Genomic DNA, 144,179 nt, shown 5'->3' on the forward strand with positions numbered 1-144,179 from the left:
CTTTGTCGGCCCTGAAAGTCCATTTTGCGTCTCCTCTCCTCCCTGCTCCTCTTCATCATCATCAGCCCTTTCGTCCCGTCTGCTCCGGCGGGTAGCCTCACGTGGACGCTCATCCCCCTCACGTGCGCGCTCACGCCCTCCACCTCTCGGGGCGCTCACGCCCTCCACCTCACGGGGCGCTCACGCCCTCCACCTCACGGGGCGCTCACGCCCTCCACCTCTCGGGGCGCTCACGCCCTCCACCTCACGGGGCGCTCACGCCCTCCACCTCTCGGGGCGCTCACGCCCTCCACCTCACGGGGCGCTCACGCCCCTCCACCTCACGCGGGCGCTCACCCCTCCACCTCGGGCGCTCACGCCCCTCCACCTCACGGGGCGCTCACGCCCCTCCACCTCACGGGGCGCTCACGCCCCTCCACCTCTCGGGGGCGCTCACGCCCTCCACCTCTCGGGGGCGCTCACGCCCCTCCACCTCTCGGGCGCTCACGCCCTCCACCTCAGGCGGGCGCTCACGCCCTCTACCTCTCGTGCGAGGCCTTTCCTGTCCTTCCTCGCCTGCTTCGCGTCATCGCTGTCGTCATCATCATCATCCTCGTCGTCCTTCTTCTTGCGTCCGTCTCGCTTCTTGTCCGACTGTTTGTCCTTCTTCTTTTTCTTGTTCTTGTCCTCCCCTTTCTTCTTCTTCTTCTTTTTCTCCTCACTTTGTTCTTTTCTCTTCTTCTTCTTTCTGTGTTTACTGTCTGAGTCTGGAGGACAAGGAAATAAAATTAAATATATATATTACTCTTTTTTTGGTTTCAAATTTTCAGAAAGAGAACATAGCACATCATTTACAAATAAAGAATATGCAATTAGATTTACTTTTGATAAATAAATATGGATGTACCTGAGCTGCTGCTGCTGGAGGAGTCCGAGGAATCTGATTCGCTGGAGGAGTCTGAGGAGGAGGAGTCAGACGAGGAGGAGGATGAAGAGGACGAGGAGGAGTCCGAGGACTCCACTTCCTGGTTCTGAGTCATGATTATCTTGGGAGCGTTCTTCAAATGTTCCCTCAACTCGTCCCTGAGAGAGAGAATTATGTATGTTAAATGTTTGTTCCAACACAACGCTCATGTAAATTGTGTGAAATTTAGCATGATTTTTGTATTACATTTTTTAAAATGTATATTACAATTTCCACTGTCAAACATTGCAATCAGAAACTATATTTTCTTCTATTTTTCCAACATAACCTTTTTTGTGTTGAACTTCAGACTTTCTATTATTCTGTTTGGTTCTCTAACAGGTTTACTGCAGAGTTCACCGAGTTAAATTTAACATCCTACCATTATTTATAATATATGCCTGGACATGGCTGGATAGGTTTACCCCTTAAAATGATGAGTTCTTTAAATACGAGAACCGCAGATTAATTACACAGTTTAACCGAAACCATCAGTCTGAAATAAAGTTTTACCAACGATCGCTATCAGGACATCGGCATTTATGCTTTTCTAGTCACTGATCTCTGATAATGTTACAGTGTATGCAACTAATCTGTGTTTAAACTGACATGAGGACAACGAAGGTTCCATTCAGTTACATTATGATGTGTTCAGGCCCTGTTTCGTGAAAATGAGTATGGACTAAGATTAATTATACTGTTATGATGTAAATTGTACACTGGCCACAGTATAGTGTGTGCTTGTATGTGTATAGCACGTTTGTTTGTATGTGTGCCTTACGTCAGTCCTCCCAGTCCAATAGAGGTGAAGAAGTTGATGGCGAAGCGAGTATTTCTGGGATTATCACGAGGGAAGAGACCTTCAAAGAACGGCTGCAGAGTCCTGAAACACACACACACACACACACACACACACACACACACACACACACACACACACACACACACACACACACACACACACACACACACACACACACACACACACACACACACACACACACACACACACACACACACACACACACACACACACACAAAACACACACACACACACACACACAAACAGTTTGCAGCTTAATATGATGTTTTTGTGTTAAAGTCTTTAGTTACACACAGTAAACACTCACATCACCAAAGAATCAGTGTGTGGTTTCTATAAAGATGAACTTTGTGTGTTATTTAACACCTCTTTAGAGGACTGATGGCCCATTGCACATTGTCTATGTTAATTATTTTATACTTTATTGTTTCTTTCTCTGATCATGAGTCCTCAGAATAGTTTCACTAAAATACCCTTTCTTAAAACAAAGTGTTCATATCCTACTGTCCATTGAAGCATTAGATACTCATTTATCTTTAAATAGAGACAGAGAGAGAGAGACAGAGAGACAGAGAGTGTGTGTGTGTGTGTGTGTGTGTGTGTGTGTGTGTGTGTGTGTGTGTGTGTGTGTGTGTGTGTTGTTCGTACTGGTCTTTGAGTCTCTGGTTGAGTCTGGGAAGGCCCATGTAGGCACAGAGCTCCTGGAAAAGGATCTTAACAAAGATCCTGCTGGAGGACGTCGTGGTCTCCTCGCTCATCCGGACACACTCCAGCACCTGGTGGTCGCGAGACATTCACAAGACACGGCAAAGAGAGATAGAGAACCATGAGAGAAAATGAATCAGAAAGGTCAACCAGGTTCATGTGGGTTTGTGTGTGTGTGTCCTTACACTCCAGGGCACAGAGTCTGTGTAGAGCAGGTGAGCGAACAGCCGAGCCACGTTCCTCAGTTTGTTGGTCTCCAGCCGGTGAATGGTTTCGTACTGCTCCGCGAAAATCCCCTCAAAACTCTCCATATACTCCTTCTTCAGCAGACAGAACCTCTGAACACAAAATACAGAGTGACATGTAGTTCAGCAGTATTTCAGATGGTTTTATGGACAGGAAAATCAATCTGCACCAGATCAGGTGCCATTGATCACGTTGGATGCTAGCAAGACCAAAACATGATTGAAATGTCACATTTAGGGCTTTATATGCAGGATAGTTAATCAATAATGACAAGAAACATGGACCACCTGCTTTACACATATATAAATAATACAGTTTATGACATACATCAGATGCTTTGACTAAGTAGAACACAGAAATCCAGTTTAATAATCAGTTTCACTGGCAATAGAGCAGAAAAAAGGTCTGCACACCAATTACTTTGCTCCTGCTGTTTTTTTTCTTGTGGAGCAGATTGGACGCATTGGACACTGGTAACTCCACTCCTGTGGTTTCTCCTCTCATAATGAGGAGATAAGATACACAAACCTCCAGCTCAGAACAGTAGGAGTCTTTTTTCAATATGTTCCTCTATGGATGCGAATGGTGAATTCACAACGAGATTCACCAGGAGAACAGAGAATCAAAGTTCAGATTGATAAATATGCATAAATTCTCCTGCAGTCCTGAACCTGAGTGCAGCTGCTTGCTGTGCGACTTCTACCACCAAGTCAAGTCCCCTTGCTACCCTGTTGAATGTGTGCAATTTTAGTTATAATTATATGTGGGTCTAAATCGTATAACTTGTATGGCATGTTTGATGTACTCAAGAACACCACCAAACATTTTGGGGGGAGATTTCTTTTCTATATTTCTGGTCTTATTTATGTTGGTACATTTTGCATTGCATTGCTCCAGACCACTGACTTTATTCAAAATCAATTTTGTGTAGGTGCTCATTTATATTGTAAAAAGGCACAACAAAATTTAAATGGACTGAATATTGTAAAAACAAACTGTGCACAATGTTTTGGATTATCCACAGTAACAAGAAATCTGTACCTGTAAAGAAATGTTACTGCAGATTTTTTTTAATGTTATTTTCTCATACAATGTGCACAACAAACTTAATTTCTATTTCCACCTCCAGTGTGTTGGGGAGGAAGCAAAAATGTTCAAACCTGGGCAAGGACAAGCAAAACTATCTGATTTAAAAGAAACTACAGAGAGGGAATCGAGATGAAAAGCTTTTTGTCTCACCCCGGCCAGCAGACCAAAGAACTTCTCGTAGGTTCTCTGTTGAGCGCAGCAGTCCAGGATCATGTTACAAAGCTCCTTCTGTTAAGATAAACATAACATATCTTAATAATACATAAAGCACACATTAAAGATCACATTATGTTTATCATACTGTTGCTGTAATATCTGAACAGAGTTGTGGGACTAACAGTTATTTTAACAACAATAAGATTGTGTGGATGACTTCTAATTTTGAAAACACATTTGTTCGTTCGAGTCCAGGCTTCTCGACTAGCTGTGATCTTCAAGGACGTTCTCTCAAAGCTCAGTGTTAAATGGGGTTAAAGTTCAACTGATGTGAATGTGAGTAAAGCAGCCAGGTGTGAAATCCCAGAGGGAAAGCCACGACCCGGGACACTTTGTTTTGACCGCGTGTGTGATCTGTAGAGAGCAGCTGTGATTACATGTCATCAGATATCAGTGACATCAATGTTTGTCTCATACCACCCACCCACTCATTTTCATGTTCAACAAAATGCATAAAACAATTATACTGTGCAGATAACAACAACTATACTTGTGAACAGCTATCAAATTTAGTCAAGACAGCTGTGCTCCCTAAAGGATGAATTGTAGTGACTTTGGTCATCCTCTTACATTTTGCACCACCACCATGTTGTCAAAACTTAAATGTATCCAATACTTTGGTTTACACCCAAATACCTGCAAAACTATTGACGTTCCCACTGGCCTCAGCTGTACTTTGTGTTTAGTGCTAATTAGCAAATGTAATTGTGATTATCTAGACTGATACGGTTTGCGATATTAGAGGGATGGTTTGTTTTTACATAATTATTTGCATTTCCATTGAAGACATTAACTGATGGTGTGATTTTTGTACCTAACAAAGATGTTTTCTTACATAGAGGAGAATATGATATGCAGGCCAGAGTATATCTGCAGCACCACAATATTTCATTTAAAAAGGGTATTTTGACACATATTTTACTTTTAACAAATACTGCGTCGAGAGGGCGTCACCTGTCTTTCTGGTTCAACTGATTAACATTCAGACGTCTTGTTTTTCTTTTGATGTGAAAGCTGTGTGATTAAATGGAAATGTGCTTTTTCTTCCATAAACATCTCATCTGTTTCCAGCTGTTGTGTCGGGTGATGCAGTCCTGAAGCTGATGAAACCCTGGCTGACAAGGTCATCAGCTCTGACCTCGCTCACGCACACGCATGTTCCCACTCTTCTTCTTTATCAGTTAGTTATCAAACAGTGAACTAGTTTATCAGCCCCACCTTCTGGTCAGCAGTGCCAGAGAAAAAGGCAATAATTCCTCATATTTCAGAAGTTCAATGTTTTGTTTTATAATTTATTTTTAATGTCTTTAAACTAATAGTCACAAATGTTGCATATTAATTCTCTTGATTGATCGATTATCAATATATATATTGTTTTCTTTCTCTAGTTTTTACATCCAGCTGTTATGCCAACAGTTTCAGTTAACGACTTATTTCTGTGTATCAGCTCGTTTTATTCGTCCACACGATTTTCTGATTTATCCTCAGTGGAGAAACGAAAAGAAAAAGACGACAAGTTTTCAAATTTATCCTCATCTGTGTGCGTTTGCGTCACTGAGGCATTTTATATCTGCCAAGTGTGTGTGTGTGTGTGTGTGTGTGTGTGTGTGTGTGTGTGTGTGTGTGTGTGTGTGTGTGTGTGTGTGTGTGTGTGACTCACCGTCTGGCTGTCAGGGAACTCCATCTTGATCAGCTTATGAGCGCACTCCTCAAAGTCCAAACTACAGAAACAATCAGTTAAGTAAGAGTACATCGGTGAGCTCAGGTGTGTGTGTGTGTGTGTGTGTGTGTGTGTGTGTGTGTGTGTGTGTGTGTTCCTATTTCATTTTCTCAATCTGTTTAGTGTTTCATGCTGTTCTCCAAACCTGTGAGCCGCTCTACAATGAAACCATGGTAACTAGGCTGCATGCACACATGGGCACACACACAAGCTTTAAACATCGCTTTAAATATTAGTCCAAGTCCATCAAATATAGAAGGAGCTGTAAATAACTGCCAACACCCTGAGAGACAACTGAGTCACTGACTGTGTGAGTGTGTATTTGTAAGAGTGTGTGTGTGGGTACCTGGACTGGATAGCGAGGTAGATGGTTCTTCTGAAAGCCACCAGGTTAACTTCTGTCTGATCAAAGATGGTGACCTTCTCATCTGAGGGAAAGAGACAGAGATAATATCATGCTAAAATCAGGTTCATTGCAGAATATTGATTAATATGATATTATATCAGAATTTGGAACAACAAACTTTGTCAGTGAGCTGTCCTTTAACATTGGTCTATACAGGCTTTAAACTGGAATTTCCCTCGTTTTAAACTTCTTAATATTTTTGATTTTCTTTATATATCTATTTGGCATATTCTATTTCCCAGTGCATTAAAGTGGTTTTCATAAAACCATTTCTTAAAAAAACAAAAAACAGCACCTCCGCCTCTTAGTGCCTATAGTACGGGTCCAGCTACAGAGACACTGGATCCTACATTTCCCATAATCCAACTACACAAAATATTTTTCTCAGGAGCTCCAGTTGAGACGACCCTGATGACATTACTATGACATCATCAGGGTAATTTTCCCAGAATTGACAAAATTCCTTCAGAGCCAAAGATCACATGATACAACGGATTTCAAAACTGTCTGTTCGGGCAGGTCTGTCTGTCTGTCTGTCTGTCTGTCTGTCTCACCTCCTTCCTCTGCCGCATTCTCCTCTTCATCGTCCTCCTCTTCGTCGCTGCCGTCACCATCCTCCCCAGAGTCGCTGCTGCCCTCGTCCAGGATATCTGTCGGGATGTGACAGCTGATTGGTTAAACTGAGAGGGAAGTGACAGCTGATTGGATGGTTTGTTGTTTGTACGTATTCTGACCTCTTTTAATGGTTTTGTATTTCTCCTCGTTCTCCAGGAAGTCTGGGTCCATCTTAAACACATCTGAGTGAACATAAACACACACACGTTAGAATTACATATACAGATGTATTTCTGCAGAGAGACCTGTAGAGTCCAGATGAGGTCTTACTGAGGATGTCTTCGGTGTTGTACTCGTCGTCCAGCGGCAGCATGTGGGTGAACTGGTCTTCCTCATCTACCAGGTCCAGGCCCTCCGGGATCACTGGATGATCTTTGAAACCGTCCTTCCTGATAGCAAACATCACCTCTATCATGTACTGGACCCTCTTATCAATGGCCGACTCGTGGAGGACGTTCCTGAGACGTTCAAATATGGCTGAAAAAACAAAAACAAATCCGCTTAATGAATCAGGTTGAGTTAAGATTTTCAGACCAAAAATATTTTGGTGATATTTTTGTTTGCAGTCTGAGGGAAAGCTCTGCCAGAGAGGAAAACAAAGCAGGTTTGTGAAAGACGGCTTCCAACAGTAGCTCTTTTACTTCATTTAGGCAGCTCTTTTAAAGACAGAAAATAATTAATAAATGCTTGTTGTACACTTAATATTGCAATGACTATTTGATATTGTGAGATGGAAATAAAAAGTGAACTTTTCAATCCTGAAACAAAAAATAGAAAATCTTAAATGCAAATGTGTAAACTGAAATGTGTGATCATAATAAAAACATATCCCCCCAAAAATCTGTAAGAGTTAATGAATTAACAAACGTTGCCTGGCCTGAACTAGACCAGGGACGTGGTACGAGTCAACAGTTTTGGTTACCGTTGATTCCTCGCGGGGACACCTCGGTCAGTTTGAGTCCACACTCCTTCAGGAAGGCGATGGAGACCTCCACGCTGTCGTCAGTCGGACGCTCCAGCAGCAGAGTGAGCATCTCCAGACACAGAACCTCATGGGCCTGAGGGCGAGAGACAACGGAGCCAAGCAGAGAGACAGACGTAAAAACACTTCGAGATGACAAATGCTCAAACCTTCCATTAATAAAACCGTCAGACAGTAGGACCTACCACGTTCTGGTTGATGAGATGTGCCACAAACTTGGAGGCTGTCAGGCACTGTTGCTGGAAAACAAAAGACAGACTGGTTTTAATACATTATAATACCACTGCTAATAAAGTGAATAGGGCCAATGTCTATAATTATATGAAACAGAATTCAGACTTAATGTCAAGAAAAAAATAAAATAGGAAAACATAGACCGCAGACTCTTCACAGACAATTTAAATCTAAATGTAGGTTCAGACCAAACACACAGCTGTTTCTATAATTTAGGTGAAGTTTCGTATTTGTCACCCAACATTTGAACCATCCAGCTTCAGCCTGATCAAGGATTTTTGGGAATCTCACCATTAGATTAGAATAGATTCTAAATTCAAAACCCGTATCTCAATTGAATAAACAGAAAGGTTCGATGCACAATGAAACATAACCGGAAGTTGAGCTTAATGCTGTTGATGAAGGTCACTGTCTAAGAAACAGAAAAGTTTGAGAGTACGCAAAATAATAACTGTAATACTTTGTGAGAATAATGAAATCAAAGTTAACTTTACTGACCAATTTAACCACTTCTGTATTGTTACCAACGTTATATCTCCAGTAATGGGGAACAAGTTTGTCTCCGGGTGACGGCATTTAAACTATTAACAAAAAATACCTCAACTTTTTCTTGCAAACAGCGATAGACAGATATACAGTCAGATATACAGTCAGACAGACAGGTACCTTGAGGTTGCGGCGGTAGTTCCTCCTGAAGGCCAAGATGAGGCGTCTGAGGATCAGCTCTCCAATCTGAGGGAACTTGGAGTTGATGATGGCGACGACGGCCGAGTAAACGTGAGTAAAGGTCGGCGACGCCGCCTGAGCCTGCAGCACGGAGCGAGCCAGCAGCCCCCTGAGAGACAGACAGGTAGAAAGACACAATGGGAAGTCAGGGAGACAGGTAGTCAGACACAACCTCCAGTGGAATATAGAGGAAATAAGGTTTCTTTGTTTCACTCTCTTTAATCAATCGCACTAATCAGGAAGCACCATTCTTTAGTAAAGTAGCTGTTGAGTAATAATGTGAAGTTGTATTTTGCAGTGTTCTATTGTTCACCTCCCCCTGACGATGTTCTCCTGCAGCAGCTCCTGGATGATGTGGACGATGTTGGACACGTTGACTTTGTTGATCAGACCGTTGATGGACTTCTTCAGGGCCTCCCAGCTCATCCTCTGATAGGCCAGGCTGCACAGGAGGCGGGGCATCAGTGACAATAAAAATGATATGGAACTTTCAGTAACACATCTTAGGTCTAGAGTCAGAGCTGAGTCGATCCAAGCTAGAAGTTCAATTAAAACTTCTGCTCAGTGTTACGTTATAGTTGGGTTTTATACTGCAGGGCGGTGCGTTCAAGTGTTAGTAAGAATATTCTAGATTCTTTTTTAAAATCAGCCACTGAGCAGTGCAGTAAATAACATGACAGAGAATGTGTTATACATGTCTGTTGATGCACTGAAAAGGCTAAAGTTAACTATATTTAGTATTACATGTTATAATATATGTATATAGGTTTGCTGTGGAAATTCTGGTATGTTCTGGGCCCAAAACTGCTGAAGGAGTTTGGGCTCAGGTCAGGCTTGGACAGAAACTATGCAGGTTCATGTAGGGTCGGGTATTTTTTGGGGGCCCAATCATAGCTCTACATTGAATGCACCATGTCCAAATGTTTACCCAATCAAAGATAACTCAACATCCAGATAAAGGTGTTTAAAATGGTTTATATTGGGCTAATTTAACGTTTGCTATGACGGACTCTTTCTGCAGCAAGTTTCAAGTCTCCACATGGAAATCTTCATAGATAAATAGCTTCCTGGAAGAAAGAAAATAAATCTACAAACTGATGGATGATTGGAAACTGATCATGGGAGTTAAAGGATTAAAACTAAGCGGGTGGTGTCTAATCCTTGTGTCTATAGCATAAATAACAGTCTTACCTGGTCTTGTCAGTGATTTGCTGCTGCATCATGCGCAGCTTGGCGGGGGGGATGTAAGCACCACCCGTCCTGGTCAGGATCGGGTCAATCTCCTCCTTCTTCTTCTTGACCGGCGGCTCCTCTGTCGCCGCTGGCTCCCTGTCTGTTGGAGGGGAGCCGGAGCGTCCCCTCCTCCTGTGATCGGACTCTGCATCCCGGTTGGGCCACCGGTCAAAACGTCCGTCCCTATCGTCACGGCGATCGTCATAGCGATCCCTGGGTGGAGCAGAGAGGAGGATGCAAAACAACTTCAAAAAACTAAGCATGTTTTCCTGAACATCAAAAAACCCCACAAAAAACAAACAGGTGTAAAAATGTTTTATCTATTGACATGTAAAGAGGAGATATGGGTCAATGTATTTAGTATTTTAGTAAAATAAAGTATAATGAACAATATTGTATCAACCCTAGTTAAAGCAGTTTGTCACAGGTCAGGCAGTAACAAATGATCCAGTGTAAAGTTTTTATACAATACATTTTAAACACACTTTGTTTAATATGCTGTTAATATCTTATTTTGTTCTATTTTGTGTTTCTGCATGTCTTTGTTTGATGTTGGGTTCAATCTTTTGCTTGTTGGTTTTCTGGTTAATATTTGGACAAGAGGTTATGATCATAGACTGTATATAAAAAGTGGACGTAGTCACGGTGATGTAACCCATTGGTTTGTGGACTACAGCTAGGAAGCTTCAACTTCGACAATTTGGAAGGCACCATCTTGGTTTTTACCTGTCCCCTTCTTGTTTTTTTGCAACTAAAATTTTACCATTTACTTGAACTGAAAACACTCTGTGAAAGGGTTAAAGCTCTAAGACAAAAACACGGACCACGCTGTGGTAAAGACCTGTCAATCACAAGGTAGCCCCGCCCTGAAGCATACCCTGCTTTATGGTCTATCTGACTCTAAATGGACCATAATTTACTAAATGAACATCATGCTGTATTGAAGACTTGAAACTAGAGATCACCTTACTTTGAACTAATAAAAAAATTCCACAACAAAATTTGACATGCCCATAAAAAGCTGGGTGTCTGTCCGTTACCGTGCATAGCGTCCTCTGTCGTAGCGTCCCCGGTCTCGGTCTCTGGACCTGGATCTGTCTCTTCCTCTTGACCTGGACCGGTCTCGTCCTCTGGATCTTGATCTGTCTCTCTCTCTGGATCTGGATTGTGATCGAGATCTGTCCCGTCCCCAGGATCTGTCTCGCTCTCCGGACCTGGATCTGTCTCGCTCTCTGGAAATGGATCTGTCTCGCTCTCTGGACATGGACTTGGATTTTGATCTCTGAACATTAAATAAGGAAAAAATGTCAGCAGTATTCTTTGTCCCCGAATGATGGACTTTGACGTGAACTACTCAGAGAAAACTAGACCAACAGAACACATGCTGCCATTTTTTAAAACATCTGAGTTTAGCTGAATTAAGATCTTTCAGAACAAAAGCAAATCTTTTTTTGCCAATAAAATAACTTTTGCTCACACAATCAATAGATTTTCTATGGAGTCAATGTCAATCTGTTCATACAGTCACACAAGAATATGGTTATTATCACACAAATGAGTGTCCTCTTTGACAATAATAGTTAAGATTATAAAAGACAATAAACATAAAGACAACAATTTAGGAAGAATAGCAGTTGCACTTTCTTGTGATGGTGAGAAGCCTGCAAAAGCAGATTAATCATACATATAGGTGTGAATCAGCTGACTAGCTAGAGAGCAAACAGTTCTTTGACTAAAAAAACAAAATGTTTTTGAAAGACTGGGTGCTGCATCGCTGTCTGTATGCGTGTGTGAGAGAGAGGGGGGGGGGGACTATTGCAGTTTTTCTGGAGGTTATTAATAATAATAATTGTAATGTCAACGTTATGAATAAAGAATCAAACTGTTCGGTAGCCTACAGCCCTATTTATGTTGCTTCCAGCAATGCAAACACATGAGCTCACTGTGGAAAAATCCACAGAGCCTATTAGCTGACAATCATTACCTCACCACTGGGCCTTGTATAAGCCATGTAAAACACAATATTAATAAACACATAGGCTTCATATGTTTCAGTCAAGTCATTAATGTTGCCAGCGGATATTCCAAATTTTGGTTCGTTTTTTGGTTCCGTCCCCAGTGTGAAAATTGCAAATTTCCCCGCTGCGGGACTAATAAAGGATTATCTTATCTTATCTTATCTAAAAGACCTTGAGAGAGAAAACGCTTCTCCAGTTCAACATGGAGTCAGTGTGTGTCAGTTCGAACATTAAGGCTTGCTAACGTTTTCCCTGGCATCTCAGTTTCACAAAGATGATTTGATGTCTAATAATGCTCTGTTGCCATGGAAACTCAAACTGCAAACCAGCCAAATATGCCAGGCCAGACACAAAATGCTCAGTGAGGCCAGATATCTCCAAGAAGAGCCTAAATAAACTAAATCCTCTCTGTGGGGTGCAAACTCCTGCTCTTCTACCTGCACCACTCCAAACATAAGTGTTGCAGGTCTTTTGTTATGCACTTTACACAAATGTATTTATACATGTATTCATGAAAACAACAGTGTTGCTCATTTGTTGAACGTAGAAGAAATCTAAGTTCGGAGTTGTGTGCTTAACCTGCAGACAGTTTGACCCAGCTCCAAGATAAGTGGCAAAAAATGGATGGATGGATACATGTCGAGAGGCTCTTTAGAATCAATGCCAATATCCAGTCATACACATGACATCTTTTGATATTTCTTGCAGCACTGCTGCCTTTTTTCTTTCTTATGACAAATGTTATTTCTGTACATGCAAGTGTGAAAATCTACATAATCACCCCGCAAAGAAATTGGATTTTTTTTAACCCTGGCCTGGACCTGATTGTGGGCACCGAACTTCTCTAGTTTAACAACAGCAGGAAGTTGACATTCATGTACACAAGAAATGCCAGTATCATCCACATTAATCCTTGCTTACTTTGATCTGAGCCACACTGCTCCTTAACTTCCTCAGTGCACCATGGTGTTCATCCTCATCATCACTGCTAGTGCTGTCGTCCGAGCTGCTGGAGGCAGCACTCCCCGAGGCTGGGCTCCTGGAGGGGGAACGGCCTGCAGGACTGGCTTGAGGGGACGGCTTCTCTTTGGGGCTACTTTCAACCACGTCGGCCTGTTGAGGCTTCTCCGCTGCAGGACTGGACTCGTCCTCTGAAGCTCCTGAAGAGAGCGTTATTAGATGAATATCAAAACAACAGCCACTAGTCCTGACACTGTAACATAAAATAGTTACAGCAGGTTTTACCCACCATTTTGGTCTTTTTGAGCAGTACTGGGACTTTGACTTCTGCCTGGAGAGTCCATACCTGAAAAAACACAGACATACACAATTATGATTCTAATTAATATTGTAACAGCCATCACAGATTAACTCATGCATAAGAGAAAAGCAGGAGGATACTATTGATTAACAAACAGGCCTTTTTATCAGCAATATTACATTTATTCTTATGTTATCTAACCCCACGAAAAAAGACCAAAATCAACATTCACAACGTACTTAAGTCCATCTCTCAATAATTTCTGACTTTTCAACTCTTTGGCTTTCAGCCCCCAACCCACTCGTTTCTTAGTCAACACAAATATATTCTTTCATTTTTTAAATACACTCGGTAACTTCTTGAAGAAAAACAATAGTTGCTGTACTTTTTCATCACACGTTACTCAGGAGATTACTACTCATAGGTGCTCTAATGAATACTTCAGACAGCAGGAAAAATGCTATTGTGAATGTCACTTCTCAAAGGAAATGAATAGTTTATGCAACATTTCCACAACAGCTTCACCTTTGAAGGATTATGTTAACAAATGTGTTGCTATGACAACAATACTGCCCGTGTTGAACTCAAGACATTCACAATCATATTAAGCCAAGTCTCTATTTTCTTGATAAATCACTGAGTCTATGGGACTGCAGGACTGGACTCGTTATTAGATGAATATCAAAACAACAGCCACTAGTCCTGACACTGTAACATTAAACAGTTACAGCAGGTTTTACCCACCATTCTGGTCTTTTTGAGCAGTACTGGGACTTTGACTTCACAATCATATTAAGCCAAGTCTCTAATTTCTTGATAAATCACTGAGTCTATGGGACATTGGAAAGCAGTGAAATGGCCAGAACAGCTCTCTGAAGCCCGATATGAGGTCTTCAAAACAAACCAAATGTTTTTATGTCCAACCAACAAGTCATCTATTTTCATATAACAACAATGAAAGGACAGACTTGTCACATTTAAGAAGCTGTGGTCATAAAAAATATATATTATATATATATATATCTTTAAATTGACAAATGAAATGATTTTCAAATGAGTTGCCAATATATTTTCTTTCCATCACTTTATCAGACGTCACAGTGTCTCTAAAGTGAAGACACTTGTTGAGTCCTCTATGCTGACTCCAGGCCTCAGAGACACTTTCAGTTTCTAAAACACAGCAGGTGAAAACGAAAATGTTTTAGTTTCTGGGTTATTCGACCCTTTACATACATTCTAACGAGTTTCACATAAACTTTTATCTAGTTTTACAGATAACACAATTAACTGCTAATGTCTCCGTTTAACATATGTTAAACAAAGCAGTACGCCTAAATGAGTCATGTGGGCCAGTTACTAATACATCACCTGGTTATACACAATTAAAACTCCAAAGAACATGTCTGTTTTATCGCCATGTGTGTTTGGATGAGCTTCATTTAGCTTTAAGCTAATCCTACCGTAGCTCCAGCTAGTTAGCTTAAATGCTAGTTATTTGTCGCTGAAACCTCCTGACGTTTTACTCTACTTATTTGAAGAGAAGCTTTATCTCTATTTTCGAGGTCTTTTACTATCCTCTTACCGTTCTGCTTTCCGCCTTTTTGTCCGTTAAATCCGTGTCGTTCTTATGGCGGAAAACTTCCTACAATAACTATTACTTCCGGGTAACATATGGCTTCCGGTTTTCACAATAAAAGTCCACACAGGCTTCTTGAATGTATTTTTTTTTGTATCGCCCCCTGGTGGTGGAAAGAATTACCTCCACCAAGAATGTGACGTGTTCAGTCCATTATGATTGTAATTTAGGATAGGAAAACAGTAGAACTGTTATATATCTATATCTTTTGAACTATATCCACATAAAAAACGGCAAACATGTCTAAAGAAAAGGTACTATTGCGGTTTGAACTTTTGAAAAGGTTTCCATTGCAGAGGCAGTCTAAATACAAATGCCAGAAGAAGTTGGAAAAGCAATTAAATGCTATTCTAAATAATGTAAGCACTGCATGAAGTTGAATATTTAGCTGAAGTTCAAGCACTGAAAGGAGTTGCAATGTCAGTCGAAGTGTAATTTACTGTATAACTACTACATTTTTTTCTATGTAAAATCCTATCCTACAAAGTGAATAGAAACTATGTCTGACAGTTAAATTAGTGGAGTAAAAAGTAGAATAATTCCATTTAAAATGTAGAGGAGTGGAACTATAATTAGCAGCAAGTTAAGCAGCACTCATGTGTACTGAAAATAAATACATCTTTATTATTCTCATCTCTACAGAGTGATCCTTCCCCTGCATCCAGCTGAGAAGACATCAATACAAAGTACAAATCATCATTAACAGACATCAATAGAAATTATTAAACACCAATATAGTCAGACAGTGAAATGAAATTAGAAGTGTGTGAAGTACATCTTGATCATTAAAAGAAAATAAAAACACGCTAGAGCTCACAGTGAGTGTTGGTCCAGCAGAGCAAAGTTTGTGATCAGTGAACATAAAAAATAAAAAATGTTAAACAAACACAAAGTCAATAAATGATGATGAAAATAACGGTTCTAAAAGGTCCAGTTAATAATGATTGAGAGCATTGAATAAAGTCTGTGAGATGTGGCTGAAACCTTAGACTCTGAGCTCAGATTCTCTTCACCATATATTGTTCCCAAACATTAAAACCAAACATCGACAAAAAGTCAATCAATAAATTGTTTCCCAAAAGTTCAGCTTTCAGTACGTTATTTAAATTCTCATGCAAGTGCAATGAAGAAGTGGAAAAAAAAAAGCCTGGAGGTATTTAGCAGCGTGTTTGTCTTGATTGACACTTCTCTCAGCCAATCACACTCTTCTATAGTTGGTACAGACTGCTTGTGTCACCTCGTTACTCCCGAGATTTTCAGTTTTCAGTCACTGATGGTTTATCTGAAAACCTGCGAGGCAATACACAGGCTTTAATGCTAAAGAAAACAGATGTTGAGTAAATGGTCATTAGTAATTAACTGATCAGTGATCCATCACTTCTGAGGATTCTGTGCAAAGAGGAGGAACATAAGATTTTCTCTCAACAAAACCAGCAAGCTGAAGATTAGTTTGTATCAGTTGCGGTGCAGTTGAGCAGGATGACCTGCGATGTTAGCAGTGATTTACTGGTACCATAGTCTCAGTAATCAATATACATATATTCATATTATTGCACAGATTTGTCATCGGACAGTCAGAAGCTAATAATACAGACGCAGCCAACATGCTAATGCAGCTAAGGTTGGGAATACTCTGCCTGCTCCCCCATAAATGGTCCGCTGAGCAGACATTGCATCATCATCATCGTCCCCATGTCAACTTACTGAAACCTGCTGCTGCCGAGTGACCTTTGACCTCTGCAGAACCTAATGACATCACACACTAACCTCATCACCTGCTCTGAATCAACCAACACATGCGCACACACAAAGCAAAGATTTTGAGTGTTTAAGGGATACCAACATTTTTAAAAATCTTTTTAGTTCAGAATATGTTTTGCCAAGCTAAACAAATCAGAAAAAAAATGGAAACCGACAGATTCAACTGTGAATGAGGCTACAGGACCAGAAGCACAATGACAATGATGCTGATGCTGATGATGATGATGATGAGGAGGAGGAGGGGTGTGGACGGTTGTAAGAGCATAATCCCTAAAGTGTATATCCTTAAAACCTCTTTGAACCGTTTACATGAAGGTGAAATGTGCATGGAATGAATAACTTTAAAGAGTAAAAGCTCAGTTTGATGAACTTTACTCTTATTGAAGTTTAAGGAATGTAAACCCAAACTAAAAGACACAAGTGTTTGGATTAAAAGTTCACTAATAAGGCACTTAGAGCATTTCTAAGGAAAGTTTTTCCTCTGTATGTTGCTCTGAAAGGTTCAACTCAGCCAAATTACTAAATTAAGTAATATGTTTTAATAAGTAACAAACTGATTTCTCATTATTATTATTATTATTATTAGTAGTAGTAGTAGTATCATCAAGATGTACTGATCTGATCTCAGACTGGGATTGTGGGCAAAAGAAATTCACAGGACAGGGACTAGTAGTGGTACTGGAAAAGTACTATTAGCAGTACTACTTGTAGTATTACTGGAAGTGGTAGTAGTTTGAGGCCTGGCTTTGATCAAAACAGCTTTGAAAAAGAAACTGGATGTGACCACGACACATCACTACTGATGGTCCACAGGGGCTGCTGGTGTTCCCAGCATGCATCAGACAAGCACACTAGAAACAAACAGACAGGAAGAAGTGAACGCGTCCTGTCTGAGGCCCCGCCCTCCACAGGTGTGGGGGGTTTATCACATGTTGGCGATGTGCTCATTTGGTCACCAGTGTTACAGACATACAGTGTTACAGACACATAGTGTTCACACAGACAGTGTTACTCAGCTATACAGTGTTACAGACAGACAGTGTTGCTGCTCAGGCTGTGGTTACTAAGGCTGAAGGCGAAAGGGGTGGTGCTCTGCTGTTTCCGTGACTACAGGGTGTGTTGCCTGCCCGGGCAAGGGCGATCGCCGCGGCGACACGGCAGCCAGCAGCTCGCTGTAGATCTCCTGCCGGACCTCCTGCGCCACGCTCTCTCGAATCTGGAAAAGAGCCGAGACAGATTTGGTAAACATTTGAACTCTTTACTCAGGTTTTTATGAAAACATTTATTTGAAGTACAAACTTCAAACTGCTCATTGGTATTAATCTTCTTATCTAACTCCCAGCAAAGGGCCATATCATCTTTTTTCCAAAAATCTAAATATTCCTTAAAAGAAGCTTCATTGCCCCTGCCTTCGCCCATTGACAGCTGAGATCGGCTCCAGCATCCCTGCGACCCTTAACTGGATAAGCAGGTTACGGAAAATGAATGAATGAATGAGAAGCTTCATTGTGAAAAATGCTGTTGCAGTTTGTCTTTAAGATTAAATGACAACTTTATTCTGTCCTGCAGTCATGTGACGGTAGAAAGAAGTTCCAATTTAAACACTTCAACCAAAACCAAAACAACCACAACCAATAACCAACAGTAATAAGAAAGCATTCTGCAGCTTTCAAACTTTTAATTCATCCTAACAATGTAAAATGCAGTTTTCATTTTCTCAACAAATATGTTTTTAAAAAATAAACCTTCAAAACAAACAATGACAATACGTTATACAATTTTCATCTACGAATAAATCATGATAATGTTAAAGATGGACATATTTTGTCATTAGCTGCCAGTGAAGTACCAGTAAAATAAAAAATGCTGACATAATGGTACCTCTCTGATGAGCTGCTGCAGGTTCCCCACTCTGATTCCTCCTGCTGCTCCTTCCTCATCTAGTACTCCCCCGTCACTCTCTCCCTCTTCCCTCTCCTCTTCCTCAGAGCGTGTGTTGGGTCGAGGGGGGGGGCAGGGTTTATGTTAATTGATGCCCGGTACACGCCTCCTTTCTGCTCGCCACCTGGGACTGGACTGGAGGATCGGGAGGAAGGTTCGGTGGAGGGGGTGTGACCGCCGTAGCTGAGCTCTGATTGAAGGTGGAGCTGCTCTCTGAGGAGGTCTGACACCTGGAGACAGGAAAAGGTTGAACATTAAGACAAACTTAAGCATTATTAGGTTCATCTAACAAGTGTATGTGTGTGTGTGTTTGTGCTGACCGGCTCCATGGCTCTCAGTGCAGAGGTGGTGGACAGACTGTCGAAACTCCTGTCCCTATGGAAACCCTGAAGAATACAGCATCGATTAACATGTCATATTTATCGGTTTGGTGCAAAATCCCATAAATTGTCTCGAAGGGGTTTTAAAAACTGCAGAAACGGTATTACATGTGTATACCATGTGTTGTGTGTTTTTGTGTGTATATACCCTGTGTTGTTTGTGTATTGTGTAAACCCCATGTTGTGGGATTTGTGTGTATATTGTTTGTATACTCCGTGTTGTGTGTATATTGTGTGTGTACCCAGTGTTGTATGAGTTGTGTATATACCCTGTGTTGTGCGTGCGTCTATTTAACCTGTGTTGGTGGTTGTGTCCGATATACCGTGTGTTGTGTGTGCGCGCGTAAATACCGTGTTTTGTGTTTGCGTGTATATACCCTGTATTGTGTGTCTGTTTGCGTGTATATACCCTGTGTTGTGTGTGTTTGCGTGTATATACCCTGTGTTGTGTGTGTGTTTGCGTGTATATACCCTGTGTTGTGTGTGTTTGCGCGTATATACCCTGTGTTGTGTGTGATGTGTAAGTTCCATCAGTCTGTCTTCCAGCTGTTGTTCCAGCTCCAGCAGTTCCTCTCTGACCGCTGACCTCAGAGACTGAAGCTGCTCCACCTCCATCCTGCACACCCACACACACACACACACACAAACGCACGCACGCACACACACACACACACACAAGGTTTGTTTTGTATCTCATATTATCACAGTCCAGATTACTGTAAAACATGTGTCTGTTTGCTTTAATGAGTCACCTGTCAGCAGGGCTCAGGTGTTTGTAGACCATGGCCTGCTGTCGGATGATTGACTGCTCCAGATCCATCATCTGACTGCGGAACAAGTTCAGACTCTGTCTCTTCTGCTGAAACTCTGCCAAAGACTGAGATATATATATATATATATATTATATATATATATATATATATATATAGAGAGAGAGAGAGAGAGAGAGAGAGAGAGAGAGAGAGAGAGAAACACACTTTAATGACGCCAACAACAGTCAACTATGCCGTCCTAGATGGAAACGGTTTAAATACATCATACTGCAAACAAACAGTATGTATATTTTAGAGTAGAGCTGGAATGAACACACAAACTAATCCACAAAAATGAATAGAGTGATAAGTGATGACCGTACCTGGTGGTTGGGCAGAGCTGACCTGTGCTCACTGAACGCATCATAAGTGTCGGCTCGTTTCTAGATAAAGAGAGGACAGTGACGTCAGGACAGGAAGCTAAATGCGAAAAACTGAAAAAAGGATAAGCGCTAACCTAGTTAAAGCTAAACTATAGGAAGTTATGTCATTTCCGCTATGAAAATAAAACCAGATTTAAAGATAGTGGGACTACAACCACCACGACTACAGCTAAAGTGACACAAGCTTAAGGGACTGGGACTGAAGAGGACTAACCTGGTTCAGACTCTGAACTGTTCCTCTGATGTCATGCAGAACTCTCCTCAGCTGCATCTCAGTGCTGGATGGGCCCTTGCTGGGTCCAGGACCTGTAGCAGCATAAGGAGCAAGACCTGGGTGTAGGCTGTGACCCGGGCCAAGGCTTGAGGCCATGCCTTGGAAGAGGCCTGGAGCAGGAGGAGTGAACCCTGGATGGAGGCTGTGACCCGGGCCGAGGTGTGAGGCCAGGCCTGGGAAGAAGCCTGGAGCAGAGGGCGCGAACCCCGGGTGGAGGCTGTGTTCTGTGCCCAACGGCGGACACTGGGTGACAGGGTGGGGAAACGGCAGGTGTGGGCTCATGTTGTACATATGGTTACCAAGGTAGGGTGAGGCAAACTGTGAGCCCTGAGGAGTGGCATGGTAAGGTGACTGATGACCGTATAGTTGACTGTACGCCTGGTGGTGCATTGCTGGACTTCCTGGATGCAAGTTGCCCAGATTGAAGTGGTCAGGAGCCGTGGAGGTTGAGGGCTGATGCAAATTGGAGAGGCTGCCATGCTGAGGGACTGTGGGAGTTATAGGTTGGTAGAGACTGGTTAGACTAGAATGGTGGGTCAAGTTGTGGTGGTGATGGAGGTTAGGAAGACTTGCGTATGGATGGAGAGGGGATGGGTACTGGGGAGGAGGGTTCAGAGTGAAGGGGTATGGGCTGGGGTTAAGGCTGGGGCTAGGATTTGGGCTTGGGTTAATGTACTGAGCTGTGGGATTAGCATTAGGATAACGAAACACTGTCTGCCCTGAATTCCAATTTTGCTGGTTTTGGATGCCGTTCATGTTCTGTTTGAAGTTGCCCGGCTGCTGCTGATTGGAAGAGAGATCAGGAACGCTCTGGGTGCTCCAGGAGTGGGCGCGGCCTCCCGGTGACGACTCGGGAGAAGAGCTGCAGCTACGCAGGGAACAGGTTGATCGCAGCAGGTAGCGTGGGATGGGTTTGGGTGGGATGGGAGCTTCTGTGGGGAGCCTTGGTGGTTGGTTGTTAGAGTCAGACGAGGGGGCAGGGTTTATGATTAGAGTTGACAGACAATTGGTTTGTCCTTCCTCCTCTTCTTCTTCTTCATCTTCCCCTTCGCCATCATGGCTGTATTTGAAGGAGTACCTGGGCTGCGTGCAGGACGCCTGGCCTCGACCAAACTGGATCCTGACAGAGGACACGATCCTGGAGGGGGAGAGGAGCGAAGAGGGCAGGGAGGAGGACCTCTGTAGAGGCACACCACGTCTTCCTCGTCCAACCCCTGGGATTTTGGGCTGTGGGTTGACCTGCTCACCCCGGGTCAACTGTTTCTGTTTGGCCCGGATCAGAGCACAGAGAACCGGAGATGAAGGAGCAGGAGGAGGACAAAGTGAACCAGAATCAGCCAAGAAAGCATGCTCTTCTTGGGCTTCGTCCTCAGCAGCCGCTTCCTCTGTGGGGGGTTGTGTGTCTGTGGCGGTCTCGGTATGGTTCGGAGTGTGTTGTGGTTCTTTTTCTGAAGCAGTCTGATTCTGAGTGTGTTCTAAATCTGGTTGTGGTTCTTGTTCTGCAGCAGACATACTCTGGGAAGTCTCTTGTTCTGGTTCTGGTTCGGGATCAGTCTGGTCCCCACTCTCATCTTGCTCCTCCTCCCCGGTCTCATCCTGCTGCGATCCCATTGGTCTGATCCTGGGCAGGTGGTGGGCGGTGTACTGCGGTACCTGTTCTGAACTCCCATCACGCTTGATCTCTACCCTGGGACTACTTCTCCCATCGGCCTCAGCAGCAACAGCAGGCTCTACCTCTTCCTCCTGGCTGTCTGGCAGCTCAAACGCTGGTTGATCCATTGCGAGGGGTGTGGCCACATCCAGTGAAGGGTGTGATGTCACAGTGGTCTCGCTGTCACAGCTGTCAGTGCTCTCCTGCACCTATTCACAATGAATCGACAATTAATAACCCGTGGTGGATGAGGTACTCAGATCCATATATTAAGTAAGAGTACCAACACAACAATGTAAAAATACTTAACTACAAGTGACAGTCCTGCATTCAAACTATTATACCTCTGATGCATCAATGTGTTAGTAGCATTCCACTGTTGTAGCTCGTCAAGGTGGAGCTACGTTTAAGAACTTAACATACAGTAAGGTCATCCGGTCACAAGCTAAATCTGAGGAGTCATGAGATGATTAATAAGATAGAAATTAAAAAGTTCTGCTACAAAAATACATCTTTTTTTTGGTGGGGGGGGATAATTTCAAGCAGTTATCGCAGCAAAAACATGTGAAAGGTTTAGTGGAAAAAACACTGACTTAACTGCTCACAAATGACAGATATCTGGCATCTTGCGTTTTTAACAATGCATGGATTTGATAAGCTTATCACATGTTTTATTATTTAAATGTCCCTGTGAAAAGGAGCAAGTAACTATATCTATCAAATAAATGTGGTGGAGTAAAAGTACATGCCTTACAAGGTTTCATTACACATCTGACATAATTTTATTCCACATGTGATTGATTTGCAGGGATGTTTCTCCTCCTTGTGAGATAAGGCCCAGAGTGTCAGTTTAAATAACTTAAAGATCCATGTTGGTGATCTAAACTGAGATACAGGCAGGAAAGACATACAAACAGACCTTCAGGTAGCTGTTGGAATCAGCGGAGGGCTCCTCAGCAAAACCACTGCTGTCTGACTGCTGACTGACTGTCCTCAACAGGTCTGAGGGAGAGACACAGACAATGACGCTCTATTATTATTTGGGCAGTACCCTGTCTGTCCAGATGGTGGCAGAATATAATCATTTATGCTGAGCATTAAGCATAATGAGACAGGACAGCGTGTCCTCAGTGAACTGAGGAACAGGAAACATGTTTATTGCATACAGAACAGGCTGCACATATAAACTCTCATAGATACACTGGAAACAAACAAAGCAATGGGCCAACAAAGGAAAGTGAGGACAACTAGCAAGTTAACATAGATGTAGGTTTCAAAATGTTCCCCAAAAAATCTACTTTGCAAATGTTTTATGAGGAACACATTTTTTAAATCTCAAAAGATACACACAATGCATTTTGATGACACTGAAGAGCAAAACTTGAACAATCAGATGAAAGTTGAAAACAGAAGTTGCCAGTTACTCACCGTTGCCTCTGGAAGTTCTGGGTGGCACAGCCTCATCTTCGTTAGTCTGAATCTGAAATACAAACAACACAATGACTTTTATGAGACAGAAACACTGGGTCCCATTGTTCACCCACGGCAGCAGACCTTTTATCAGGCTCCACACAAGGTAGGAAACGCTGAAAAAGGTTAATCCACACCGTTTTTTTGGTGTGATATTTGACTTACAAGACTAGTCCTTTCCTTTTTTCTCTGGCATCTTAAGTGAAGCTTAAGCTCCACAGGAAGCAGACACATATCTCCTGCTGTCTATGTATTGCAAACTAATTGACTATACCCATAATGATCACCCAAAGTCATCATTTCCACTGTGAGCTTTCTTGTTTCTAAATAGGCACATGGGGAACAAACTCAATGAATCAACAGATAACAATGAAGGTTTCCCTTTTGTGTATATTCCACATGGAATCTACTGTAAAACTATTGTGTAAAATTTGCTTTAGTAGATCTCAAATGACTCTGTTGTTTCACTTCTGGTGTGAACTCTGAGTCAAAGTATGTTCGGATACATAGAGAGGAGGATTTCTGTCTTTATTTGCATGAATTTGAATGCTAGAGTTAGTGTTAGGATAACTAGTGTTTACTGGCTACAGTGGGCGCAGATGTACAACTCACACCAGGATAATGTTGTTAATGCGGTGTGGTAGGATGGTGTTGTCAACCCAGGAGACCACCACAAAGTCCTCAGCATGTAGGATAGGGCTGCCCCCATTTCGGTCTTTGTCGACAAAGATTTCTTAAGTACACTAGTCGTTTTTCTGCTTTTTTTTGCAGAGAGACTAATTTCCAAGAAATGTATGAGTGGTGTCTTTGTTTGATTCTTTGTGGAGAAACAAAGTTTAACAGACCTGTCGGTTAAATAAACTAATTGATTAGTCTACCAAATCGTATTGCATGTTAGTCCACTAAGAATTTCTTTGGTCGAGGACGAGCCTAGTGTAGTGTGATTTGGTTGATTATCAATGACTAAAAAGCCATCAGTGATAATGTTGTGACCGAGGACAACATTACAACTCCTCTGTGACGTCCTAACTTTTTCCGATTGGAAGTACAAAGAACCCAAGAGAACCCAGGAGAACAACGTACCTCCTCCATGTCGAAAGAGTCTGTCTTTTCTGTGCGAAGCTGTGCCAGCTGGAGTGGCAACAGGGTGGGAGGAGTTTTCTCTGGGGTAGAGGTCAGGTTTTTCTCCTCCACCTGCTCCTCTTTGACAATCTGGGTTCCTTCCTCTGTTCTCTCATTGGGTGACTGAGAGTCCACTGACTCTGGTTGATGCTCTCCATTGGATGCTGGTCCGATTCTGCTCTGTTCAGGACTGATGGGCAAGATGTTATTGTGCAGTCAGATCAAATTTGCTATCCCATTAAGATTCTGTTCATAATTGAATCTGTACTTTAACTTAAGTAGGATTTTAAAGGAAAGACTTTTAATGTAATGGAGCTTTATTACACTGCTGTACTATGAGGAACTTTATTTTTTTTGTGAGGGTTTTACTGAATAGTCACCTAGTCTACTATCAAAACCACAAATCGATACTGTGCAAAGTTGAAGATTAATCATTCATATGTGTTCCGGTGCTTGCGGCTTAGCAATGCCTGTTCAAATCATAGACTGTATATAAGCAGTGGACGTAGTCATCGTGATGTCAACTGTTGGTTTGTGGACTGATGTTTTGAAGCCTTGGGTTCTGAGATTTTGCCGTCGCTTTCTTGGATTACGGCCATTGCCATGTTGTTTTTTTGCCAAACAATAAACGGAAGGTACCATATTTGGAGTGACGTAGAGACGCCGTAGATGGCTCTGGTAGCAGCAGCGACCTGTCAATCACAGTAAGCCCGCCCTAAAGCATAATCCACTTTATGGTCTATTTGACTCTAACTGGACCATAATTTACTAAATTAGTAATTGAAGAAGACTTGAAACTAGTGATTGAGTCCATAAACTCATGTTTGCAATGTTTGCTGAGGAAATAAAGAAACGAAGAAATAGGGTCATGTTCTCATAGACTTCTATACAATCTGACATATTTTTGCAACTGGAGGAGTCGCCCCCGCTGGTCAGTAGAGAGAATGCAAGTTTAAGATACATTGGCTTCACTCGGCAGAACCGTGCCTGGTTCAAATGAGCTTTTGAGTAAAACACATGATATCTCCCGCGATTAATTGAGTAGTCGACTACTTTTAGGGGGTAGTCAATGAGTACTAAAATGTAGCGGCCCCAACTGCCCTAGCCACCGGTGTGTCCAGTAGTACCTGTCGTCTCCATCCCCGTTGGTTTCCTCGGCGACTGTCGCCAAGGAACAGCTGTCTTTCTTGCGCATGTGATTCTGGTTGACTGTCTCCGCCTGGTGGTTGGGGTCAGTACTGCAGCTGTCCTGTTCTGGACCAGCATGTGCCTGACCGTTGGTGTGTGTTTGATCAGAGGTGGCGTGTCCGTTCAACTGTGTTTGTTGTTTAGGTGAGTGTGCTTCAAGGGAGTCGGTGGAGGCTGCGAGCAGGTTGTGTTTGCTGATGGTTTTCTTGAGGAGTTTGGCGACATTCCTTGCCGAGCCAGATCTCCTTAGAGGAGGTGTCGACTCATCTCCCCCTCCTTCTCCCCCTGAGAGAGATACAGGACCAACAGATCAGAATAAAAACAATAGAGTTTAAATGTAATTTTTCTTTTGTTAAAAATCTCTGACAAAATATATATATGACAAGTAACTTCTGGTCAATGTTGAACACAACACGTTATTGAGACGAAATAGACTTTATGGAACAAAAACTAAATTTCTACAGAATATAGTCGTCAAAAAAAGAATTTGGCAACACCAATTTCTGCGAAGAGACAACACTTTTTTTTTGTTTTTTTAAATCAATCAAATAAAAATCAATTTGGAAACTATAATGCTCAAACTTGGTCTTGACAAAAGTTGATTTTTATCAACTAAATAATTTATTCCTCATCTAATAAGGTTGCAGCGTTGCAGTTCAATTCAACTTAAAGTGAGTAAAATTCAAATGGAACTTCCGAAGTTATGGGCTATGCCCCTGCTGACTCTTATTTCAATTCAAGCCATGCCTATTTGATAGCGTGGTCCAAGTTTGGGGAGCCAGGCGCATCCCACTGGGCGGGCGGTTGAGATTTTTCCAACTTCATGAAAATACAGACCGGTGAACGCAGCTCAACCCCCCTCCGAACCCGCTGCAACAAAACTCCCACCATCTCAAACTCTCCGTGAGAAATGAAAAGAGAGCGTTGAGACGCCCTCCTACACCGGATCTGTTGGAAATGCGCCTTAATACTTTGCCCATGGCTCTCTATCCCAAGTCTAGACTACTAAAAGAAACTCTACGGTGGACTGGGTGTGGTTGCCACGGTTACCTTGGTCCTTGGAGCTGATGCATTGGACAGGCTGACCAGAAACTTGACTGTAGAGCTGAAAGAACTCGTTCGCTACTGTGGTCAAGACTTCGATCTGACGGAAACGACCTGAAAGAGACAGAAACAAAACAACAGTTACAAAATTCTTCACAGTTGTCAAAAGAGAGGAAAATATTATGACAAAAGAGGCTTTCTTAAAAAAAAAATTGGATTCTTGAAAATCTTTGAAGAAATTATTTTTAACCTGCTCCTTTAAGTGTAATAATTGGCAGTGAGGCATAAGTTAAAAGTCTGAACATGTCAACATCCAGCAGCGCTCTTACTCCTCTCAAACCAGAATTAACTGCACCAGTGAGGTTCCAGTGCAGTTTGTCTTCTTCCAGGAAGCTTCTTGAGCTGGTGGCAGCGACTTCAAACAAGACCGAAATGTCTGAAAACATTCCCTACTAGCTTTACAGAGGTCTATTATTAATGTCTGCCATATTATTGGTAAAAGTATGGTAAAGCACCGTACTAGAATGCAGAAAAACGTCACACTATCCTTAAAAATAACTAAGACAAATTAAATCTGATTGGCTAATTTTTTACACTTGTTTTACAAAAATAAGAGTCTGGGATTCAACAACTATCTCCAGTAAAAGACTGATTAGCAAAAAGCTTCATGTTTGGACTGGATACAGACGTCATAGTCGCTCTTCCCTCCCTCCCTCCCTCCCTCCCTCCTTCTTCTTCTGTGGTTGTGTAAGTCGAGCTGTCAGTCTTGTCTCTAACAGGATGATGACTTGCATACTTTTCTTCCTTCCGTGCTCATCTCTCCTCGCCATTCCTCCATCCCTCGCTGTCTAAATACTTGTCAGTCTGTTATGAAACGCAGACTTCTGTCTTTTGTCTGCCACTCTGTTGACACCATATAACTCACTCCGATGTCATCACCTGAAGTACATAGCACGGACCTGCTCGCTCTTTCACCTCTGATCCCATTTTGACTTCTAACTCCTTAAAAAGACAGACTTGTTTAAGCAGGGGCGTTCACTTCTTCTCTGTATGAAAGAAAACTTCTTAAATGACTGTTAATGTGAGGTTATACTTGCAGTAATGCTTAGGTAAACTTTTGTAAACACTGATGGATGCCATCAAGACTGAAAAGTCCAATACATTAATTAAAATCCCTACTCTTTATAGGCAATGCCTTTGGTATTTTAGACAGACGAACGGGAAACATTGGGAGAGAGGGGAATAAGACGCAAGAAGATCTTCGGCTGGAATGGACAGGATTAAATACTGTGCATCTTAACCACTAGGCCATCAGGATGGTTAAAATCAGCCCATCTTCACAGGAAATTACAGCAGTATTAAAAATGATCTGAGTTATCAAACAGATGATTTAAAAAGGTATTTTGCCCAAAACAGTGCAGAGACACAAAACAAAGCTGAAACCATCTTTAAAGCAAGCTCAATAACAACAAACTAGCTAATAAGCAAACCAGAATTACCTCGAAATTGTTTGCTTCCGCCAACAAGACACGTTGCAGTTCACATCCATGTCTGTCCAAATATCATCATTTCATAATTTTATCCTAAGACACTGTCTTATTATTAATTGTAATAATTGAGATTATAATTCTTGAGTTATGGCCAAAAACATGTTTGTGAGGTCACAGTGACCTTTGGCCACCAAATTCTAATCAGTTCGACCTTCAGCGCACAAGTGGACGTTTGTGAAGAAATTGTGTAAGAAATTCACTCAAGGCGTTCTTGAGATACCACGTTCACGAGAATAGGACAGACGTCAGGTCACAGTGATCTTGACTTTTGACCTTTGACCACCAAAATGTAAGAGTTCATCCTTGAGTGGCTAGAAAAAACACTCAACACTACATTTCCAGCACCAAACAGCAGGTGGACAAAGTTAACAACTAGCTGATGAAGAAAGTGGATCATTTAGCAGCTAAAGAGCCAGATGTTTTTCTCAGGAGTGAGTGGAGACCAAACTGGTAACTGAAATGATTGGCTTGTTCTGCTGCCACAAAGTGACCAACACAAATCTGTTAATTCATCTTTTAACAAGCTACAAATATTCTAAAAGCTATAAAAAAACCTTCTAGTTAAAACACTTATTAAAGAAACGATGAGGTTCAAGCTACAAACCAGTCAGTCAAACAGTTCAGTACTTTTCAGTCCCATCAGGACATGACTAGAGAACATGAACCCCTTATTACAGCAGCCATGTGTGATGATAGTAATGCTGTGTGAGTCTGTTTCCTGCTGACTGCTGACTCCGCACTAACGCTCACTCTAAGGATCCTGAAACAGGAAGTGAGGAATAAGAGAAAACGACACGTACTCCCTCGTTTTTTCTGTCTTCATCCCAAGAGATTCTTTCTGATGGTGAGAACAGAGCTTACATAACAAACAAAAATGACACACACACACACACACACACACACACACACACACACACACACACACACACACACACACACACACACACACACACACACACACACACACACACACACACACACACACACACACACACACACACACACACACACACACACACACACTCTCTCTCTCTCTCTGGGATCCGGGGGACCGATGGAACAGTATGAGAACGTTCTGGAAGAAATAAAAAAATCTTCCAGGAACCACAGACAGACTGTTAAAGGAGCAGCTCACTTAAAAACAACAACAAAAAAACAGATTCAGTTCTGATCTGAGTCACTGCAGCTTTTCATAAAGTTAGTTTGCAGTTTAAAGCCAAACATGTACTACACCAGGCTCAATCAGGAAGCAATGGGCCATATCTTATCTTAACCTGGCAATCCACAGTTCAAGATCTTTCCAGTTATTCTTTTTGTAGACGTTTTAACTGGAAGCTAATTCTGGTAACTGACAGACAGTCATGCAGAATTTCAATGCTTCTGTATGTGAGCGAAAATGCTCTCTGGATTCACAAATAGCAGGTAAATTATGAGCAATATCAGTCAAGAGTGTAACTCAACCGTTTTCCCACAAGAATATGAATACGCTATAAAATGCCCCTGTGATTGGTATTCATTCACACCACCAACAAACCACACCAAAGTTCCCTCCTGTTTAGGTGGTCTCGACCCGCTTATTTAAATCGCAACAGAGTTCAACTGACTCCTTTCACACCTGTCCAAAGGAACTGAACAGAACGGGCAAACACATGCAAGTTTGTTGTAACCGAACCAAACAGGTTATGTATGAACTCCATTCATCAGTGTCCCTAAGAAGGATCATGCACTTGTGTCTTATTTTAAATTGTTAGCCCTAAGAGATGCCAAAACTGAAAAAAAAAAATCACATAGTGTGTTAAAGTGATGGACGTTAGTCAGTGGTACAGTGAAGAGCACTCTTTTGAAGCTTCTCTCAGCTGGCCTGTTAATGTGTTCTCGTTCACAAGTTTATTGTAACACCATGAGTTGTTTTCCTGCCCGACAGACTAAAAGGTTGCCCCATTATGCCTCTTGACTCAGCACACTGAGCTTCAGTGTGCGTGCGACCAAACCGCGCGTGACTCATTTAGTTGTTATCTGCAGATAACAAGAAAATTAGGCCGTGATCCTGAGATAAGGAAACACTATAATGTGCTGTGACGGTTTGTTTGTTTTGGACTTTTCATGTGGATGTGTTTCTGCACAAGAAAATTGCTTGCACTAATTGATTTATCTTCAACTTCTTGTTACTGCCAGAAGTGGGAATGTGTTGCATTGTGTAGATGGACATTTGCTGCTAGTGATCACCTTGGACCTGAATTATGGCAAAAATCTGATCAGTTTCACAATATAACGAACAGCGTGAAGGACGTTCATTCGCGACAAACATCGATCGATGTTACATCTGTTTCCCACACAGCTCTGGGATCATCTGGTCACATTACGGTTATAATATTCATGGTTCAAAATGTGTGCTAATACAATATTTCTTCATCCAAAATGCAAAGTCACAGTGGAGACTCAGTTACATTACTGCATAAAGTCCTGCTTACAATGACATGGGCTTTTTATTATTGTATATCAAGCTGAGTAATTCAAATTATACCATTGATCAAATATATATATATATTTAGTAGTTTATTTTTAAATCAGTTAAATCAGATTTCAGACCATTCGTGTCAAAATCATCTGGTTTGTGAGTTCCTGCTGCAACACAAAGTGAGCTAGTTGTAAGCTAGTTAACGGGGAACAAAAATAAATAAAGAAGTTTATTTTAATCTGATATCTGTTGTGGACATGGTGCTGTCGGGTCACATGACCTCATCCAAAAGGTGGACGCGTGTTCCCACTTTGATGGCAATCAATGTTCAGCAAGCTGTGTCAACCAATCAGGACCTTTTACTTGTATTTACTAAAGCAAGCAATAGCAGGGTAGTTGAGAGACAAGACCAGAGATGGGCCAAATAAATAATTGGGCGAGCAACATAAGGTCAGTAAGACTCGAGAAAATGGTGCATAGTGGCAAATGTACAAAACTCCTGCACTGAACAACATAAAAAATACATCGTCCAAAAGATCAGAGAGAGGAACTCTAGTCGAAAACCTATTTATTCGTTGTTGAAGTGCAAATATTTCCTCAGCTAAACGACACTTATAAACTGTCTTGTCCAACAAACTTTGAGCAGTGAAGACTTTTCAAACTGCCCAGAACAGCCATCAAATTGTAAAACAAAACTTTTGCGAACCTGAAGAACTTTCAACTATGGACATCTTCTTAAACACAGGATCTTTGGTTAATCCTTTTTTTAAAGCACCAAGACAGTTAAACTGTCACAAAGAAGAGAATCAGCTGTGTGGTGTGTGTGTGTGTGTGTGTGTGTGTGTGTGTGTGTGTGTGTGTGTGTGTGTGTGTGTGTGTGTGTGTGTGTGTGTGTGTGTGTGTGTGTGTGTGTGTGTGTGTGTGTGTGTGTGTGTGTGTGTGTGTGTGTGTGTGTGTGTGTGTGTGTGTGTGTGTGTGTGTGTTCAATTAGGGAGCCAGTACCTCCATGCAAACACGAGTTTGAAAACAAAAAGAGGCCAGGATGCTAGCAGTGGAGGTTTTGTGTGTGTGTGTGTGTGTGTGTGTGTGTGTGTGTGTGTGTGTGTGTGTGTGTGTGTGTGTGTGTGTGTGTATGTGTTTGTCTGCATGTGCATGTGCATGTACAAGTGCACGTGCATTTGTGTGTGTGTGTGTGTGTGTGTCTGTCTGGGACAAAAGGATCTTTGTCCCTGCTGTCAGTGTTGCCCAAGCAGTTGGCATAACAGCTAAAAGAGCTAAAGGACCCCACAAAACACCCTAATAATACTGGGAACAGGACACACACACACACACACACACACACACACACACACACAGTATTTGAGTACTTCCTCTGTCTACAGTTTCAGGACATGAACCTATTCATTACTAACATGGTTAACACTAGATCAGCAGAACTGAGGTGTTCGGGTGTTGTTGCCCTTCTGAAACTGACCACTGTACAACACACCGTTGAGATAGAGAGTAGAGTTCAGCCATAAACACTAGAACAGATTCAAGAGTACAGGGGAGAGTATGGAGTATGGCACATACTAGTCAGAGCGTAGTTGGGGTTCTCCACTTCCATGCGCTGCAGCTGAGCTCCCAGGTAGACCTGCAGGTGGAACCACAGGAAGTGATGTCATTAACAGTATCAGTGATCAATGTTGCAAGGCAGGCAGCAGACTCTTAAAAAAAAAAAGTTAATCTGGTTTGTTCTCACAGGTAAAATGATGTTGAAGAACAAATACGCAGAGCTTTTCCCATAGTTTGGCAAAACTAAACGGACAGATTTTTTAAGTGAGTTTGGGGATTTTTAGTGATTTAGTGATTTTTAGTGATATTTCAGTCTAGACCATTTTGGTCTAGACTGAAATATCTAAACAACTATTGAATAGATTGCCATGAAATGTTGTACAGACATTCATGTCCCCAGGATGATGGATCCTACTGACTTTCATGATCCCATGAACTGTCCTCTATTGTCAACATGGGGTCTTCCTAGATTCATTTAGTTGAGATTGGTTTACATTGGGCAGGACTGCGCGTAGTGTAGAAGTTTGTTTGTGGGTGATAAGGGTCGTCTGTCCGCTCACTCTGCTTGTGTATAATGTTATTATACTTGAGCTGTGGTCACCAGCAGTTAAGTGGGCTTTGAAAACACGCCACATTTGTCGTCATTTAGAGTTTGTTTCCAGTGTTAACACACTGCTGTCGTCTGTACCTTGATGTCGATGCCTCGCGCTGTGGAAGTGTTGCTGAAGAACCTGGAGGGAACCTTGGCGGAAAGGTCAGGTTCTTCTCGACCAAAACCAAGATTTAGGAGGATTTCCTCAGGGTCCTCCTCGTACAGGTCCAGCAGTTCTGACACACTGTGGACATGCACACAAACACAGGTCTTCAGTCACTCAGTCAGTACATTAGTGGGTCTGTCAGTGGGTCAGTTAGCTAGTTAGTCTGCTGGTTAGTTTAGTCAGTCTAACCGCAGGGTAAGGAGGGTCTCCTGTGGGTGCTCCTCTGACTGCTCCAACACCTCTGAAACACTACGAAAACACAGACAGCCGGTGAGTATTTCGCACACACAACTTTTTGCTAGTCGGTTAGTCTGTTAGTGAGATAGTAAGTGAGGTAGTTTGGAAAGTGTGACGGATTGTGTAAACTGTCTTAATATTCTCCAAATTTTAAGTGCAATTGTTACAACTGTTTCATGGGAAATCACAACTCTATTGCATGTCTGCAATAGGTAGTAATTCACCCAGGACATTTAATTCATGCTCACCAAAATGAAAAGTTGTTTTGTCAGCATGTGAACCGTACTGATTAAAATGTTTTGATGTTTTTCACCATGGCAGTCGACCTTGGAAGTGTTTTTCATACACATATATATATATATATGATATAGTGTCTGAACATGAAGAAAATCTGATCCAATTTTGGTCCTCTTGCACCAACAGTGAAGGTTTAAATATATGTTTGCCATGAAGCTCTTTGGTGTTTCAATACATCATTGCTCTATATTAATTGATTGGTTTTCTTCTTGGCACACTCCTGAAACTTCTCTTTGAAACTCTTTCAAACTTCTGCAGAACTTTTGTCACACTGAACACAGCCCAGGTGTCTCTCAAACCCTGTATCAACAACATAAAACTGAGGATGAATTACCCATGATGCTCCACCCATAGCCCACTATGAACCATTACACACACAAACAATACACCATACACCTCCAACGGCTGGAGCACTGCGCAAACCCTGGCACCGTCAGCCCCCTCTCTGACCTCATACCACCACCAACAATGAATCAGCCTTCCATGAGAACTCCCAGCACAGACATCCAGTTCAATAGTAAATCCTTCAAACACAAAGCTGCAGATGGTGCAACTCAGACATGAACATACCTATTTAATTAGTTAACTGACCACACCTGCATCAATGATGGAGATCTTGAAAAGTTTAACCTGCAAATTTCTGATAGAGCAGTGACACTTTGGGCTGTTATTATTCAAACCATCAAATTTCCGTTCTGAGAGGTGTTTGGATTCATCTTGTAAGTAACATAAGCTAGAATCTTCAGTTTATTAGCGATAGAAAACAAAACCATTTGGTCAGAAACAAAGCAATGTCATTCAAATCATCAGTAATTGTCTTTGTATATTACATCTTTATAAACAGCTAACACAGTCTTATATGACTGATTCATAATCATTTTTGCTTTTGACCTCTTAAAATTGAGCAATGTCTACCCTTGACCATAGCCTGAACAATACTGCCTTTGGATCCCTTTTACAAGGGGGTCCTGGGCTAGACAGATAGTGCTAGTGCAGCACAGGAGACGGCGAGAGGCTTTCGAAATAAAGAACCCACAAAATGATAACAAATTCAGCTGAAGTTCTGTGAGAAGTTGATAAGGGAAACGCTGCTTTTATTGTTAGCGGCTCCACCACTAACAATAAAACTACTGCATAGAGAGGTAGTTACTGAATGTAAATACAATGTGTGGATATTGCTGAAAAAAAGCTTTTTACTATCTTCAATCATGTTGTTTCCAATTAGGTTTCATCTTTGAACCTCTTACTTAGGAACCACTTCTCCACATGCCTATGCATCTTTTGGTTGAGTTCTCTGTAGTGTAATTTGATTGGTTTGAAGTTTAACAACAACCCTCTGTGTCTCCGCCCCTCTCTACCTGCATTACTTCCCCGTAGAACCTCAATGAGTCGGACTGAGGAGGTGAACTGACCTGGACACAGTGCTGCTCTTCCCTGATCCTGTGGAGTTCATACTTCTTGCTCTCTCTTTATACTGACTCCTCTTCTGATCCGCCGCAAGACCAAAGCTACACATATTAACATACACACAGAAGCATTAACACAAATACACAGAGTGACCAACTTTATTTACTGAATGTTGAGAATGAAATTAAAGTGAACTCACCAGGATTCGGATTTACTGTTACTGGACTGAAGATGGTTTGCTGCAGAGAAAAAACAAGGAAATTAAGATCACTCATATATCATCAAATACAACATACCATATATCAGCCAACTTTTTTGGCAATGAGCAATTCTCATTGGACTGAATAGGCGCCATCTTTGGGTCCAGTATCGGTTTCTATAATACATCCATAAATTACGCAAACAAAAGCATCTCTGTAGCACAGGTTTTTCAAGATTTACACTCCAACTAGCTAAGCAAACGTTATCCAGAAATAGCGTTACATTGGTTAGAGCTCATCCCCAAAGTCTTTTCTCTTGTTACAATAAAAGTGAAATATACTGTTAAAAGAAAAAAGACTCAGTATGTGAGCTAAGCAGCCAAAAAGGGTTACGCTTGGACACAATAATAATGTGATCCTACATTTTTCCTCATTATACTTATAATGCTAGGACTAGCTAGCTGTGCTCTGCAATACAAAAACAATGCTGTTTCTTTATTTACATGTCTTCTACATATACAGTATATCATCATCTGAGGATGCTGACTTTTTGCCTGGGACATGCCACTTTAACTTCAGTCCACTTTAGCTCTCAGTATATCATGTATTTAAGTGCACATTTAAGACTCATTTACAGGATTCTTGTCTTAAAAGGAGTCAGCTAAAATCATTATAAAAGCTGTGTTTGTCCACCTCGGTCTGAAATCAAGGACCCACTGTTTCAATTTTTTTTAAATCTGCTTCAGTTCTGACTTAATAAATACCACGGAAGCAGATCATCTTTCATACCGTCAGTGAAAGTCATCACCAACTGCAGGTGTGACTGTTTTCTTTTTCATTTCAAAAGAACCTGTTGGGACTTGTTTCCCTGTCAATGTCTTTCTCTGAATGTCTCACTCTCTTTCTTTCAACTTAGTTTCAGCTGAATTCTTCCTTTGAATCCATAGTATTTTCCTCTGGTTTAAAAGGAGCCTTACGCGACAAAAACTTGTCTTCCTAGTCTAATTCACAGGCTCACTTCCATCCTATTCACCAGGAATCCTTTAATTAACTAATTCACTTCCATACTATTCATAGAGTGACACTTTAATTCCCTCCCATCCTGTCCTGATAATGTTTGACAACATTACAGCCCATTAGGATGTGTTCATACATGACAATCAAAAGTCCTCTGCACCACTAAAGTCTTTTCTGATGTATGCCATTCTCAACACGATTATGGTACTTACTGTCAGGACATGACAACATGACCTGAGATTTAGGCTGATGACAAGAAGAAGCCAGAGCCACTCAACTAAATTGGTTTTCTACAAATACTTAACCCAAATGTAAAAATGGCACCATTATATTTTCATCCTAATGAAACGTCCACATAAACAAAAAGCCAGTTGGCTCAAATGGAAAAAGGTTGCTGTGTGAGAAGACAAACATGAAGGAAACATTTAGAGGCTGCAGGAATGTATAGAAACTCAAAATCGGTGCTGGTGCTATTAACTGAGGAGACATTTTAGAGTAAAATAAACCAAAAAGCGGAGTATGCTTTGGAGCATGGCCAGAACCGTATATGGCGTCTCTACGGCATCACTCCTCCGCAGTCCAAATTTGGACACTTTGGTTCACTGGTTGCAAAAAACCATGATGGCGACGGTCAAAATGCCGAACTTGAGGCTTCAAAGCTGCAGCCCTAAAACCAATGGGTGAAGTCAGGACGACTACGTCCACTTCTTAAAGACAGTCTATGGGTATAACCCTCAAAACATTTACACCGACTCTGCACCTCCCAACAGCTCAACCACGCTTTATGGCATGTCAGCTCATTTCTTTGATTTCATGGCCCGTAACGTAACCATTTTTGGTCACTCTCACCTCTCTCGTGAAACTCTAGAAACCAACTGTACACTACTACATTGTACAAACTGCAGACAAATAAAGTTAGCAACAAGCTGTTGAACACACTGGAGCATTTAGCAGCTTAAGGGACAGATATTTTCTGCAGGAGTTTGTAGAAACCATAGAAGTGAATGAAAATGAAAAGTTTGTCAGTTCTCTGGTTAATGAGCTCTCATTACTGAGTAAAAAGACACTCTGTAACACCACTGTATCCAATAGACTGGTGACTGATGACTGTCCACTGATCACCTAACGTCAATTCAAGAATCACCCAAATGTTTTTTGATTCACATCATAACAAATTATCTGATCAACTTCGTAGTTAAAAATCTGGATCTTCAGTACATGTAAGTAGAGTATAGAGTGGATACAGTAGGCCGCTGTTAATTATATGTGTCTGTAGTGTTTCTACCTTGAAACAACCTAAACAATGGGTGATTAAACATTTGTAGTGTAGTTATTTTAGCCTCTAGTTAAACCTTAAGTGTTAAAGAGTAAACTAATTAAATAAACATGACAAAAGGCAGCCAAATGACTGGTGGCTTTTATTCTGAAGGCGGCAAGCCCTGCAGAAGACAGAGCTGTCTAACAGTGATTGCACTTTGCCAGCACGATAGAAAAATGTTGTGCAGTACTAAACAAACTTTTATGGGATGTATTTGGGAGGAGTGTTCTAATGTTAGCAAAAAATAAACCCACAAAAAATGTAACCAGGTTTGGGAAATCCAGTCTAAACTGTGTCAGAGGCTGAACAAGGTGTCTCCGATCTAATCTATACAAACTGTGGCCTCTCAGCATCAACTCATTAGCATCTATTCAGCCTCAGACTCCACCAGCTGCCCCTTCGCACACACACGCACACGCGCACACACACACTAACAGCATTCCCACATGTCAGTGTTGGGTAGTTCAACATAAAGTCATTAAAGTCTATTGTTAACTCAATAACACATACACCGTCTCGCTGTCAGAGCCAATAATGATGTATTTGCAGCAGTTCAGAGGAATGATACACACACACACACACACACACACACACACACACACACACACACACACACACACACACACACACACACACACACACACACACACACACATTCAGTGTGTTTCCACACCTCTGTGATTGTTGACTTTTCCTTCATAAAGAAACAGGACTGAGGAATGAAGATGGAGCGGTGTATGGTTTTGTATCACACTGTGTTCTGTAGAAACTGTTGTTTTTGTCAGACATCTTCATTTATACACATGTGATTAAGCTGCATTATTAATGCATCAAAGGCTTTTTTGCACAACACACAAAGGGGCAAATATTACTCATAAAGCTTATAATTAGTTATTTGTTATCTCAGACAGCTCATTATTCGAATGCTTATTTTACGCCTAACGAGACTAAATGGTCAGGAAGCACAGGGAGGACTTTGCATTGCCTCCAGGGTCGAAGTTGATGCTCACTTTGGTGAGCTACAGCATTTATTCAACACATATTGAAGCCTACACAGTACACTTACTAAAACAAATCAAATTTCAACAGCCGTTTGCTCTGAGCGCATTTCTCACTCTCTCGACCGACCACACAATTGATCAACCCACACCACTCTACTCCGATTACATATGCAAATACAGTTGTAACATCTTCAATGTTGTTACTTCATCACTCACTCCGACCAATGGTGAAACTTCATCACTGAGGAAACTATCCTGAGCCTGACTGACGAATTAGCAGAAGTACTGAGCTACATTGAGAAGCCATACCAGCTCTGCTACAGCTCTGCACTGCGCGACAGAATTTTTATGCTATTGCAATTTTTGACTCACCTTCCTGTCAGATAAAATCCACCGTCAATGTAACCTAACACCATGTAGTAATGTATTAATGGAAATGAAGGGGTTGTTGGGTTAGTAATCACATCTGTTGCCCTCTGTTTCAGTCACACTTTTCTATTTTCATTATAGTTAGGTTTGCAGTTTATGAGCGAATCAGGGCTTTTTCGACCAATGATTCAAATCATCAAGGTTTGGGGGAAAGTCCTACCAATATCCAGTTGTCATCTGACTTTAAGTAAGATGGAGAACAAGATAATTTACTAAAATGTCAAAACTGTTGTTAAGTTGGCAGTGTTAGTTAAAATACAGAATTAGAACATGGGGGGGAAACTATTAACAATGAGCACAAATCTGTAATCTTATTTGTATTGTGAGTTTTTCTCTGTACTGACCTTCAGCTCCCAGTGAAAGGTCATCTTCAAAGCTGCAGCCGTTCTTCGGCGCTCCTGTTCTCACACACACACACACACACACACACAAAGTACACACACAAAGCCGTAAAGTTGTGAAATACCTTAAGTAACATATCCATAGTAACAAGGGCGGAGAGAAATTGAACTGCCAATTCTGAGACGTAACCACTAACGGTAACAAAACCAAAATTCAAGTATTTAGTCATAAACCAGAGTCCCCCAAAGTGTCTTAACAAGTTTGTGGCCTCGCAATGTAATAAATAAACAACACACACAGAAAATGTGGATTACCTCTGCTGGGAGAAGCACTCTGATCATCTAGAGAGGCTCCAAGGGGAGTCCTGGTCAAGAGACAAAGAGACAGAGTTACGAATCAACCCAAAACATAAATTGACCATGAAAAGCATAAATATGCAACAGACTGTCAGTGTGTATGCTTATATAGGAAATATTTGATGCCAGTGTGTTTCAATGCTCATTATTTTATGCATACATTGGGCTAGTTTAAAATAACTGTAGAAACAGTCCAAACCAGGCTAGACTTGCAAACAACAAATTAGGCTACAACATCTATCCCAGGCTAACTCCTGATCAAACAACAATCCCATGCCAACCCCTGGTCATTACAAAGCAAATTTAATTCACACTATTTCCTGGTTGATAAAATGCTAAACATTCCAGCAAACTAGCCCATCGTATCAAACTAACTATCCAAATCCTACACCAGGTCAGTCTAATTCCATGTTGTTCAATGCCCATTAGCCCACGTGGAGTACTGAACTACGTTTACTATTAAACGTTAAGTGCGTGTCGGTTGAGGTATAGCTTTCCCACACTACTAGTCAGACTAAGAATAACTATCCCAATAGTAAAAGTATCTCCCAATCAGGTGAAGGCCAAGTATCCCAGCCCTAACTGCAGATAAGGCAAAGGAAAAGTGACCCCTAAGCTGACCACCTGTCTGGCAAAGGTTAACCATCCCAATATTTGCTGCCGGTCAGGTGAAGGCTTAGTAACTAAGGCTAGCTGCCTTTCCGGCTAAGGCTAAGTAACGCAGGGTAACTGCCTGCTGGGTTAAGAATAAGTAATACAGGGAAACTGCCTGCCTTGATAAGGCTGTCAAAACTATCCCAGTGCTAACTGCCTGCGGGCTAAGGCTTAGTAACCCAGGCTAACTGCCTGTCAAGTGAAGGATAACTATTACAAAGTAAGCCGTCTGTCAGGCAACTGCTAACTATTCCAGGCTAAAATCTGGTCAGACAAGGCTACCTATTGTAGTCCACTATTGACCAGGCAAGACTAAGTATCCAAGGCAGTTTTTGGTACCCATTCCAGGTGTCCTACTGACCAGACTAGTCGTCCCAGGTTAACTAGCTGACAGCTCAGGCAGGTTGACAGTGGCAGAAAGCTATCGGGTCTGAGCTGCTGTCTGCAGCCGAACGCTGGGAACACTGAGCAGTTACACAACCTGACACTCTTATCAATGGGACAAACTTCCTGCCACCATTTAACACACAGAAACACACACACGCACAAATTGTTGTGCAACAGTGCGCAGCCGCAGTGTTTCCTACTTCTCCTAATTTCCTTCGGCAGCCATGTTGGCCTGAAGCCCCTGCCCTGTGTCTGTTGCTATAGTAACCTGTGATTCTGCTTCTGCTGGTCATGTTTCCACGGTGACGTTACAGAAGACACGTCAGAGTGCTGTAGAGCCACAGGGTTGTGAGTGACAGCAGAGAACACTCTGTGTGTGTGTGTGTGTGTGTGTGTGTGTGTGTGTGTGTGTGTCTGTGATAACAGTATTGACACAGCAAGAGAAACCCCTCCTCTGTTTACTCTCCATTCTTTTTTCTGCCTTTCTTTCCGTCCTCTGTCAGCTTCTTCCTGCTTCTTTCCCTCTTTCTTCGCCTGAACAACTCTGTGCCCTATCTCTGGGCGTTGGTCTGCTCCCTTTGTGTGTGTGTGTGTGTGTGTGTGTGTGTGTGTGTGTGTGTGTGTGTGTGTGTGTGTGTGTGTGTGTGTGTGTGTGTGTGTGTGTGTGTTGTATGCCTAGGTGTTGGCAGTGTGGTTCAACGTCAGCAGATGATAACACTGCTACTAAACACACACACACACACACAACACACACACACACACACACACACACACACACACACACACACACACACACACACACACACACACACACACACACACACACACACACTCCAGACACAAGGACAACGTCAGTCAGGATCTTAAGGACCATATCCCATATGTTTCATATTTTGGTCCATGAAAAACTAAGTCTGTTTACTGTACATTCTTGCTGATCATTTTCAAATAATTCATCAGTTTTGTGATTGATTTTCTTCCTTCTAAGCAGTCACTGGTTTCAATTTCTAAGGAAATCAACCGTCAGTAACTGGCGGCATTCAACATTTCTTATCATCAAGTGCAGATTGTTCTGACAAGTCACATATGAGATGCGGCAAACAGGCTAAAACAAGTCATAAAAACTTTGGTATGGTCCTTTAATCAGGTGGTGAATGGATACTTTACCTGCATTCAATCAGCCAGCTGGTGATGTTGTTAGGAACTCGCCCTGACATAGAGAGACAGACGAGCATGTCAAAGCCAGCAGATGCTGTGTGCAACCGTAATTACAACATGCTGTAAAAGCAAATAAAGCTGTGCTAGTCTTGGGGATGTAACTCAACATGTCAGCTGATTATGGTCTTTGTGGCTGCAGCTATTCATTTTTCTCATTATCATTCAATCTATTACCAATCAATCAATATTTTTGTATGTTAACATCATAATAAATGTATAGCTGTTTGGTTGAGGGCCCCAGACCCAGGATACCTACCTTGCCTAACGATTAAGTCTAGCCCTGGTGTCTTTGCAGAATCAGAGTGCATTTCACTGGTGTTACTGACCATAAGTAGCTGCGTCCTTGGTGTGTGATGCAACAACTCTATGTCATGGCAGGTGTATTGCTGAGGACCCAAGAAAGTGCAGTGTCGAGTGTAAAGGAGTTTTTATGAGTGGCTTATGAGAAAGCTGCAAGCAGCAACACCAAAGGTCAAGAATTCAGCCCGTTCTGAACAGGCCCATTTGCACTAGTTTTGTAAAGCTGGAACGAGTGAATGTTTAGCATTTTTTTCCCGGTAACTGAAAAACAATTGATTATTAAAGTCCAAGTATCCAAAAGTTGTTTATAATTAAAGTGAGAAATCCACTTAGTGACTTGAGAGGATTGTGCATGTTTAAACAAGAGTAAGAGTCTGCAGCCATGCCAGTAGCTCTGTGATGATGTCTTTAGACACAGCTGTACTTTAGTTAAATGCTAATGCAAACATGCTCACAATGACAATGCAAACATGCTGATGTTCAGCAGGTTTACTGTTTACTGTGTTCGCCATGTTAGTTTAGCGTGTCACTATGATAACATTTGCTCACTAGCACAAGACACAGAGTACAGCTGAGGCTGTTGAAAAAGTTAATTAGGTTTACAGGTATTGGGTCATAAATCAAAGTACTGGAAAAATTCTAATTTTGACCTGATGATAGCGTTTAATGTAAAGTTGTGGAAACACCAAAGTCATTTTACAATTTATCCTGAGGGGGACAAAAAGTTCTTCCAAATTTCTTGGCAGTCCATCAAATAGTTGTGGTGACACGAATTGTCAAATGTAAACCTCATGGTGGCTCTAGAGGAAAAGTCAGGGGGTCACTGAGATTCAAACTCTGGGCATCATGGACACCTGTACAGCATTTCATGACACTCCATCAAATAGTTTTTGAGATAGCTTAGCCCGGACCACCCAACGGGCTAAAAGCAAAGGGTGAGAATTCATGTATTTCAGTTAAAGGGATGAATTGATGGAAAAGTTGTAATGAAGAACTGAAGTGAGCATGATTTAAGTTGGTTGTTTACTGCAAAAAGGGTAGGCGTGATAAACTGCAGCTTCAGCCTAAATCTTCAGTCTGCAAAAAATCTTGTTTTGTTGGATTGTACTGTTTTCTACTGTATTCAAATTGTTGTAAAGAGTAGTACCAATATTAAGTTATGCACATTTACAGGGTAATAGGAATGCATCAATATCTCCCAGTTTTCTTAAAGCAGCATGTAGGCTTGCTTGGCTGTTATCCGCCAGTAAACCGAGTAGAAGAAGTAGAGGTTGCAAACGGGGGAAAAAAAAAAGTCGCCTTGGCCATCTAACCCATGTACGACAGAAAATGGAGAGAGGTCTTCAGGAATTAGTTTCAATAGGGTTAATTCTAATTGTTATATCATGTGAGCTAGTAATGGCCACATTTTATGTTGTCCCGAGACGAAGACTAGCATTCACACGTTATGGTGGTTGCAGAAAATGTAATTTTCTCACCAAAAATATAGGTTTTGCTTTTTAAGAATACAGTTAACATTTAAGATTAAAATACACAGTAACAACAGTCTAAGCTCAGTCTAACCTGGTTCTTCTGAGGGTCTTTGTTCTTGGCCTTCCGTCTGGTTCTGTTCGGGCCCCTGGGGGCCACAGCTCTCTGCTTCTGATTCTTGCCACGTGGAGTCTTTGCTCTGGGCCCAGGCCCGACGCCGCAGAAAGGCTAAGCTGCAGTTTGACTGCACTCTGGGATCTGAGGATCAATCAAGCACACAATCTGTCAAACAGCATGACCACTATTAAGTCATCAATCAGGTTTGGCAGGTACTCAACCTGACAAACAGAAACCACAACTGATTCAATACAAACACACACAGCAGGTGAGTCGGGCGGAGCGATCACATGCAACCATGTCCTGCATTTCTAGGTAACCGAGATAGCTAATTATTCCAACTGTTTATCCCTTACTTATAGCTAACCATTCTAACTGTTTATCCTTACTTATAGCTAACCATTCCAACAGTATCCTTTCTTTTTAGCCAATAATAACAACTGTTTATCCTTACTTATAGCTAACCATTCTAACTGTTTATCCGTTTCTTTTTAGCTAATAATAACAACTGTTTAATAACAATGTAATATTAGATTGAATCTAATATATTCAAAGACTTACTGTGGCAATGTAAATCTGTCATCTGAGGTTACATTTTTATGAACTTTGACACACAAGTTGCACCGTCAAGTGATAGCCGTCCATCAAAACCAGGGATAAACAGCCTCATCTGTCTGTTGACTAAATGTTTATCCGTAACTATTAACTAATTATTCCAACTGTTCATATATTACTATTAGCTAATTATTCCATCTGTTCATCCGTTACTTTACTTTATTATTCCCACTGTTTATCTGTTACTTTACTTTATTATTCCCACTGTTTATACGTTACTTTTAGCTTATTATTCCCACTGTTTATACGTTACTTTTAGCTTATTATTCCCACTGTTTATACGTTACTTTTAGCTTATTATTCCCACTGTTTATCTGTTACTTGTACCTAACCATTCCAGCTGTTTAAATCTGTTCCTTTTAGCTTACCATTCCAACTGGTTACCCGTTAGTTTTTACCTTATTATTTCAACTGTTTATCAGTTAATGCTACTTTTAGCTAACTATTACAACTGTTTATAGTCACTTGCTTTGACTGTTTATCCATTTTTTTATTTCCCTAAACAACTAGTTGTTACTTTAGTTTATTACTTTTAGCAAACTATTGCAACTGTTTAAAAGGAAAATCTTAAGGTTTTCAACCGCCTTTGTATCATAGCAATATGAGTGGTATGTGCAAATGAACAATATTTTGCTTCCGGGATACCAGCATGCAGAGCTTCCCACACCACCCACACTGCAATGATACAAAGCCAAAGTTTCCCTTGATGTAAGATGACCCACCTGGAGCAATGTTGGTGTCCATTCCCAGAGGTCCACTCTCCATATCTACCTGTGTCTGGTTGAAGCCAGTCAGTGAGAGGACTCTACAGCAACATTAGCAACAGGTAAAACCCCTGGAGAGACAGAGAAAGACAGATCCTATTTATTAATGTATTGGTTCATCTTACAGGAACAGTAGACGATAATATAATTGTGTAAATGTGGCAGATGAAGTCAAAAGGCTTTTTTTTTAATCTGTAGAACCTGGACAGATGTTACAAAGTCACAAAATAATAAAACAACATCAAATTTAAGATACTGAAAGAGTTTATAAGAATGCAGAACAACAACAACAACAACATGAGAAGAGAAAATTGATTAAAAGGTAATATATATGTATATATAGCTGACACTGATTAATGAATTTCTTAAAATGAGGGATGAAACAGAGTGAAGATGTTTTATGGTGAGGTGAGAAGCTGAGAGGTGGACACACACACACACACACACACACACACACACACACACACACACACACACACACACACACACACACACACACACACACACACACACACACACACACACACACACACACACACACACACACACACACACACACACACAGCATTTAAAAAAAAATCCAGTTCTGAGCTTTAATCCAGTTCATTGTACTTAAGTTGAGAGCTACTTGCCAAATTGCAGGTGATATGTTCACGTTTTCATGAAAGCGCATTAAAACTTGTATTGAGAATGGGTTAAACACAAGGCTTTACTTCAAACAGGAAACGAGTTTGATGAAAGAACATTGTGGAAACAACTTGTTTGGTAGTTGACATCAACATGAGGTTCTGGGCCAGAAAGTGAAAGAGCTCTGTTTTGTTTTCATCCACTCTCAGTAAACTTTTAACATAACATAACTTTTATTGGATAGAGGCAGAGATGCAGGGATTCTAGTTTCTGGGGAATCTACATGATTTAATCTGATTTCTTGCGAAATCTGAGCCGGTGGCCCAAATGACAAGCATCAAGAATAACTACATAAACATAGGCAATCTTGGTCTTGTTTACTTATGTAGGTCATATAGAGTGTATGAATTTGAGACTGTTTCATAACAAGTTAAAAGTACCTCACGTTTAAGTAACATTTAGAGAACTTGTTCATTGTGGCGTTGCAACTTTTACTTCAGTAAAGAGTCTGAATACCTTTCCCAGCTACTGGTTTTTTCCAGTAGCTCATCTGTCAAATTTTCGGTGTCTAATTGTCCATCAACACACCAACAGGGAGTTTTCCTAACAGGTACCACACAATGATAACAATAATTTGACAAAAAAAATAAAGGGGAGTGTATGTTGACTTTGATGTATCGTCCGTCTGAAACAAGCTTCAAGTCTCTGCCAGTTGATTTAGCATAGAAATTAAGTGAAACGAGGGGAAGTCAATGTGAACACTGATGACTCATTTGGAAAATAATCAGCAGTAACAGATGGTGCCTGACCAAAAACACTGGTTCAATTAATGCAACAGGATTTATCACTAAGAACTGTCACTGTTGAATAAAATCATTCATTGTTTCAATTTTGAATGAGTCAGGAAGGCAATTTCTTCACATATGATTTAATTAAAAATATAAATAAATATAAATATACAAACATAATTAATATTTTCATTATATACAGTGTGGATTAATTTCAAGATTAATATATTAACTTTTAGGTCTATAAAATAGCAGAGAATGCTAAACAGAAGCTCTGCGCGTTCAAGGTGAAGTTTGAAATGTAATTTAATTCCTAAACCTTTCAGCACAAGCTATTTTAGTAGAGGTATATGTGAAGATTTGCTGCTTAACGGCAAACATAATCAAATCAATAAAAAGACAATTTGTTGGTAGCAACTGTATCGAATCTTTTGGCCGAAACTCCTTCAGCTTAGTCTCACAGGCGAAAGGCTGGCTGAGGCCCAGCAGCCGGCCTTCAGCCGACGGTTGATACAAATGGGAACAAGATCACAGTTTACTACTGAGGAAGACCAAATGCTGTTGTAAACAGAAGTGTAATAATAGGGAATTTGGCTGTATGGTTGCTAATAATAGCTAGCATGGAAATACAGACACAAAGTCAATTTTATAAATAAAATTTAAAAAAAATCGAGATTACATAATGAGGGGAGAAAGCTAGAACACAGAGTATCCATACAGAGTCACAGACTGGAGTAGAAGGATGCCGGAGAAAAAAAGAGGAGCATGAAGCCAAATTTGACGTGTGAAGCAGGAAATGGGTGTTTAGGCTGAATAACAGAACAACTTCCTGTCCGAGATACAGAGAGAGAGATACAGAGAGAGAGAGAGAGATAGAGAGAGAGAGCGATATGGGAAGGATTGATCTATTTTTAGATTTCTCTCAGATATGCAAAACAAACTGGAATGTCAGAAAACAAACAAAAACAAACACAAGGACAGTGTGCAGAGAGCGAGTCCTCTGCAGCCATCACTACTCTCTGTAGGCATCCTTCACCCCTTACATCTGTCTTTTTAGTATCAAACACTCCTGTAATCTTAAAGAGGGCTATACAGGGTTCATCGTGTCGTTCTTTACAGAGAGGAGTATCTGCGTTTGGATTGGATTCTGGGGGTTAATAAAAAATTAAATTGAGGTAAAAGTTTTCGTAGTGGAGAAAAGGGTTGGTTGGCTTGTTTGGTATATTAAGATATTTAATTGACTCTCACTAGGGAAGTTAACCATTAACCAACAATAAGAATTTTGACTAATGAACGCTATCAGTTAAAAAGTTAGAAGAAATTAAAAAAAAAAAGCTTGTTTGGCTTGTCACTTAAGGGAGAATTGTTGAGCCTGCCCTGGGCTCGTTGCTGTTGCTAGCTTTGGGGTTAATTCGTCATAAAAATCAACTATCACATAAGAGAAGAGAGGAGAAGCAGGAATGATGTAATTTTTTCTTCAAAACCTATTAATGACTATTATTCTAATCTATCATTTATCGAAATAGTTGCAGATGTATTTTTTGAGTCGTAGCCCAGTTGCTTGAAAAGATTTTTGGCATTTATGGACTTTATGGTTGTTGTTATGTTACATCCTTAAGTTATGCTGTTTCAGTGTTATGTCAACACAAACAGTGATATTTGTTCTAACCTAAAACAAGTGCACGACTTATTAGTGTCATTCATCAAGCAAAAACACCAAACATTTCATGGTTCAAGCCTCTCAAATGAGAAAATGTTCTTTCTTTTTTTTTTTTATTAATTTAAATTAGTTTAAAAGTGTATATTAATAGTATCGAGGTTTGTATTGGTTGGACTAAACAAACATGGTGAATGTGTGACTTTATGCTCCTGGTTTTTAAAGACATTCATCACTGTTTTAAATGCATCAATTAACCAAGGAAATAATCAGCAGACGAATCCGTTATGATAATAATCAATAGTACCAGTTCTATGCAAAAAAATGTACCCCGCCTCAACCAACAACACTTTAAAATCACGCTTTGATAATAATGCATTAGCAATAATGCATTAACGCCATTTCTTTTCATTTTTTAATACCTAAGTAATTAAAAGATGTACTTGAGTACATTTTCCTAATCACGTACTTTTACTTAAGTAACATTTTCAATGCAGGCCCTTTTACAACAAAGTATTTTCACGTTGTGGTATTAGTACATTTACTTAGGTTCTGGATTACTTCCTCCACCAATGGCACCACAGCAAAAAAGATATAAAACAGTGAGGATTTCTGCTTCTCTCTGTTTTACATAATCGTAAATCAAATGTCTGAGAGCAGATGACCCACTGACTGCCGACTGTGACACAAACCAGACTCAAGAGGTCACGACTTACAGTCTGTTTCCTGCAACCTGAACACAGCAGACCCTCTTAAAACTTCATCTCACTGACGGTGATCAAACGGACTAAAAGAGCGTGGAAGTGAGGACCAAAGCATGTTTACATCTGTGCTACAGTAAACTGCAGGATGTCACCCTGGAAGTTCAAAGAGAAGCTGAACAAAGGCTCTACTTATATCCTTATGTGCACCGTGCAGTCATGACACATAAAGCAGTAGTAGAAAACCATTACAGTTACTCCATTGCTGTAATTGTTCTTAAGTATTTTTGTTGTATGCTTCTTTACTCCTCTACTCCACTACATTCCAGAGGGAAACATTGCAGCAACATTTTTGTATCCTTGATATTGTTTTTGTGAGGTTTTCTAGTACGAATGCTCCAACTAAGGGGATTTAACTTGTGGTTAAGGGCTTGTTTCATCCTGATTATTGCCATCTGTTCACAAAGAGGACATCAAATGTGATTTTAATTCATTAATTGTTTGAATCACTTCCAAGCAAAAAAACAAAACAGTTTTGATTTGGTTCCAGCTTCCTCAAATGTGACGATCTGAAGCGTTTCTTTGTCGTTTGTTGGGGCTTATAATTGGCATTTCTGACATATGACAATTACAGACATGTTTTAAGACTAAATAATTGATTAACTAATCAAGAAAATAATCAACAGATCACTGTACTGTTTACTACAATACATCAATTTGACTTTTATAGTTACTAGTTATTCTTGACATAAAGAAACATGTTAAAATAGCACTACACTACTGATATAGCACTATACTACTGATATACCCAATTGTATACAAAATATATAAAATTTCTCATTGACAAACTACAACATTAAAATGCTCTTTTATTCCCTAGTGATAAAAACAGAACAATATTAGATTAACATAACTGAAAGAAGCCATTCTGCATACTGATACTGAGATACGTTAAGTTCATTTTCTGATCATACTTTGGTACTTTTACTTAGATAACATTTGTATTCATGACGTTTACTTGTAATGGCGTCTTTTTAGTCTGTGGTATTTCTACTTTTACTTAAGTAAAGGATCTCTGTGACATAACTGTACAATCGCGAGTGAACTGTGTTGCTTTTTTTGTTCCAACATCAACCATCAGAGGGATACGTCTTCTCTCTTCAAACAATCAGCTGATCAGAACATGTAGACTTTGGGAGTGGCAGCATTCTACCGGTTAAACTTAAAATTATCGTTTTGATAGTTTTGATTCAGAGTCTTTGGATTGAGTAATTCATAAAAAATAAGGTGTGCCTTATTGTGTCAGAATATATAACACTGATAGGAGTCATTCTGCAGCATAGCAAGTAGTTTCGATGCTTTAAGTACATTTTGCTGATAATATTCCTGTATTTTTATTTTAGTAAAAATTGTAATTTGTTCAGTTATATTACAATATTTTTACAGTGTGGTTCATTTATTTTTTCTTCAGTTAAGGATCCTAGGACTTTGTCCACTGCTGTTAATTAATTGACACAATACTCTGTAGATTAAATAATGAAAATAAAGCTGTCATTGTGTGAACTACACAGATAATCTAGAAAACAAACTTTGTGGTGGAGGAAGTATTCAAATAATTTACTGTAAAAGTAAAAGTAGTAATACCACAACATAAAAACATTATATTGGAAGTAAAAGTCCTGCTTTTGATAAGTTATAAAATAAAGAAATATTAGGAACAAAATGTACTTAAAATACCAAAAGGGCTCATTATGCAAAATCCACTTTCATTGTTTTATAACTATATTTTTGGGATAATTATTGCAAATGTATAACCATGTCAGCCGTGCATTAATGTTGTAGTTGGTCGAGGTATTTAATTCATTAATATACTGTTGGGCAGCTTATTCTAATAATGCATCATCTTCCACAAGATGGACACATGTTTGGTGTGTAAAGTCTTCAAAAGTAACTATAGAGCAATATTTCTCTCTGAAATGCAGGTTGAGAACGTATTCAGGTCATTTACTGAAGTTAAACACTGTAAACATATTCCTTCATTGAACATTGTTGATCATTGATGGTTTGAAAATAGTAAAAAATGTCGTCACAATTCTCCAAAGTGACATCTTCACAGACTGATACCAGAAGCACAAAATAAATAAAAATTAGTGATTGAAATAATTGAAATGAAAATCAACAATTTCTAACATTCGGGAGGCCTGAACCGTGAAATGTTTCTTAATGAATTCTTTATTAAGGATTTCCAAAATAACTTCCAAAATATTTTATGGTCAATGACTAATTGATTACTCATTTGAGCTTCACTATACAGTTGTTTAGCAAAAATATACTTTTTCATAGATTCACCGTCTGTTTTGTGTCTTAAACTCTTAATTTGTTGGGTAACTTAAGGTGTAGTGAAGATAAAGTACAACACTGCCCTCGGAAATAGTAAAGTATAAAGACTCAAGTAGCCTGAAGGACAAGTCCCAGTGCTCCAGTACCGCTGGTAGACTGGATGTACTTCCATCACTGCCAAGCTACAAGACACATGATGAATTGTATCACTTTAACTTTAAATATCTGCCTACTCTTAAATTGAAAAGTAAGCAACATTATTATTTGATCCCAGCCTTAACTTGCTCGTCCTGTTTCGTCCCTGTTGTACTGACAGCAGTAAACTCTCCTCAGAACCCGAAACACCGGCAGTGCTTCTCACTGAGCCTCCAACAGGCCGTGTTGTGGTTCTACTATGATCAGATAATATAGCTTCTCACCGTCATGCTCCTCCGCTGCTTATGTCTCCGTTCCCAAACTGTCAAACTTGTCCAAACTTTGTCTGAAAACACACCAACATTCCTGCTTCCGCTTCCTGAAACCTGCGGGAGGAGAAGGGGGCGTGTCCTCAAGGAGGGGCTGCCGGCGAGAAACAGCGACACCTAGCGGCCGCCGGACGCAGTACACGCAGGACGGTCATAGTACTCACACATGTTTTACTTACAGTTAAAGTTAAAGACAATTCAAATTTTTGAAGAAATAAATACTGCTGTTATTGCTGTAAACTGCTGCTGTTGTTGTTAGAAAAACAAGCTGTTGTATAATGTGTGCGGAAAGATAAGATAAGATAAGATAAGATAAGATAAGATAAGATAAGATAAGATAAGATAAGATAAGATAATCCTTTATTAGTCCTGCAGTGGGGACATTTGCAGGCTTACAGCAGCATAGAGTTAAAGTGCACACAAGAGACATAGTAGAAGAAGACAAGATAAAAGATGAAAAATAAAAATAAAATAAAACAAGTATTATAAATAAGCAATAAAAAAAAAACAGTAGAAAAAACAACAATAACTGAAATATTGTATTTACAGACAGAGAAAAAAACAACAACTATTTTAACTATTTTTAACTTTTTTAACTATTATTGCACAGTGTAATGTGTAATGTATTGCACAGGTTTTTGTAGAAATGATGGGAAATAGTAATATCATTAAGTAATACTTAAATCAACTAAATTAATGTTATATTTTGAGGGAGACGGATGGATAAATGGATCAATGTATCATCCAAATGAAAGAAAGAAAGAAACAGTGTGTGGTGACTTGATATTTTAGTACTTTTCTTTAACCACCAGATGGAACCAAACACCTTTAAAACTATTTTAATGAGCCACTGCTTCTAATGCATCCGTTATGATCCAACAGCTGCCAAACACATTGATAAAAAACGTGGGTTTTTTCGACGTTATTAAAATAATTTCTCAGATTAGTCATTTCGTAAACAGGAAAACAGAATCACCAGGATAGAAAAAATAATTTCACTATTTCTGATAATTCCAGAAAGTAAAATAAAATATTTTGGATTGATACTGAACTTACTTTTAAACCACACACAAATCACATCAGAAAAAGTGAATTCATGTATTAATCGTTTCACACAATTTATTGTGTGGATACTGGACTCCACTGACATTGTTTATTAAAATACCAATGGTCTTCTTCCCAGTGTCATACACAACGTTCTCTGCAGATTCCTTTGTTAACTTGATCTTTTCCTCATTGGTATATTATTTAACTGTCATTATAGCTTAAAACAATATTTGTACCTTTTTTGTTATTAGCTCTGTCAAAAGCCTGCACATAATTGTTATCTTCATATATATTTTATTCTCTTACCCTAAAACAAATAACTTGTGTTTTCAGTAATTCTATCACTGCTTGCTTATAAGTAGTTTGATTGTGTTTCTTGTGAGAGTATCTATCCTACGGTCTCGTTCGTTTGGTTATAAGTTCATTGTTTTATTTGTTCTGATGCAGCATTATTGTTTAATATTTTGTCTTGTTTTCAGCTTGTTCATGTGATTTAAACCTTAGTACATAAACATTGAATTAATGGTTTATAACACACTATAATGTTATTGGAAGCACCAATATGTGTTTATTAAAGTTTTACCAAGCAATAAAACTCCTCCTCTGGGCACCCAGGCCGCTGTTTAAACACATGATGAATAACAATATAGTAAAATATAGTTGTATTAATATAAAACATGTCTTCATTGGAGAATTTACTGAACATTAAAAAACTCTTCATGTATATCTGCTTATAACTACATTATTTTGTATTATAAACCATTTATTGAATGTACATATACTGCTAATAGAAGCTAGATATAAGGTTCAATTAAAGTGTTATTTAAATAATGACTAATTAAATGAGTTAAAGTTTAAAAGTTAATCATAATATAAGACACTGTTTGCTCTCCAAGAGGTACTACCGTGTAAGTGTGTGTGTGAGGTGTGTGTTGAATTTCCATTGGCTGCTTTTTTGTATTTATGAATAGGTTAATCTGACCTTCTCCACACACACACCACCTGCAGTATGGAATGATACTTCTTATTCAACAGCGAGTTGCTCTGTTCGTTCACTTTGTTTTGAATAAGAAATTATTTCTCTCCCTTGAATTATTTCCACCTCACTACTGTTTAATCAAAAGTTCAAACCCTTCTTCATTCTTGTTTCTTTCTCTTGATAAACGTCTGTAAAATAATTGAATCCCTAGATGTCTTAATCCATTGAAACTGTAGATGTAAATATATTCAAAGCCTGTTACAGCTTTGGTTGCACTGAAAACCGTCAAATCAAACTGTGACATCTGTGTCTCTTGTTTTGGATATCTATAAGTTAATTCTTGACAAATTCTGCCAACTTCAAGTGTTATAGAATAAACTTACATCATTCAATGTTATACTCAGAATTCATGAGCAGCACAGAGTTATATATTCATGAATCCTAAACAGAACAGCAGAGAGACCGATGGATTGATTTTGTGTTAACCATTAGCTGCCAGAGGATCCACGCTGGTGGGACAGACACACCGGTCCTCTAAAGTTGCCTGGTAACTTCCTAGCAACCGGTATAGCGTCACCATAGCAACCTCTTCGCTGGAGAACAGCCTGGTCCAAAGTCTGCTCCTTCTGCTCGATTGGTCAGAGCGACTAAACTCAACCAGACTGACTCAGTATATGTTGACCATGATGTGAACTGATGGGACAAGCCCCTCCTTCTGCCGGGATAAGCCACGCCTACTGGTTTCCTTCATTGTCTGCCGCCTTTTCTTTTAGCATGCAGTCGATGTAGCTAGCGTTAACAGGCTACAAGCTAACGTTTAAACGGATCAAAAGTTATGATAGAAAAGAGCTAGCTGTCATTTCATAAGGAAAAGTGCTCTGACGTCGTTGGTGTGTCGGAGGAGGGGCTTCTGAAGCTGTTCAACCCCCAAACTAGCACTTCTACTAGCGCCTTATCTAGCAGCGCTGCAAGGCTGTACACAGTGCTTCTTTCAGCTAAATGCTAATATTAGCATGCTAACATTCTCAAAATGACTATGCTAACATTCTAATGTTCAGCCGGTATTAAGTTTACCCTATTCGTCTAGTTTGTTTGTATGCTAACATTTGCTAATAAGCACTTATCAAATTAGGCCTACGGATGAGGCTGATAGGAATGTCAACATGTTCCAGGTATTTCGTCATACACCAAATTATGTGAGAAGTTGCAGGAACACCAATGTTTTTAGAATTCATCATGCACATAAATGTGTGTACCAAATTCTGCGTCAATCCGTTCATTAATTGCGGAGACATTTCACACAAAACCTCACGGTCGCACTTCAATGGATTCAAAGTTTGACCTTAGGGTTGCACAACACAAAAATTGATTGAAGATTGAAAGATCATCAAAATATTGCTATTCATCCTGAGGGGAACACAAATATCTGAAACAAATTAGCAGTCAATATAGTTCACTAAAAAACTAAATTACCAACCTGTTGGGGGTGCAAAGGAAATGTCAGGGGATCAGCATTATCATAAGGAGTCATCCTCTGGTGAACATGAATAATCTGTACTACATCTCATGAATATCCATCCAATAGCTGTTGAGATATTTCAGTCTGGACCAAATTGGTGATGGACCAACATCAATCTTTGAAACCTCTCCACTGACATGACTAAAACCTTGTATCAAACCAACAATCTTCACAGGTGTGGCTCAGCATCAGACAGTGGAAAAACTGGTTGGGGTTAGAGGTAAGGTCGAGTGCAGGTAAAGGTGAGAGGAAACATAGATCGACAGGGAGACTGACTTTGACACAACACCTGAACCTGCACCAGACAGATAGTACAGACGGTCATTTCAACCCCATCTCCACCTGGTTATCTGTAATCTGGATATTTAATCCGGATCACGAAGAACTCACATTAATGCAGGTGTAAATGCACCCAGAATGCATTGTAATCAGAATGCTACTGGATTGGCCACATATGAGGTGGTCCATGGTGATATTCTGTTTTTTCACATTTGTCTTCTTCTTCTACAACAATAATGATAGACCTTTACAATCTATCATATTATAATCATCACACACCTTCAATGATGTGCATTGTGTTCGTGTGTGCGCATGCGTGGCTGTATGTGGCGACAGATGGTCAACTTTACCTCACAAAGAGAGAGAGAGGGAGAGAGAGAGAGAGAGAGAGAGAGAGAGAGAGAGAGAGAGAGAGGAGAGAGAGAGAGAGAGAGAGAGAGAGAGAGAGAGAGAGAGAGAGAGAGAGAGAGAGAGAGATAGAGAGAGAGAGAGAGAGAGAGAGAGAGAGAGAGAGAGAGAGAGAGAGAGAGAGAGAGAGAGAGAGAGAGGAGAGAGAGAGAGAGAGAGAGAGAGAGAGAGAGAGAGAGAGAGAGAGAGAGGGAGAGAGAGAGAGAGAGAGAGAGAGAGAGAGAGAGAGAGGGAGAGAGAGAGAGAGAGGAGAGAGAGAGAGAGAGAGAGAGAGAGAGAGAGAGAGAGAGAGAGAGAGAGAGAGAGAGAGAGAGAGAGAGAGAGAGAGAGAGAGAGAGAGAGAGAGAGAGAGAGAGAGAGAGAGAGAGAGAGAGAGAGAGAGAGAGAGAGAGAGAGAGAGAGAGAGAGAGAGAGAGAGAGAGAGAGAGAGAGAGAGAGAGAGAGAGAGAGAGAGAGAGAGAGAGAGAGAGAGAGAGAGAGAGAGAGAGAGAGAGAGAGAGAGAGGGAGAGAGAGAGAGAGAGAGAGAGAGAGAGAGAGAGAGAGAGAGAGAGAGAGAGAGAGAGAGAGAGAGAGAGAGAGAGAGAGAGAGAGAGAGAGAGAGAGAGAGAGAGAGGAGAGAGAGAGAGAGAGAGAGAGGAGAGAGAGAGAGAGAGAGAGAGAGAGAGAGAGAGAGAGAGAGAGAGAGAGAGAGAGAGAGAGAGAGAGAGAGAGAGAGAGAGAGAGAGAGAGAGAGAGAGAGAGAGAGAGAGAGAGAGAGAGAGAGAGAGAGAGAGAGAGAGAGAGAGAGAGAGAGAGAGAGAGAGAGAGAGAGAGAGAGAGAGAGAGAGAGAGAGAGAGAGAGAGAGAGAGAGAGAGAGAGAGAGAGAGAGAGAGAGAGAGAGAGAGAGAGAGAGAGAGAGAGAGAGAGAGAGAGAGAGAGACAGAGAGAGAGAGAGAGAGAGAGAGAGAGAGAGAGAGAGAGAGAGAGAGAGAGAGAGAGAGAGAGAGAGAGAGAGAGAGAGAGAGAGAGAGAGAGAGAGAGAGAGAGAGAGAGAGAGAGAGAGAGAGAGAGAGAGAGAGAGAGAGAGAGAGAGAGAGAGAGAGAGAGAGAGAGAGAGAGAGAGAGAGAGACTCTTGGCCCCTGGGGCCGTTTTAATGACGTTCTCTCCATATGTCCCGTGCCGGGAGGGTGTGGCCTCGATATGCTAATTACCCCCCAGTGTGTGTGTGTGTGTGTGTGTGTGTGTGTGTGTGTGTGTGTGTGTGTGTGTGTGTGTGTGTGTGTGTGTGTGTGTGTGTGTGTGTGTGTGTGTGTGTGTGTGTGTGTGTGTGTGTATAAATGCAGCATCTCTCTCTCTCTCTCTCAGAGATCATCATCACACAGACGCGCGGGATGCGTGCAGTCTGACAGCAGAGACACGTTCATTACTCTATTATTAACAGGTACGTTCATTACTCTATTATTAACAGGTACGTTCATTACTATTATTAACAGGTACGTTCATTACTCTATTATTAACAGGTACGTTCATTACTCTATTATTAACAGGTACGTTCATTACTCTATTATTAACAGGTACGTTCATTACTCTATTATTAACAGGTACGTTCATTACTCTATTATTTACGTTCATTATTATTAACAGGTACGTTCATTACTCTATTATTAACAGGTACGTTCATTACTCTATTATTAACAGGTATATCTGATTGATAAATGATGTGTTCTGTGTAATCTCACCTTCAGGATGATAATTATGATTCATTATTTATACCAATATAATAATCCCTCAATGCTAATTTAAACCAGAGAATCTTTAACTCTGATTCAATCATTCCTGTCTTCTGTAATAATAATAATGAAGCTTATTTATCAAATAAACGAAGATTCCTTCATTTTTAAAGTCTAAATTCTTTTGAATTTTTTTAATTACATTTTTAATTTATTTCAATCTTATAACCCTTTTTTAAACTATTAATTTATTTTCGAAAAAAAGGAACCCGCTTTGTTTGGTCTTTTATTCAGTTACTTGTTGTTATTTGTGTTCGTCCCTCATGTCTGTTAATAACAGGGACCAGTCAGCAGAAACAACCCTTATCATGATAATAATAATAATAATTATTATTATTATTATTCAAAAGTTTCTACTTCCAGCCAACCTGTGTTTTAGTCCGCTCCTACATTAAAAACACAAGATGTTTTTAACGAACCTAAGTTTGTCTGTTAAACAGATCAAATCTATTAATTTCAGATTTGAGCATTTACCAAAAACTAAACTTAAGACTTTTCTACTTTATATTTAATTAGGCCAAATCTAAAACTAAAATCTAAAACTAAAGATCTAAAACTAAAGATCTTATGTTGTGGGCTAAATATTGTTAAACGCGGCAAATGAGTGATTGTGTTCTGAATTAAATAACATTTATATATATATATATATTAGCAACTTCACGTTGACAGATTTTCACCTTATTATTTATTTAGCCTAAAGGTTTATTTCTCCGTCACCGTTGTTTTACGAATAATTCTTTTTCCCTTACAGACAACCACACGTAGAATCTTAAATTCACTTAAATTGGTTTATTACATTTTCTTAATCAGGAAGACGCACACATTGAGATTTAAACTATTCTACATTTCTTTCTTTTTTTTAGATTCCGTTTTGAATCATTGAGAATTTGCGCATTTAAAAGTAAAAATCAGTTCAAGTAATGAATCATAGCATATAGATTATTAATTTATTTAATAGTGTCTCTGTCCATGTTATTCCCAAGCAAATAAAAGAACATTATTCCTCGTATACCTGCGGATTCTGTCCAGTGCATTGAAATAAAACAAACAGTCTGACCCCATGGGAATAAATCCTTTCATCAATATATAAACACAAACCTGTGTGGTTTATCTGATAAATCATGATGTTGTAAATATGAAGTCCAACAAAACCTTAATCCAAAGTAGCAAAAATGAATGTATTACAAAAATTATCATATGAAAATAAATGCCACCTGTTCCTCAAAATATGGAAACCTAGCAAATGAGGATGTCATTTATTATTTTATTACATTTATCAAAACCTTAATAACAGTGTGAATATGCTGTCTACTATAACTATGCCTCCAATTTGCAGTTTTATTAATTCATTTTAATAAGCTCTCTTCTACAGAGAATAAGTGTGATAATGAGTTTTTAATGTTTTTGAATAAACATCTCTATTCTGTTTTATTTATTCTCAAACAGAGAATCAGCATCATGACCAGGTCTGTGCAGGAGGAGCAGGAGTCAGTAGAGTCCGAGCAGCAGGAGGAGCTTCACAGCCCCATGGAAGGAGAAGGAGAAGGAGAAGGAGAAGGAGAAGGAGGGGGCGAAGAAGAGGAGGACAGCCTCCACCGTCTTGATGAGGAAGAGGACGATGATGATGAGGAGGAGGAGGACGACGAGGATGGGGAGAACAAACCCAAGAGGCGAGGGCCGAAGAAGAAGAAGATGACCAAGGCTCGTATTCAGAGGTGAAGGAGATTGATGGCTTTTATAAACTAGTATTTTAAAAGCTAAAACGTTTGTCTTGAGGGTGGTGCTAGAGGAAACATCACGCACTCATTAAAATGTGCAGGGATCATCCTCTGAGGAGCAGGACTGTAACCAGTAGATCTGATGGAAATCTGACCCGTAAACTTGTTGAGACACTCTTGGAAGGACGACTATAATCATCCCTCTGAAGGAGCAGGAGGCAAAATCAATCGTTTTTTGACGATAATACAAAAAAACCCATTAAATTTTAGTAGGAAATGATCAAAAAAACATTGGACCTGAGAATATGTTAAAGTAGGACTATCAGACTATTGTTTCATTACCCAGAAGCCTTAGCAGTCGTCCTGCTCCCAGTCTCAGTATGGGGCTTGTTTTCCAAAAGCATCCTGAGGCTAAGATTATCCTAGAATATTGAAAGTCTTGTGTTACAGGTAATGCTTTGAAATTAAACGCAGATGAACAAATTCCTCCTCCCCACCAAAAACTACAAATTGTTCCAAAGTTTTTGTTATTTATGAAATCTATCCTTTTATTTGAACACTGATTGTCTGTGTTTAATCATGTAAAATTAGTTACAATGTTTAAATTATAAAATGAGAAAATAAAATTAAACAAAAATACCCAAATAATTCACAGTTGATTTAAAAAGTGTTCAGATTTGTTGTCGTCCTCCTCTCTAATATATTGGTGGAGTTCAGTCTGAGAGGACAGGGTCTGAATCATAGAATTAAACATCAATCAAATTTTAGTTAGTAAACAGAAGTTAAAAATTAAAAGTCCATTACCCCTGTGGTGTAAATCCTTGGATTGAGTTTCCAGTGTTTTCACTGCAAGTCACAGGAAAGCCTTTTTTTTGTTTTGCTGCAGATTTGTTACTACAAAATTGCTCTCCTGTTTCTTTCAAGTTTGTTTGGTTTTAGCCCCATTCGTGTTTGACAGAATTGCAGCTTTTCATCCTTTTCATGATTTTTTTCTTCTGTTTTATTTGAGTGACTATAAACCATATTGTACATTGAGCTGTGATTGCTTCTAAAATGCCTGGAAGCTAACATGCTAATGGATTAGGGTTAAATTACAGATATGACAATTGATACGAAGGCTAACGTTGAATTTGCTTGGGGTTTCTGCAGGTTTAAGGTCCGTCGGATGAAAGCTAACGCCCGCGAGAGGAACCGTATGCACGGGCTAAACGACGCTCTGGAGAGTCTGAGGAAAATCGTCCCTTGCTACTCCAAAACCCAGAAACTGTCCAAGATCGAGACGCTCCGCCTCGCCAAGAACTACATCTGGGCCCTGAGTGAGGTCCTGCGCTCCGGCAAGGCACCCGACCTCATGAGCTTCGTCCAGGCGCTCTGCAAAGGTCAGTGTCACCTCCTAGCAACAGATCCAACCGCGTACACCAAAACCCAGAGTCAGTCTGGGGACTGATCCTCTGGTTATATGAAATTAGATTAAGGGTAACACATATGACCAGGTGGCCTAAACCGGGGGGAGTTTTTATATTTGAAATCTCAGTAAAACCAACCAAAATGGAAGCTAGGAACAATTTTCTTATAGCCCCTAGTGCCAAAGTTGGTAGTACCATTGGCGTTTTAACAAATAGGGTATATTTTTACATATTGTATATTTTGAACCTAAATACGAACACTTTCTTTTAATTCCAAGATAATTCCCATAACAGATGTGGAGTGAAAACAACACAACTTGTCCACAGCTTTGCTAGTAGATCTGTGAGGCTTCCATGCTTGTTTGTATTGATCAGTATTGACTGTTCATTGTCCCTCTGCCCTCAGGTCTGTCTCAGCCGACAACTAACTTGGTGGCGGGCTGCCTGCAGCTGAATCCTCGAACTTTCCTGCCGGAGTCGACTCCCGACCTGCCGGTCCACCTCCCCCCGCCGGCACTGCCACTTATCCGGGACACTACTCCTACCAGAGCCCCGGGCTGACGGCCGGCCTTCCCAGCCCGCCCTACGGCACCATGGAGCCTTCCCACATCTTCCACCAGGTCAAAGGTCAGCCCTACGGCCCGCTGGAGCCCTTCTTTGATGGCGTCCTGGTGTCGGATGGCCCGGCGTTTGACCCGCCCCTCAGCCCCCCGCTGAGCATCAACGGGAACTTCTCGTCCTTCAAGCACGAGACAGTCGCGGCTACCGACTACGACAAGAGCTTCTCCTACAGCGTGCACTACGGAGGAGCAGGAGGACCCGGGGGACACCCTGCCATCTACGGTGGCGCGGGGTCCAACCCGCGGTGCGGTGAGCTGCAGGTGGACGGGATGATGGGCTTTGACGGACACACGCACCACGAGCGGATGATGAACGCCCAGCTGAACGCCATCTTCCACGACTCCTGAGGAGAAGGACGACGAAGGACCGAGAGATGGATAAAGACAGACGAACAGAGACAGTCAGATGGAGAGACAGACAGTTCTGTGTATGTCGATCATTTCATAGCTGTCTTTCTTTCTGTCTATCCTTTTCTTTCTGTCTTTCTGCTCTACCACTCCTCCTTTCTCCTCATGAGGGCGGCGATGTCGATGGCGATGACAAAGTCACGCTGATGATGTAACCTTCTTTGTAGCGCTTCATCCTGCAGGAGACGCTCTCTGAATGTCTCGTTATTATCCATATTATCACTTAAAAATAATTAATAATCAATGAGCAATAATCTGGAGGAAACTATGCAATTTTGTTCCAACCTGAGCGACGCTCAGCTGATGATTCCAAATGTTGAAAGAATAAAGATTTCTCTATTTTTGGGTGTGTGAGGCGGCTTTGAGCCGGGGTCTGGGCCGGTGTCGGGCCGAAATGTTCATGTTGTTCATGTGGTTTTTACTTTTTGCTTTTTATAACGTTCCTGTAGCGTTCTGTTAACTTTTCATGTGACTCTTGTTCATATTTTATAAGATAGATGTTTATAAAGGCCTTTCATTAAAAGGAATTCCATCTGGTTCATCTGAGAGACTCTGTTCATCAGCAACAACACAACAAGTCACCTTCGTTCAGTCCAGTTTACTGTGGTTGTAAACAGTTCAGTCTCCTTTAGACCAGTTTGGTCGAGTTCACTTCAATCGAATTCAACTTGTTTCAAAATGAAACATTTATAGACAAGAAACTCAGGTACAGTCAGGTGATTTACATAAAACCTTAATTCTGCTGCAGTCACAGTATGGATTAAGCATTTGAGCTGCCCAAACAATCAGAAGGATTTCTGATATATAGATGAAGGATCAATCAATTGCTTCATTGCCAATGAATGACATAATACAAACAGTATTAATAATACTTGGAGAGGCTATAACCGATGATAAATGTAAATTAATAAACACTTAAAGTTCCCTCATGCTGACAACTACATGTTGTAAACCATGTATCACATGCTTGTATAATGCTTATAAATGTTAACCGAGGGGGTTCAAATAAGGATTTTCTTAATTAATTAAATAAGGATTTTCATATTTAAGGATTTTTTTTAACCAACAATTCCCACATTTCACTTGTTCAAATATGAATATTTGCTTTTTCCTTTGTGTTCTATGATAGTAAACTGAACATGTTTGGGTTTTAGACTGTTAAAGCAAGGAATTTGAAGACATTTCATTTGGTTTGGGAAATTGCGGGGGGCATTTTATTTTTCTTAGAACAATTAATCGGTAAAAGCAGTTAAAATAATTATAATAATAATAAATAATTAAAATTAATAATCATTACAACATCCAACTTCCCACCCAACTGCTGTCCGAAGATCCACTATAAACTGTAGTGAGCTTATTTTAATATTTTTGGAATACCAGCTCAAAAACTTGCAGATGTCCGTCATCATGAAGATTAAAGGTCCATGACATGGAGATACAAATTTTCCAGTTAAAGTGGATTTTAGATTCCGAGTATTGATAAACACATGAGGAGAAAACACATATCTCCTTACAGAGAAAACCCTGTTAACACGTTAACAACATTACCTCACAGACTGAAGGACAAAACCAGGATCGCTGTGAGTGTGTGCATGTGTGCGTGTGAGTGTGTGCATGTGTGCGTGTTTGTGTGTCTGTGTGTATGAAGGGCACAGATGTTCGTTCTGCAGGCAAGATTTTAATTTATGAAAATGATCTTGTTTATGCATGAGAGCCCCCCTCCATACACACCATGTCCTGCTGTGTGTGCGTGTGTGTGTGTGTGTGTGTGTGTGTGTGTGTGTGTGTGTGTGTGTGTGTGTGTGTGTGTGTGTGTGTGTGTGTGTGTGTGTATGTGTGTGTGGATGTATGTGTGTTAGTGTGTAAGTCAACAGGGACAATATGGTGGCCATATCCCACCATTTAGCCTCCCTGTTAAAGTGGAATAATGATGAGAGAAAGTCAGACTGCAGCATAAAGATTAATTCAGTTCCAGAAGAACAGAAACTATTCTATCAAATCCTATGGGATATCTGGAACAAAACTACCAAGTTGTTTTGTAACAATGCAGAGAAAAGCTGCTCTAAATTGAATGACACCATTGTACAGATAGATATATAGTGATCTGGAGAAAATACAAGGGTAAATTGTTTGAAAAAGCTTAGCTGTGTCTAATCATATTTGTAGACAGATATTAGTAAAGACATCATGTGGACATTCTAATTACACTCAATAAAGCCACTGTACTAGCATCCGCTGTATTAGCAGTATCAATAGTAGTATTAGCAGTAGTCTTTGTGATAGAGGTTTTGTGTTTCAGTCTGTTGGCTGATCATAACACTGATTAATGCAGCTTAAATTCAGCCATCTGCCATCAACACACACACACACGCACACGCACATGCACACACACACACACACACACACACACACACACACACACACACACACACGATGGTGTTTATACCCAAGCCAGGGAACATCCTGCGTTCTGATTGGTTGGCATGTGAATTTAAAAATCATATAAAGTGGGAGGATTGTATGCAGTGTAGTAGACTGTATAGTAGGGGTGTTGGCATGTGTATTTTTTTTATTTTTTTTTGACAGAGGCTAGCTATTCCCCTTTGCCCCGATGAAGAGCTCCGAGCTTTGAAGCCAATCTTTGTAGTGGCCAAAGCGTGGAATTACAACTTCTGGGTCCATGATGCATTTGGGACCAAAAATGTTTTTCCCTATAGACTGACATTAGGAAAGAGATGTATTTAAGTCAACCTCCCAGTACAAATACCTGAATAAAACTTATTTAAATCATTAGGTAGCTACTACAATCCAGTTCTTTTTTTAGCTGTTGTTGATTTGAATGAGCCCGAAACCGGTTTGCTAGTTAAAGGAAACATTACATTACATTACATTACAGTCACTGAGCAGACGCTTTTATCCAAAGCGACTTACAATAAGTGTATTCAACATAGGTATTCAACGCTAGTGTGTTTGCTCAATGGGCCCAAGGATGTGGAGGAAGTGCAGATGATCTGTGTGATTTCATACTCAGCAGTCGAGTCATTTTGGCTTCAAGATGCACTGAGCAACTTTCATAAGAATGAACAGGGCCCCGCCTCCAACGCTGTATCCTGTTCTCTCTAGACATATATGTATTTCACTCTTCTGCCAGTAATTGTGCTAAGCTGAGCTAATCACCTCCAAGCTCTAGCTCCATATTTAGCCCCATTTGAGAAGCTGCTATGCGCTGCTCTTTATTGGAGTTGGGGAGGTTAACCAGACATGCATGGTGGTCCATTCATTCAAAGTTGAACGGACCACCATCACTCCTAACATACGCCGAAAAAAGCTCTGCGGCCTCCTCACGCTTCTACATTTTTGGCGCCGTATGATGGATGTATTATAGGAGCTCAAAACTGGACTCAAAGATGGCGCCTAATCACTGGAATGCAAGTTGCTTGTTGAGCATGAGTCAAAAACAGTTTTTATTTGAGACTTGCTTTTGTAAAGCTGCCTGACTTCTTGATGGCTCCCATTGCTCTTCTAGAAATCCTAAATATTACTGGACTAAATGGATCAAATTGTTGATAATATAAAGAGTAATTTCAAGAGGTCTGTGACTAAATTATTCACCAATTTACAGCCGCCCCTTTTCCAATCTCTTCAAAGCCTATGGGGTAAAAATGCTTGTAGGGGCAGTTTGCATCATGTGATTATAGCTTGAATAAGCCCCCCAATGGTGCTCTGATTTTTATTCAGTTTTTTATGCGCGCAGAGAAAAACAGTAATACAGAAATCTGTCAGTCTCCCAAAGTTTACAGAGCCGATTGAGAAAATAAGGTTTTCAAAACCTATAAAAACTTATAAGTTGATTAAAAAGTTTTTGTTCTTTAGTGAAATAAAACTGAATGAACATGACCTTAGACAGAAATCAGCCACGATCACACTAAGGCCTGATGATCAAACCGGCAACCCTCAATCCAACCTGGCAACTTGCTGATTCAACGAACAGAAGCTGTCAAACTACCAGTAGCCCAACTTTTACCAGCTGCACCGTTAATCTGTAGCCTACAATCATCAATAATATGTGTATAATCAATAATTATACTTTAAATATATTTGTTATTCCAAAATGGGTCAACCGTATATCCAAAAGGCTACTTTGACTTTTGTAGCATAATAAAAACATATTTTGATGATAATACTGTTGTTCTTACATTTTGAATGTAGGAGTGTACTTTTACTACCATGTGGCATTGGTACTTTTACTAAGTAAAAAAAAAAAGATCATAAACCCCTTCCAGTAATAATACTGCCATAACATAATCAATGAGAGCTCCATCAATCATGAAGGGATTCAGTGTTTACTCACTGTGCGCGCTCCCGCTTGGATGAACGCAGGAGCGCGCCTGAGATAGTCCGCTAAAGCTGCTCCCGTCTCCATAGCGACGACACCCCGGAAATACAACATCACCTCCGCGGCGACAAGATTCATGAATGTTTATCTGCCGCTTTGCTTGTCAAAGAGGAACACGATAATACGATAATACGATAGTTAGTTTGTTTGTTTGTCGGTGAACATGTCGGAGCCCGAGGAGGAGCTCCAGGGAGAGCAGAGAGAGAGCACGAAGAAGAAGAAGAAGAAGAAGAAGAAAGAAAAACGAAGCGCGAAGAAGAAGACGGAGAAGAAGAAGGAGGAGGAGGAGGAGGAGGAGGAGGAGGAGGAGGAGGAAGAGGAGCACAGGTGAGTGTTTGTTCTGAGGGTTCCTTCAGTGATTGGTTCATAACAAACTGATGAGTCAGACCAAAGAAATCCTTCATTTCAGTTGAAGTATGACAGTCACTAAACTTTATCAAAGTAAATCTAAAACAATGGATCCTTTTTTGGGTTTTTACATTTTCTAACGATAAAATGATTGTTTGAAATAAACACATGTTGTGTGTGTGTGTCAGTGAGTGCGTGGTGTTGCGTGGGATCTTCAAACTGGGGAAGAAGAGTCACGACGTCCTGCTCACCAAAACCAGGCTGACGTGGATCCCCATCACCCCGGAGACCCCCACAGGTCAGTTACCATGGGGACAGAGCTGTCACGGTGATGATGACAGACAGACTGTGTGTGTGTGTGTGTGTGTGTGTGTGTGTGTGTGTGTGTGTGTGTGTGTGTGTGTGTGTGTGTGTGTGTGTGTGTCTCAGGCAGCTGGTGCTGTAATGGAGAAGTTCTGTCATATTGAGACCACCTGTAACATGACATCTGACACACACACACACACACACACACACACACACACACACACACACACACACACACACACACACACACACAGAGTATCACTTGTTGTTATGAGGTTGTTGGTCGTTTGATGGTCATTTTCTGGCTGTATAACAATCACCTGGATGATGTCAAATCATTCAAAAAGCTGCGTCTGAACATTTCAACTCTGAACTCTCAATTGTTTGCGCGTTATAGAGTAAACTACTGTTCAGTAAAGTTGCAGTCCTTATTGGTTCACACAGCCTAGCATACACCACAGAATTCAGATTTAAAATATAATTTTTGACATTAGGTTACCTACAGCGCTAACTAGCTTACAAGTAGCTTGTGCTTTGTTTCAATTAAGAGCAACACAAAACAAAGCACAACATTTTCAAGAGCTCTGATGCTAATTGACTATATGGTGACTTTGTAACAACTGTCCTGGGACTACGGATGAAGAGAAATGACAGTTTAAGTCGTATTATTGTGCACTGCCCCCTTTAGATCAACCGATAGATAATAAATAAAAAGTTAAAGAAATTTAAGTAATTTAGTTACTGTTTTGAAGGACACAATAGAACTGGCTATTTTAGGGCCCAGCCACTAGGGGCGCTGTCGCAGACTCGGCCGCTAGGGCGGCTGTGGCGTAGTGGAGAGCAAGGTAGTTCTCCAATCAGAGGGTCGGTGGTTCGATACCCGGCTTCGGCAGTCGATGTGTCCTTGGGCAAGACACTTAACCCCAAGTTGCTCCTGAAGGCCATCGGTGTGGACTGGATGATGAATGTTAGTTAGAGTCTGATGGTGGCACCTTGATGGTAGCCTGTCATCAGTGTGTGAATGGGTGAATGATATGTAACATACTACTGACTGTAAGTCGCTTTGGAGAAAAGCGTCTGCTAAATGACTGTAATGTAATGTAATGTAATGTCTACTGTTCTCTATGGTAGTGAGTGAGAGCAGCATGAGTCAGACATATTTTCATCTGTTCAGGTTAGATGTTCCACACAGAGAGACAGTTTGTCCAAAGTTTACATTCCCGTGTGTGCGTCCAGAGAAATAACCACACACACCCCAAACATACTAACACACATACACACAGGCAAGTGTGTCTTGGATTAAAGAGCAGCAAACTGATCTTCTGTCTCCAGCATCGTCATTCAGACCAAGAGTTGGGGAAAATAGGGAGAGCATTCTAACAGATGCACACTCCGCGATTGCAACCAGCCTGTTATCATCGAGCCTCTGCAACAGTTACAAACATGATTTTCTTCACAAATGATCAGATCGCTCCACCAGCTGATTGGAGTTTTGTTGATCTAGAAGCTCAACATGAATTACAAATTTCCTCTATTTAATGAATAATTTATTTTATTAATAATGTAGTTTAGAAAAATCAGTTACACATTAATGAGCCCATGTCATGGAAAACTGGGCTGTGAGTAATGGTGGAACTAACCAAATTAGACTCCCCTGTTTTGGAACAAGGTATATTGTGTCAGGACATGTTTTGAATGGACAGAAGTGATGATAACGTAATTAAACACATTCTGATCATGATTATTATAACAGTAACATGACCAGCCAATCCCAGAGCTGTGTGGTAGAGCTTATGTACCACTTTGTAAATATTACATTAGCTAAATAACAGGGGCGAGGTGATCAGAAGGAGCAGATGTCAACCCGACCCAGGCAACGCATGACAACCTCCCGTGTAGAGAGAAAGTTAAAAGACAAAGGCCAGCACGTTTTTGTTACTGAAACACAAAAAGTCAATATAGGGATTAGTGAATGAGTTCTGTCCTGCTAACATAATGTCGTTAACAACCTACAAAAAAAGGATTTTTAGGAAACTGTGACTCAATTCAGAATCAGCTGAGAGAAGATTTCATTTTTACACAAGTCTTTTCTTTATTTATTCCATCTCAACCCATCTACCTGGACTGACTGCAGTTACAGGCCTCTCTGCAGGTCCGACACAATCCCTCATACTCTCCCCTCAGCCATGGTGTTCTTCTACGGCTCTGATCGCAGCAGAAGCTGGCAGAAAGAGATCCCTTCTCCTGTGATTACATGTGGCAGTAGCATTAATATCAAGCTAGCTACATCTCCAGCTCGCTAAAACTAAACTCAACTTAAAGGCACTCTTTTAAAAGAAACAGTTTTAGAGTATGAAACTTAAGGAACTAAAAAGGACACACACTGATCCTTTAAGGATGACACTGTCCAGGGCTGGGCGATATGAAGAAAATGTCATCACTTTACTGTAATGCAGCCTTTAAACCCAGGGAAAGACAACATTTATGCGATATTACAATATCCAAAATGTAAGATGATATCTAGTCTCACTCCAGGATATCAATATAATATTGATAAATTGATCAGCCCTAACACAGTCTCTGGTGTAGTCACATTCTGGTGATAGTTGGGTAATATTTTGGCAATATTTTGTGTGATTGTTTTTAGTTGAAATCCATTCAGACAGAACTCGTTAGTGGAGAAGGATGAAGGTGTAAATACAGTGTGTGTGTGTGTGTGTGTGTGTGTGTGTGTGTGTGTGTGTGTGTGTGGCCAATCTGTTTTGCTGTATTTCATCCAAACTAATGTCATTAAGCCAACACTGTGTGTGTGTGTGTGTGTGTGTGTGTGTGTGTGTGTGTGTGTGTGTGTGTGTGTGTGTGTGTGTGTGTGTGTGTGTGTGTGTGTGTGTGTGTGTGTGTGTGTGTGTGTGTGTGTTGGCAGTAGTATAGAGCAGTTGGTTCGGCCTGTGGGGGGTTATTAGAGTCTCTCAGTGTGAGGAGATTAACACACACACTCACACACGCACACACACAGTCAGCCTGTCAGCATGCTGTGTGTGTGTTGATTAGATATTTCTATATAAATGGATCAGCTGTTTTTGTTTATTTGTACACATGAATTCATCCCGTTTCACCAAGCTGTCTGTCTGTCTGTCTGTCTGTCTGTCTGTCTGTCTGTCTGTCCGTCTGTCTGTCCTGTCCTGTCTGTCTGTCCGTCCGTCCGTCAGGGAGACAGACAGACTCAGGTATCGTACCCGTAGTATGAAAGCATTTCCGACATCCAGCCCAATTTGCAATTAGTGTACAAGAAATCAAGGTACGTTACTGTTTTGCAACATTTATTCAGGGAACATACATGCAGATGGATTTAAACAGGTAGGAGAAATGTGTGCGTGTTGGAGCGCTTCAAGACTTGGATTGGTGTGTTACTGTCATGGTTGAAACATCAGCGCAAAAGAGGAACAACTGTGTAAGAAAATATATCCTTCTTTGACGAAAAAAAGTTCAGGGGAGATGTTCCCTACGACTCCCAAGAAGCATCTCAGGCTAAAGATTACAGTGTTGAGAAAACTAATAATACAAAATGCTGTGTAAGTTAATTCACTCTTGCATTCTGGGCACCAACGACAAAACATTAGGAATTTGGTACCGCACTGATTTACACCCAAGGCTGTCACCTTCTCCATGGCAACGGCGGCCGAGGCCGCAGGGTAGTATTTAGAGTCTGACTGGCTAAATGACAAAAACTAAATTGAAATCATTTAAACTGTTGGTCAAAACATAAACCTGATCTTCACATTATCCAGGAAAGTCATTTATTTCTGGAGTGTTACTAAGAAGTGTGAAGAAACTGATCACTTTACAATCAATTTACAATATCAGAGCGGTAGAGCAGTTTACATGATCAATGTCATCAGCAATGCTGGAGGAGTGATGCAGCGCTGCAGCCTCAGTGTGCGTGTGTGTGTGTGCGCATGTGTGTGTGTGTGTGTAAACTATGTATGATCCATAACTCCCTACAGTGAGCCACATGGCCTGGTTACCATGAGCCTGGACTGCCACTGTGTGTGTGTGTGTGTGTGTGTGTGTGTGTGTGTGTGTGTGTGTGTGTGTGTGTGTGTGTGTGTGTGTGTGTGTGTGTGTGTGTGTGTGTGTGTGTGTGTGTGTGTGTGTGTGTGTGTGTGTTGTGGGGACATCCCTATTGTACATGTTTATCCAAATATTATTAGGATTTAAGTGATTTCAGTGTTAAGTTTAGAAGATAGGAGAAGGTGAAGCTCTAGAGAGTGAATGCAAGCCGGTACAAGCTCCTCACAATTATAATAACCAACATAACATATATCTGTATATATTCATATATATGAGTGTGTGTGTGTGTGTGTGTGTTTGTATGTCGATGTGTTGGCACAGTGGGTCGGTGAGGGCATGATGAGAAACTCATCTCCATCTGGAACGAACCAACACACTACCTGTGAGGGGCAATAGACAGTGTGTGCGTGTGTGTGTGTGTGTGAGAGCAGAAACTCTGTGGGTTCTTTCAACTCAGATCAGTGTCATCTCTATTGAGGTGGATGGAAAATCTGTCTCTCTTTCAATTTCTTTTCTTTCATTTCCATTTTCTTTATTGAGATGAGCTGAGACGAACATTTAAGAAAACAATGGATCAAAATTAGAGACAGGGGGAGATGTGGGCTTATTTTAATGGATGGATATCAGCTCAAATAAATCTGGGATCCCATTCTTCAACCACGACCTTCAGTATTTGGATCAAGTAGCTCTTGAAAAGTAAGCTGTGTTAGTTTTAAGTAGCTGTTATTTAAATGTGTCAGATACATATTCAATAATTGAGGTAGAGGTAGTATCAGAAAGGACTCAGAGTTGGCAGATACACAATATAAAGGAACTTGGATCGGGATCTTGGACAAAAAAAGACTTGATCCCTGGTAAAAATGACCGTTCTCTGTGACAATTCAAGCTTTTTTTTAGCCTCCTTTTAGGTTATGGTTTTGGTTTAAAGGCACATTTATTGTTTTGGATCTTATTCACCAGCTTTCATCAACCTCGTCTCCAGCTGCTGGCATCTGTATGAATGAAACAAGCCCTCATAAACCCACTTTGCACTACCTGCGCAGCACCAAACCAGAAGTAAAAGAGAGTGAATGTTGGACTAACATTTGTCCGTTGGATATAAATGCAATAGCAAAGAAACGATCATTTTGCTCTTTGTCTGCTGGATGCTGCTTGCTAACAAGTTTGCTACATTGACTTTTTTAAATGATGAAAGACTGTGTTTTTATGAAATCACTTGTATTATTTACAAAATTAAAGGAATACAATGAGCAGAGAGTGAAGCAACAACACCCGGCAGACCACCACCACACACACTGTGACCCCGACATATGGACGCTGGCCTCTGCCGGTGGAGGGGCGGGTGGTTTGGGGTTTTTGGTATTTGATAACAGCAGGAGCGTATTTCACTGAGAGGGGGAGATAATCAGCTATCATCATATATATAACTCCTGATGGATCTGACCTTCTGAGTGCATATAAGCTGTTTGAGTGTATTTCATACTGTTGAAGGTGACGGATTGTTAGTTGGGTTTTATTATTATTGTCTCAGCTCATCATATGTTATCATTGAAGCTGCTTGGCATCTCGTTTTGACATTTAATTTCTGCTGAACAGAGGAACTGAAAGATTTTTCACCGTCTTAAGAGCAATTTTTTTATACTGAACATTGTTGCATATTTGAGGGTGATATGTTTTTTGACAATATGTTTGTTTTAGGGATGCGTTCATTATTGTACGTGTGAACAATCAATTGTTAATCGTTGACACAAAGGAGTGCTTAATGACTTAATTTTTAAACTATACTGCCGTGGCCCATCATTTTAGCAAAATGAAAATAAAAAAAGATGGTGTTTGAACAATGGATTAAATGGATTTATACACTATAAACTATAATTTATAAAAAACTACCTAAAATTACCTTAATTAATGCAGGATGTGACATAAATGGGATTAAGCACAGATTGGTACTTAAAGTAGCCACAAAAAGGTGTGTATCTATAAATATAAATATCTGAATAGCTAAACAACACACAATTCCTTTTTAATTTATTTTAACTAGAGCTGTAATTCCAAATAAAAAATGACAGCTCTATTTCAGTCACCTTCTATAGCAGGGCCATAAAAATAAGAGGTTTAAATCAGGACAGATAATAAATAATAAAAAAACAATCTGGATGGATTTTAATATATCTGATGATTAACGTGGATTAATATCTCATTAAGGAGTTTGTTTTTTCATGTACAGATGTTTGTCCACCTGCTGTGAGCAGGTTTTTCATGTCAAGCATATTAATAAATAGGGTTGCAACTTATTTATGATTATTTTCATCATCATGTAATCTGGCGCCTAATTTCATCATTGATTCATCGTTTTATTGAGAAAATATCACAAAATAGTTAAAAGTGTCCACCGTAATTTCCTAGAGTCCCAGCTTACGTCTTTATGTGTCTTTTTGACCGGTCAACAATCAAAACTCAAATGTATTCAGTTTACACTGTTAGAAAAGAGAAGAACAGAAAAGAAAACGAAACAAGATTACATTCTCGTACCAGAGCCTCAGCAGTATGTCGTATGGCTCGCTTCAGATGTTTAAACATCAAGGACAGTAACTTTTGAAAAAACAATCTAATACTGTTGTTTACTTAATATTTATATTCGTACAATACAATTTCAGGAGGACAGAGAGAATCCAACAGTGTAGACGTTTTTAGACAGCAGATATTACAACAACAAATGTTGTAAAGTTACAAAAAGCTAGTGGAACAGAAGCTATTCCAGATATGGCTTAAAATAGGTCACAATTATTTTTACGATCAACTAATCGATTAGTCTCTTCAGACATACACACTATTAAAGGTTTAACACATACTGAATAGTCAGGGTTTAGTCAGGGTTCAAGTGTCATAATGAGGTCATAAAAAAAAGAGTAATATTTGAATCTTTTGCATTTGGAAGTGTCCTATCAACAACTTTACAGATGTTTCTTTTACAAGGGTGTTTGCCTGTTGGGCTTCGGCGGTTTCTTTTAGTTGCAGTACCGCCGCCGACCACTAGGAAAAACGGGCAACAGGCTGACTGCGCTACACTGTATCATGGATAAGATATTTTTGTGTGTGTGTTATGTAACTCTGAGTCTACTGTCTGAGCTCCTTTGACATTATCCTCTCAGGATTGGATGATTAATCGGACACGGACCAATCAGATTGCAGTATTTCTCCCTCATTACGCTGATTGATTAACAGGTGCTGCTGTACTGTACGTTCTGCTGAACAATGGATTAGTGATGAATACAGTTTATGACATTATGTAATGGGAACACAGAGGAACCAGTAGCAGTATGCGTTCATAGTTTACTGACTGACAAGAGGGGTGGACAAAATAATGTGAACACCTCCTTTTGCATCATGAGTAAACAGATAATGTTTTTCAAACAATTCTAAACTAATGGTGGAGTTTATTTAGTATTATAACTTTTAATATGCTTGTTCACAGACATCACATCAAGTCGGCACTTTTTAAAATTATTGGTATTATTAATAAACTTGTGTGCGTGTTGTGTTCAGGTGCTGCGTTTTAACCCCACCTTTCTCCCTGCAGCTGAGGCGAGCATGCTGCAGCCAAGCGTGCTGCTGCTGCGCGACGTGTTTGCGGTGAAGGTGAAGCGCCGGCGAGCTGTGGGGCAGCAGTCGGGGGGACCCGTGCTCGGTGTGGCACTGTTCTGCTGCCGGAGGAGGGGGAGGAGGCTGGAGGAGGAGACGCTCCACCTCCACAACGCCTCCGCAGAACACACACAAACCTGGTACAACACCCTGAAGGAGCTGCTCACAGGTAACACACACAGACACGTTCAGATGGTCATGCAGAATGAAGAGCAAGTATAATCAAACAAAATAGCAAGTTTTAAATATTTTGGGGCTCATCCATTTTCAACGGATGAGAGCAGTGAACACTTTTTCAGCCCAGGATGTGGTCTACATCCGTTTTACAGAGCAGTTTGGAGCCTCCTTGGCCCCACACCGAGTCTCCAGGCCGATAGTGAGATTGTCAGCTTTTCTCTGTTACATAAGAGCGAAGGTACACTGGAAACATTGACTCAGTACTCAGTACTATGAGTGTCATACTGTAAGATGATTACACACACTGCTGAGTCATAATAATTGGCACTATTCACTACTAATTTGTCATTGTAGACAACAATACATATATATATATATATATATATATATATATATATATATATATATATGTTATTAAACGTATTTCTGCAGGGATTTAATTTTGAATCGCTGCTCGATGGACGGATTGCAATCAAACTTTGTGCAGTCGTCGATTCCCAGATGATGAATTCTAACTTTTCAGCGAGCGCTGCTATGATGTTGACATTTTTATTTTTTAGTCAAATATCTTGACAGCTATTGGATGGAGTGCCATGAAATAGGTCATTCATGTCCCCCTCAGAGGACTGTAGACTGTTAGTCGTGTTCAAATAAAACGGAGCTGACATTGTATTGGGCAGCTTAGCTTGGATTTAAGTCAGTTAAGTGCGTGTGATTAACATCCAACAGCTTTGGTTAGAATCCGGCTAGCTAGTCAATCTGGACCTGTTGTTGAATTTCTTTTCCCATGGAGAGTAGTGGAAAAGAGGCAACAGTGATGGCTGCGCCTTCAATACAAATCATAATCACGTTATCTTTACAGGTGGCCTCCAACGGCATGATAGGAAAGACAAACTTTCTAACTGTGGAGGTGCTAGCTGCTCGGATTATGATTTCACTGTTTTCTATCAGTCTGTTCGTCACTCAGTTTGATGAGGCGGGTCACAGTTACATCAGACAGTAGAGCCAATCTGCTAATCCACCAATCCACCGGAACAAAGAGACTCAGATTACACACACACACACACACACACACACACACACACACACACACACACACACACACACACACACACACACACACACACACACACACACACACACACACACACACACACACACACACACACACACACACACACACACACACACAGCAGTAATCAGTAACTTGCTGTCAGCAATTGAATCATGTTGTCTGCAGGAGGGATTAGCTAAACTACTGTCTACACAAACACGCATGTGTGTCCAATTCACTTTAGCGCACGATGAAAACCTATAATGTAGCTTTGCTATAATGTACACTACCAGACTGAAATGTATGTGGACATTCAGACATTACATCTGTGTGTGATGAGCTGAACGTGGCATTCCAAAACCGTGGGCATTAATCTGCTTTTATGTCAGCCTTCACGCTACTGGTTTCAGACTTAACACCAGCATGGATTTGCTCCCAATCAGCCACAAGAGCGTTAATGAGGTCCTACGCTGACAAGGTCTGGCTCACCGTTCGTGTTCTAGTTCATCCCAAAGGTGTTGGATAGTTTTATGTTCAGAACCTTAATTCCCGGTTTTACTACAACAAACTGTGAAAACATGAGATTTATTGCACAAAATGTTATTTGAGGTCATAATAAAGCTGCACTAGTCAATATATTTAGCCATTGATTAAATGCCTTTGTGTAATGTGAAAGGGGTCTTTCCGCTCGTAGGAACAAACCCAGAAGAGAATTATCACCCAGCTCCGTAGCTCCTCTATTTTTATTTTACAGCCTAAATCTTTACTGTTTTGTTTCACTCTCAACGCACTCATCGATTGTCTCTACAGCAGGCAGCTGCAACAAATCTTTTTTTTTATAAACCCACTACCTGACAGGCAAAGGGAAGATAGTGAAGTTCACAAGCTATTTGCTTTATTTTTTTAAATAAAGCTAATATTTGATTTTAATTCATCATGTGAAAAGAACATAACCTCCATTGAATGCTAATGTTGCTCTGTGTCTGCTGGATAAAAAACAGTTATAGAAATAGATGTAAAAAGGCCGCTTCTTGCTAAAAAATTCCCCAACAGCATCTTTAAAAGATGATAGTATGTCGATGTTGTGTTACCGGTTTGTGCCTTTTAAAACGTTATTTCTCTCTGCTGAAAGTAAGCTAACCTAAGCTTTAAAAAAAAAGTTCCCTCTGTTTTTTTCTGCCATCAAATCTTTGTGTGGATTGCATGAATTCAGGCAACTTGTGCATCAACCACCTCCTGACAGGAATAATTGATAAAGTCTGGATGCTGTCGCTAGTGAAGTTCCCAGACGCCGGTTTCCCAGGTGCACCGTAGTGGGCGTTGCCTGGCTGACACTTAACACACAATAGAAATGTAAGAGTGCTGTGGGTATGGATTTAACTCACACAAAACACGCTTTACATTTTAGGTTTTTTTTCTACGTCCACTGCAACAGAGACGTTACAAGCTATCCATAAATGGCGGGGTCAAAAGGTCATACACACGCGCAACCTTCGGCTCATCACCATGGAATCGGTGTGACACGTTATCGCTGGTCACCTGTCTGTCTGTCCCGTCTGCCTGTCCGTCAAACCAGATTACCCATGAGGCCCCTGCAGGGAAGTCACAAATTCTTTTAAGTGTGTTGTCTCTGGCCTCACACTCGCACGCTCACTCACACTCACTCACTCACACACATATATAAATGGCTCCGAGGTCGCGTGTCAGCTCGCGTGGTCACACCACACATCAAACTGTGACGGCTTTTGTGACTTTAAACACCGCGGCGGAGGAGCCTGTGTGTGTGTGTGTGTGTGTGTGCATGTGCGTGTATGTGTGTGTGTGAGAGGAAGGTAAACAGTCAGCTGCTCTGCTTCAGTGCGGACATTAAGCCTATTTTCCAGCCAGGGGTCAGTGTGAAAAGCGCATTGTTGTGCGAATCGTGGCCTCGCGGAGCAGGCAGTCCCGCCACTGCCGACACCTCCGCCACTTCTTAACCCTCAGGTCCAAAAACATTCAGCAGCACAATGGTGAGCGGAGAACGGACACTTTTCTGTTTTCCAGAGCGTCATTTGCTGTGTGAAGCAGCTGCAGGACGCCGTGCGAAGATTGAATGGCAGTCAGAGTGACAAAAGGCGGGCAGAGATGCTGTATAGAGTCTGCCTCCATACATGCAGTCTGGCGGCGAGATGGATTGACTGCAGTTGTTTAACAGCACAACAGACTGACAGGCCGGTGGCGGCGGCGGAGCTGATGGGAAGGCCAGACGGAGCTCGCCACGGCCACCATCGGCCGCCGCGACTCCTCCCAGATCAATTGTCTTGTCAATCCAATGTCAGTTTTCCGCTCGCTTACAGAGCTGTTAGTTTGGGTTCAGGGGGGCAAAGTGAAATCTATGGGAGGTGGCGGTGGTCAATCTGGTGGTACTGTCAGGTGTCTTAAGGTCAAAGTGACAACATCAACACACTGTGTGGCCAGTAGGGATGTGGGTCAGTAGCATTTCATCAAATCCTTTTAATATTCCTCCATAGGATATGATTAGCTTTTTCTTTCAATGTTTTTAACTAACGGCTAAAATAACTGACTCAAAGACGTCTTATCACTTTTTTCTTGGGCTGAGAAGGCAAAAACACAGTTTTTAGTGTAATTAAAGTTGAGAATGAGATGAGCAGCATAATATATGAAATGATCATTAAATGAATCTCAGACATTCAGTAACGAGCCAGCTTTTCAGCCTGCTGTACACGATCTAGTAAACAGTACGCATCAACACCCAACAGACAAAAAGAATACATTTTACTTTGTAAGCATAGGAGATTTCATTTTAATATCATATTACCATCATGTTTTTTTTCTTGATTAATCGATTGGTCTATAAAATGCAAGAAAATAGAAAATGAATGCCCATCACATTTTCCCTAAAGCCCGAGGTGACGTCTTCAGATGTCTTGTCTAGTCTGACCAATAGTCCGAAATCCAAAGTTACTCAGTTTACAATGATTTAAAACTTTCATTATCCTTAACAATTGAGAAGCTAGAAGATAATTATTTTTCTTGAACAATGTCAAACAACTGTTTGATTATTAAGGCAGCTGCTGATCGACTTATCGTTTCAGTTCTGGTTTAGACTTTTCCCTTTTTCAAATTACTTTCTTTTATTTTTTTGTAATTGGATTTACTGTGGGTTTTTACTACCGAAGACGCAGCAAGCACAGAACGGTGTGTTATTATTGCTCTCATCTTCTTGTTTGTCTTTTTTAACATGAAGAGATGGTTGGGTCTGAGGAGGACTCTATAAACTGCTTTATGGCCTTGTGTGTCTCTGTGTTACATATTAACTGGAGCATCCGTGAAGTCAGCGAGTGTCTCCATAGTGACACGAGGAGAGAAACCTGCCTCTCTCTTTTTCTCTCTTTCATATTCAGGTGGAAGGCTTTATTAGTTTGCCAGGACACAAACTTTATTGCACAGCAGCACACACTCACCCCCTCCCCCACCAACCCAATCAATATACAGTGGCTATCAGATGTCAAACCTTTGATACCCTCTTTATTTTCCACACTGTTGTTGATGCAACCTGGAAACTCAAAGGTTTCTACGGACTTGTCACCTGTCCATTTGACAACGAGAGGTTTAAAGTTAGAGCTGTAAATAAACTTTCCCTTTTAAAGTTTTGTAGCTGTGTAGCTCTCTGGATGGCAATGATGGTAGCACGGTCAGTCGGTCTACTGCTTTGGTCGAGACAGAAATATCTTAACAACTGTTTCGACATCTGGTCCAAACCTTCAAGGCCCCTACAGGATGAATCCTACCAACTTTGGTGATCCCGTCTTTTCCTTTAGAGCCAGTAGCAGGTTAATGTCTATAGTTTGCGGTGAAATGTCTTGGATCTCTGAACGTCTCAGCTAGCACCTTCAGGTCAAAATGTGTCTAATACTTTGGATTACAACCAAATACCTGCAAAAACTACTGACATAAGCCTAAATGTATGTTCCATCTCAGTTTTATGTGCCTTTTTCAATTTGCACGTAAAACTATTTTTTACCCACTATTTGTGGCTTGACTGGAGTTCTGTTAATTAAGTCATCTTGAAGGGCCATTTTCCCCTGCAATGGTATTATGTCACCTGACTGGAGGCCACCTACCGCTTAACTTGATGAACTAACTCCAAATATTTGCATAACAGTATCGAAACATGCATACATTTGCATTTTCTTTTGCAGATTTTCTGAATATTGAGTTATTATTTGCATAACATTTGGATGGAAACCTGGCCATGGCTGTAATTTGTGTTTAGTGCTAATTGCCAAATGCTAGAAAGCCAACATGCTGAAATAAAATGGTGAACATTATACCTGCAAAACACCAGCATGTTAGCATCCTGACTTTAGCCTTTAGCTCAAAGTACCACTGTATCCAACTACAGCCTCACGGTGCCACTAGCATGGCTGTACACTCTTAAGTTTTTAGAAGCAGCCAAAGTCCGTACTCTTCCCAAATCTGTTCTGCGGAGATGAGGAATATAATGTCCACATAACTGAGAATCAGACGGCAGGTCACAAAACCTTAGAGCTGTAACTAATGATTATTTTTATCAATCCTTTGTTGTTTTGTCTAACAAATGTCAGATATTAATGGAAAATGTCAGTTTCCCAGAGAAAAATGGCTTCTTTTGTTGAACAAGCAGTCCCAAACCTGAATATATTCAATTTAACAGTGATGTAAAACAGAGAATCAGTGATTTTAACATTGGAAAAGCAGGAACCAGAGAATGTTTTTAAAGATTTGAAAATGTAAAAAAAAGGACTTTAATGAATTGATAAGCAGAATTTTTGAGGATTCATTTTCTGCTGTTGGACTTATAGATTAATTGAAGAATCTTTTCTTTCTTTTACTCATTAGGCCAGAAATGTTTGGACCGGTTTGTTACAGTCCTATGACAGCCACAGAAACCTGATTTTTGTCCTTTTTTTTGTCAGAGTATTTGATTTTTTGATTGCTTTCGGGATATAATGAGAATCTTTTGACTGTATCCTTCAGAGTAAACAGTGTTTACATTTAATTGATTACTTGTTTCCGCTGACCTTCGGTGTAGTCTTTACCACGATAAAATCTGTTTTTGTCAACAACATCCAGGAGCCTCAGTCTTCAGTCCTCTGTCAGAAACTCAACACTTCTCCTTGACAACACTGGGATTGTTTACCATGGTAACGTTTTAGCAGCGCCATAGCAACCTGCCGCTGGCCGAGGCTGGGAGATGATCTGATGGATACTTGATCTCTCCACATGTACCTGTCTGTCTGCCTTTGTTCTTAGAAACATATCAACAAATTGAATGACCTCATCTCCTATGAGACTATGTGTGTGTATGAGTGTGTGTTTGTGTGTGTGTGTGTGTGTGTGTCTGGCTGAGAGAGTGATTGAGAGAGATGGGGCATCAATCATGCAACAATCACTTAGAGAAAGAGCGACACAGAGAGGCTCAGTTTAGGCGTCAGGTTCCTTATTTTCTTAAGTGACATAACAGTGATTCTGACATATTAATCTGCTTATGTAAACAGGTAAACAGCATACTTCCTGTAAAAAGGAAGTATCATGTTGCCATGGTGTCGTTTAGTTATCTCTGGCCTACGACTTGAAGCCTGTTTTTTTTTTTTTTTTTTTTTTTTTTAAATCTATATGTTTACATTTTGTCAAATTGGCACCATTAAAAGTATGCCGAATTAGCTATAAGCTGTTCCTGTTTGCATATTAACAACATTAATGATGTTCAGACACGTATCACTAGATAACTTTGATATTGAAGAAACGTTAAAACCTGATGATTCTGAGGCAACTTCTGGAAATAAAAGAAGCATCTTTTTTTCCATGATATTCTAAGGGGATTTATGGATGAGTATTTGTGTTGGACATCAAAGATAATGATACACTCAGGAAGTGTAAGTAACACAAAGTCCCAAAAAATGTGTCTCTCAGGCTGCATGTTTACATTTGACTGAGTTATGACGGAGAGGACTACGAAATTTGACGCTAATTGCGACAAGTGGGCGTTAAGTGTTTTAAAGTACCTTAATAGCCTCCATGAGCTGTGTGTCACAGTCGCTGCGGCTGCTCCAGTGACACTAATGTCAATATTTGTATGAGGAGAGGACATGTTACACAATTTTTATTATTTTTAGAAACAAAGTTATGATGTGTAGTTATGTTGAGGGAGAAAGAGGGAGTGTGGTGGTCGATAGAGCTTTACCAGATCGCCCACTATGGAGAATGCTGCTCTCAGTCTTCTTTCCATCTCTGCTACTCTGGTTTACATTCATTCATCACATCCAGTCAAACAACAGGGTCACAGTAACCAGTAAACACAAACACAACACATGACTCAGACATCTGCCCTAATTGCCTAATCTTCATGGTTCTACAGATGTGGAGGAAATGCAAACAGTAATGTACAAAAGGGACTTTTAGTTCAGGAGTTAAGGGACTCTGGATCCATAGCGCATGGAACTGTTTGATCGTGAAGGGCTAAATGGGTCCCAGTGCGACCCTGGCTCCTAGTGCTGCTCCTAGACAGAGTCCCCAGAGGCTCCAAGTATCATCCTGGTGTCCTTGAGCACAAGCTTCAAGTGTCTTTCACCATTCAACGATGTGACAAACCAGGGTAGAAAAGAAAGTTCTATAAATGCTAGTAGTGGAATAATGGTTAATGTTGGGGTTGGGTCTAGATTTTTTGGCTGGGTACCAAAGGGGTGGAACTTCTGGTAAAGGTGGGGTTCCAGTAGAGAGAAGAGAGAGAGAGAGAGAGAGAGAGGGGTGGGGGTGTTGGGTAACTCCTCACAGGAGCTCCTGAGAAACCTGGACAGAGCCGTGGGGTACGAGAGATGGCAGGAGGTGTGCACTGTGTGCATGTGTGTGGGGTCATTAACAGGGCGAGGTCACAGCCTTCTGGGAACAGATTATAGTAATGATCTGGATAATGGAGTCGGTGTGTGTGTGTGTGTATTGATCTGTGCTGGTCTATGGGGGTTTATAATGCAGCCTCTAAATCTGCCTAATGATGAGCTGTACGGGGGTCAGGGGTGTGTGTTTGTGACTGTAGTTTGGAGACGATACCATATAACCACACACACACGCTCACACCGTCTACCAGTGTTGCTTGATGGAAACATTATGCTGAATATTTCTCATCAAACAGGCCTTTGCAAAGTTAGAACGGTATACAGGTGTCTACTCTTCTTAATCAAAATCTACAATTCATCATCCAGACTTTTGCTAGTTTGGATTTTGGATTTACATGACAAAAGGGACAAAGCAACAGTCCTATTAATATTGCAATTAACTGATGTCGGGATTAACCGATTTGGCCATAACTGTGGTTATTTATATAAGTCACTGTTTCATAACCATAAGAATTGAAGAAGCTACGATATCTGTGGTGTCCTGTTTCCTGCATTGACACGTTTGTGTGTCCCTTGAAATCTCCTCTTGCCCGAGTCATGTAACAACTGTGCGTACGCGCCGGCTTGTTCTGTGTGTTTTAGAAAGTATTGACACTCACTTGAAGCGTTGCTATGAGCATTCCATAGAGAACCAACACTCCAGCCTTATATCTTCCAAAAAGTGCAATAAATCGGCCGTTTGGGATTATTTTGGTGAGAAAATTAGTAATGAGTAATGAGAACCGCAGATTAATTACAAAGTTCAACCATTTTAGAGTGAAAAAGTTTTACTGCTGATGTTCTTTGGTCTAGATTGAGTAAAAATATGCAATCTGAAAATTGGTATTGATGCTTTCTTGTCGCTGATCTGATAATGATACATTGTGAACAACATATCCGTGTTGAAATCCGCAGAAGGAAAGCTTGTAATGTTTGTAACAACAGCTGTTGTTATTAATTACGGAGCTAGGGGTCGTACTATATGGAGGTTCCATTACGTTACATTGTACAGACATACGTATATTGAATGGCGCTTGAACGCGCTATTCACTCAAAATTAGTATTGGACAAGAATAAATTATAACGTAATTATGATGTGTTTAAATGTAATCCTTTAAAATGTAATTATAATGAAGCATGAAAAAATCCAGTTGTCTAAAGGAGATATTTGCAAAGCAACATAAATATATATTGGAGAGTATAATGACCTTTTTAACTTTCTAATACTAGCTCCAAACAGCTTTTAATACATTATTAAAACCAATAATGCCAAGATTTTTTTAATTAATAAAAGTCTAATATTTTATTTCCTCATAATTTGAATTATTAGATAAAACTGACGTTAACAAAATGCATAATTTGCAAAAAAGTAATAAATCGCAATATATTGCAATATTTTATACGCCAAAACCAAGCAGATTGCAAATGTTAAAAATTGCAATTATATTGTATCGTTACTTACGTATCGTGATAATATCTTATTGTGGGGCCTCTGGTGACTCCCAACGCTGTTGTTGAGATATTTTATTCTGGACTTTAGTGATGGACGGACTACTGGCAGGACTAAAAGCAGACCAATTTCACTGTAGAACCTAACCTTCTGTGTGTGTGTGTGTGTGTGTGTGTGTGTGTGTGTGTGTGTGTGTGTGTGTGTGTGTGTGTGTGTGTGTGTGTGTGTGTGTGTGTGTGTGTGTGTGTGTGTGTGTGTGTGTGTGTGTGTGTGTGTGTGTGTGTGTGTGTGTGTGTGCAGAGTCCAGCAGTCGTCCCAGGTATCTAAAGGTGTTCATCAACCCCAGCAGCCACAAAAAGGAGGCCGTTCACATCTACAGAGAACATGTGGCTCCGCTCTTCAAGATGGCTGACGTCCGCACTGACATCACTGGTCAGTCCACCCACTTCTTTATTTATCTGCTGATCATCTTTATGAAGCATAATAGTGTCATTATTATTATTATACCATGTCAGTGATTTTTGTCATTGTCATGAAATAATGTGTATGTGCAACAGAGCTGTTGCAGGGGTTTCATACTTTTTAACAGTCCCTCATCTTATGTGATTTTAGAGAAGACAATGTGAAATCTGTGTGTGTGTGTGTGTGTGTGTGTGTTGTGTGTGTGTGTGTGTGTGTGTGTGTGTGTGTGTGTGTGTGTGTGTGTGTGTGTGTGTGTGTGTGTGTGTGTGTGGAGGAGGTCCAAAGGTCAGAGTTAATGGCAGTCCCTGGTCGCTAGGTAACCTGATACAGGGGGTGGAGCAAGCCCATCTGTTGTGACAGGGGGACAACCTGCTCCTCTCCTCTCCTCTCCTCTCCTCTCTTCTCCTCTCTCATGGTCTCCTTTTCTCTTTTTTCCCTCCTTGTCTCCTCTTTTCTCCTTGTTTTCTCTTATCTCCTCATTGTCCCCTTTCCTTATCCACTTCTTTTCTTGTTTCATCCCTGCTTTTTTCTCATGTCCTTTCCTCTTCTCTTCTCCTCTTTGTTTCCGTTCTTTAGCTCCTCTCCTCCTCTCCTTATGTCCTTTTTTCTCCTCGTTTTCTCTCATATCATCCTCTCTTGTATTCTCTTTTCTCTTCTCTTTGTTCCCTCTCCTTTCCTTTCCTCTCCTCATCTTTTCTCATTTTTTCCCCCTTTTCTCCTTTCCTCTTCCCCCCTTGTTTCTGCTCATCTCTTGTTTCCCTCACTCTCTTCTCCTTGTTTCCTCTCTTCTCCTCTCTTCTTTCCTTTCCTTTTCTCATCTTGTTTCCTCTTCTTTCCGTTGTTTCCTCTCCACCCATTCTCTCCTCTCCGTTCCCTTCCTCTTCACTTCTCCTCCTGGTGTTTCCTTTCTTTATCTCCTCTTTTCTCCTTATTCCCTCCTCCTCATATCTTCTCTTCTCCTCTTTTTATCCTGGTTTCATCTCTGCCACTCTCCTCTCCTCCTCCTCATATCATCTTTTCTCCAATTTTCTCCTTGTTTTCTCCCCTCTCCTCCTCCTCATATCTTCTCCACTCCTCTAAGCAGATGGTGTGATATCCGTTGTCCCATTTCTTTTTGGGCAGCTATCGAACACATGCGTGTGTACATGTGACCACACACATATATGAACACTTTATCTCTGTCCATCTCAATGTCTCTCCATCTGTTTCCCCCTCTCTCCTCCTGTCTCTCCCTATCTGTCTGTCTCTCTCTCTATATCTATCTGTCTCTCTTTCTCTGTCTGTCTGTCTGTCTGTCTGTCTGTCTCTCTATCTATCTATCTGTCTATCTATCTATCTGTCTCTCTCTCCCTGTCTCTCTCTCCAGTGACAGAGAGGAAGGGTCATGCTCTCTCAGTGATGAAGGAATGCAAGCTGGATGAATATGATGGGTTAGTTGTCCCTTGCCTGTCTCTCTCCTGTGATTTTAAATTGAATAATTGGCTGTGAATATGTTATAGATTTTTTTTTTTATAAAACTGTTGGGGTAAAGTATGCATAGAAGGGTATCTATTCTGATATTCCGATGTTATTCTTCCATGCAAGTTAGATAGTGATGTTAAGTATACTTTAGTGGTAGACTCCATCTTCTTCACTCAATACACCTGATATTTGGTGTATCTTTTTATTGGAAAAAAGTTATTGTCGTATTATGTTTAAATTAGCATAATAACGGCATTTATAGTTCCTAGTTTACTTCTTGCAGGTGCATAGTGTAGGTTAAGAGAAGGTATTTTCCCCGGCAAGGGGAGGCATACATAGTCGCATTGACTGTTCTCTTTTCCTGAAGTGATCTGTCAGTGGCAGATTTTATCTGATGTAGCTAGCCAGCTAATTAAGCTAACGTCAGCTTCACAAATTTATTTTAAAACCATTTTTTTACATTTTCATCTGCCTCGTTTTAAAGCAAACAATTCTTAAATATGCACCTGATGGCCACATACATGTTGTTGTGCTAAAAGGCTAAAGCTGTTACTGTTACTTTTATCCTGTTAGCTAAAGCTAGCAGGCTAAAAGTCAGGATCCACATCTGCTGAATATCTGTGTAGAAGACGTAAAAACTAAATATTGTTCTTGTATTTCATTGTAGAGCGAGTTAGTCATAGTATATCTCATTCTTACATAACCATGTTTGGTTTATGTGAACAAGCAAGACAGAGATTTATGCGTTATTGTTTGTAATGTCAAAGAATATATTACACTTCAATAATGCAAGTGAAAATACTTTTAGGAGGACTAACCTGTGTTTAGTAAATGTAACACTATGTCAGATAATACATTTGTCTGGGGTTGCTGTATTTATTATTTAAATTAAGTTGAGGTTGTAAAATTAAAAGCCCAGTGTTTACATAAGTGCAAGGTGACACATTACGCTCAAACTGTGACATCGTCCTTCCATAACAGTCTGAACTGAACCAGATAATTAAACAGCAGTTTACAATCAGAGGCTGTCCAAAACACACTGACCCAGACTGATTAGGCACACAAACACACACTGACACACACAGACAGGTGAGGTCAAACGGCAATCACTAACTGAGCTAAGGTCACTAATGAAATAAAAGTGAAAATAATATTTCATGTTGCAAATAATACAAGACAAAAGCTACAAGTACAAAAACCCTGATCAATCTCTCATCATCACTATCTACCTCAATGTGTATGTGTTCGTGTGTGTATGTGTGTGTGTGTGTGTGTAAGCAGCTTTTGTGCTCAGCCCTCATAAAGCTTAATGTGCTTAGAGCAGATTAGCTCAGCGTTGCTAAGCTAGCTGCTGTGTGTGTGTGTGTGTGTGTGTGTGTGTGTGTGTGTGTGTGTGTGTGTGTGTGTGTGTGTGTGTGTGTGTGTGTGTGTGTGTGTGTGTGTGTGTGTGTGTGTGTGTGTGTGGCTGCTCTGGTGAGGATTTGGTTGAAACCTACATTTGCCAATTAGGCTGTCTGTCACCGTGGCGACCGGAGCATCAGGTAATCCCATACACAGGAGGAAGGGGCGGGGCGAAGTCTGTTTACTTCACATTTACTGGAAACACGAACTCTGAAGATGAGCCTTCTCGCTTTTTAATGAGCTCCTGAAAACATGGACGAATCTGTCAAACAATGAAGTAATGATTAATATAATATTATGTCTCCTCTACCACTACTGCTACTTATGCTAATAATAATAATAATAATAATAAAAATAACAATAACACAAAAACTGTACAAATCCGAGTCCATAATACCTTAGCAGCAACAATATTCTCACTAAGAAACCCTTCTAATAAAACTTTTTACTATAGCCACATACCAAACTCTGGTAATTTTTGTGAGTATTTAAAGAAAAAAATACATATTTTATTTATATATATATATTGACATCAAGGATAGCTACAGCCCCAGCAGTTATTGATGCCTTTCAAATTGAAACTCATCGTGTTTACTTCGACCAGAACTGTTAACATTTCAGTTTTATTGATATATTTCAATCTGGTTTTCTTTCACTTCTGGTGCAACTTTTTGTTTACTTCTTGTTGAAACTTGAAATTAAAACATTTAGCCTTTTATGATTATTTAATTGAATGAGTTGTCGACTTTCTGTCTGTGTTTTGTCTGTCTCAAAGTAAAACAATCCACTAGACTTTAATTGTGAGTTGTTACGCCTGGGTATCAATTATACAGTATTATTCCATACATAAGTTTTAGCACTGATGCCAAAACAAAAAAGTTTTATTTTGACCTAACAGATGAGTGAGAAAGCTCTACAAAGACACAAATAAAAAGTTTGACTCTACCTGGCTGTCCTCCTGTCCTTCAGGGTGGTGTGTGTTGGTGGGGACGGGTCGGTGGCGGAGCTGTGTCATGCTCTGGTCCTCAGAGCTCAGCTGGATGCTGATTCTCCAGAGAAACCAGTGAAAGCAGTGCTGCCACTAGGAATCATTCCTGCTGGTGAGAGAGAGGACACATCTTCATAAAGATCCAAACACTGTGGACCAACGCAGAGACACATATATATCCATATTAGAAACTGTCAGATGGGGTGTTTTATCAACTGTCTGTCTGACCATCTTTACAGGTTCTACAGACGTGGTTTCCTGTTCTGTTCATGGAGTCAGAGACCCGGTCACTGCAGCCCTGCACATCGTCCTGGGTAGGTTCTACCTGTTCTACACCTGTAGGTACAACATTCTAGGTCTATGGTCACATTTGCTACAGTAGGTGGTACTTGTTCTAGATCTATAGTCACATTGTCTTAAGTAAGTTCTTCCTGTTGTGTGTCTATTGTTATTTCAACCTGTTGGGTATAGTTGTGTTTACCTGCTCTACATATATAGCCAAGAGACCCAGGGCAGGTTCTACCTGTTATATGTTTAGATTTGTCTTGGGCAGACTCTGCCTGCTGGCTCTATTTGTTCTTCCTAGATAAAGATATTTGTTCTTCCTAGGTGGAAGAACAAATATCTTTTCTAGATCAATACTTGTGTTCTACTGGGTGGCATCTACCTGTTCTACCTTTATAGTCAGGTTGAGCTGGGTGGGTTCTAAGTGATGTAAATCTACAGTCACTATGTCCATGGTGGCCTCTACATTTTCTAAATCTATCGTCATATTGTCCTTTGTGGGTTCTACCTGTTCTAGAGCTGTAGTCACATCGTATTGACTGGGTCCCACCTGATCTATTTCTAATGTCACCCCATTCCAAGTCAGTTCCACCTTTTTTAGTTCTATAGTCACTGTTACTCAGCAGGGTCGACCTGTTCTAGATCCAACTTCTAATAATTCCTGATTGGTTTTGCGTTCTCTGGTTCGTGATAATGTTCCACCTGTTCCAGATCTATCGTCCTTTGTAGTTTCTACATGTTATAGATCTTTACCTTTCAAGGTCTAAAGTCACCTCATCATTTTCATTTGATTTACTTCACGCAACTGACAGGAAGCCAATCAGGGGCTTCTGTTTTTGTTTAGCTTTGCCGTGATTGGCTGATGCTCACTCAGATTGTTTGAGAACAAACAAGCGCACAGACTGTGTCACTGGACTCTGGAGGCGGCACTCAGACAGATGTCTAACAGCAGGATCAGTTTAACTCTAAATCACAGGTTTACTCTGCTCACTGTAGCCCCGCCCCCTCCACCTCTTAGGTAAACCTACCGATTAATCAGCTGGCAGCAGGACAGGCTGCTGTGTTTGAATGAATGATAGGTTGTGGTGAAATGGGGGCTCGTTAAGTTTTGTGTATGTGTGTGTGACAGATGGGGTTTTTCAATGGCACAAATGAGACTAATTCCTGAACAAAAGAAAACTGTTAAAGTTCCCAGGCAGGAAGCTTTTCCCACAGACACCAGGTGAGTGCAGGTGAGTTCACGACACAACCAAGGGTAACATACCTGAACTGTAACTGACAGCACATCATAGTATGTCTCTGCTGTCTGTACGGTGCAGATGAAGCTAAAGCCAGCAGCCAGTTAGCGTAGATTAGCATAGATACTGGAAACAGGGGGAAACAGCGAGCTCAGCTCTGTCCAAATGTAACGAAATCCACCTACCAGCAACTCTAAAGCTCAGTAATTAACATGTTATAAAATGTCACATTTCTAATTGACAATACACCATTTCACAGTTGGTTATGCGCCAGATTATTTCTTGGTTGTAAGCAACTGCCAGGCCACCAGTGGAGACTCCGTGAAGTCAATTCATAGGGTAAACTAAACGCAAAGCCCGTACAAAACAGAACAGGCCAATGTATTCAATTAAGATCAGTCAACAAACAGAAAAGTATGATTTATTTACTTTTTTTGTAAAATAAACCCTCCAGTATATTTTTTTACTTGCTGGTCAAAATGAACATTGGTTACAGCGCTGCAGGTTTGATCTCACTGACCCACTGGCTGTGAGACTGACCCTCTTACACACACCCACCCCCACACAGACACACACACAGACAACATGCCATATGGAGAGGAAATCAAACTCTATCCAGAGAGACAGACAGGCAGTCAGTCAGACAGACAGGTGGGCAGAGAGCAGTTCAGTAGGTTACAGCAGGTATGCGGCCAGATGGCATGGTGTGTGTTTGAGTGTGTGTATGTGTGTGAGAGTGTCAGAGTGTACACAGTGTGTATAGCATCTTACTGAATGGTCATTATGGTAAAAGCAGGGCAATGAAGTAATATATAATAAATAAACACATCCACATATCCACACTAACCTGTGGGAAGGTTCCACATTAAAACACACAGCGATGTTACAACCCGTTCACCGCCGCTTTGTATCAGACGCTAAAGAATGCTATATACTGTTATTTAGGACAATGTTGCATATTATACCTTTTAAAAGAGAATTTCAAGATTTGGAAAACATTAAAAGGGACACATTTTTGGCGTTATATTCTAATGAGCCTGCATGAAGGGGAGCCAAATCTGAATGGCTCTTTGAATCACATGTTTACTGATCAACAGCCCAAAGAAAAACTGACGGGTAGTATTATTTCACAGTTTGAGGGTTGGTAAGCATTCCAGACACCCAGATGTATGTAAACAAGAACTGAAAAGTGAGTTTTTCATGATATGTCCCCTTTGAATGGAAGTGATTTTCTTTAAATCTTCTCTTTCACTATGTACGAAACATTTGTCCTAAATCTTCTGTAAATGTCCTTTTAACCGTGTTGCCTCAGAGACTGAACAAATGGACTAATATACAGATTATACAGCCAGACTGGTCAAACTGGAGCAATAACAACCAGAGACTGGTCACTCTACTGCAATGTGATTCCACTGGGATTTATAGATATTACACACACACACACACACACACACACACACACACACACACACACACACACACACACACACACACTCCTGACCTCTTTCTGTCGCCCATACTTCTGCTTCTTCTCATGAATATTAATGAGCCTCTTACCATACGACCACTTGGCCTTCTTAATAGTGTGTGTGTGTGTGTGTGTGCGTGTGCGTGTGTGTGTGTGTGTGTGTGTGTGTGTGTGTGTGTGTGTGTGTGTGTGTGTGTGTGTGTGTTTGGAGGGGGTCCTACATTTTCCTAATAAGTAATTAAAAATAATCTTTCATCAGTATCCCCCCCTCCCCCTCTGTGTGTCTGCAGGTCACCTGCAGCAGGTGGACATGTGCAGCTTCTCGTCTCTCGGTCAGTTGGTGTGTTTCGGGTTCTCCGCCATGTTCGGCTTCGGTGGGCGGAGCTTAGCGCGGGCGGAGAAGAAGAGGTGGATGCAGACGTCGCGTCGGCGAGAGTACGCGCTCGTGAAGACTCTGGCGAGGATGAGGTCACTTACACACATGAACATAAATGAACACACACACAACTATATCAAACATTTTCAAGGATTTTAAGTATTGGAGGTTCAGCTATTATAATTGTTCATTGACAGATTTGAATTCATATGTCACAATTTAAATAATTCAAAAGTACATTTCGGCCATGCTAGCAGCGTATTGTATGGGTTGCCATGATATTTTGGTATTTGATACAGATGTTGAACATGGTGAACATTTTGGCATTGCTTTTAGCACCACTGTGTCTAAGTACAGCCTCAGAAATCTCATTCTTTGTTCTCCTTTCTTTTTTTCTCTTGTGTCTCCCTTCAGACCAGAAGACTGTCAGCTGTCTTTTCTACCAGCAAAGCAGTCAAACAAGTGAGAAACACACACACATGACATTAGCGATGTGTACAACAACTCAGTTTGGGCTGTTTCAAGACTTTGTAACTGTGGGCTCTGGTGATTATTTACCTAAGTGGAGCTACAGACACTGAGGGCTTCTTCAGCTACACTAACAATGTTTTTGTCCATACTTGAATACAGGAGATAAATATTGTGTATATGTTTATTCATGTCATATTTATTCTCTTTAGAATAAACACAGCTTTCTGTCATGTTGCAAACTAAATGCGATCTCTTTTCTCAGAGACCAGGACCAGGACCCAGAGTCAGGTGAGACCAATCAGGACAGGAGATAAAAACTGGTTCATATTTCCGTCTCTGTCCATCCAGTTTGATTTACAGTTTTTTCTTTTTTTTGCAATTGGTCGGTACAGAAGGGGAGGATTCTTGGACAACTAATCAGGGCCTGTATCTGAGCATCAGCATCATGTCCATCCCCTGTCTGAGTCCACACGCACCTCGAGGACTAGCTCCCAACACCAGGTACATGACGAGCAGTCAATCCTTCCGGGAATTTTTAAATTAGCTGAGTTGTGACTTTGAACGCACCATGTGCATTGCAGGTTTATGTCATTGTGTTTCTGCTACTGAAAGTACTCTTCAACTCCCTGTTTGTGACAGTTTGGCAAATGGCAGCGCGTCATTGATTGCAGTAGGAAACACTTCCAGGTCAGAGTTCATCAAACATCTGAAGAGATACAGCAGCTCTAGTGGACAGGTGAGAGCAGCTGTCAATCAACATCCTCTGAGTCTGTGCTTTCAAAACAAAATGGACACGACTGCTTATAATACAATATTGTTCAGGATTAGGATACGTGAGTCATGGATGGGGTTCGGAATCAAGTATCAAATCTGCTAATGGAATCCAAATCCTTCCGAATCTCTTATCAGATCTTAGTAGATTTACCTTTCAACATTTGAAAGAGTCTAAAGGCTTAAACGGAAATGTCCCTAATCACTTTTTCTTGACAGAGAAGGCAAAAACACAAGCATGAAATGTTGGTTAAATGCACCGATGTAACCAATGATATGATTAGAAGTTAAACTGGGTGATTATTGAAGTAGCTATAATCTTTATTTCTTTACAAAAGCATTATGTATCAAATGACAATGTGAAAGAGGTCGCTGGTAGTGATGAACTCACAGAGAATTATCACAGGAATCTGCTGTCCCCATCGACTACACGGAGCTTCATAGAGCTTCAGCTCATTGTTTTACTGTTTTGATTCAGTCTCACCACTTTATTTTCAGGAAAGATACTCACAGCAGACAGACACATTTAGCGACTATCTGGTCCAACATAAAGGAGCATTAAGCAGCTTAGGAGACCTCTGGAGACATTTTTGACTAATATTCGTCTAATTAAAATTAGAAATTACTCAAGTTACTAGTGGCATTTAAGGCAGGAAGCTTTACATCCTAACACAGTACTGATGTTAACAAATAAATAAGACAATGCACAGTCAGTTCATTGATATGCCCTCAGTCGTTGTCTTGACCGGTCTGAGACTGAGGCAGAGTAAAAATGGGTTTGATTCAGAGACCAGACTGTGACCTTTTAAAATGTTACCTTGAGACCGGTCAAGAGACCAAAGCCGATCTAGTGATCTTTCACTGTAACCAGCCACAGTCGGCTAAAAGTGAGATGCCGCTACCTGGTTTGACCATTCCAGGTATTTTGCCGCCCGAGAACCGGATCCAAAATGGAGCCAGCTGTCTGAACTAATCCCTAATATGGGTCGTGTTGTCTAACTCCTGACCTCACCATCCTTAAGCCTCGACCTCTCAAAGAGGTAAAAATAAGCAAACTACTTTTTGGTGAGCAGATTAGCCTGGTTCGGCCTGGCCTGGCCTGTGAGATCACACACTAACCCACTTACTAAATATACTGACAGCGTGGCGTTCACTGTCCTCTGGAGTAAACAGGCTGTTTACTTTCTGACCTACATCCATGTGAAGGGATGGACTGCTCACAGTCAAACACGACAAGACGAGGCATTACGCAGCATTTTACTGTTGTAGTCGGTTGAGGTGGAGCTAATTTTAAACCATTTTGTATCAGAATGCAACAGATTATTATTTTAGTACAGTTTAAAACTGTGACAATGTCCATCGTTATTACTAAGTGCTGATAAATGAGACCTATACATGCATTGATAAGTCTGACCAACAGTCCAAACATAAAATGATTAAATACAAACTACATATACCTCAAATTAGTATTTAAGTAGTGTAGTAAATGTACTTGTTGACATTCCACTACTGGTCTATCATATTAAAACAGACTAGAAAAGCTTTATTCTAATAAAAAAGAGCAAACCCGAGTAGGAAAGACAGCAGACAGGACAGAGAGAGACAGTCTGTCTTTCTGTCTGTTGGTCTTTGCTGCCCCCTGTTGGAGCCTCATGGCGCTACAGTAGAGACGTAAAGGACAGTGGACAGGAAAAACCCAGTCACTCCAGATAATCAATCATCATCATAACAAGCTTTTCTGTCCTCCTCAGCTGACCTTTGACCTGCGGAGACATACACACACACACACACACTCCTCACTGTCTGTCTGTGTCTGATTGTCTATCTGCAGTTCAGCTTCTCATTCGTGGAGACGCAGGCCGTGTCAGCGGTGAGGATTTGCCCCCGCTCTATAATTGGCTGCTCAGAGGAGGAGAGTGAGGAAGAAGGCGAGTCCAAGACCTCGCCTATCATCCAATCAGAGGGAGCCGCCTTCCCCTGGAACATCGACGGAGAGCTGGTGGAGATTGCTAACGAAGTGCTCGTCAGGTATGAATTATAAATATAATTAACTATGATATCATTATTACTTATTAAGCCGTGTGAAACCGGGCGCAGCTATGGATTCATTTAATTACTAATTAACCTGCCAACAATCATATTAATTAACTGATTATTTGTTTGGTCTTTAAACTGAATGAAAATAGTGAAATATTGATTTTTTTTCCAAAATGTCCATGTTAACGTCTTCAAATTTCTATCTGTTGATTGAAGCGAAAGTTACGAGAGACATCTACCATCTTGCGATGGGGCCCAGGGCGTACAGTGGGGGGGTCCCTTCCCCATTGCGTAACCCCTTATTCTGACGCCCTTGCTCGGACCACAGCGATCTTGAATTCAACGTTCATTTAGATCTCAACTACAGACATTTACAATTTCTAGACTGCATCTTGCTCCATTGTGAGTGAAGACAGACAGACAGACAGACCGACACATAAACACCTGGTGACTCAGACACAGACTCAAAACGATGCAATACCAGCCTCAATGCAGAGGCTGGTATTCAATTACGTGTAATAATTCAACCTACAGTTATACATACATTTAATAATCACTGAATAACATATTAAAGGGCATTCAATTGTAATTGTGTTTACGTGGTGCGTTCAGGGTCCACCCGCAGCTCATCACTCTGTATGGGGAGGAGGTGGACGAGGCGGAGTCGACGGTCTCCTGCAGCTGCATCTGAGTCCAACAGAGGGCGCTGTGGCTGTGTTTGTGTGTTGGGCCCAAGACACATCGCCATGGTAACCACGTTGACTTAAAGTGCCCTTTCTAGGCTTGTACTGTTTCCATGGGAATGTGAACTTTCGTAGACGTTTGATTCTAAGTAACCAAAACACAAAAGTAGCGACAGAGCTTTGCAGCTTTCTGTTAACATCATGTATTTTGAAGCTACATTTTTTTATTATTATTGATTATTGCAGCTTAAATAACCAATGAGGTAACTTATAGGATACCTTTAACTCCGAACGACCTTTGCTTTAAAAGGGTAAATACTTCTAGACATGACTAATGAGAATGAAGATAAATGTTTTTGTATTCAAGTTCATGTTTACATTTTTCTATATTTTAATCACCAGCTCTTCTCTGAATATAATTTGTATATTTTTTTTTACATTTTGTTTTTTCATGACCAATTTCTGATTCTGCTGCAGAGAGCAACGATTCATCTGTAATTTAAACTATAAACATGTGAGCTAAAAATAGTTTATGAATCCTAAATTGTGAGGAAAAGTTTAAGTGTATCCAATTTTGTTTAAATATTGTTTGTTTGTTGGTAAAGCTCTCTGTACAGATGAGCAGAACCAGACTGGATGAACCAAAAGTCTAAACGTTTTATATTGGAATATAACAGAGCTGTTTTTTTAATTTGAAACTCTTTTAAGTTTTTTTTAAGTGCGATAATGCATTTTTTTTTTTAAGTGCAACGGCTGTAATCATGATGATAAAAAAACAAGAACAAGTTGTTTAAATAGAAAACCCTTCATTTTAATAGAAAAGTGTTGATAAAGCAGTGAGACTCTCCAGTGCAGAACTTCACAAACATAAAACAAACTAATTTATTAAAATATTGAAAACATCTCTGTGTGATGTGCATTTGTACTAAATAGAAAAACAGAATGGAGGGTGGCAGCTGTTTTAAATGTCTGCATTCAAAAATACAGACAGTTAAAACTGCTTTTCAACGTTTCTTCAAGTAGTCTTCCCTCATTCAGCCCTGTGGCTCAGCTGGCTCCGCTTCCCAACAAGCTGCTCCTTTAACTCTGTCTCACACTGATGGTTTAGTCAGAATACAGAAGCGGTTCATCAATCAATTTGGTGACATTGAAGCTTTATACAAAACTACGGTCTTGACCTAGAAAGTATATCTAGATCAGCGGTCCCCAAACTTTTTTGCGCCACGGACCGGTTTCATGTAAGACAATATTTTCACGGACCGCCTTCAAGGTGTGGCGGATAAACACAACGAAAGTAAATTATACGACCGGCATGAAAACAAATATAAAATGCATAAAAAATACAAATCACCATAATGCTGAATCAGTGGGAGCCCTGAGCTTGTTTCTCTGCAACGAGACGGTCCCATCTGGGGGTAATGGGAGACGATGACACCCGAACTTTGTTCCTTATGTCCAGTCTACCCCGTCATTTTGTTTTGATTGCTGTCACTGCAGGAATTCCCTCATTTTCACTAGCTTCTGGGCTTAATTTTTGAAGTAACGTATCATTTCACCGAGACAAGCGTCTTGACATGTGTGAAGAATCATAGGCGTATATAACGGGGAGAGAATCCGTTCATTTTTCAAAACAAAACATCTTTCAGACTCTGATAATAAATAAAATGGAAATAATATAAATTATTTATTCTTTCTGTGCGGGGACTGGGGACTGGGGACCGCTGATTTAGATCAGACTGCATATAAGAAGTGGCCGTAGTCATTGTGACGTCACCCATTGGTTTGTGGACTGCTGTTTTGAGTTCAGGAAATATCGCCGTCGCCATCTTGGAATGCGGCTTTTGCGATCTTAGCTTTTTTGCAACCTATGAACGGAAGTTACCATATTCGGAATGCGGAGGAGTGACGTCGTCTGGTAGCGGCAGCGACCTGTCAATCACAGTAAGTCCGCCCTAAAGCATACTCTGCTTTAAGGTCTGTTTGACTCTAAATGGAGCATTATTTACTAAATGAACATCATGCTGTATTGAAGAAGACTTGAAACTAGAGATTGAGACCATAAACTCATGTTTACAATGTTTACTGAGGGAATAAATCAAGTGAGAAGTAGAGTCATTTTCTAATAGACTTCCATTCAACCAGACTTATTTTTGCAACAAGAGGAGTCGCCCCCTGCTGGTCAGTAGAGAGAATGCAAGCTTAAAGACACTTCCGTATTGGATTTACTCTGCATAACCGGAGGATGCCTCTTGATCTGGATTAACCTCCTCAACCAAGTGGTCCTAGATCAGTTCCAGGGAAACATATGCGTTCTTTCAGGATTTCATTTCTCACGTAAAGCATCTTTAAGTATCTCAAAAAGCTCTCTATAAATGACATGTATCTCCAAACAGCAGAAACTGCTCAAGCTTAAATTGATGTCACATGATATTTGACAGCTACAAGCATTTCACCATAGTTGAGTTCCATGCAAAAATAAGTAATGATGTTCGGGTCCATTTAAACACACGTAAATGCCCTGTACCAGCACATCTCAGTGGCCATCACTTGACTTCTACTTCTCCCGGACAGCGTGCAGTGTGTCTGCTCTGTGTGTGTGTGTGTGTGTGTGTGTGTGTGTGTGTGTGTGTGTGTGTGTGTGTCACCAGTGCAAGAAGTGTTGGTTCACAGGTAAACAAAAATGTACACAGACCAAAGGGAGGGTTTTCCAGAGAGCTATGAGCCAGTCAGAGTCTAGGTTTCCATCCCCTGATATCGAAGGTCATCAGAAAGTCACCTCCTTTTGATTTGTTTCCTCATAAGAGTCAAAAACGGCAGCATCGATAACTGTCACAGGTGACGCCACGTTCCAGGAAGCTTCAAGGCTAATAGGTTGTTTCAGGTTCACTTCCCTTTTTTTTAAATTAATCCTCCATCCATCGCTGCAGTCTTTTTCAAGTCTTTGACAAGTCTGTATTTGTGAAGGCACGGATCCAGCAAAATAGTTTTAAAAGGTCGCGGTCAGGTTCAGGAAGAGTTCACTTGAGACATTTTGTCACCCATCACATTCATTGTCAGGTCTGGGATGAAACCAACTGACTTTTTATGAGGCAGATCAGCTGGCTCCATCTGGACGGATTTCATTGGACGATGACGCTCATCAGCAGTATTGTTCTACTGTTTTGGACAAATTATGTTGCCATATTTTCATACGCAGCACTCCATCCATCCGTCAGCACACATGTCTCATTGAACCTGTTGCACAGTCACAATGTGAACTCCTTTATCCTATGGTTAGAGGTCAGAGGTCGTGGCCAGAGGCGACAGTCGGCGTTATGAGGTGCTCTCTCTTTTGTTGTTTTTAGGGACGTAGTCCCAGCTGTCTCTCTTGAACTCCTCCTCTTCTTCTTTCTTCTGGAACTCTCTCTTAAAGAAACCAGCCTGAGAGACACACAGGTGGTCAGACAGACGGACGGACAGGTAAAAACTGATGCTGGTGTTCCTACTGCAACCATTATACCACTTAATTATGATGCACTTAACAATATTTTGCAATATATTTATCTTAACATTATATTGCAATATTATGTAGTTTATCAGGATAAAATATTGCTATATACTGCAATTTATCTGTACCATTATGTTGTGATATACTGCAGTTTATCAGTTTATCATATTGCAATATTTAGCAGTTTTAATACCATCATATTGTTGTATACTGGAGTTCATCAGTACTATTTTATTACAATATACTGCAGTTTATCAGGACATTATGTTGCAATATGCTGCAATTTCTGGACAAATGTATTGCCATATACTGCAATCTATGTTTATGTTGTGATACACTGCAGTTTATCTATACATTATATTGCCCTGTACTACGGTTTTTAGTATCCTTATAGTTGGTATACTAGAATTTAGCAGCACGTTATATTACAATATACTTCATTGTAAAAGAGATATAGTATTTATAATTTACCTTCCACAGACACCAGATGAGAGCAGCCAGGATCATCAGACCCAAAACTAAACTGACGACGATGATGAAGACTTTCACTGTTGTTGAGGGTTTCTGGGTAAAAAGAGCTTCTACCACCACCTGTAAATGTACCACATACAGTATATGATTAATGGTGACATCTAGAAGTAGATGGACGTAAAGAAATGGAAACAGATTTCCAGGTTTGAATACATAGACAAGTTCATTCCAGATGTGGTCTTGTCTGACTCTACATTGTGTTTGAGTCTTGGTTGACACTGGTGTCGAGGTGTTTTACCTGTGCTGAAGGTTGTGCGGGGATGAGGATGGTGTGAGGACCTTCTCTGGGATTTGACAGCGTTGCTGTGCTCTCCAGCCTCATAACACCGTGACGACCCTGAGACAGAGACAGACATCAGGAGTTTTTATCTGTTTCCTCGAAATGTATTTTTCGATTATTGGACTCAACTGGAGAGGATTGAACTCAACATTTCTTACAACATAACTTCCCTAAATAAAAGCCTTCTCAATAAAGGAACTAGCTACTGCAAGAAATGTTGAGTCACTGAGCATAGGTCAGATTAGGTTAGTTTTAACTCAAGCTTTTCTTCTGGGGATCAGTTTTACTTTGTTTCCACACACACACACACACACACACACACACACACACACACACACACACACACACACACACACACACACACACACACACACACACACTAGTTACACATGATCTGATAAAGTCTGAGTGAAAGCAGTTATCTGTTATCTGTGTGTGTGTGTGTGTGTGTGTGTGTGTGTGTGTGTGTGTGTGTGTGTGTGTGTGTGTGTGTGTGTGTGTGTGTGTGTGTGTGTGTGTGTGTGTGTGTTACCGGAGCTTGGAGTAGTACAGCAGGGTTCAGTCTGATCTCCAGTTGGATGACGGCCTCTCTCCCCGCCTCCAGGTTACCGAGACGACACACCAACCGCTCACACAGCTCATCACCACGGCCACAAAACTGCACATACACATATGGAAAATGATTGAAGTTCAAACACTATAGACCAGTGGGGTGGGTGGTGATTGTTGACTCTAACTCAAGCATCTCAATATCTCTGTCACAAATGATCAGCCATGCTAGCGGTGTGCGTACCATTCTGCGGGTGGAGGTGGAGGAGAAGAAGAAGACGAGCTGTTTGATGAAGGAAGCCTGAGGCACATCACAGTCCTCGAGGACTGAAACAGTCGTGTCACTGATCGAACACACACCGTGAGACGACTGCAGGGAGAGAACATTAATATATTATATATACACATATATACACACTTAAATGACCCTGACCATGACGGGACAACTACTACTGTACTTTTACTGCTAATTCTAATACTACTTCAACCAACATTTCTACCCAATAAGCAACCAACATGGCGTGTTCTGAAAGTTGTAGACAGATTCTTGTCGATTTACTCTTTGATAAGATGTTTCCTGATTTAAATGTTTATTTTCCAGTTTTAAACTATTTTTTATGACAAAGTTCCTATACAGCTGCTTGCTTTTTTAGTTGAAGGCTCGATGAGTAGGATTTTTCTTAAAAAGCTTCATTCCTCATTCAAAAATAAACTCTCTAAATCATCTATCTGCAGATGCCCTGCCCTCTGGCTGATCCAGCTCTACCTCAGCTCCAGCCAAAGTTAAGTTTCTCTGGATCCAGTAAACGAAAAAGATGGCAGCAAATTGTAAACTCAAACATAGGCATTTGAAATGTATCTTCAAAAAATCTGTGAGGAGCACAAATATAATACAAATATTCTTTTATAAATACTTTGCTACTTCTATTTCTGTCACAACTGCTTGTGTTGCTGCTGTTGCTAGCACTAAATGTACCTGCCAGTCCACCACCTGCAGCAGTCGGTGTCGGTTAGGTGTGAGGATCTTCGGTAGCGCGACGTCAACCACAGTATCTACAGACCTGCTGGAACCAGAGTTTAACACCTGCAGACAGACAAAACAACAGATATACCAGAAGACATCAACAGAATGCAAAAATGACTGTTAAATGAATGTAGTGGAGTAAAAACTATGATGTTTCCCTCTTTGTAGTAGAGTAGAACTATAAAGTAGTATTAAATGGTTGCTAGTTAGCAAGCAAGCTCATTAGCCTGGTTTCGGGGCAACAGTTTCATATGTTTCAAAGTATGTGTTGAACCATTGACTTTGGTTTTATATCCAATTTTCTTTAGTGGAGCAGTTTATACTCAGAAGAGGGTTAAGAAATACCTTGTATGTGTAGTTGAATTTTTCAGAGTAGCAGTCAACTGGAGTCGTGTCTTCATCTCCAAACACAAATGAGTTGGGAGACACAAAACTGCAAGACAGACAAACAGTGTCAGTGTCGGCTGGTGAGGCACTGAGGGTTACTGCTGTCGGTTGGGACAGCGCCCATTGGGAAAGACAAAACAATATAGATCATTTTTTATGGTTGATTTCATATTGCATATTTTAAGTCATATTAAAATGCTTAATTGCTCTGTTTTCATTTGCCTTTTTCAAATAAGTTTCATCTGCAGCGTCTCCATCCTCCACTTTCTTAATAAAACATGCTGTTATTAGAGAGCATATTCCGAATTTATTTGAGTTTTTCATTTTAGTGGAATTGCATTTTGTTATAAAATAAAATTGAATTTGTTTTTATCACCAGTTTTCACCTTGTGAGTCTTTGTGTGAGTGTTAACATTTCTGTCTGTAGATTGATTTCGTCACAGTGATAGCATCACAAGTTTGCATGACGCAGTCAGGAAACATTACAGGTGTGTAGTTGAGATCAAAATGAAGGCATAGTTTGAATATAGTTGTGATCCAAGTAAGGGATGTAGATAACTTAAGCCCCTGGCCGTATTTGGCTTTGCGGTTGCTGTGATCCCATTCGCAAGACGGTCTCTACTTTCTTTTTTATCTTCTTTTATTCACTTACATCACTGGAGTTGTTGTGATTTGTTTCATCATAAAATCAAATGAATCCACACTTTGCTGCCTTGTGCGAAACACTTTGTTACTTTGGTTTTGAAAGGTGAACTATGCTATATATTGTTACTGAAATGAATAAGGGAATAAAAGCAATTTATGCTGACTCACCCGTGGATGTTAACATTAACTTCATATTTGAGAGGAAGGAGCAGGCTGACAGAGTTGTCATGGAGATACTCTTCCCTCTCATAGTTATCGCTGTAGAGAAAACAGATGTAATACATTTAATACATTTTAATAACTTTATTTTACAGTGGATGCTTCTATACTTTTACTCCTGTTGCGACTTATGTAAAGGTTTTGAGGACTTTCTGCACGTCTTGAGACGAGAGAAGGGGAAGTGTCCTTACCTGCTAATGTTGACATGAATGGTGGTGTCACCAGGTGTGCTGTTCTGGTTGACGTCCAATAGGAAGTTGATATTCAACTGCAAGAAAGAGGAAATCACTCAGTGATTTCAAGTGTACAACTGCAGGATGATCAATACATTTTTTCCTTCATGTAATGTGGACTATTATCTGGTGTATTTGTTTCTTTTTAACTGTCCTAAACTAAAACCTTTTACATGCTGAAAGAATTTCCACCTTAAAACTGCTGCTCTGTCAACTCAGAAATTTCAACAGTGTCTTTCACAACATTTCCTGTGAAAAGCGACTGAGACAAAGAAAATATAGCTGCTGACAGACAAAAGCTGAAGAACAGAAAGTACAGACACGCTGGATCTGACCTTTCACCTACAGGCAGTTTTGAGTAAGAAAGGGCTGAGGAGTGATATTTGGAAACTGTCTTTTCTGGAAATTCAAGGCTCTACAGATGGCATTATCTGTGTGTCTCAGTCCACCACATGTCTCAACAGCTATTTAGGAGACTCTCATAAATTAATTATAGACGTTCATGGTTCCCAGTGAATGCTAATGATTTAGGTGAACCCCCGACTTACTCTAGCGCCAGCATGATGTTCACATTTGTGCTTTGGAGTGAAATGTCTCAACAACTATTGAATGGATTGCCTGAAATTTGGTTCAGAAACTAAACAAATTCCAAACCGGTGTGTGATTGGCTGAGGTTTACCTGGCTGTTGGCTGAGAGGAGGAGGCTGGTGACGCTGCAGTCAACAACTGCTGTTGTACTGTTGACTTCCTGTGTGACATCACAACTGACCACATTGTCCTCCTGCACACACACAGACACACACAGAGAGTTGTGTACTTTGTTTACTGAAATATTTGTGCAAGTTATAACTCTTTAGATTTCATGTTTTTGATACTATTTATTTAGGATTTTTTTCAGCAATAGCCATTAATTGTGTTAACATTCTGGAGTTACCTTTCTAAATAGTAGGTTCTATTTTTACTGGAAACAGTAGAAATAAAAACCATTGTGTCAAAACTTAAATAAATCAAATCAAATCAATGTGTCTTTTTGCATGACGGGAAAAAAGGCAAATTATCGGCTGACTTCTTTATTAAAACAATGTGAGTTTGTTTGGCTGCATTGTAAACAGATATATCAGCTGCTCTTCTGTTTAGTGTTTGGGTATCAAACTGCACCTGCTGTTACCAGCGGTAACCACGTGTGTTGCCAAATCAACCAGGATTTGAATTCTATGGATTTTTTACTTTAAAATCACCAACCAATCATTACCATAAGCTGTCCAAATAGCATGCCGTAAACTCACGTTCTGCAGTACTTTAATGTAGTGGATGTTGTCAGGGAAACGCAGAGTCAGTCGTGGCAGGAAAGCGTCGTCTCCGGAGTTCAGAAGCGAGGTTTTCAACATGATCGTCTGTCCAGAGCCGAGAGCAAAGTACTGCTGCTGACTGATGACAAACAGGAAGAAGATCAATAACCACATTGATGTTCCAGTCAGACCGACGTCCAATTTAAGGTGCTGATTTATGACAACAACAAACACTAGGATTAGGCAATAGAATTTATTGTTGCCCCTACAGAATAATTTCCCGATAAATATATAAACTCCGATATACTGTTAAATTACATTTCTCTACAATGTAACAACCAATCACAACACAGAGACAAAGGCTAAAATTGCTAACAGTAATGTGAAATGTATTTTCAACAAAAATATTGACTTCAAGGAATAGATTAACATTTTGAAATAGGCTTATTTGCAGAGTTCGATGAGAAGATTGGTAACCACTCTCATATCTGAACACGTTAAATACTGCAGTCAGGAGCCGGTTAGCTTAGCTTAGCATGAACACTAAAAAGAGGGGAGAAACAGCTCACTAATAAACATGTTACATCACACACTGACAAAAATGACAATTTGCTGTTTTGGTAGGTTTATTTTTTTTTATCTTAAAACAGAGCCAGGTCAGTGTTTATGCTAAGCTAGGCTAGCCATGTCAAGACACCCAGAAGAAAAGCCAACAGGCATATTTCACACAAACATGGTACAGTAACCTGACAAACGCATAGAAAACACCAGCATGGCGCCGCAAAAACCAAAATCAAATCATCTGCTAAATGAATCCTCCTGAATTAGCCAGCAGCTAATTAGCATCATGTGAGCCTCTGTGAGGGAAAGAACCTGCTGACTGGTTTTATGTGTTCTAACTGAGATACTGCTGCTGTTTTAATCTGGTCATCTTTCTGTCTCTTTCTTAATGATTCACCATTAATGTTTGTGTGTGTGTGACTCTGTGTTCTTACTGTGGCAGCACTAGTTGAGCAGACAACTGCATGTTGGTCGAACAGTTCACCAGAGAACAGGAACGAGCAAACCAAGTCTGGCAGAGAAAAAGAAGCCATGAGTTTATTGATGACGTCAATGATAATAACAATGTTTGTCATCATTTTCCTCATTGATTACATAACAACCCTTGAGCACAGCCATACACATGATGAATAATGTGCTTATGAATAACTCCAGCTGCAAATTCCTACATGTTAACCCGTCGTGCTCTGTTTCTATGAGTCAGTGGGACATGGTGCGGACTCAGGATGAGCTGACTGATGTCGGTTAATGAGCTGCAGCTGTAAACACATCTGGATAAGCAGGAAGTCATTTTCAAAATTTCCGTGAGTGTGTGTGTGTGAGAGAGTGTGAGTGTGTGTGTGTGTGTGTGTGTGTGTGTGTGTGTGTGTGTGTGTGTGTGTGTGTGTGTGTGTGGTGGAACCAAAATCAGATTAGCTCTTTCCTGCCCTTTCACACAGATCAGTTCGTGATGGACAACCTAATAACAACGTAAACATAAACTGGGGGCTAGTATTCATTTCTAGTTAATACTTGGTTAACAAATGAGTTAGGTTTATAGAAATGGTTAATACTCTGGGAAACTTTTACAAAGAGTTAGGAGTTAAAAAATGCTATTATGTCTAACTTTGACCTGTGTTGTGCTGATCTACGATTAAAAATGAAGGACAAATTAATTTGGGATTGTTTCCTGAATGTATCTACAATAACAAATCATGATCACATTGAGACCAAACTAAGAGGCACTCACTAGATTAGTATTAGTACTAATATTTAACTTCCAGAAAAAAAAACTGTCTTTAACCGGATGGTCTTTGAAAAAGGAATTTTGTCTTAGCTGGTAAACAGAATGAATCATAATCAGTCATTAAACTATTATTATTAGTATTTGCATATTGCTCTTTGCCGATAATGAGTTACACCCAGACACCGCCACTTGCCACTCCTTTTGATAACCATTTGTGGCTAACTAGCTGGTGATGGGATTAGTCGGCACCTGGTTGGGGTTACCACTATCTGTAACTAGCTGGTGTTAGCACTGGTCGGTACCTGGTTGGTGATAGTGTTCTGGTGTCCTGTGCTCTGCTGGAGAATGGGTTTTAATGGAGGGAAGGTTTTAGAAGAGTGTCTGTGGGCGTTTGTTTCTCCTCTGTGACTGTAGGAAACCTCAAACTTGACCGGAGTAAAAATGTCCCTCACATCTTTCTGTAGGAGGAACAAACAGGAACAGAGGAGGAATAAACAAAATTAGCATCGCCACAGCTCCAATCAGTTATTAACAGTTATTACGCCCAAATTAAACATTTTCACCGTACGTTTTTTGCCCGTGTGAATGTGTGTGTTTTTTACCCTTTGATAAGCCACATGTGTAATACAAGTGGGCTGGCCTTGTTGGGCTTTCACATGCCCCGTTGTGCTATTTGATGACCCGTTGCCAGGGAAATAGAAACGATGAGGGAAGGACGGTTTGTGGAGGAGGTCAGAGGTCAAATTATATTGAAGATCTGAAGACAGAGGGAAAATCTTAAATATCAGTAGGTAAGTCATACACACTTATGTACAATCTAATTGACCATTTTGAACGTCCCCGCCAAACTACAACTGGCAAATCATAGCTTAGCCACCGTAACTAGGAACAGCAGGCATTCTCGACATGATATGGCTGTAATAAGAGATATGCTCTGCATTTAAATATTTTGGAGGGTTGAGTGTTTACAGTACCTATAGCTCCTCTGAACTGTCTGGACTTGGCACTGAAGCAGATGGTAACATTGAAGCAGACAGTTGGAGTCTTGTGTTCTTGGCACAGCGCCAGCCGCTGGTCAATCTGCTCGGGCAGAATCAGAGAAGCCTTCACCTGAATCACCGGACGGGTCCTACAGGACACATTCAGAGAGATTATTACAGCATTGTGATTGAAATGCAGTCATATGATTCCCTGCTGGCAATTTCACATGTGGATTGAAAACAGTAGGGATTTTATTATTTACAATCAGGAAACTGCCTCTACAAAATCCTATTATTCATAGCAAAGATGTCTTTCCACATTATGTTTTGAAGCTTCTGGTTAAACAGGATGTCCTGCGGTATCATTTCCTTCCAAATTAGCGATAATAAGGAAGCTTCCTTCCTGTACACCTGTATGAAATGAGACAGAACTTAAACTGGATCATTTCTAGGTCCTGTTTGAACAGAAACTTTCTGTCTAGATTTACCTGAGAACCACAGCAGAGTCCGAGAGGAAAGCACCAACCGCCACATCTGCAGAGACAGAGAGTTTAACCCAGTTTAAATGTACAAAATGACAGATGTTGTGACATAGGAAATGGTTGTTTAGGTTACCTTGGTAGCCGTTATCATCAATGTCAATGCCAGAGTTGAGCGACTGGCCGAACATCCTGAGGTTACGACCCAGAGTGGATCCAGTAATCCTCTGAAAACACACACACACACACACACACACACACACACACACACACACACACACACACACACACACACACACACACACACACACACACACACACACACACACACACACACACACACACACACACACCACGTTGGTTATCACAGAACAGAACAAGTTCATTAAAATTAAATTTTTGGACTCAATCCTGGTTAAATTTAATATTCCTCATAATGAGAAACAAGTGATAGGATGGTCTTTGTGCCTGCTCTGCATTATCTTCAATGACATCAAACTTGGTAATCAGTTTGGTAGAAACGGAATGTGAATGTGTTCCGAATTAGCAACAATTGTTTAGGATTGATCTTTTTGCGCTGTGTTTGCTTGACTATATTCGGTCCCTAAATTTCTAGATCTATACTTCGTCGCTCTGAGAGTAATACTAATATCTATTTATTTAATCAAATGATTCTATGTATTCACTTTCTCCTTTCTTTTGACTACACAGTTGTACACAGAGTTATCTAATCATTTTCTAATTCACGCAAAATACCCCCCAATTTCCCCCCATACAACTGATAGGAATTAAAATATTAGCCCAGTAGTAATACACTGCAATTGTCTATTAAGTATATTAGGGTATCTTGAAAGGTGGTCAAATCATATCATGAAATACACTAGAATTTGATTTATTTATGTATTTTTTATTATTATTATTTGTACCTGAGATGGAGTTGGTGAGATGCCCTCCTCCCTTCCATTGTAAATGTAGACGGCTCCTTTTAGGTCGTCTTCCTGTGGGGCACCAACCGCCACATCTACACACACAGGGAAGTTTATATTACTGCATCTGTGAGGACTTGCTGTCTCCATTTGCTAAATCATCAGCCTAACCTCCATCTGGGGCTGGGCAACACATTGTTATTATATCAATATGGTGATATTAGACTAGGTATTATCTTATGTCTTGTGTTTTTCTGGTTTTAAAGGCTGCATTGCAGTAAACTGATGTCATTTTCTGAAGATACCAGACTGCTCAATATGTTTTCATTTTAATTCTTTACCCACTTAGTCCATGTAACCAGATTACTGATGATTATTTGTTAAAATCTCGTAAATTCTTTGTGAAAGCACCAATAGTCTTCCATATCCAACCCAATGTCCCTACCTACAATATCAAGCAACATCCATATCAAGGCATTTGGTCAAAAATATCATGATATTTGATTTTCTCCAAAGCGCCCAGCCCTACCTTTACCTTAAACCTACAAATAGATTTATTTCCTTCCAGGAAGCAATTTTTTATTTTGCTTTATGCTGCTACATATTTGCAATCAATAAGTGGCTAATTGATCCTCTGGGAGGTCAAGTCCAAATTTTCTGAGGGGGGTTAAGGGTGTGTGTTGGGAAGGCCCTGTTGTAAACTGTTCAGCAGGATGAAAGGATCAAGGATTAGTACATAAACGTGAGAAAACACCAGCATGGTCCTTTAATATTTAACCTGAGTCCTTTGAAGATGTGAGGATCTGAAAGTCAAACAGTTTCTGTGTTTTTTTTGTACAAAGATAGATCTACTGGATCACACACACACACACACACACACACTTATCTCGCTTTGGCAGATTGGAAGGCAAGTTCAGTTACAGAGCAGCAACAGTTTGTCATTACAGTTTTAATGAACGTAATAACACACTCCGTCCTTCACACTCACTCTCACACTTACTCCCACTATCACACACAGACACAGATGGTGGGGGGTCTATGTGTGTGTGTGATAGGGTGTTGTGTTAAAGTCAGTGATGTTACATATAAGTGGCAGTTACTGTTGTGGGTGGGTGGATGTAAGTATGTAAGAATCGTAAAATATCCAACAGTTTGTGCTTTTTGTTGTTCAGTGCAGTAGCAGTTTTCAAAGTATTGTTGTAGTATTAGTAGTATTTTAGGATAATTTGTCAGGCAGCAGATCTCGGCAGGAAACCAAAGAGCAGATCAAAGAGCAGCTCCCTAATCACCATTGTTTAGGTGCCCTTGAGCAATGAAGTGCACTCCCACCTGCTCCAGTGGAAATGCTTAGAGGACAACTGAACAAGGTACTACTGCTACTACTGAAGCATCAGAAGTGATATTAGCAGGAGTAGCCTAGTATTAATAGTAACAGAAGTATTTTGTAGTAGTACCAACAGAAAGAGTAATATTTCAATAGAAGCTTACAGTGATATTTAGCAGGTCAAAAGAAGTAAAGTATTTGCAGTACTAGTAGTTATTAGCCATATCGGAAAGATTAGTGGTTTTATAGTAGTACTTATCAGTAGAATAGTAGTATTGCAGTGGCATAACCAGCAGCAACAGCGGTAGTATAAGAAGCAGCAGTATAATTTGAAGTAGCAGCAGTAGTTATTGGTAGTATTTGCAGTAGAATAAATATATTCAATATAAAAAAGTTATTGAAGTAGATGGCAATAGTAGAAGCAGTATTTGTTAGTAGTGTCAGTGGTAGAAGCAGTGTTGCAGTACTATTATCAATACTACTTGTCATGGTGTTTGCTGTGGTATTTGCAGCAGTAATAGTAGTAATAGCAGTAGTATTAGTATCAAAGAAAATATGTTGTATTTGTGGTAGTACAGTAGTTGTAAGTAGTATCTGCAGTGGCAGAAGTAGTTGCTGTGGTAGTAGAAGCAGTATTGCTAGTATCAGACATAGTAGAAGATGTACTAAGTACATTACATTACTATTAACAGTGGCAATAGTTTTAGTATTTGCAATAGTATAAGCACCAGTACTATTAGTAGTGTGGTGTATACTTGAAATGGTTCCACCAAAATAAAAGCAAATAGGTCAGGTTATGCCGGTGTGCTCATTACCAGGATAACCGTCGTCGTCTAGGTCTCCCAGGTCGGCGATAGTCTCTCCAAACCGGGCAGCGTAGGCATCGCTGCCACTCAGCTGAAACTCCGCCTCCAACAGCTTCGCCTGAGAAAGAGTCAGTTTGTGAGGAAACAGAAGACACAAACCGTGTATGAGAGTATGAGATTAATATGTAGTTTGGAACACAAGAACCTGAGCTCAATGTCATCCATGTTGGCTCCAAAGTGTGGTCCCAGATAAAGTCTCTGTTTTGTGCTAAAATAGGATTTGTGTTCAAGTGTGTTTGTGCTCACCTTCCCCTGGTTGATGTACACATGGACTCTTCCCTCCTCCCTAGTGACCCCTGTTGTCATGGGAGCGCCGACCAACAGATCCGACAAACCATCAGCATTCAGATCCACGGCACACACACTGGAGCCGAAGTAAGATCCCAGCTACACAACAAACGCACATAAGCTAAGTGCTAAGTATACCACTGTTTCGAATGTAGGATGCTAACGCTAAGTGGCTTCTTACCTCTTTTCCGGACACCTCAGAGACGACTCGCAGCATGTTGCGGTCAACAGTGAAGATGAAGACCTGCACAGCAAAAAGACACACGCTAACTTCAACCATCACAAGCACATAACACTACATAACATCTACAAAAACTCAATAACAACTTAACCTCACAACACCATCAAGAGGAAGTGAGAACAAGACCATCTGTCTTTAAGTTGCACACACGACCAACATTCAGACTTTCAGTGTCGTTAGTAAACAGAGAGGAAGATGGCTACACAGGTTAAGTAGGCCTCACCTTGCCCTTCTGGTTGTACTGTGGAGCTCCACCCACCACCTCCACAGAACCAGGACTCAAAAAGGAACCGGCTCCAACAGCGTAACCTGAATAACAGCAGGACACAGTTCCACATGTTCAGACATTTGCAGTAGTCGAAAGTAACCAAGTACATTTAAAGAGTATACCACTGTTGACCAAACTTTTTGGATGGAGGCCCTTTTCATATGTGAGCACACGATAATAACTAAAGGAGATCCAAACGAATAAATCAATCATCTGCACTTAGTTATTATTATAAGTATATCAGACTGAAAACATCAAACTAAGATTGGAAAGGTAGATATCAAAACACTTGGTTGGTTGATGGTTTTTGGTTAAGGTTAGGGTTTGACATCTAGCGGTAAAGGTTGGGGAAATGTTTTAGTCCACGAGTAACGCAAAAAGAAAGTTGAATAACCACAGAAACTGAGCTTCCATCTTCAATGTAAACCGCTACTTCCTGTTTATTTGTGCTGAACAGTAAATTAAGCTGCTGTGAAAAAATGCACACAAACGCTCACTCTTAACTGAAGACAACACACACTCATCTGTCTTGTTTTTAACATCGGCCTTTGTTTAACATGGCGAGTAGAGTGAAAATGTTTTCAGAGAGAAGAAACACCTTCATCTGAAGAACATCACACTTTTCTGTTCATCTTCCTGTTAAGTAAACATCACACAATGTGGTTTTTCGGTTTTGTCTTGCTGCAGTTAACCTATTTTTAATTTATCATGTATTTCGGATTTCTTGTATTAGGATTAGAAGAAACTTGGCTTTTGGTCATGTGTATCCATGTGTATTCTTACATGCAGGGTTTTCCAGGGTTCACCAAGTTTGATTTAAGATTTTTCAAGACATTTTTACTATCACATAGAATGCAATTTAATACTAGTTTTACCTGGAAATATGGAACCAAATACCACATTTCACATGTTTTGATATAATGAATAAAATTAAAATGCTCTGGACCCGGATTAGCAGCAGAAAAAGGATGAATGGATTAACCAATTAAAGATGATGAATTCATTCAAGTTTTGACTAAAATGTACACTTGACACTTGTGCTCCCTAGCTACTGTATCATTTAGGCAGCTCACTGCAGCTGCTTCTTCTTGCATTATTCCTTCATGCATTATTTAAAGCTAGTCTGCCGACAAAATGGTGCAGAACACATGCATACCACTTTACCAAACAACAGCACCACTTACAAAGACCCACTTAATCCTGATGACAAATACTTGCTTCATATAGAGATTCACACTAAAAGCCTCTCAGTGGTTCGCCGGCGAACTCTTTTACTTTGAAGCAGAATTAAATAATTGGTTTGTATTAGCAGTAACTTAAGGTTATTTTCAGACCGACGTCATTACTGCATGATAAATGTCTCTGCATCCCATTATACTATTAAAGGATTTAGCAGCTAAATGTATCAGTGATGCAGCATGTGGGAGGTCAGAAAACGCTATTACTTTTGTGATATCATTAAAACCTTTCCAGCAGTAACGTTGCACGTGGTGCACCTCATGCACCAGGTGCCATATATCGAGCAAGTGAAGGGGAGAAATCTGAATACTGGCTTAAAAACAACTTTCATATGCAACTAGGTTTAATGCAGCTGAATGCTACCACAAACAATCCACACAGGCTGCACAGTGAAGGCAGCACATTATCAGAGTCCTCTGTCAGTAGTGTTGTTAGCACACAGGAAGCATTCAGCTACAGCACGGCTGTGGGGTTAACGGCTTTCTTGCAACACACAGAGCTAGCTGATCCTGTGTAGACTGGGAGTCAGAGTTGATCTGTGTATCAGTAGCTGCAAGGGACTAAAAGGTTCTACCTTTTTGGGGGATTTTCTTAGGAAGAAGGTAGTAGGCGTTTACTGCCTGGGCTGCAAGTTCTGTGGCTATGGTACTGTAGTAGTGACTTTAGTATAGGTACAGAGGTGTACAGTAGCAGGTGTAACTGTTACCTAGGTAGCTTCCAAAGCTGACGGCTCCGGTGTCGTCGTCCAGGTACACCGACATCCCTCCGCTGGACGTGTTAAAGACCAGAACTGAACCCGTCCAATAAGACGTCCCCGGGGCCCCCATGATGATCAGATCCTGAGAAAGACACAGGTATGATACAATGTGACATACATCTCTAATAAAGCTCTAACGTATCTCTATAACATCAACAACATTGTATTTCTGTAACATCTGTTTCTTGAAAATGGGAGTTGTAAGTTTTGATATTTGGCACAGGAAGCTGACAGCCTTTGTAAATTTATAAGAAAATGAGGAAGAACAAAAAGGGCACAGATAGCTTACAGGCAAAAAGAAAAAAAACATCATGTACATCTAAAGTTTTACATAAGACAGCAGGGATGCATTGCAGTCTGGGGGTGTAAACTGTGAAAACAAACAGGATTTTAAAGGAGCTTACTGACCTCTGTCAGGAAGTTGGAAATGCCGGCCTGACACGACCCATAATCCTCACCAAACTTCCTCTGGTGGTCTGTGAGAGACAAACAGGCATGTCGAGGGGTGAAGGTGAACAAATAAATAAGGAGATAAAAACCAAGACGTTTTCTATCTGCAGCTGAACAACTGCTGCGTTCACACACACACACGTACAAACGAAATAAGTGAGGTCCAGACATAATATCATAATCCACAACCAATAATACCGATGTACTGTTGAGTGCTTGTGTACCTCTGTAGCAGGGAATGATGGGCTGGGCGTGTCTCAGGTCGTTGCCGTAGCGATAACAGACTCCGTTAGGCAGTTTGTGGTTCTGGCTGTCTTTCTTTGAGTAGAAGACGTTCTTCCAGCGGTGAGCACATGCCTGCACGCACACACATACAAACACACACACAGAGCATGCATATACCATGTGACATGAGCTCATTACTGACAATCACACAATCACAAGTTAGCAGTAGAGTGTCGTTCTCATGACCCGTGTCATTGTGACAGAGGCTATGTTTGTGTCGAACATTATCAGCCTGTTGTGTATTTATTTTAAACGGGAAGTGATGTTGTTAATCTTTCACTCAATCTTTAAATTTTAAGCCTCTTTCAGAAATGGCTTTTGGGGTTTTCAAACGTAGCTTTGTGTTAATGTTCCATGATAGCTTTATTTACACATGACAGGATGGGTATAGAGCTACAGGTTTGCTGTGTCACTACTGGAGAACAGCAGTTAGTTGTGATGTATAAATATAAAGGAGGAAGTGTTCTCAGTTCTCTCACAGGCTTACTCAATGATGGATTTGCAAACCTACTTTGCTGTTGAATGTTTTCTGATATTTAAAATTAAATTTTCTCAGAATTTTCCTATCTTTTTTGTGCAAGGCAATATAAACTCAACTGATTTCTTCCATTTTTCATAAGAGAATAAAATCATTTTTAGACATGTTTTTGGAAATAGCGTCCAACCTTCGACCATCCAAGTGTTTCACTTATATTTTAAATGCGGTGTTTCAAGGAGATGCATTATTGACTTTCTTGTTTTTTAATGACTTTATCACCAATGAATGTTGAGCCCACATTGTGTTGTTTATGTACTGTTTTAATGTTTGTCCTTTTATAAAATTCCACAATTGAGAGGACCCATCGTGCTGTGTTTGTACTCCACTTGCAAAGTGGAATCTAGCAAGCTAGGCTAACTAGTGTTAACCTCTGATTCAAATCAAGACATGGCATAATACTGTATAATAATGGGTGCGACAACATCTAGCACTCAAAATGTCAAGGCAGACTGCTTTATCAAGCGACAAAAGTTAAAAAGCTTTTATGTCAATTTAATTTAATGCATACAGATGTACAAAATACAAATGTGAAAATAAAAAAACATATATTACAGCTTTTAAACTGTGAAGCCTGTGTGTGCGTTATATTTGTGTTTTTTTTTATTTTTTATCTTGAAGCCACTCTAAAAAAATGCTTTTTACCTTTTTTACCAAGAACAAGTGTGTGCTTTGATGTTTTGGGGAGTTTATTCCCCTTTATTGTGGACACAAAATAAATGACGGTACTAATATAGTCAGCCGGAGCCAAATATTCAGGGACCCTGAAGAACACTAAGGTATTGGGTGCCAGCACTTCAGATAAATAACTAAAATATAAATTTCCCTTTTTTGTGTTCACAATTTGGATCAAATCAAAAAGTCAAAATAAACACCAATGATAAACTGATTTCTTTCCTTTCACCCTGATATGCTTATGCATTTCCATGGAAGTGAATGTGTGTGTGTGTGTGTGTGTGTGTGTGTGTGTGTGTGTGTGTGTGTGTGTGTGTGTGTGTGTGTGTGTGTGTGTGTGTGTGTGTGTGTGTGTGTGTGTGTGTGTGTGTGTGAATGTGACTGATAGAAAGAAAGTGTTACCAGGATGTGTCCTCCGTTGACTCCAGGTTGTCTGGACAGACTGACTCCCAGCCATTGGTGATCACTCTCTGCATCACACGTCTTCCCACATCTCAGCACGTCTGCACACACACACACACACACAAATTAATTCAACAGTTTCACACATGTAGCCTTCACCGGTGATTCACTGGTGTTTCATTGTTAAAGGCCAGAACTGACCAGTTGATAGTGTTAACATGGTAGACATCTGAGTACAACACTGTGTTTAGTCATGTTCAGACCGGATCTCAGTGTGTCTGTGTGTTTTGATTCCTACTACTGTATGATCTGGGAATTATTATACCTTCTTTTGCTTCTCAGGAAAGGAACAACTTTAGATAATGCTCCTACTCTTTTGCTCTATTGTGCGGGGAACAAACTAGGGTTTCAAATGCAGCAGAAAAGACTTAACAAAGACAGAAACACACCAGCGTGCATGGGATGGCAGCTGCGGGAATGAGCAGTGATGTTGCAGCGGTAAACAGCTCCTGGAGATCGAACAGACGGGCTGGAGGATGAGTTTGCCTCCGGGGCTCCGACCACCAACCTGAGAGAGAAAGACAGACAGGCAGTTAGACAGGATCTGTCTTTGTGTCTGCTCAGTGTCTGAATGGCATCTGTGTGTGAAGCATCAAAGAGCATCTCTCATCGACAAGGACAAGCTAATTAGCATGCACACACCAACACACGCAGACACAGCCCTTCTCTGAGGACGACAGCTAATAGAGCATCATTACCATAATCAAATGGGTCTAAATGTACTGTTCTCTAGCAGATCAACAAAGGGTCAACAGTAGATCAATGGCAGGCCAAAAGAGGATCAATAGAAGACCAATAGAGGATTAACAAAATATTAATAGACGATGTACAAAGGATCAATAGTAGCTCAAAATAAGTTTGAGGGTAGATCAATACCAGCTATGGGATCCATGGCGATGCAGCAGGATTGAGTATCCAAACATAGATGAGGAGGGGCCGCTGAAATCCAGACTGTGGTCCTGATCCAGATTGTATCCTGCTGCAGGATGAACCAGGACAAGGACCAGGACCTGAACCAAGACCAGGCTGCAGCGCGCACACATGCTGCCCACTGAGGGACGCATGATGGAGGACAGACTGCAGGAACACCAGACAGACACAAATCAGTAACCAATATGCATGAGATCAGATACAACTTTGGATCTCTCCGTTTCCTTCTTTACAACCTCATGTCATCTGTCTAAAAGCTGTTCTCGCATAACTTTATTTAAAATTTTAGTGGTGATCTTAAAGTTCCCAAATATGTAAGACTGAATAAACTTGAAAATATTAATTTGATGAGACGTTGCAAAGTCTCGTGTTTTAATATTCCCCTCAGTGTGCACATCATATAGCTTTAGCAAGTAAATGGTGGGGGGGGGCTAGCTGGGCTCTCTCCCAAATTAACAAAATCTACCTATTTGCACCTTTAAAGCTCACTTATTAAATGGCAACTTCAGTATTTTTTTTAAGATGGACCCTATTTTCCCATGTTTTGTGTCAGTTTTTGTAATTGGACCAATAGTGAGGCGGATCACACACCCACTTAGCTGCAATGACTTCTAGCTTAGTGTGTCTAAAATGTCTGAATCTTTAGTTGATTTGGAAGTTCCCCTTTAACAGGTTGTACTACAGCCAGAGTAAGAAACACCCAAATCACACAGGATCGGTTTGAGGAACAGTCTTTGTCAGAGGTCCCCCAAACTTCTTGGTCCGGCCCTGTCAACTGAAATCTTCTTAACTATATTTGTAATTAATAAAAGTTTGGTATCGGGACTTGAAATTGTACATTGTGGTTTTCTTACTGAACTACAATGTCCTTCCTTACTCTTATTAAAAGGCTATATTTACAGATTATTGATCAATCAATGACGGTCCTTTTTTTTTTTTTTTTTACAAAATGTCTATTAAAAAAAAAAACACTAAATGTATAAACTCCTTTTTTTAATCTGATTTACAGTCCGTTCATAAAAACATTTAGACCAAATAGTTTTAAAAGGAGAGAATGTTTTTATGACTGAAAACTTTTCTCCATCAACTCTGTCAGTCACTCGTTTATTCACCGACTAACGGAGAGTTTACTGTACCGTATCCCGGGTCAGACAGCAGGTATCCCGGGTCAGACTGTGGTCCAGAGGTCTACCGGCCAGATGTTGAATCGGTATCCAACACGGCTCCGTTAAATCCTCCTCGTCGGGTTGTGTGACACAAACAAGTGAAGAGAAAAGTCCCAAAAAGTTCATTTGAGTTTCAGATGAAGTCAATGAAACTGAGAACCGACCGCAGAGACCCTCCCTCCTGTGTGTGTGTGTGTGTGTGTGTGTGTGTGTGTGTGTGTGTGTGTAACAGTGTTTCCTCTCCACCCCCGCAATGTCCGTTAAAGCAAGGGTGTGTGTGTGTGTGTGTGTGTGTGTGTGTGTGTGTGTGTGTGTGTGTGTGTGTGTGTGTGTGTGTGTGTGTGTGTGTGGGTGTTTCCTCTCCAGTTATCACTGCAGTGTGAATGGAGTCAGTCACTCTAATCTGATTTCTACTGTCTGTCTGAACCATGAAACACATGATACAACTTTAGAATCAACAAATAAACAAAGTCATAACTATCAGTCTATGTTGGTCAGAGCTGGTACAGATGTTACAGATATGGAAATGTAACACAGTGGTGGAATGACTTTTGGAGGATATTTATACTTACCTCTACTATATAAATAGTTTAGCCTACTGTTTACTGCACCACAGACATACTGTATGAGAACTTAAGTCACTTTGCAATCTCAGATAAATAAAACAAAGTATAATCAACCAATAAATGATTATAGGTTAAGCTACCCAGTATATTGAGTCATTTAAATCAGCCCCACCTTCACCAGGTGCATTATAAAAAGTAATGTATATTTGTTTTTTTTATTCTGTTTTTTTATTTCTATTGTACCCTATTGTTTATTCTTTTATATCTTATACAATATATGATTATGAAATGGGCCATTCTGCATAATGAGTATCCTTCATTTACTTTTAGAACTTTTTGAAGCTAACAATTTTACTTTGTATTCAGGACTTTAACTTCTAACACAGTATGTCTACACTGTGGTATTGCTACTTTTACCGAAAATATTCTAGTAAAAGATCTGAGCAGGAGGACACTAAACAGTTTAAAGTGCACTTAAAGTTGATTTACATTCAGTGTGACGTCACAGCTGTCATGTGGTCTGTAATCCTGCTCAGCTAAAGTGACACTCCTTGTAGTACAACATATAATTATCACAGTGTTCAGTGTAACATTAGCATTGCCTGAAACAGTGGGGTGAAGACTGTGGTTAATTATATCAATCATTCACTGTTTAACTAGGTATATAAGCTTATACATCCTCACCATCTAACTCTTTTTATTCCACACAAAATTCTGACACTCAAATGAAATAAATATATATATAGTAAGTAAGGAGTGATTATAACTACTCTAGCAGCCCTGTAAGGCTCTAGGGCCGACTTAGACACAGCGATGCTTTAGCTAAATGCTAAATTACCATATTTACCAATTTAGTTTTACCATTTGCTAATGAGCATATAAACACAAAGTAGTCTACAGCTGAGGATGATGGGAATGTCATTCATTTTGCAGTATTTAGTGATAAACCAAAATCGGACAAAGCACTAGATCATCAGAGTCATTAGGATTCATCCTCTGGGGAACATGAATGTCTGTAAGTCAACTTCATGGCATCTAATAGTTGTTGAGACATGTCACTCTGAACCACAGATATCAAGCTCAAAAGTCAGGATCAATTAAGTCATTAGGATACATCATCTGTGAAAAATAAGTATATGTCGAAAATATTATGTCAAACCATCAATTGGATATCATGATATTTCATAGAATAAATATATATTTCAACCTGAGTGAAGTTGAAAAGACAGGGGGTCATAAGGCTTCCTCCTCTGGGGATCACGAACCTGTGTACAGAGCTCCACAGTTATTCATTAGTTGTGTCCTAACAAAGAGGGTGAATGTGTTAAACATTATTTGTTTTTTAAACATCCATATAATAGCTTTGTCAATGCGTTATTATGCTAGCGTTAGCATTTAGCTCAAAGCACCAAGATTGCACAATAACGCCTCATAGACTTTATATGGTACAGCCTCATAGCATGACTGTAGACTGTCTTCTTATTTTGTCTGTCAGTTACAAAGACAACAAAACACTCCCCAAAAGCTCAGCAGTAAAAGTGTGACATTATAATAGAATATAAGTGAGAAAAGTGTTGTGTGTTCTGTGTTGGCTGTTAGTCAGGTTGTGAACTGACCCAGCCGTTCTTCTGTAGAATATATTTTTGTGAATATTTACACAGAACTACTTTGTGTGATCTAAACTGTTATAAGCCAGTGTTACTGGACTCAGTAAACAATGACTTTATAAGTAGTTTGAAGCAGTGAACATCTGGGGTTAACTGTGTTCAGATGAAATTCAGGGGACGAATATTTGTCCTGAACCGTCACTGATGAACTCAAACAGCTCTGTGATTCATTCCAGGCCTCCAACCACAACCGGCCATCAATAAATAAACCAGATTGAGGGACACAAAGAAATAAAAGAAGAAAAGCGTTTAAAAACGTTCAAACTTTATTTAGAGTATCTGTAGACTTTTCACAGAAAGTCATTCGTGCAAAAAATGTCTATAAATAGCCCTAGACAGAAAGACAGTTGTGGAGCAGACTGTTTGCATGAATGGCGGACATGCTACACACACACACACACACACACACACACACACACACACACACACACACACACACACACACACACACACGTCCACTTAGTGTGTTTGTTGGTATTTCCTGTTAATGACCCTGCAGTTATTATGCTGGAATCTGACCAGCTACTGTTCCCACCCTCCCACACACTCTGAGGCCCCTTATGTTTAAAAAAGTGTTTGTTGTCACTATGCAGTGTCTGTTCTGCCGATTGCTCGGTGTTGCTGCTTGCAGCTTTCTCGAGAACAGCTCATCAAGGCAACTTCACGCTCAATACTGTACTTCCTTGGGTCCTCAGCAATACACCCGCCATGTGTGAAGTCGATCAGATGAACGGTTGTCATGAAAAGTACATACATACAGACTGACACAGTCTGAAGCATTGCTAATTTTGCTAACTTGAACTAACAACAATGATTTTAACAGACCCCTGCAAGCCAATCAAAGAGCAGGGTCTTCCTTGGTTGTTATATTAAGAATAAAAATAGCTAATGAGATCAGTATAAAGTTCTCAAGTATTAAGATGATATATTATCTAAAACAGGACAATTTGGTGAAAGGGGTCATTTAATTTCCATGGTGATGGTGTATTTAAAGACCAATCAAACATGTCAGCTCAGGCGTTATAAAATGTGGCTGTTTTCTTTGATTCTTATATTGATTTGGTATATATATATATATATATATATATATATATATATATAAAGTGTTCCTTAGACACCAACTCTTTAAACTTTAAATAAGATCCAAGATCAGTTGTTAGCAGGCTTTATCAGCTGTAGCTGTGGTGTACGAACATGCTGACTGTCTTTAGTGTTCCTGCCAACACTGATAGCATCCCTTTAGCCGTGTGCAGGTTCCTACTGAGGTCACTGTGAACCTCCGCTCAGCCAGCAATCAGGAGGTCAGAGGTCATGGCAGACAGTCACTGAACGGGAGGACAGAAGATGTGAAGCAAATAAAAACATGTGAACTTCCACAAATTATTCTGGTCATTTTCTCACTAAAATAATTGAAAGCGCACTGTCAGTGCATAGAAAGCAGTTGTAAATCATGCAGTCATCATGTGCTATATATGTGTCTGTTTGTTTCAGATTCAGAGAACAGCTTGGAGACTTCTTCCGTTCTCAGTCATTTCCTTCTCTTTTCTTCTCTCACAGTTCCAGTTGAAATTTGATATCAGTTTCAGCCCTAAGTCCAGACTCAAACATTATTTTCTCCCACCAACACAGAATTTTTTGAATAATTTCAAGAGTGTATAGATCTAGTATTTCATTGTGTTCAGGGTTAAAACTGGGCTCTTCCAAAATAAAGATTGAAGTTATCCAATAAGGGTTAAGAGTTATGGATTTTCTGTTTCTGTTTCTGTGTCTCTTTAATCAAGGATTTTAAATGTCATTACAGCCAAATACACACCACAGTTGCTGTCATTAACCTGAATTTATATGATTTTGTCACCACAGTGCATCAGCCCGCATTGACTGCTGGTTATGAGCAATAATTACTATTCAGTAAAATACTTTACTAAATTCTATTTCATACTCGTTCTTTTGTAAAAAATATGTAAACTACAAAAAACGGCGATGCTTTCGATTAGTCAGTCAGATTTATTCAGGCCAGGGAATATAAACCTAAAAACTATTGTTACTAAGTGTTGTCTTTTCTTTCAAAAGTATAAGCTTTTTCATTTTTACAGTTTCCTAAAACACAGATGTGTCACAGTTTTAATAGACGTAGTGACCCTAACAACACCCAAAAACATCTTTCTCACAAAAAGGCATCCTAGCATTTATTAACCTCTATGAAATAATTTCACAATGTCTGTGCAAGCGTCATGACAACGGAAACACAAACACAGTTTGTCAATGACAACATAGTATGTGTGATGTGATACTGAAACTACAATCTAGAGAAACAACAGAAATGACCTTAATATATAATGTTTAACCCATTAAGTTAAATACTTTAAGAAGCAAGAAGCAATTGATGGAAACTTAGTTTGTTTTAGTTGTTTAGTTGTTTAGTTGAGTTTAAGTTTATTTTATTTATTGTAGTTCTTTAATTTCTTTCAGTAGAGTTTAAAAGTGAAGTGCTTCTGTCTAGTTTACACGTTTTAATTCAGATCGTTGGTTTATTTTGAAGTGAAAACAGACCATCCCTTCAAAACAATAAAAAAAATGGATGCAAACATTAAACCAAAAATTTTGAAATCCAAATTGCATCAGTTCTGTAAAAGAAAAGTGACAAAAAACAGATACATTTGAGGCATCGACAAATCAACAACAGATTAGAGGTCTGTAACTGTTTGTTTGTCTTCTCTGCTGATGGAGCTCAACAAGATAACAGATTAAAGAGCTGAACTCACATCATGAGTTATCTGTGGTATGTTAATAGACAGCTGATCCCTGCTGTGTTCACATCTACTGATCACAGATCAGCCTGATCAGATACAGGCCCTTGATGTCAGAGTAGGGTGTGTGTGTGTGTGTGTGTGTGTGTGTGTGTGTGTGTGTGTGTGTGTGTGTGTGTGTGTGTGTGTGTGTGTGTGTGTGTGTGTGTGTGTGTGTGTGTGTGGTGTGTGTGTGTGTGTGAGGCTGTGAGGGTCTGGAGAGGATGGGTCAGGGTGAGGATGGAGGAGGTGGGCGTGGCTACTGACATTACTGAAAATGGGAGGAAACGACTGTTTACACACACACACACACACACAGACACACACACAGACACACACACAGACACACACACACACACAGACACACTGACGTCCTGACCACATCAGATCCCCCCTCAACATTTCCACTTATGTTTTGTTGAATTAAACCTTTTCCGTACTGTGCTACAGTCACAGAAAATGCTCGTTTCTGATTGGATGGTATAGTGACCACTTGAAGTGCTAGTTGGTGAGCTACTGCAGCTGCCGAGCTAACTGTTAACACACTAGTCGGACTGAATGTAATGAATGCATGCAAGCCATTGTAGGTCAGAGTAGTTCTCCAAGGTAGCTTGGTTGCTAACGGGGCATAATTTGCAACGTTGACTCCTTTCTCGTAAGTGGCATTATTTCAAACAAAAGGGAAGAGATATTAATTAATTTTGGTTTATTACAATAATTACATTTATTTTCATACTTTAAGGCCTCCAGTTTGTAGTACAGTCCATCATACGACCACAGTACTGTTGGTCAAAGTTTAAACAGGAAGTTGTACCATGAACAGTAATGGACAGTTTGGGACATAGTTTTACTGTTCAACTTCCTTTATTCTTCAAACTAAGTTTGTCTGACCTGGAGGTTTGTTCACAGTCAGATTCATCCTTTCACTCCTCAAGTTCTTGACCTGTCAGTCTTCTTTTAAGTGGTGTTGACATGTTCTAAGATCACAGTTATTAACTTAGTTATTAACAGTGTTATAACTAAAGATAGAAATAATGGACAAAGCTTTGAAAATACTGGAATTAGTCTTTATATATTGCTCTGATATCATTTTACAACTAATGTCAAAATTGATGGCCGTGTTGTCTCCTAACAACAGCTGTAAACAGACGCATAGATCGGAACTCCGAGGGAAAAAAAGTCTGATTTAAAACAGGATTGCACACAGACACACATACACAGTGAGAACTGTGAAGTTCTGTGTGTCCAAAGCCTTATATGGAGATGTTCCTGTAGCTGAGGTCACTGACAGTGAGGTATGACATCACGCGCACACACACACACACACACACACATACACACAGTGATGAATGTAGGTCAGTAATATAAACTGTAAAGCACAGAGGACTGTAAATATTTTAGCAGTGATGTATGTGCCATGACACACACACACACACACACACACACACATACGCATGCACAGACCCCCCGGGGGGAGGGAGGGGAGGCAGGGGGTGTCTGAACAGCTTGTGACGTCTCCAGGCCATGATAACGTCTGCTAATTGGTTCCATCAGGTCTCAGTGTGTGTGTGTGTGTGTGTGTGTGTGTGTGTGTGTGTGTTGTGTGTGTGTGTGTATGCGCTGTCTGTGGCCAATGTTATAGTTACTATCTCACAGTCACTATTACAAACTTTTTTTGTTTCCTTCCAAAGCACCGTGGTAAAACGGGTCGCTCACCACTTTTGAACACAAGATAACAACGACATGCAGCTGTGGTCGAACTGGAGGGAGGAGAGCGTGAAACCATGTCGTCCTTCACAGGAGGTTTCACACCAATCCACTTTAACTCGTTTGACCCTGACAACTCGGACATGTGACCTGACCAACATCAACTTGTGAAAGACCCAGAAGAAATTAAAAACTGGGCAAAACAATTCCCCAGAGATCAAGGGTTCAAATACAGGTAGCAGCATCTACCTAGAGTACACAAATGGAGGAGAAGGAACTCAGATATTTTACTAAAGTAAAATACCAAAGTGGAGAAATACTCTGTGATAAGTAAAAGTCACGCATTAGAAGTTTTACTCACAACAAAGACAAAACTACTCATTATTCAGATGGCCTATAAAATATTGTTTTAATGTTGCAACTGGTGAAGCTAGGGCTAAACTAAATAATCTTTTTTTTTTATTATAATCGTTATTTAGATACAAACATACACAAGTTAAATTTGACCTCTGCATTTGAACCATCCTCAGCATTTTTAAGAGCAGCCGGCTGCTGTGAAGCTCCCAGGGAACAGGGGACACTTCAAAACGCAAACTGTAGAAGGCCAAGGATCGAACCTTGTGGTGAAAGGATGACCACTCTACCCCATGAGCTCCCTTAGGGACCCAAATGAAAGCTAGGCAGCTTAATTTATAATAACGCATCATAATATATATTTATATTTTGTATTATTAATCAGAAGCTGCAAAGTACCTCGTAACTAAAGTTGTAATAAATGTAGTGGAGTAAAATGTAAATATATTTTCTTCTGAATTGTAGTGGAGTAGAAGTAGAGCAGCAGAAATTTCAAAAACTCAAATAAAGCACAGGTACCACAAAACCATACTAGTACTTGAGTAAATGTACTTAGTTACTTTCCACCACTGGTTACACGTGTCACAGAGGTGGAACAGATCTGTCTGCAGCCTCCGAGGGACAACAGGAGCGTTAAAGGAGATTTTGGTAAATGCAGTTATTTGCCGTCTTGCAGACAGCTATTGGTATCAATGATACTGATCTGGCCAAATAAATAATACAACCAGTCTTTGTGCTAAGCTAAGCTAATGGGCTACTGGCTGTTGCTTCATATCAAACAGACAAATAAGAACGTGGTATCAATCTTCTTCTCTAACACTCAACAGAGAAAGTAAAAAAGTAGTTCCCAAAATGTCAGACTATTCCTTTAAGTTGTATATCTGCGGAGCCTTTGGGTCTCCACATAATGTAAATTCTGTAATCTGCCCATGTCTGGACGTCCACAAACTTTATGACCATGCAGACTGTACAAACCGACAGCACATGTGCCTGTGCAGGAGTGTAAACGGAGTGTATCAGGGCCTTCAGGGGGACAAGGGCTTCAGTGTGAGAGGACTGGATGTTACAGAATGAGCGGAAACATGGAAAATGTGCCAAAAATAGATAGAAATAAAAAAAGAAGGTTAAAGAAAAATGTCTGGGACTTCTCATAATCAGGAGAACCGAGGAAGCCTCTCAGATGAGAATAGAAACATCTTCAAACCCAGCTGCCTTTTGACTCGAAGTTTTTAGATTTTCTATAAGCTGAGCAAGGGTAATAAAAAAACTGACAGAAAACTGATCACAGAACGATGCAGGAATCCCAACTGTGCAACTCAACATAAATAAGCTCCCCCCAGTGAACTGGGTCAGAGTTCTTATCGTCAGTCTGTCTTATTTCAAATACAACAGTAATTAATGACAAAATTAGAGAAAAGAGACTGTTTACTGTGTGTGTGTGTGTGTGTTTGTGTAGTGTGTCTGGCCATATGTTGAATCAGTAATGAGCTATAGGCCTGCAGCAGTTAGACTCTCTGTGTGTGTGTTGTCCCACAGGCAGCACAAGCTGTTACTGAAGAAGATGCCTTCGGACACACACACACACACACACACACACACACACACACACACACACACACACACACACACACACACACACACACACACACACACACACACACACACACACACACACACACACACACACACACACACACACACACACACACACACACAGACACACACACAGAGAAATGACTCTAGTACACACAAGAGGTTCTTAATAGCTCTTTTTTTAAACACTGTCCTCCTTTGTATTGAGAAAAAGATTTTATTTAAAAAAAACAACTTAGGTTTAGGTAACAAAATGTATTGTTTTGGTTAAATTACTTCTGAAGAGCCTTAACTATATTACTCAAGTTATTTGACAAATAAATCATTGTTGACTTCTGGATTCACATGGGGAATAAACAGCGGACTCTGGCTAAAGGTCGCTGTTTGTTGGACCAATCCACCTCCACTCCCGCCTTCCCTATGTGGGCTTTTGCATACTCTTTGCTTCCTCCTTCATTATTATGTGGATAACTTACAAAATAATTTAGTGGGACATTTATAAATTATGGCCCATTATTTTTCGAAAGGTATAGCTAAGAATGCTGAATGACACCAGCCTATAAAACAGGCTGCAGGTTTGGCCTTCAAATAACATTTATTTTTAAAATTGATGCATAACCAAATATCGCTCTTTCTGTAGATGGGATGTCATGTCTAAAGGAAGCGGAAAAGAACATTAACGTTAAAGTCACCTACGCCTGAATGGCAAAAAGCCATCACTTTATCCAATAGATGAAGCCAGCAATGTTACGTATTCCTCGTCTGAAGAGGGCTTGATATTTGAGTCATCGCTTTTATGTTAGAGAGAACATGAGAGCAACATTTAAAAGTATCATCAGATTTGCATGAAGATAAGGAGGTCATCAACAGCTAAATCGGTGTGTTCACGTTAACATTCAGTCTTTAATGGTTAGGACGAGCAGACACTGATCCCTGAGCCGTTACACGTTTAACTAAACACAGCTGGATATATCCTCCCGTGTCAGACTGGTGTGGAGACTCTGCAGCTCAAACCTGTAACAATATATCAGAGCTGCAGAGACGCCACACGGAGAGCAGGAGCGCTGTTATTGGTCAGCTGGGACTGCTCATGTTTTCTACTCCAGGTTCCTGATATTAACTGATTTGACTGTGAAGACAACAGAGCAGTTTACAATAGTTTAATTTAAAATTAAAAAAAAAAATTCTGGTATTCCAAATTGACCAAAACTGAATAACCTAAAAAAAAGAAATCAGCAAATGAAACAAAATCCTTAAGTATTAAAATATCAATATTCTCTGTATTGAAAATACGCAATAAAAAGTTAAGAAAATCTCCTAATACTGAAATTTGCTTTGGTAATTTATGAATGTAATGTACAGTTTTGGGTTATCTATATCTACATCAATTTTAAATGAATTCTTTATTCTCCTGAATGTCATTTTTTCATTTATGTTGGCCATTCTGGTCCCATAAATAATAATAAATAATAATAAACCTTCCTCTCTTATTTCCTCTTATCCACACAGAGAATAAAAAAGAATGCTAACAATGCAAAACACGACCCGATGATGTGGAAGTCGATCAAAAGATGGGTGTACAGATACGATGCTCCTTTCTTCATTTTACAGTAGGAGACGCCTAGTTTCTCCCACATAAGCTCCTTCCTGTCCCTAAGTCCTTCACGATAACGTCACATCCTGTCTGGAACAACAGCCATTGTGCTCCCAAGGAAGTGAGCTTCCCGCGGACGGTTGGTTCTTCCCTCCGAGGGTCAGTCAGTGCAGTCTGACTCCGATAACTGCTTCTCAACAGGAAGCGTCATTATGAAGATCCACCAACACGACAGTGACAGTATTTTTTTAACTGTATGTTCACACCAGCACAAGTCATTTAGGAGAAGAGGCGTTACAAAGAGAGAGACAGTAAAAACATGTTACGTTCGTGATGATACTTACTGACACAAAGCAAGCAAGTTTGACAGCTGTTTCGATTTTGACAAATTTCACACAGCATTTGCTTCGTATGTCTGGTTGTGATCGATACGGTATATCTCCAACTCTTGTAGCAGTCCCCCAGAATGTATCAGTTCATCTTCATACTCTTATTAATGACTTAGAGAATAAAGAAAGACTGAATCTAACTTCAAAATAAAACAACAACACTACAGCCTGTCTCAAACACCTGCCTCCTTTCACCATTCTACCCTGTGTGTGTCTTTATACTAGGTCATCACACTTCCGAAACATTTTCTCTGAGCGTCCAATAACAACGCAAATGGGTTTACATTGGAGGTACTTGAAAGCCGGCCGCGTCTCATTAAGTAAGGACGCAAAAGTGTTTTTACGCTTAAGGGACGTGACAAAGCATCGATATTTAAAGCCCCTTGGAAGGACAACAAGCTTCAACCGCTGTGGTTACCTGCCTTTTAAGGACCTCTTCAATACAATAAAGTTGATATCCACAGACTCTAACCTCATCAAGGCACCACAGAGTGAGCCTTAAAACCAGAGGAAGTGTTTAGCATTATGTGACACATCACGGCATACGGCTAATACAGGCAAATTAAGTCAAAATTGTTCGTTGTCCAAGACTGAATAATCAGACTTGAAAGCCTAAGTTGCTCCAAGACCATTTTCTCCTGGGAAAAGTTGAAAAACTTCCATCATCAATAACTCAAACTTGTGTTTACATTAGAAACAATGGAGGGACAGGCGGCCATCGCTGTCCAATAGACAAAACATTCCACAGCCTATTATTAGTCACATCAAATCAGTTAAATGAAAACCATATAATGTTTTTGTATAACAAATTCCAGAAAACGCTTATCAAAATGGCAAATTCAAATTACGTCAATTAGCTAATGTTTCAGCTGTACTTTACTTGTACATTTTCATGTTTGTGTGCAGTATTCTTCATTTGCAAATGTTTTGTGTGGAAAAATCTTAATTTGTAAATGAACTTTTAGCTAAATCAAGCTGTGAAATAATAATATGTAAGCAGCACGATAAATAGCGAGGACCATGAAAAGAAAAGACTCAAGTAAATCAAATTTGTACTTAAGTACAGTACTTCAGTTAATGTACTTAGTTCCATTCCACCATTGATGTAAACTTTTTTATTTTCTATATGTATCATTGACGTATTGATTGATTTTTCCACAGTCACAGGCGATGCTGCCCACATGAATGATATGCTGTCAGTTCCTGTTGTTAAATTGTCTTGAACACACTGTTAATGAGAGTTAATTTTTCACTGATTGTTTACACTTTTGTTTATTTATTCATAGAGCTAGTGTGAAATCTTCTGCTGCATCAGACTCTTAAAGGAACGCTGAGGACTTTGTTCTGTCTGTTAACCTGCAACTTCATTAAGCTAATGAGCATCAATTAATTATGTTAATGAGCTGAAGATAAAATCCCCCCTGGGGGGAAACTGATAGCCTGTTAACGAGCTGGCGGGTGAAAGACAATCTGATTGGCTTAAACGGCAGTTAGAGACGGTGTGTGTGTGTGTGTGGAGGGGGGCTTCATCCTGACTTTTATCGCTCTGTGGCCATGACATGCTTATCTCTGACAACTACACGCACACACATACACACACACAAGACCTTGTCCCACTCTGGTCTCCTGCCAGACAGGAAAGGGTCTGTGTGTGTGTGTGTGTGTGTGTGTGTGTGTGTGTGTGTGTGTGTGTGTGTGTGTGTGTGTGTGTGTGTGTGTGTGTGTGTGTGTGTGTGTGTGTTTGCGTTGGATCCAGATGTTTGCCTCATATCTGTGACCTCCTGTGGTCGCTGTGTGGGTGTGTTGGGGGAAGGAAGCTATAACGGGTTCACACTAATATCATCTCTAATGAAGCTCGTGTGTGTGTGTGTGTGTGTGTGTGTGTGTGTGTGTGTGTGTGTGTGTGTGTGTGTGTGTGTGTGTGTGTGTGAGTGTGTGTGAGCATGAGCTCAGAGAGAGACAGGCAGATGGAGGACATCCTCCATTTAAGCGGAATGAAGTCACGTTTGTGTTGAGTTAATGCACATTTGAAAGCATGAAAGCTAGAAATGATTATAAACCAGTGCAATGTTTATTATTATCTAATAACAAGGAGACCAGCAGTTTGATGAAGATTACAGCAGATAGTGAGCTTAAAAATTAAGTTAAGAAGAAGTAAGACTGCAGTTGTCTCACAGAGACTTTCCTCCAAAGATAAACAACAGCATCAGTTTTTTCAGCCACATATATTAACGTTCAAGTGACAGCAAAATCATCTAATCATTGATTAGACACCAGATTTAAAAAAAATATTGTATCACTTTATAAGACTTCCTGGGATTTAAAGTAATAGTGTTGTATGATTTAGGTATAAATAAAGTACTTAAAAAGGCCATTGTGTACTATTTGGGGGGGATCTATTGGCAGAAATGGAACATGGTATTCAGAACTATGTTTACATTAGTGTATAATCACCTGAAACTAATACTCGTGTTTTCGTTACACTAAAATGAGCCCTTCATATCTATATGGGGAGCGGGTCTTCTTCACAGAGTCCACCATGTTGCACAACCATGTTGCACAATCATGTTCCTACAGTAGCCCAGAATGGACATACCTATCACTGTCCCCAGAGAGAGCCTTTTCCCCTGAACCGTAGGTTATCTACATGCTTAGAAAAGGAGGGTAAGTGGAGGAGTATTCAGTTGGTTACAATCTACAACATCACTGCTAGATGCTTTTTAATACACTGCTCCATTAAAATCAAGACTATGGGGACCAAGGGAGAAACAGTTGGGCACTTTGTAGGGGACGAGAAATATATTATACCAGTATTTTTGGTTAATCACAAAGTACATGAGAAACACATCTGAGGTTCGGGAAAAATGGTGCTAACATTGATTCGTTAAAACCAATAATAAAGTAATAACGTACATAATATGCCACCAAACCTGTGGGGGGTATAGTAAGCAAGCCGTTTTACATCCCAGTACTGTACCCAAAAGGTAGTCTTGTTTTCCTCCTCTGTACTTACATTTTAGAACCAGTAGGAACCTGTAAGTATCTTATTGGTACCCAATTCATAGAACACACAATTTCACTGTAAATCTGGGGCTGTATTATGAAGGGTTACCGAAAACACCAGTGTGTTGTTCTAGATGGTATGGTCAAACAACGTACTTTCAAGTTTAATATGAAAGACTCTTGATCTCATAGCATCAACACTAAAGTTTTATCCACGACCATCTAATGGTATCACAGCTGTATAAGAAAGAACTAGATTCGATATTCCTTAAAAATTCACTTTACCCACCCACATTTAATCCCCGGACTGGGGTTTGAACCTCTGACCTTCTGTCCTTTTCCCCATCAATACTGAAGTCATACCCACATTCATTGAATAATTCTTCCTTTCCTCAGCCTGAATCTGAGCCTTTTGTGCCCATTGACTTTGTATGCAGATCACACCTTCAGTTCATTACGATCACAGTTTGATAGACCTCTTGAACAATCTGGTAATACAGAACAGTACAAGAAGTTAATTAAAGTGACAGAATAGTGCACTGTCAGCATCATTACACAGTATGTAGTTTACGGTTCAGGTGTGAAGTGAAGAGCTGGACGGATGTGAATGAAATGACACACTGTGAAAAACTATGAAGGGACAATTAAAACAAATTTGACCTTCACTTTGACGAATTAGAGGTTCTTTTCATCGGCTGGGAGCCTCTTTTATTCATTCATCCTAAACCCCTTATTCGGTATGGAAAATGATTATGTCAGCATTAACACAGAGACAGCAGTGTCTTTAACTGCAAAACACACACACACTCCCATTAACAGCTGTGTTGTGTCCCACAGCTCTCTGACTGGTTTCCAACTGTTGATGACTCATTAACAGACTGCAGGAAGGGAAGCTTCTTTCTGCTGACAGGACGCTTTGTGTTACGGCTGTTTTCTTATGTCGGTCCTCTCAACTGTGTCTCGTTATGCTTTGACACATGGCGTCGTTGGAAACATACAGATGTAGTTCATCATGAAAACCGATCTACTCAAAAGAAAGTGACATAACTGGTGTGTCCCTGGTGGGAGACACCACGGTCCAGTCCAGGCTTCTGGCCAGATCAGACTGCTCACTTTGGACAGTTTTTTGGGTTTGCTTGTGGTATGACGCTTAAAACAGCATCCCACACAAGTCTTCTTAATTCTCATTTGTCTCTAAATGCCCTCACAAACAACACAAAACAGGACAGGATCAACAGGACAACAATAAGTCAGAAAACTTTCTCACCCTCACTGATGCAATTTGGATATCCTCTTAATCTGCAAACATGTTGGTTCTTTTATCCAAAAAATGTAATGGTAATGATGTTTGAGTCTTACTAGCATGTATGTACTACATGTTAGACGGTATGAAACAGTTGAAGGATGGACGCTAAACCAGACCAGACCGGCATCAGTCAATTCGTTTTGATAATCTTGACATCCAGATCAGAGACAGAGATCAGTCTGGTGGTTGATGTGTGTGTTTGTGGGGTCACTCTGTCTTTCTGTCATGTGACCCTACATACCTCCAGGACATTCAACCCATGACTGAAGACAGACCGTAGCTCACCAGCAAAACTACCTCTTTCTCCTGTTTGTCCTTCTGGAATCACAGAATCACATGGTGACCCGAATGCAACACGCTCACATGGCGCGCACACACACACAAACACACACACACTCACACACAAATAAATACACAAATAAATACACAAATAGCCTCAGGATGGTGATGAACACTTTGGTCCAGAGCCTCTGCTGACTGGGTTGTCATAAAAATGTACCGATCACATTCGTGCTTTCCAGAGGACTTCTCATTGACTGCCATGACATTTGGTTCAGACATTCATGCTCGCCGCTGGATGGATTCTAATAACTTTGGTGAGCCATTGACTTTTCTTCCAGGGCCGTCATATATCAAATATCTACAAAACTAATTCCCATCAGCCTCAGCTGTACTTTGTGTTAAGTGCTAATTAGCAAATATGCGTGTGGTTAAGACATGGGAAGTCATGTACACAATATGCTTGGCCTTCAATGGGTCGAGTCATCAGAACATCGCTACTAGGCAACGGCATTGTGGACACCAAAAAACTCCTCATTGTTCTCTTGTTGCTAACAATTTAGCAAGCTAGTTACTCGATAAAATAATGCAGGAAATGCAAAGGCTTGATGACAGAGGAAAAAGATGAGGCTGGAAATATCAACATTTTCCTCAGACATTCACAAATATGAAAAACAAATCAACCCGACTAAAAGTAAAATATGTTAACTTACCATCAACGGGAAAATATATTTCTGTGGCCTTTTAGAAAATTCCCATTTAGTGATTGCAATTACCACAAGAGGGGGCGTTTACATGTACTCCTCTCGTGAGCTAAGCAAACACAACCTGATTCAAGGCAGCATTAGATCGGGAACATGGTAAACATCAGCATGTTAGCATCCAGCTCAAAGCACCGCTGTGCCTAAGTACAGCCTAATAGAGCTGGCTACGGACGCTTACACAGCTAATGTCAGTTGGTCAGATAGCTTTGGACCCCCCAGCACACACCTTTATAATGTCAGATGTCAATTTTTGTCACTTTCAAAATAAAAAAGAAGAAACTTTCACATCCCACTCATGCTGGGATGGAACAGCTGGGATAGAGAAGTGAAGATTGGAACGTTGAGAAAGATTTCTAAGAAAGTTTGAGTAAATCTGTCTGTGGTTGGAAAAAATGTATAAGTCAGATAGGTCAAATGTCCCTACAATGACTGCCACTTTCTCTAAGCTGGGTTTGGTTGTAAATACTTGGTAACCGTAGCAACTGCGCCTAACTTCCTCTTTTTCTTCCTCCCTGCGAGGCTCTCTGGTTTGGATTGGGCACTGCTGGGGAGGTTTTGGCACCTGTAGCCAACAGATTTTGACTCATCCTGTGTTTCCGTCACTCCCTCTTCCTGTCGTCACAGGAAGTTCACTTCTGTCAAGGCCTCTCCTCTTTAAAGAACATCAAAATAAAAAAACTGAACACTGACCTTCTGTCAAAATAGGAGTTTAAGTCCTTCAACCCTGTCAGAGAGAAAACACACACACACAACACACACACACACACACACACACACACACACACACACACACACACACACACACACACACACACACACACACACACACACACACACACACACACACACACACACACACACACACACACACACACACACACACACACACACACACCTCCATCTTTCTTATACAGCAACCAATTGTTTCTCAAGCTTCCCTCTGCTTCCTCCTGATTGGACAACAGAGTCTTTAACATCTAAATTTGAAGCTCTCAAGATTTATTTTGGATAAATGAGTAGTTTTGTTATGTATGGTCAGCTGCGCTTGTCCTCTGCTCTGAATATAAAGCTCTGAACACAAACATCTAAAAGCAGCAAGTTGTGGTTTTATAAGGGGGTTCTCATTGGACTATTCTTATTTAATGAGATGCTCTTTTGCCTCGGAAGTAACACTCTGATACTATTGTATGTGGTAAGCTAATTAGCCTGACATGCTGTTTGCAGCTTACATCTCAGAGCCGATACAAAACACATTGACATATCCGTACATCACACTTTGCTGTTGTAGTTTTTGTTTTAGAAGGGCTTATAAAAGAAGGCTACTTAAAGTCCTAGTGAAACAGAAATGAAAGCATCTTTAGCCTCTTTACTGTGATGTTTGCCCAGGTAAAACAGAATATTTAAGCAATGTACAATTACAAGAAGGTTTTGATTAAAATCCTTTGCATTACTGCGGCTCCACACACACCTCTCTTGTCGCTAAAAGTTGAAGATTGATTGATGTATGGATGCCGTTGAAATTGGTCGGCACTAGCTCACATAAGCATGTGTCACATTTTGCTTTACAGGTAGAAAAGATGATGTAAAATATGAAGAAATAAATTTTTGGTCCTTTGTTTTGCATATATTGTTATATACGTGCACAGTATGATTCGAGATGTGTTCAAAAGTATTATTTCTTTTTTTAAATTCCACACTGGAGAACTAAGACATCACACAGCTAAACATTTACTTAATTCAATGCGTTATTTTTAAAACCTCACAGATAGGAGCGGATCAACTCCAACATTTGAACATGATGTTTGTTGAAAATTTTCATTTATATCTTTCTACCAAACAAACAACGAGGTAGTCTTGTCAACCAGCTGGTAGCTGCACACATTGTGTGTGTGTGTGTGTGTGTGTGTGTGTGTGTGTGTGTGTGTGTGTGTGTGTGTGTGTGTGTGTGTGTGTGTGTGTGTGTGTGTGTGTGTGTGTTGAATCCATCTTCATCTTAACTACTTTTCCAGAATTTCCCATTCAGATGTTTATTTCCCTGGTTAAAATAAACAAACAGGAAGTGGGACAGAATGGCAGGAATGGGACATCCTGTAAGCGGAGAGCCGCAGTAATGACCTCCAACCAATCAGAAACTAGAGCAGCAGTGAGGTCACTTCCTGTCAGCTCAACGCCAACAGAGGGGAACTCAGAAAAATGCAGCTGCTTTCTATTCAGAACAAAACGTCTTTAGTGTGTGAACGCTGCAGCGAGTGGAGAACACAAAGAGACGTTTTGGGTTTTGATGACTTAAGCAACACACACACAAACACGCACAAACACACACACACACACACACACGCACACACACGCACACACAGGATATCCTGTGTTTATGCTAATAAAGGTTTTACTCCTTAACGTTTCGGAGACTAAGATGATGAAATGGATGTTGTTTTCATCGTGGTTGCCAGTAGCGATATTGACATCAAGAGCAGCTGGCATAACTGGAGGCATTGCCACAGCAACACAGTCCCACAATGCCTCTGGAGCAAAACAGCTGTTCTGACCAGGGGCCAGAGACCTAGAAAAAGTGCGAGAGACAGTCTCTTGTAGTAACATGTCGTCTGAAAACGAGGCAAAATTAGTTGGGTCCTTATGGACCTCCTGCAGCTTCCTATTATACACCGATGACGTACACTGCAGTACACAGCACATACCTACATTACACTGCTCAGTCTCAGGTTTTCTCTGAGTGGAAGTTCATCTTGGTCAAGTTGAGTAAGCACAAATTAATAAAAATGGCTATAATCAGCATTTTAAATGGGCAGGGAACATGACTTCAGACCCGTCACACCCTGGACACCGTACGCCAAAACAACCAAACACAAGAAACAGTCATATAGTGTCAGAAAAGAATCCCCATGCAATAATCCTGTAACGCTACAACATCCACTGTGAAAAATTAAGATTATATAGTTTATGGTTTGGATACACACCTTTTTTAACATATCATCATTATCATCTTAATCTTAGCATGCTGTATGATATGTTTATATATGTATATACTGTACATAACCACGTACTTTAAGTAAACTAACACCTTAATCACTCAAATTTTATTCGAGCACTATTTGTTGTCTGTTGTTTTTAGCTGTATGTCTTTTATCCATCTTCATGTAAATTGTTTTGTGTGAAAGTATTATGAGCAATTTATGTTCAGAGTCAAATTCCTTGTATGTGCACACATGCCTGGTGAATAAAGCTGATTCTGAACAATAGATTAAATAAAATATATCAAATAGTGATGAATGGTATTATCACCTGATACTGCATTACCCCTCAAAGCTTTCTGTTAGCTTTCAGTTCATTGTTTTGGTTTTGTTTTGTTTTTCTGGCCCCAAACTACTGGTTTTGATTTTTTTTTTTAAAGCCCAAAACTGTTGTATTAAGATGGATTTAATAACTATAGTGACACATTAATTTCATTGAATAAGTTTTACATTTACCTGAGAAAATAAAAAAATGGCACAGATGGAACCCTAATAGCCAATTTGAAGAATTCAGCCTAAATTTGCTCCTAAACCTCGTCAACTTTGCTCTGCTTTACCTTATTAGCATCAGTCTGTGTAAAAGGGAATAGTCATGTTGTGATATGTTTTGCAACTGCATCATTCCAAATTAAACTCACTCTAAAACTGTTTACTGTATGCTGTGTTCCATCATCATTTTCATGTACCCAATAACATATATACTGATTCTTACACCTCTGCAGACATGTCACAAGCGTTAGCTTTATAATGATACCAAAATGATTCAACTAGACCTTTGTTGCAGACAAACACCATATTAATTTTGGGCATGCTATTTTCAAGCAGGGGCTTGAGCTAGAGGTCTAGGGTTCAAGAGTTTAAGGAAAACCTACCCGACATCCAGAGCTGTGACTGAAGTTTGATTGTCATTTCTTGATGAGACTTTAATGAAGAGCTCAGACATGAAGGGAAACACAAACACACACTGACAGAGAACCTCTGCTTGTTGAAGCTGACCTGGTGTGGAGATCTATGATTGGACCACCGGTTTTCAAATGAGCCAATCAGAGGCTGATCAGGTCTGATCAGGTGTGTAAGATCAACTCACTGCACCTGGAGAAGAACAATAATGATTATACGATGCTACTTCAGAAATCATAAAAAGTATGGTTTTTTTAAAGCATTAAATAGGCACATATGAAGAAGGATCTTACAAACCAAAATGTTAAGAAAAGAATGAAGTGAATACATGGAAATAAAACATTCGGGGAAAAGGCAGTCATAAATTATTTTATTTTTTTAAAAGCAGACAGAAGAGACTTCCTCACCGCCTGCGGAGGAACGTATCAATACGCACTCATGGCAATACTAGTTCCACTGAATCAGCTGAGTGATGATGTCATGAGAGTTCAAAGAGAAAACAGATAAACACCAAAGTCAGATGTTAAATATGGATCAGGACGTACACTGTGTGTGTTTGTGTATGAATACCATGTCTAATTAACGTTTAAATTTGTCCTTCCTGTCCACAGTTCTCATGGTGACCGTGGGAGAGAGCTGGGGGGATTGTTTGATTGTCTAGATATAGATACACCCACACACTCTCACAAACACACACGCACACACACATACAGTATAACGGCTCATTCTAAGGTAAATAAAACACAATGAATATTAGTTTCAAGTCAGTTAACGCTAATGAAAACACAGTTATGAACAATATTCTGTTTCTGCCAATAAACCCCCATAAATCCTACACACTGTTCCTTTAAGTGTATTTTCATGCCAATTCTTTTTTACTTTTTCTTAAAGGTCTAGTGTGAAAGATTTGGCGCCATCTCGCGGCAAGGCTACAGATTGCACCCAAATTAAACTCCTCCCGAGGGCCAAGCAGGTAAGAAATCTGAGGTGGCTGATGCTAACGAGTGAAAATTTTGCCATCTAGAACCTTTGTTCGGTTTGTCCGTTCTGGGCTACTGTGGAAACATGGAGGCCGGCTCTGTGTGGAGACATAAACATAAACGTCTCATTCTAAAATAACAAAAACCCAACAATACTTATTTTCAGGTGACTATACATAAGGAAAACAAACCTATTATTATCATTCGTCATTACTGCCAATAGATCTCCCTATACAACACACTTTTCCTTTACGTAGGATGTTCACTTTTAACCTACTATTACTGGGCGGTGGTATTACTACTTTTAATTAAGTAAAGACTTGAGTACTTCTTCCACCACTGTTGGATTGTCTGTTAAATTTTGAATGGAAGTCTTTAATTTCTAATGGAGTATTTTTACGTTGTGATAGTGATACTTTCTCTTAAGTAAAGGATCTGAATACTTCTTTCCATCATTGCCTACTAAACTTCAGTTGGCTTCATTCTGGATTTTTATGCCTGCAGTGTTTTAACACGTAAATGGTCTTGTCTTCAAGTCTTTTTTTTTTCTCTGTCCAATCTCATCACCTTTAAAAGGCCAGCAGAACATTTTCTAAAAACTCTGTTCCTGCATGTTCTAAAACTAAGACTTATGCTTACATTTGTCCTACTTTTGTCATTAATTATGTCCCATAGCTGCAGCAGGAGAGGAGCAGAAACACATATTCTGGTTAGAACTGAGAGAAACAGGACAGGAAATAGGATTTTCCCCCGCCTGTAACAGAAACAGTAAAATATACAGAACAGTCTGTGTGTGTTGTTGGTGTTTCAGCTCTATTGTTCTGTTTTGTCCCAGATCTGACAAAGCTAACTGTATTAATGGTGAGGAGGCTAACACACACACAAACACACAGGGCAGTGTTAAGGTGTTGGACAGCAGAATGGAGCTCTGTTGTCACATCTGCAGCCCGCTGCAGTTTCCTTCTTGCAGAGTTCAAAGGTTATTCCACCACTGGGAGGTCAGGGGTCAAAGTTCACAACAGCCGCTCCTCCCTTTCTGATGTCTTAATGCTTACACTTGAGTCTCGGTATGACTGCAGTTTATGTTCCCCTTTGTTCACTTCTCTCAGCAGACTCAGCAGATGACCTGTTACATATAGGGCATACCGCTGTACAGATGATGAGCTGCAGACACAGATGAGGATGAGCAGGCCCGTGAATCCAAAAACAGATGTTCTATCTTCTTACAGGCCAACTTGTAGTGAACTGGGCGGCTCGTTTCCAGCATTTATTATCTAATTTATTAAGTGTTGTATGGTAAGCTGTTTTCCAACGGTTTTTAAACCTGTAATCATTTATTTTTTGGCCACTTGTTGGCAACAAGAACAAAGCTGTAAACATGCCTATCTACCATGGATTGTATAAAATTTGGTCACGGTCTATGTAATGTCACCCATGAGTTTCTGAAGAACTTTTGTGAAATGTGTGGCTCCGGGATGTTGCCATGTTGGAAGTGATTACACAGTGATTATTACAGTGAAAGAGATTGATTATCCACGGAGCTGAGTACCTGTCACTCAAAGCTGCCAGGCCATTAATTATGCTAACTTTAAGGCCGACTTTAAACCTTAATATAATTTAAATGTGTGAGCTATATTCACATTAGCTAAAAAAAGCACAACATTTATCTGAAACAAAAACGTAAAGCTCAAAATCCATGCACAGTTGAGTGGAATAGTCAGGTGATCATTCTCCGTAGGTTTGTCACTATGAGTGACTCCATTTCACATTACCCAGTAGTCCATGTGGTCACAGTGTCTCTTACAAATTCTCACTGAGATCTGTACTTGTTTTCTCACCTTGCTGAAGTTAAAGAGTGAACGAGCCAGACAGGTTGTAGGATCTGAGTCATCTTTAATGCATGCAGCTGAAAACTGTCGCACTAAGGCAAATTGAAAATGTTAAAACGACTAAAAAAGGATGCTGAAAATGTCTCTGTAGGAACACAGCACAGCAGCTACAATCAAAGGTCAAAGGTAACAGGAAACAAGCTCCAGTCAGTTACACAAGTAGCATTTTCACCATCACACAATTGATGTGTCTGCAGTAACAGTAATGACTGTATGTGTTTTGCTGCCCAAAAGCTGGATGAGAATCTTTAATAATTTTAATACTTTCATTTGAAAGTGACACTTTCTTCATTCTCTGTTGCTGGCTGGTCCCCCGTTAGCACAGCAGCCAGCAACACTTTTCGCCATGTTAGCCATAAAGATACAACAACCCTGAATTTATAGGCCCAGCATGATCACGATTGCCATCTGGACACTAAACATGCTCCAAAACAGAACCCAATTTTTGTTTTGGTGTATTGACAGTTGAAGCTTATGGAGCAACAACAACACTTTCCTGAACTTCTCATTTCTTATCTGGCATTCCCATTTTCTACCCCATTTAAGAAAAAAATGTATAAAAGTATTAAGATCATTGATGTTCATAATATATTGTTGTCATCTTCACATGAACAAGGTTACACCAGTAATGTTGGATCCTCTTGATTATTTTGTCTTGATCAGATTTTAAACTCATGTCTCTCTTTTGAGGGTTGACAGAGTTTATAAAAAGGAAAGGGTCAAATTAACCACTTCTACAATAGAATTAAAAAAAATACAGTAGAATAAAAAATAATGGATGAACTCAGATTGAGTCATTAAACAAATATTGATTGTGATCAATCATAGCATCTATATCAGATCATATGTGTTGTCACAGGAATACAAACCTGAAGAGCTGTGTTTTCAAAAGAAAAGAACTGGACAAAAACTGTGTGTATATGTGTGTATTTGTGTGTGTGTGTGTGTGTGTGTGTGTGTGTGTGTGTGTGTGTGTGTGTGTGTATATTTGTGTGTGTGTTTGCAGTATGCATGTTGTACCAGGGGGACTGTATAAAACAATACAGCATCATAATAACTGAACCACATATTTATCACCTGCAGTGTCAGCCTCTTGTATATGTGTGTGTATGTGTGTGTGTGCTCATTAATCACAGCAGTGTTGTTCCTCCTGCGGGACGCTCTGATCTCAGGAGGGGAACCATCTGTTGCTCAACACCTTTTCTTCTTCTGTGGTGGGAGGAAACACCCAGAAGTCTGAAATGAACTCAGAAAACATAAAAAAATTATAAAACACTGAACTCCCTCCTCACATGGACTGCTGGAGGAACAAAATATAATCTTAATGAGAGACAAGCAGGTTGAATTTAAATTTGAATTTACATTTCTGGAAGGCACAATATTTAAAACACCACTCTCCACAGATATGGTAATAAACACTATACACAATATTTTAGGAAATCTTTCAAGGGAATCCCGGGCTAGACGGGCCTTCTGTGTGGAGTTTGCATGTTCACCCAGTGTCAGCGTGGGTTCTCTCCGGGTTCTCTCCGGGTTCTCTCCGGGTTCTCTGGCTGCCTACCACAGTCCAAAGACAGGCAGCTCGGGTTAACAAAGGACTCTCAGGCGTCATCCATACTACTATGTTTCAATTTTAAAGCGCATGTGTTTTGCAATGTTTACACTGAGCGTCCACACTAGGCCCCCGTTTTAGAGCACCCAAAACAAAGGAGTTTGGAAACACTACCGAAGTCGGGTAAGTTTGAAAATGCCGGGGCTACCTCGTAGTGTGGACAGGTGTAATTTTAAAACCATTGACGTAGACACCTGTGTCGGCTACTTGATTGGGTCTTAGCAGTCACGAGGTGTCCTTCCCTGATTTGTCACGCCCTTACCACATGAGCCTTTTCCAGAAGAAAACAACCAACAACAGACTTGGTAAACAGTCGACTACCAGGTCAATTCAACAATGATAACGGATTACAGGCGTTGATGACCTATTTGTCTATACTAGCAGCTGTTGTGTAGTTAATTTCTGCATTTTATATTTCTACTACTGCCGACATGCAGAGGAAGCAGCTGTTATTGGCGCGTTTAGCGAGCGGCGCGTCCAGCGGCGTTAACCGCCTACGAAGCTCACGCTTGAAGTCACAGTTTGAGGCTTTGAGGAGGGCGATGAACACAAAACGGAGGACTTTCCTTTTCTAATTATGTTGTTTTGTTCTGCACAACTATTGTGAAGTTCACATTGAAACTGTAAAGGACTGTAAATGCTCTCCAGTACGACAAGGACTTTAGCCACCGGGCAGAGCTACGAGTATGAGAACAGACAACTATGAATCAGAGGAAACGAGTGTGCGACTTGTGTTGACCAAATATATTGACCCATAATCAAGTAAACTTTGATTTTTAAGTGTTCATTTTGAAGTAAATTTGATGTATGTGAGAGAGAGAAATAGAGCAAGACCTTAGTTGTAACTAAGTTTGAAAAAAACGTTTTCTGTATTAGTATATAGAGGAAGATCTTAAGAATAAAGCACAACCTTTTATTATTAAAGAGTGCTATAATACTATTTTCTGTAACCAAGCAACCAATCCAATTCCTGTTTACAATGGCAGCCGCATTCCCAGTGTACGTGAACAGTCATGTGATATTTGTTTTCAGGCTTGCTAGTATGGACGGAAATCTTTTCGAAAACGATGCTGAAACGAGATCGTTAGTTTTCGTTAGTAAGTTTTAAAACTGGGTTTTTAAACGAACGCGTATTAGTGTGGATGTAGCCTAAATTGCCCGTAGGTGTGTGTGAGTATAAATGGTTGTCTGTCTTTATGTGTGTCAGCCCTGCTTTAGTCTGGTGACCTGTGCATGGTGAACCATGGCTTCGCCCAATGTCAGCTGGGATTGGCCCCAGCCCCCCCGCAACCCTAAACAGGATAAGCGGTTACAGATAATGGAGATAATGGATATTCCAAGGGAAAGCTGTAAAAAAAAGTTTTATTCATGCAGAGCGATGCAGCTGTTAATGTCGGCCT

At 40.3% G+C, this 144,179-nt stretch overlaps 5 protein-coding genes across 8 annotated transcripts; 2 read left to right on the forward strand and 3 right to left on the reverse strand.

The window, feature by feature from the left end:
* Positions 1 to 352: 352 nt before the first annotated feature.
* cwc22 (CWC22 spliceosome associated protein homolog) lies at positions 353 to 14,887 on the reverse strand. Of its 4 annotated transcripts, none has more exons than XM_054615605.1 (21): positions 14,800 to 14,887; positions 13,206 to 13,262; positions 12,878 to 13,116; positions 10,979 to 11,220; positions 9,897 to 10,151; positions 9,019 to 9,147; positions 8,646 to 8,814; positions 7,931 to 7,984; positions 7,686 to 7,821; positions 7,034 to 7,240; positions 6,883 to 6,945; positions 6,703 to 6,798; positions 6,089 to 6,170; positions 5,683 to 5,743; positions 3,957 to 4,034; positions 2,657 to 2,809; positions 2,415 to 2,542; positions 1,725 to 1,826; positions 887 to 1,062; positions 490 to 746; positions 353 to 439 (listed from the first exon to the last, which is right to left on the reverse strand). In XM_054615605.1, the coding sequence occupies exons 2-21, from the start codon at positions 13,258 to 13,260 to the stop codon at positions 395 to 397; spliced, it is 2,727 nt and encodes a 908-aa protein (XP_054471580.1). In that variant the 5' UTR covers positions 13,261 to 13,262; positions 14,800 to 14,887; the 3' UTR covers positions 353 to 394. The 4 variants fall into 4 exon arrangements, with proteins under 4 accessions (XP_054471580.1, XP_054471581.1, XP_054471583.1 ...); XM_054615606.1 differs by lacking the exon at positions 14,800 to 14,887 and adding an exon at positions 14,678 to 14,762; XM_054615607.1 differs by having other exon boundaries at positions 363 to 393; positions 497 to 746.
* Positions 14,888 to 15,454: 567 nt separating this feature from the next.
* itprid2 (ITPR interacting domain containing 2) lies at positions 15,455 to 51,938 on the reverse strand. Its single transcript, XM_054615519.1, is given in 23 exon segments — positions 15,455 to 17,830; positions 18,496 to 18,620; positions 18,623 to 18,785; positions 18,876 to 18,941; positions 19,437 to 19,551; positions 19,688 to 19,812; positions 20,071 to 20,130; positions 20,345 to 22,264; positions 22,975 to 23,057; positions 23,484 to 23,535; positions 24,609 to 24,837; positions 25,775 to 26,120; positions 26,886 to 26,993; positions 32,460 to 32,520; positions 33,130 to 33,277; positions 35,146 to 35,241; positions 35,340 to 35,379; positions 39,450 to 39,503; positions 39,762 to 39,811; positions 42,012 to 42,054; positions 43,926 to 44,090; positions 45,287 to 45,399; positions 51,861 to 51,938. Coding segments are annotated over 22 exon segments (4,245 nt in total). The 5' UTR covers positions 45,330 to 45,399; positions 51,861 to 51,938; the 3' UTR covers positions 15,455 to 17,677.
* A 7,429-nt stretch (positions 51,939 to 59,367) lies between these two features.
* Positions 59,368 to 62,001, forward strand: neurod1 (neuronal differentiation 1). Its single transcript, XM_054615756.1, is given in 4 exon segments — positions 59,368 to 59,624; positions 60,777 to 61,006; positions 61,440 to 61,532; positions 61,535 to 62,001. Coding segments are annotated over 4 exon segments (1,047 nt in total).
* Positions 62,002 to 66,600: 4,599 nt separating this feature from the next.
* On the forward strand, positions 66,601 to 96,615 carry cerkl (ceramide kinase-like). Its single transcript, XM_054615026.1, has 14 exons — positions 66,601 to 66,784; positions 66,994 to 67,103; positions 74,763 to 74,993; positions 84,720 to 84,851; positions 86,248 to 86,311; positions 88,713 to 88,843; positions 88,971 to 89,045; positions 92,013 to 92,190; positions 92,513 to 92,560; positions 92,832 to 92,857; positions 92,962 to 93,070; positions 93,209 to 93,305; positions 95,172 to 95,368; positions 95,990 to 96,615. The coding sequence occupies exons 1-14, from the start codon at positions 66,621 to 66,623 to the stop codon at positions 96,066 to 96,068; spliced, it is 1,641 nt and encodes a 546-aa protein (XP_054471001.1). The 5' UTR covers positions 66,601 to 66,620; the 3' UTR covers positions 96,069 to 96,615.
* Positions 96,616 to 96,626: 11 nt separating this feature from the next.
* itga4 (integrin alpha 4) lies at positions 96,627 to 118,482 on the reverse strand. Its single transcript, XM_054615025.1, has 29 exons — positions 118,332 to 118,482; positions 117,142 to 117,342; positions 116,655 to 116,773; positions 116,206 to 116,306; positions 114,533 to 114,665; positions 114,267 to 114,334; positions 113,808 to 113,940; positions 111,818 to 111,903; positions 111,535 to 111,597; positions 111,312 to 111,452; positions 111,015 to 111,123; positions 108,876 to 108,970; positions 108,086 to 108,176; positions 107,959 to 108,004; positions 107,465 to 107,619; positions 107,093 to 107,247; positions 106,793 to 106,948; positions 105,700 to 105,776; positions 104,702 to 104,843; positions 104,095 to 104,196; positions 103,374 to 103,450; positions 103,132 to 103,221; positions 102,277 to 102,364; positions 101,884 to 101,991; positions 101,152 to 101,277; positions 100,891 to 101,016; positions 100,317 to 100,415; positions 100,019 to 100,138; positions 96,627 to 99,480 (listed from the first exon to the last, which is right to left on the reverse strand). The coding sequence occupies exons 2-29, from the start codon at positions 117,327 to 117,329 to the stop codon at positions 99,373 to 99,375; spliced, it is 3,102 nt and encodes a 1,033-aa protein (XP_054471000.1). The 5' UTR covers positions 117,330 to 117,342; positions 118,332 to 118,482; the 3' UTR covers positions 96,627 to 99,372.
* Between the last annotated feature and the right edge of the window lie 25,697 nt (positions 118,483 to 144,179).

This window comes from Anoplopoma fimbria, chromosome 16 (assembly GCF_027596085.1).
Source record: "Anoplopoma fimbria isolate UVic2021 breed Golden Eagle Sablefish chromosome 16, Afim_UVic_2022, whole genome shotgun sequence".
NCBI classification, from domain to species: Eukaryota; Metazoa; Chordata; class Actinopteri; order Perciformes; family Anoplopomatidae; genus Anoplopoma; species Anoplopoma fimbria.

Bases quoted from the DNA above. Each gene is read 5' to 3' on its own strand.
- cwc22 (XM_054615605.1), bottom strand. From the start codon at position 13,260: ATGGACTCTCCAGGCAGAAGTCAAAGTCCCAGTACTGCTCAAAAAGAC. The intron at 6,799-6,882 runs GTCAGAATACGT...ACATCCCGACAG, and splicing joins ATACAAAACCATTAAAAGAG to ATATCCTGGACGAGGGCAGC. The intron at 6,171-6,702 runs GTGAGACAGACA...TCTTTCCCTCAG, and splicing joins GAATGCGGCAGAGGAAGGAG to ATGAGAAGGTCACCATCTTT.
- cerkl (XM_054615026.1), top strand. From the start codon at position 66,621: ATGTCGGAGCCCGAGGAGGAGCTCCAGGGAGAGCAGAGAGAGAGCACG. The intron at 84,852-86,247 runs GTCAGTCCACCC...CTCTCTCTCCAG, and splicing joins CGTCCGCACTGACATCACTG to TGACAGAGAGGAAGGGTCAT. The intron at 93,306-95,171 runs GTGAGAGCAGCT...GTCTATCTGCAG, and splicing joins ACAGCAGCTCTAGTGGACAG to TTCAGCTTCTCATTCGTGGA.
- itga4 (XM_054615025.1), bottom strand. From the start codon at position 117,329: ATGCGTCCCTCAGTGGGCAGCATGTGTGCGCGCTGCAGCCTGGTCTTG. The intron at 107,620-107,958 runs GTAAATCTAGAC...TGTGTCCTGTAG, and splicing joins GACTCTGCTGTGGTTCTCAG to GACCCGTCCGGTGATTCAGG. The intron at 101,992-102,276 runs GTATTTCTTAAC...GTCTGTCTGCAG, and splicing joins AATTCAACTACACATACAAG to GTGTTAAACTCTGGTTCCAG.